The sequence below is a fragment of the Heterocephalus glaber genome, unplaced genomic scaffold (genome assembly GCF_053883595.1).
Source record: "Heterocephalus glaber isolate CG9 unplaced genomic scaffold, H.glaber_assembly_v1.0 deba00001586, whole genome shotgun sequence".
NCBI lineage: Eukaryota > Metazoa > Chordata > Mammalia > Rodentia > Bathyergidae > Heterocephalus > Heterocephalus glaber.
Window position 1 is genome coordinate 11,108,141 of NW_028258364.1, and position 144,179 is coordinate 11,252,319.

General features: G+C 34.2%; 1 long non-coding RNA gene across 1 annotated transcript; it reads left to right on the top strand.

Moving 5' to 3' along the window:
- Positions 1 to 26,140: 26,140 nt before the first annotated feature.
- LOC101704483 (uncharacterized) lies at positions 26,141 to 96,858 on the top strand. Its single transcript, XR_205676.3, has 5 exons — positions 26,141 to 26,231; positions 76,299 to 76,457; positions 78,161 to 78,275; positions 78,777 to 79,000; positions 87,250 to 96,858. It is a non-coding gene; the product is annotated as an uncharacterized LOC101704483 (long non-coding RNA).
- Positions 96,859 to 144,179: the final 47,321 nt, after the last annotated feature.

Consider the following 144,179-nt stretch of genomic DNA (forward strand, 5'->3'; position numbering starts at 1 on the left):
GCTATTTCTGTATCTGTCACTAAATAAAGGGTCTCATGATGTTGTAACCAAGAGATGGGACAGGATAGCATACTTCAAAATGAAATTAAATCAAAATAAAAACAAATAAAAGGAAAAGGCTCCTTTATCTACTGTGAAATTTGAAGTAGTTGAGTTTTATCCCTAGATAGCTATTAAACCATCCTTGTGAATTTTAATTTTCTAGTAACAGAAATAGTATTTGGCTTAGTTTTCAACACACTGACTTAATTCCTACCAGATTTTTCTGTACCCATGCCATGCATATTGGAACAGTAAGTGACAAGTCAATGAGACCTCTCTCTCACTTCTTTTTCAGACCAGAGCAATATTGCCATTAAAATAGTGGAACAGGGGCCAGGCTGGGGATTTAGCTCAGTGGTTCCGCTGCCTGCCTTGCAAGTGCAAGGACCCGAGTTCGATCCCCGTACCAAAAAAAAAAAAAAAAAAAAAGAAGTAAAATTTTGGGCCAGAGATTTAGCTCAGTGGTTTCACTGCCTGCTGCACAAGCGCAAGGACCCGAGTTCAATCCCTGGTACAAAAAAAAAAAAAAAAAAAAAAAAAAAATAGTGGAACAGATTTTGGTTGCAAAACAAAATTTACCTAGTATTTTGTACAATTTAAATTGTTTTAATATTACCTTTTAAGAAAGTAATATTTTTATAAAAGAAAGTCATACCAAAATTTATTTAAATCATTAAAGAGGGAAATTTTACATTTTAATAAAGCAAAGTTTCCAGAAATGAGGTACTCTAGGCATTTTTCACAACGTTTTCCTAATGTTACTAATTCCATTTCACTGTAATGGGATTTTGTGTCATTGACATTCTCATAAGATTTTTATAATGTATATCCATACACATGATGTTACAGTGTCAAATAAAAAAAGCTAGTAAATCTATGGAGATATATGTCAATGATGCAAATATTTCTATCCCAGAAGTTGCAGTATGTCAAGATGATGGCAAATAGTATCAGGATTTCTCTGAATACGATTTTTTGGAGTAAAAACAGTGCAAAAAAGGTTGTCAGGACAATTCTATTATGACAATGTTCTGATTATCAAAGCCATAATGAAAGAAAGATTGCTCATGTGTATGATCATTTGAGTTATTTTTTCTATATTTGGGAAATTGGTAGTATTATACATCTTATTGTAAACGGTGTAAGAGTTTTTAATACATTAAAACAAATATTTTGGATCTTAATAACATAGTTCAAATCAAGAAGGGCAAGTGTTCTGGGATTTTAACATCAAGAGAGCATATGCCATTTTAAACTATGTCTTCCGTGAATTTGATTAGTACCTGTTGAAGTTGCCTTAATACTGTAGGCTTTCATGCTGTTTTTAAGGGTCTTCTGATCTTGTCAAAAATTTGAATTTGACAGTCAGATAGGTTCATAAAACTTCCAGTGTATGAGTTCTAAAAATGAAGTGTGACCTTAATTAGGTAAGTAGAAGGAAAAAAAAAGGATCATCCATGATTTATTCAATTCTTTACATGTATTCAAGACAATGCCCCCAAAAGAGTAATTTGAACTTCCTGGGTAAAGCAATTTATTATAAATAAAGATATTTTTGGTGCCACTTATTTAAGTTTCTGCACATGAGTAATGTCTAAAATAAAATATTGAAATTCATGTTTCTGAATTATATGAGCTATTCAATCATTGCTACTCGAGAACCAGACATGAGAAGTAATTTTCAGCAACAGAGTTATTAGCATGATGGTGAAGTGGCCAAGAGAGCTTGTCCTGGAGCAGTACTTGAAGAATCATCAAAATAATATCCTTCTGCAGGAGGAAGAGGGGCCTAAACAGGCAAACTCATATATCAGTTTTTTAAAATAGCGCAAAGGACTATCAAGGATGTTTTATTTTGGCATATCATAATCTTCATATGAAAGAGGTAAGAACAATGATTGCCCTATTTTGCATGAGAAAGTGGACACAGGCTCAACTCATTATATTTTTTCTGATAATTTATTTGTTTAGCAACATGTACAACTTATATATGTTGAAAATTTCCACATTTTTTATTTCAGGGCAATTTAAATATTTAGATGAAGTCAGACTACTTTTCTGTAATGTTATGTGTCTTAACACTCTAGTTCTCCACATATCAAAATGGGAATTAATTATAGTTTTTTTAATGCCCTTATTGAGTTCTCTTCAATAAAATTCCCCTTCAGATATTTAGCCTGCTGTAAACCAGTGGTTTTTTTTTTACTCAGCATTTATTATGTACCATGTAATTTTATTTCCTACAATAATGTTCTTCAAAAGAAGTTATGAACTCCCTTTTATGGACACAAAATCTGAAACTTGGAGATGATAAATAATTGCCAAGTCAAGCAGTAAAAAGAGAACATTTTCAAGATGTGAGTTTAAGTTAGTTTTGGGCTTCAAAGCCTGTGTCCTTCCAGAATGAGGAAGCTCCTTGCTGCATCTATCCATTCCTCCATCCATCCAACCTTCCATTCATTCATCCATCCATCTGTCCTCCAACCCACAAAACCAACGTTTTAGTGGAAAAATTTTTTAACTCACTATTATTTCTCATTTTTTTCTTTCTTTCTTTTTTTTTTTTTTTTTGGTGCCGGGATCGAATTTGGGACTTTGCGCTTTTGAGGCAAGCAGTGGAACCACTGAGCTAAATCCCCACCCCTATTTCTCATATTTTTTAGGGAATGAGCAAATGATTACTTGGCTTCCTGTCTTCCTTTTACCCCTCAGGAAACTGAACTACATATTTTGGGCAAAGATTATGCAAAATAGGAGGCATAGCATCATATGAGGATTTTTATATTTAACAGTTAACCAACACATTCATTTATTCATAAAGATGGATTATTAAGTCTGGCATATGGGATCACTTATTCTATATTTTTCTCTTAAATATCTTGAATAGGAGGATTAGCTTGGCCATATTACATATTTGCAAATGGAATTTCTTTTCTAATAAAAGCATTTTCATTTTTTATGTCTTTCACTTTTCTTAATATAGGTTCAATTAATTCATTGTTTAGAGTAAAATTATAATTATTTTTATTTCCAACATGTTCTGATACATGACAAAGAAATCTTTTGAACTACAATAGTGAATAATTGTAGGAAATTGTTCATAAAAATAATTTTGCCATCCATTAATCTACTTTTTGTTTCTCATAAACCCAAGTCAGTAAGGTCATACTAAAGTAGAGAGATTTATATAGAAGTGTGAGATATTGTAAACTATAATCTTATGGAAAGGTCCTCTATAGGATTTTATGTAGGCTTATCAAATATAAAATATATATATGAAGATAGAGTATAAGTAAAAATTGTGTTAGCAGGGAATTGGCTGCAATTGTATAGGATGTTTGATTTGCACAAAACAAATAAACAGTAGAGATCATACTTCATGACTCCAGTGCTCGCTTCAATAGTACATATACATACTTCATGACTCCATTGACTTTACTTGGTAGTGGCTCTATGAAGGATTTTACATGTCAATAATTTGATAAAATATTATTTCCTGATGAGAATGATACGATTCCATTATTTAATAATTCCTTGTAGGGGCAGGAAAGTATTATCCTTTTTATACATCCCTTTTTATGGATCTCTCAGAACTCTCAGTGTAACCATCTCATCTATGTATGTTTCCTATTCATGTTTCCTGTTCATATTCCTTCCTATTGTTTAAAATTTTAATCATTGGAACAATTATTTTCAGCAAACACTGCAAACAAATTCCTTGTTCTCTCATTTTTTAGGATCAAAGTAGGTTTCATCTCTTTCAGAAGGGTTCCTGGCATGGTGTCTGGAGCTTCTTGGCTCTTCCTCAGACTTGCCTTTTCCAACTTACCTGTTCCCTTTGCTAAGGAAGTTGCTTTAGCCTCTTCAAGGACTAGGGCTTAGTTTAAAATGAAAATATAGACCTCTTGTTCATAAACCATTAGTAATTTCAACATGGTGACCATAGAGCAAGCACAGGACCTTTCTAAAGATGTGGTCTTGTGTGGCTACACATACTATAGATCCTGAAATTGGTCCTGATCCATTCCCATTACTGGTATTTTTCAGAATTCCCATTACTTTTTTATACTTCTTTATTGTAACTATATCTTTCATTTTCATACTCTGATTCTCTTTCTTTTATTTTCTTCCAGCAATGTAGCATCAGGGACTGAAGCTTCAGTGAGTTTATTATTATCTCTAAAGAAAGTCAGAAAGAACAAATATCTGTGAGTTTTCCTTAGAATACATTTATCACAGAGTATTTCAGAAGCTATTTTTGGTATGAAATCTAATTTGATAATTAAAATAAGAATTATACTATCAAATATTGTAGCGTGATGTGCTTTTGTTGGTGTAGTAGGCACCTATCTTCTTAAAGTAGATGTCTGTTACTTAGCTTTACTTCATGGTGACACTCAATTTATCTCCGAGGAAATGAACTTATAAGAAGGAAAGATTTATTTTGGTTCACAATTTTAGAAGATTCAGTCCATGGTTGCTTGGACCTGTTGCCTTGGGTGTGGTGGTGGCACACTACATCCTGGTGGGAGCACACTTCATTTTGGTTGGGAAACAAGAAATGTGACAGGGAGAGGATGGGGTCCCAAGCCTCCTTCAAGGGCATATCCTCAGTGACCTAACATTTTTGCACTAGGCTCCACCTCTTAGAGGTTTTACTACCTCCCAGTAGTGTCAACCTGGGGACCAAGCCTTAACATTTGGGCCTTTGGGGGATATTTAAAAAATGCTAATTGTATCTGTTCAAAGCTTGTTACATACCTGTGAAAATTAATTCATGTAGTAACAGTGACTATGGAATGTGATGGTACAAGATTCAGAGACATTTATTTTAATCAGAGTACAAAAATACTAATCTCTGCCATCACTACTAAAAGAGTAATTAATTTTCTTGCATCTAACATCCTTTTTTAGGATTAAAGAAGTTATATCTGGTTCCTCTTGTGTCTGATTTCTGTACCAGGTACTTCTGGGAAGCATTTACTTCACTGTTACATCTCTGTCTTCAATCTTATTCTTTCTCGGTTTTGCTCCCATGTTTTCAAGGTAACAGTGATGAATCTGGTATCCTATCAGAAGACTAAGAGAGAACAAATTATTCTTTTTTCCCCATGAGGTAAATTGCATTTTTTTTTGTTTTTCATGTTTTGCTGACTCTTTCGATGGTGCAATGGATTTAATTTACTGTATTTGTCCAAAAAAAGCTTCAAACAAAATTACTAATTAAATTCTAGTTGAAAATAAAGGTTTGGTGACTAGCAGTGGTACAAACAAGGAATTTTTCTGAACATTTTTCCCAAACTAAAGTTATATATAAAATTGGTTAATTCATTTTTTTGTCTTAATACCAAGTCTACCGGAGTTGACAACATTGAATATAAAAACCTAATGATTCATCATTGTCTTTTATGCAGAGGGAATATCAATGGAAGCTTAATCTAGCACTGACAAAACTAATTTATTTGTGTTTCCACTAGAAATGAGTTTTATATCATATTTATCAGAATTCCTAGTTTTTTTTTAAATCATTATTATTATTATTATTATTATTATTATTATTATTATTGTTTTGGTACCAGGGATCAAACTTGGGTCCTTGCGCTTGCGCAGCAGGTGGCGAAACCATTGAGCTAAATCCTCGGCCCAAGAATTCCTAGTTCTTGACAATGATTCTCTTATCCTTAATAAAACAAGTCCAGGTTAAAGCAATGTAATACTTTAGCTTGAGAGACAAGATTTGGATATATCTAGAAGAGCAATATGTTACTAATTTGCATGGGAAATAAAAATATATGTTAAGAGCTATAGAAATAAGTTATGCTACAATTTATTAAATGTCAAAATTTATTAAGTAACCATACAGGATTTGGTACACTAATGTAGATATAAAATGTCAATTTTGGTTCCTGATACTCCATCATTTTATCATTAATACTACTTTTAAAAGCCCTTTACATGGAAAACTACAGTACTCTTAAAAAAAAGAGATCAAGTAGGATATCAGAAAATGGAAAGATATCCCTTTTTTTGGATAAGAAAAACCAATACAGTAAAAATGGTCATACTTCCAAAATTATTATACAGATTCAATGCAATCTCAACCAAAATAACAATAGTGTACCTCACGTAACTAGAGAAAACAATCCTAAAATTCATTTGGAACCAGAAGAGACCTAGAATACAAAAGCAATTCTGGGCAACAAAGGCAAGGAAGGGGCATTACAGTTCCTGACTTTAAATTATACTACAAAGCTATTGTGATAAAAACAGCATGGTACTGGGGAAAAAGACCTGAGGATCAATGAACAAGGTTAGAAGATACAAAAACAACTTCAAACACACTCAATCATCTTATCATTGACAAAGGAACCAAACTCATTCACTGGGAAAAAGATAACTTCTTTAACAAATGATGCTGGGAAAACTGGCTTTCCATAAGCCAAAGATTAAAAGTACACCCATATCTCTCACCATGCACTAAACTAAAATCAAAATGGATCAGAGTGCAGAGGAGGTCAGCCCCTCCCAGGGCCCAGGAGGAGGCATCTGGGTCACTATACTACCTCCCCACAGTGCAGAGAAGGTGAGCTGCATGGGGACCAGCAGGAAGCCCCCCACCATTGAAATGAGAGCACATGTAAACAAGTTTCAAAATCAGACTTCCAGATTACCTAAAGCAGCCCCAAAGGGAAACGAGGTGGAACAATCTGATACTCAACCACCTGGACTCCCTGAACTGGCAACAAAAGAGGATCTGGAAAAAATGAAATCAGAAATAATTTCTCAGATAACAGCAGGAATTGTGCCCATAGTGCAAGACATGATCAATAAATCTAGAGAGGAAACAGATAAAAAAGTAGAGGAATTGAGCAACATGATGGAATCCCAACATAGGAAACAAATGGAATCAATAAAACAGATACAAACAGATTTCCAGGAGATTAAAAACTCCATTGAAAGCTTACACAGGAGAATGAACCAATGACAGAATTTCAGACATAGAAGATAAGATTGCAATTAGTGACCAGGAAAAGAAAAATTGCTTTAAAATTGTAAGGGACCATGAGAAATCAATCCAGCAGCTACTAAATGATGCAAAGAAGAATAACATAAGACAGACTGAAGTCAATGAAGAAACAGGAGAGAGTGCCGATGACAAAAAAAAACTGTTTACAGAAGAGATGGCAGAAAACTTCCCAGGCAGGGGAAAAGGACTTGACATACAGGTAAGCGAGGCATATAGGACTCCAGCTAGCCTTGATCAAAAAACATCTACACATAGGCATATAATAGGTAAGATTACAGAAACCCAACAGAAGAACACAATTCTACAAGCAGTTGGAGAAAAGAAACAAATCACATGCAAAGGAAAGCCCATCAGAATCACAGCAGACTTCTCAACATGAGCCTTCAAGTCAGTGATGTATTTCAAGCCCTAAAGGAAAACAGCCTCCAACCCAGATTGATGTACCCTGCACAACTATCTTTCAAAATTGTTGGAGAAATAAGATACTTTCATGACAAAGAGCACCTTAGGAACTCCATGAATACCAAACCATCACTCCAAAAAGTTTTAGACAATATCCTAGGAAAAGACAACAAGGATCACAACCCCAGGAAGCCCAGCAGAATGAATCCATCGGGTACAACAAGAAATTAAATGCAAATGGGAAGAATCCAAAAGAAAGAAAAAGTCATGACAAGGATAAGTCAATACATATCCATTATAACCATCAATGTTAATGGTCTCAATTCACCAGTCAAAAGAAATAGACTGGCAGAATGGGTCAAGAAGCAAGATCCAATAATATGCTGCATACAAGAAACACACTTAATTAAAAAAGAAACTGATAGACTGAAAGTTAAAGGGTGAAAAACCATGTGACAGGAACCTGAAGAAAAGTAGGAGCAGCTCTCCTCTTTGCAGATCAAGTGGATTTCAAAACAAAATCTGAAACACTTCTGGTCCCAAGAATTTCAGATAAGGCATAGTCAACTTGTATGTACAGATCTATCGTGAGCATGTGTTTTCATTCCTCTTAAGTAAAAACATAAGAACAGAACTGTTTGGTTCTTAACAGTAATACAAGAAATTTCTATATTGTTTTCCAAAATGGTTTTATCATTTTACATTCACATTAGCAATATTAGAAAGTTCTAACTGGTTCACACCTAAACTGATATTTGTTCTTTTAAAACTTTTAACTTAATCTCCCTAATGAGTGTATAATACAATCTTGTTATTGTACTGATTAGTATTTTCCTGATTTTAGTGTTGCACATCTTTCCTTGTACTGTACTGGCTATTTATCATCTGCTTGTGTCTACTTTTTAATTGGATTGTCTATTAATGAGATGTAAATGTTCTTTATATATTCTGGTCATAGGTTATATGTATTGTAAACATGGTCTGTTTAAGGACTACTTTTCATTTTCTTAACTGTCATTTAAAGTTCTAAATTTTGATAGAATGTCATTTATCATTTTTTTATGTTTTGTATATCATGTTTTTGTATCCTAGGAAATTCTTGCCTACCTTAAATTCATGAACATTTTCCCTTATAATTTCTTCTTAAAGTTTTATAGTTTTAGTCTTTCATATTTAGGTTCATAGATCCTTTCAAATTATTTTTATATATGGAAATAAAGGGTTGAAGTTAATTATTTACATTTGGATACCAGGTGTTCTAGTAGCATGTGTTGAAATCATTATCTTTTCCTCTGCTCATGAGTTGAGTTTATGTTCTATAGAATGTTAATGTTAAATAATCTTTCAAAAATCAGTGGACCATATATGTGTGGTTCTATTTCTAGATTCTCTGTTGTATTCCAGTGATCTATATGTCTTTCCTTATGCTAACACTTCCTTGATTATTGTAGCTTTAGAGGAAGCCTTAAAATTAGGTAATAAATGTGTTCCAACACTATTTTTTTTCTTTTTATTTTTTTAAGTCCTTTGTACTCCTACATAGCTTTTAAACTTCAATATCCAATTCTTCATTTATAGTAAGTATACATAGACCTGAATTTTTACGTATCTTGTGTTTTCTAATCCTTCTAAATTCAAATACAAGTTCTAGGGGCTCCTAGAGATTTCTTAGTATTTTCTTTGTAGATGATCATTTCATCTACATATAATGATTTTACTTCCAACTTTGCCAATCCTATGTTAATTGTTTATTTTTATTGCCAGACTATTTTGGTTTGGGCCTATGTTTCAAAGTTTAATGAACAGATGAAGAGTAGGTATATCTGCCCTTGTTCCCCACCTTTTCTATTCATATAAGGCATTTTTGCTGAAAGTATGGAGTACATGTCTTATCTGTTGAGAAGGTTCTGTTCTACTTCCAATCTCCTGATAGCTTTTACCGTGAACAGCTGTAGAATTTAGTCCAATACTTTTTCTCCAACTACTGACTGGATCATATGGCTTTTTCCTTTCCTCTGTTAAAATGATGGCTTATAGGGGTGAATCTTCCAATGCTGAACCAACACTGCCATCCCTATAATAAAACCACTTTCTACATACTGCCAGATCTGACTTCTAATAGTTTGTGTTGTTAAACAAATTTTTATCTATGTTCATACTTTTTTCTTCTATTATCTTTATCCAGTTTTAGTATTAGCACAATGTTGATTTCCTGAAATGAGAGAAGTGTTCCGTCTTTTTCTGCTTTAAATGTTTGATATAATTCATCAGTCAAAATGTATATGAGCCTGTTGTTTTCATATAGGTAGGTTTTCAAGCTAGTAATATACTTTCTTTAATAGGTGCTATTCAAATTGTATATTTCCTCCAGAGTCAGTTTCATTAATTTGTCTTCCAGTGTACTTCTTAGAAGTTGTCAAATTTATTTCAAAAAGATTTTTGTAATATAATTTCTATATCTTTTTAAATTCTGTAAAATCTCTGATAATATCCTTTAAATTTTGATATTGTAATTAAAACAATGTATAATTGATACTGTGTAATAGGAAGAAAAGGTCTAAAGGAGTAGGGGAAGTGGGAGGGGTAGGGGAGAGGAAAGAAGGGAAAAGAAAAAATATGAGAAAAGGAAAAAAAATGGAAAAAAATCTTTGCCAATAGAGAAGGGTGGAGGGGGTGAAGGGAGGGAAGGGGAAGGGGAAAAAACTAAGAACCAAGAAACATCATGTGAAGGTACAAGATCCCAGTGATGAATGTAACTGTATTTTATACCTGAAATGTACCAATAAACTTAATGTGAAAAAAATGGATCAAAGACCTAAATATTAAAAGAGAAACAGTAAATCTGCTGGAAGATAGAATAGGTAGAACTCTTGAAGACATTGGTGTAGTCAAAGACTTTATGAATAAAACCCAATCAATTTTTAATATAATTTGTTTATATAAAATAAACCTTGAGTGAGTGAGCAATAGGCTTTATTTATCACAAGTAATATAATTTATCTTACTATACATTATAAATTATTATTACATGTTGAGGAATTTTAATTTTATTTATTACATGTTAAGATATTTTTATTTATTTTATTTTTCTTTAGTTATTTCTTATTACTATGTATTCCCCCCACATAAAATCCAAGAAAAAAAATAACTAATCCAATGTTTCCAAAAATTCGATCTTATGCTGTACTTATCTGACTCTTTTAGATCAAAGTATAGATATTTTGTGTGTATGTGTGCATGTGTGTGTTTTAGACTGAATTATTTTAACAGTTGTTTTACTCTTTCTATTTGTTGAATTTTTGTTTGTGAGAAAATAGAGTTCAAATTTCATAATAATCTAACATTTGTTTTGAGAGTGAATTTAAACTACTATAAGAGAAGATGTTTGTATTTCGTGAAATACAGTGTATTTGAAAAAAAAATGAGTTGTAAGTACTAAGTCAATATTTTACCACAGAAAATTCTATACATAAAGAATGATGAATTTAAAAGTATATATCTACCAGAGTGAGAAGTAATAGCTGTGAAACACATAACATGAATAAGTTTATGAATGCATCTGAACTTAGTCTTGAACTTTCCAAACTAAAATCTAGAAAAACTTAATCATGGAATAAAGTAAGTATTTTTAAGTTATTTTTCTTAGCTAAGTTTTCAAGAAGCATGTTTAGAAATTGTTGGAAACTCAATTAATATATACATCTAAAAACAACTACGAAGATTTTCCAATAAAAATATCTTACCTACATTCATTTTGATTGATGCTTTATGCTTGAGTATTTTGTTAATAACCCAAATTGAATGAGGACTTATTAGTCAAACAACAAGTCCAACTACTTTTATTGGGTAACATTTATAACACATTGGTCTGATCAAATGATATCTCCGAATATGTATTTGCTAAAATCATCTGTATGAAACAGATTTTCATAAGACATATGGTCAACTGTCTGTATCCCATGATTCAGCATTTGCAGATTCAATAAAGAATGAATGCAAAATATTTGATATTTAAAAAAGAAAATTAAGTTGTATCTATAATTACTATGCAAGACTCTCTGTTGTCATTATTAATGAAAATACAATAAAATAAACAACATAATATAGTAAACATTTACATAACATGTACACTGCATTGGGTATTTAAATTAATATAGAGGTGATTTAAATATACAGGAGTCTGTGCTTTGGTTCTACATGAGGCTACCCATTTATATAAAGGACTCATGTCTGAATTTTGGTATTTGTGGAGGCGTGTTTTGTGTGCTGGAACCAATCTCTCTTGTATATGCAAGAAGGCTGAGACTGAACTATTACTCTCATAAGTTTAAGGTGTCTTCAATTTTTGGTAATAAAATCTTTGTGTTCAAAACTATTTTCTTGTTGTGTAACTTGTTATAGATGGCATACCTTATAGTTAATTTCAAGTGCTTTTGTGACTCAATATAAATTTTATAAAGCTTTTAAATGACAATTTTCATTCTGTTTCAGATATTTTAATAAATCATTGTTCTTATTCTTAAAGAAAACCACACAGTATGTTAGAAATATTAAATAGAAATGTCTCCAATGTACCACTTCTAAAGATTTAATAATGATGTGATTTCATAGTTATAATTTATTGAATAAGCCTGTAAATAAGATTAGGAAAAAATCTAGTTTCTTTTAAAATTATTTCTTCACATTAGCTGCTCTTATATTTATTTTGAATGATATAGCTATATCATTTTGAATGATATAGCTACAAAGTGGTGAGAAATATTTATAGTGGCAGATCATCAGGATAAAATAGGGACAATGTGGTTTAATCACTTTATTTACTTTTTCTTGAAATGTACTTAATGGAAAGGATGAATAACTGTCTTCCTTCAAAATTAAATTCTATTGCCTTGAGTGAGAGATTTGAGTATTAGCATAACATTCTATTTATGTGAGTTATGCTGTAGTTTTTGTCATTTTTTACATTACTGTGCAGGGAATGGTACTGATTTATTGTTGCATTTTTAAAAGGCAATGCTGTGCTGAAACTAGAGACTGAAGGGAGCAAAAAATTGTATTTGTCAAAAACTCAGCCTTGACATAGTTTATGATCACTGACTACTTGCTCTATTTATAGGGCTGTATTTAAAAGTAAGCTAATCTAGCAAGATCAAATATGATTGATGTTTGCCTATTTATTATTTTTTAGTATTTCATATTTAGTCTTAAGATGGAATAGTCAAAGATATGAGATATATGAAGATACAAGATATATGAAGCTATATGGAAGCTGAAGAATGAACACTGCTTTCCATTTTCATTTTACTTCTTTAAAAGGAATTATTTTTTGAATATTCAGCTTGGGTCCTATTAGCATCCACTATAATCAGAGTAATTTTAAAAATATCAAATGAATTATGGATACCCTCTTCAGCTATGCAAGTGGGATGCTAAATGGTTGTGTGAATTTAAATGCTGTGGTCTGCTATATAAGTTAATTATCACCAAAGAATAACATTCCTGGTTATAAATTACAAGGGTTAAAGAATTTGAAACATTTACAGGTGAAATTATTGGTAAGTAAAAATATAGGAAGTAAACCCTAACCAATATCTTACTTTAACACCTATCTAGAAGTATAGTGTATGAACTTATATGTTATTATTCAAAACTTAAGAGTATGAAAACATTTGCAATCTGGATTAAAATTAATTTGTCAATTCCATCTCTTAGATTTTTATGGCTGGATAGAACTTGAGCCTGAATGCTAATGCACTGAGGGCTTGGACCCACCTACCCTTATGGGAAAGCCCTTAAAGCTGCCCTTGTCTCTCTTCTCTCCTCTCTCCTCTCGCCTCTCTTCTTTCTCCTTTCTCTTCCCTCCTCTCTCCTCTCTCCTTCCTGGGTACCATGAGGTAAACAAAACTGTTCCAGCACTTGCTCCCTCCCATGATCTTCTGCCTTACTACAGGCCCAAAGTGACAGGGTCAAGTAACCAGGGACTGAAACCTCTGGAGCCATGAGCCAAATTAAATCTTTTGTCTTTATAAATTAATCATCTCAGGTATTTTGTCACAGTGATGAAAAACTAACATCCTCTTAGAAGATAGGAATAATAAGAATATAGGAATAATAGATTTAATTTTAAGACAAATATTTATCAGTAAATTTCCCTCTGAAAGCATTACTGTAAACAGTAATAATAAAACATTATCATGAAATATATGCAAATAAAATATACTTATTTGATATTCCATCCAACAAAATGAAATTTCTAAGGAGAGGTGAGACCAAGAAGATACTCAAACGTTAAGCCATTAGGTGAGGAGGCAAAAGAATCATTCATTTAAAGGCAGTGTTAGGTAATTAGATCCAGTTATTATAATCTTTGGGATTAAAGTAGCTGTCTGATATGTTATATCTAGTTAGGCTGATGGCATTGGCACTAGTAAATTGTATAAGTACAGTTATCATCTCCTGGACTTGTTATGTCATTATTGGGATCAAGAATAAAACTAAGCTAAGATTCACTTTCCAACCCTAGATAACATAGTCTGCCTTGGGAAAAAATGATTTTTTGTTTGCTGGGTAAAAAATTCAAATAGTGTTTTTAAACTTCAAAGCACAATGAGACTCATAAAAAAAAAAAACATCGAATTAGTAAAGCTCAATCTATAATTACGACTTATACCAGGCAAAGAAAATATCTTATTGCAACTGACCTGAATAATAGAATGGGATGGAAGGAATGAAACTTAATTATTTGAGACACCATGTGAAAACTATGAAACACAAAGGGGAAAAGGCAGTTTCATTGAGAATAAAATATTCATGTTGATAACTTACATAAAACAAAAGATAGAGTGTTTTCTGCAGGGAAATTACTTTCTTTGATGAGCTCCATTTATGCATGATGGAGTTTTAAATTTTTGAAAACCCCCTTGGTTATTTTTCCTTCTTTTCAATTCTGGTGGTTTTAATTTCAGACATAAACAGATGTAAAATTTTCTAGCTAAAAGCTTTTCACTCTGTTTAGGGTCGAATTTATGACATAGGAAGAAAAAAACAATGCCTTCTTACAATGACAGTGATTAGGAAATCAATAGTTAAGACATCAGTCTGAAGAATTTCACTATGAGCAGTAGCTTCATTAGTTTTGAAACTGCCCTATGATAAAATATATATTCATTACCTTTTCTCATTTTAAACAATGTTTTGATTGAAGCATATTCTTGAGGGACACTGAATGTTATATCTGCTAACTAACAGCTTGAGTTTGGAAGCAATTTCGTTTGAGCAAACCTACTGTATAACGATTTGCTTGAGTGGCCTGCAAACTGTTCGTTAAGGTTTAGATTTTTACTTCTTGAGGATAGAAAGCTAGTGGGCTTACCTGGAGATTTAATGTGGGAGGCATTTTAGAAACTGCACTGGCGAGCATACATTTAAGTCTTACACATTGCATATCACCCTAATCAATACAGAAGGGATAATATAATATGCCTCATCTATAGAAACTTGGGTTCCAATGGTGGAACATCAGAGCAGTGGGGAAAATAAGTGTGCTGATGTTGTATAAATTTTCATTGTGCATCACAGAGTCACTATGAAATCTGACACCATTTCAAAAGTATTGCTAGTATCTGCCTCATAAAGAGTAATGATAAGAATGGACAGGAGAATGAATGGTTACCAATTGACAAAGATTGGCAAAGCTTTCACAGTGTGTGTTTGCATGAAATTGTTGGAACATTTAAGGAAAAACATTTAGGGAAATGTACTTAGCAAAATATCCACAAACAAAGCTCTATGGAATTATTAAGTGTGATAAATAGATACTCATATTGCAGAATGGCGGTTCCACTGGAGAGAATATAAATTTGCTGCCTCCATGGACATAGGTTGTAAACATTGCTCAGTAACCCAATTCTGCACTCCTTGACAGCCAGATTCCAGCTAATAGTATAGGGACTATACGTTCACTTTCTAGGATTTAGCAAAATCTGAGGCCCATACATGTTTTAGAAAATGGTGAACAAACAAATGTTCACTTTTAAATCTTGCATTTTAGTTAATTTAAAGATACATGAATAATGTTTAAGAAGTCAAAGATTTTGGAATGTCTTGCCTCTATATTTAAAACTGTGGTTTTGCTAACTTAGTGTACATTGGGTAAATACTGATTGATTGTTACGACCTGGAGATACAGAGAAAAATGTAGCCTATTTGCACTCATGGAGAGCTTAGAATTAGCTGAAGTAGACTGAGAAGTCAACCAATACTTTCATGACTTTAAATGGTAAATCTGAATTTAGTGTAAGTTGTTATACGAGAGTACTTAGCTCAGTCTAAGAAGTGAAAGGATAGAGATGATACTATAAAGTTGAATTCTGAAAAGTAGATAAGGGTAAGGCTGTAATGGGCCAAAGGGTTATGAGGCTGACGAGACATTTGGATATGAGAAAACTTGAAGCATTACAATGAAAGTACATAGGAACAGTCTCATATTCCTCCCAGCTGCCAGATGCAAAAAGCAGAGGCTTAGGAGCCAGAGGTGGCATTAAGTCCTGGCTTTGTTCTACCAGTATTTGGTGGTCTTTGCATTTATTTAACTTCTAAATAGCATTTCTTCATCAGTAAAATATGGTTAATAATGCCTTACATTCTAAGTTTGTTGTAATGATGTATTGGAACCTGGTACAGTACAGGGTTTCAATAAATAGAATTTTAAGAGGTTATGGTAATTAACAATGACCTTAACCGGAGAGTCTCAAAATGGAATTATTCCAGAAACATTAGGAATTCCGATGTCAGGATCTACCCTTAAAGATTCTGATTTCACTAAATATAGTATTGTTTATATATCAGATTAAAAGAGAAATGTGGGAGAGAAATCTAGGAAAGAAAAGAGAAATCTGGGAAACGATAATAAATCATGAAAAAGGAAAATGTGATAATCACCCAGTAAAAGCTATGTGAGAATACACTAAAGAATATACTTTATTTACTACAGGAACAGAAGGATCTCCACTGACAGATTTGGTTGAAAAAGCTTTCCAGGGTTCATTTGTGCCATACTTGCTGACTTTTGGTGGGCTAAATAGCAGAAGTAGGATTTTGGCATTCTGAAAGTCTATTCTAATTTGAGGTGCAACAATTATGGCATGAAAAGTTGTAAGTTTTGTTTCCTCAGAATGGCATGGAAGGAGCTTGAAAGAGATGATGAGGAAATCTAATTTTGAGGATAAAGATTCTTACAGCTTTTTCCAATGCCACAGTTTAGTTGAATTGACACGCATCTCAAAAGACACAGAAGCTCTGCTTTGAAGATGTGAAATACAGCGAAGCAATCCTGCCTATGCCTTTACCCATAGATTTGATGCCTCACAATGCTATTTTTAACCACTATTTGTTAGAATAAAAAGTAATAAGATGAACAACAGCAGAAAGAAATTAAAATATATACTAGATAGAGCCATGGGTTATGTTTAAATCTTAAAACCATTTACTCTTTCGTTTTCTTTTTTCTTGGTCTACCATAAAGAAGCCCTGGTATTCTATCTTCACTGCCAGGAATGGAATAGTGTGAAAGAAACATTTTGTAACACTGAAAACCAAATGGAAAAAGCAAAATTCCTTTCAATAGATTGATTCGTACAGTCTAGAATTTTTTTTATGTGAAGAACAACTGTAATGATGGTTTGTTTATGTAAATAAGGCACAAAACATTTCACTTTTGTGACTGATACTGGAAAACTCCAGAAAAATGAATCACTTTAGCCATGCATTGTTTTTCCTGAGAAAATACTTTAGGCTAATTGGTAAATAATTAACTTCACTTCTTTTCTCCCAATGAACGTCTTTTAATAATGTAGAAATGTTAGCCAGTGAAATACATAATTGCTCAAATATTTCTCACCTAAAATCATCCCCATTACTTTATCCTGTCCTTGGTGTAGATAGTGAAATTGTATCAGCTTCAAAAGAGACTTTTAAAAGATCTTCTTTACTTCAATGCCATGCTAAGCAACATCTATAAAGTATTTTAGGAATAGAAATTAGGGGCCAGGCTATAATTAGAGTATGTAAGAATAATCATTGGTGATATGTATAAATACTTTGCTCTATTTCACAAACTTCTCAAGCACTTTCAAATTTGTCCATGCCTCCTGTTTTTTATTTTTAAAGTCAGCATTTACCCAGGATCCCATTACAGCCTGACATTGACTTTATCTATGCAAACGGACTGGAGATTTGGTGATGGTGTTCAATCTAGAAACTATTTTTACGTACACAAATCCAGTAATCACTTTTCAGTTCCCATCTTACTTGATTTCTCATCATTATTTGAGGTACGAAACAGTCATTTTCTCTGTTGATATTCACTAGAAAAGACTATCAAAAATATACCTGTAGCAGAACAGAGCTGGACTTTTGGGTACATGGTGTCATAAATGAGATTGCGCTCCCCAGGGAACCTTAAGAGGGTGTTAAAATGGCCATGTGCTTGTGCTAGGCATTGTGTAGGTGGTTCATGCAAACAGATTAGGACTTGGCATTTTCAGAAAGCTGTAGATCTCAATTTGTGCTTAATATAAGGGAAGAAAGTGAATGATTCAAAGCTACAACTGATAAAGAAGCAGCAGCCATTTGTGTTTGTAGACAGTGCAGAAGTGTGGTGATGTTTTCAGCTTTCATAGTGTTCTTGTTTTAGAGTCTAAGTCCAGAGTCTTTTTTGTTTTTATCTCACTTCATAGTGGCTGCATTGTGACCTTATTTTATATTCATGTGCAGCAGAGTTGTTCATATTCAAAGGAAAAGTACAACAGCCGAGCTCCGGTGCTAAGCCAGCTCTCGCCAACTCTGTTAGGGATGCCTTTTCCTTAGTCTTTTTTTTTTCTATTTTTTTATCTGCTTTTTATTACTCTTCCTATTAGAATCTTCTTCCTGTACTTGATCTTTAGCTCTTATAGCTTTCAAACCTTATTTGTTAATCACTTTTAGCATTCTCCTACATGTTATTTCCCATAAAATTTCCCTAATTTCTTTGACTTTAATTATCACCAGATTTCTTCTTGCCAGACTTTTGCTTCCCTGTTCTAAAATGTAGGCTGGCAAACTTGTGGCCTGCAGGTCACTATACGGTGTACTACTGCCTTCTTTTACACAGAGTGTAAGATAGTTTTTACACATTTAAATAATTGGGAAAAACTCAAAGAGGAGTTTTTCATGACATGTGAAAATTATGTAAGGTCAAATTACATGTCTATGATAAAGTTGCATTGGAATCCAAGCTTGTGCATTTGTTTGTATTGTGTCTATTGTTGCTTTCTTGTACCAAGAGTAATATTAAGCATTTATTATAGAGGCAAAGGCCCACCAGGCCAAAAATATTTACCGTCTCACTCTTTACAGAAAATGGTGGTTAGCCCCATTCTACTAAAAATTAATGTTTAATTTAGTATTTATTCATATTAAAATATTCTATTTCATATCAATTGCATTTCCTTTCCTTACTCTAAGCTACCTTAAAATATGAGGCAATTTTCCACCTAGTTTCTCAAAACCAGAGACCAAGAATAAACTTTCATTTTTATTGTATATATTTTTGGTATGTAATGTTATTATTTATATACATATATGATTAAATTGATAATATTTGATTATATATATATGATTCAATTGACATATTTATCACCTTACTTTTTTTGGTTGGGGTTACATCTAAAAATCTGCATTTTTAAAAACAATTTTCAAGTATACAGGATTATCATTATCCTTGGTTATCATGCTGTTCAATAGATCTCCAGAACCCATTCCTCTTGTCTAACTGAAAATTTTCACCCTTGACCAACACTGTCCCATTTTCTCTCCTCAAACCCTGTCCATATGATTCCCTACTTCTGTAGGTTTGAGTTTTTTAGATTCCACATTTTAGTGAGATTATGCAGTATTTCTGAGCCTGGTTCATTTCACTTAGCATAAGGCCTTCCACATTTATTCATGTTCTTGCAAATGACAGAATTTCCTTTTGTAAGGCAGAATAATATTCATATATATATATGTGTGTGTGTGTGTGTGTGTGTGAGTGTGTGTGTGTATGTGTGTGTGTGTAGTGTTTTATTTATTCACGAATCAGTTAATGAACACTTAGGTTACTTTACCATTTTAGCTACTATGAATAAGGATGCAATAAAAATGAAAGTACAGTTATCTTTTAGATAGACTGCTTTCATTTTTAAAAAAATATTCCCCATAGTAGGATTGCTGGATCCTATGGTAGTTTTCTTTTTTAATTTTTGAAGAATCTCTATACTGATTTTCACAAAGGCTATACCAATATATATTTTTAGAAACAGTGTATAAGACTTCTCTTTTCACTAAATCCTTGTCAATGCTTATCTTTTGCCTTTTTTTTGGTACTGGGGATCGATTGCCTTTTTTTTTAATAAGAGTCATTCTAAAAGATATGCGATATCTCATCATGGTTTAAATTTGCATTTCCTTAATGATTTAACAATTTTTCACATACCTGTTGCCCTTTGAATGTCATTTTTATGGAAGTGTCTCTTCTGTCCTTAATTCTTATATTTCCTCTACCCTATAATTTTAATCCTTTTATAAGATCCATTGTTTCTATTTTCTAACTATAGCTCCAGTTTCCTATCTTTTACAACTTTCTACATCAACACCTACCACCTTTTGTTTGATTTTTTTCAGACAATCCCAACAGTGTTCATTTATCTGACTCTAAGTAGGTCCCTAACCCGTTGTATTTTCCATCATAACATTTTGCCTATATTCTTTGTAATAAACACTATTTGAATATATACCATATTATACTTAGTTCTTCATCTATAGGAGAGGCAAGTTTGCTCTGGGAAAAAAAGAGATCATATTGCTTCTATCCTGATTTTCCAAACTAGGATTTTGTTAGCTTTTGTTTGTGGTCATGGTGAAGTTTTTTCCCTTTTGCAAAAAAATAGTAAATAATTCACATAAATTAGTCTAGTGACTCAAGAGTTGTCTCCAAGTGCATTAATTATTTACCTATAACTTTTGTCAATCATGAGGACACTTCATTTTATACAAGAAGTAATTTTCTAACTGTCTTACTGAGGATTTTAAATAATTAGAAACTCCTCCAAAGCACTACTGACATAAGACTGTAGAATAACTGTATACATGTTATTTTTGTGTGTTCTGCAACAGGGAAAAACTGCTGAAAGGGTGAATTCAGTTTTATGTAAAACATTCACTGTAAATGGTCACAATATTTGGCATGAAAAATGTCACTTGAGAACATGTTTGATAAAATAATAGAAAAAGAAGGCAAACTATTGGGTCTTACAGATAAATTATCTGATGGAAAGAAGCAATAATTTTGGTAGTGGAAGAGAGGAAACAAAAGAATGACAGACAGAAGGAGAATGAAATAGCAGCAGTCAAGGAGAGGAGACTTCTCCATATTTGAAGGCAAAAGAAAAGAAAGTCACTGAAATGAAAAAAAATTAAATTTAGTAGACACGAAAGAAACCATAAGAATCATACCCATTAGAAATTTAAGTGTTTTTCCTAGTTTTTGAATAATTATTTGAAATTGAAAAATAATGTTATACAATTATGTCATATGACCCTTAAGAAACTGTGTGTGAGTGAAGTGAGACAGGTGGTTTCATTCCCATTTCTTGGATTAAGAAGCAGAAGCTCAGTTCCAAGGGTCATGCATCAGGTAAATAACAGAAGGGAGAGCAGAAGTGTTCTGACTCCTACGTTTTCATACTTTGCACTACACCATGTTGAAAGTGAGCTGCTAATCTCTAAACAGGAGGAGGTCAAAATCTGCTGTGAGAAGGGGAAACATTTTTAAGGCAAGGATCCAAAAGTGGTCTCTTTCCCACCCACTCACTTAAAATATTAGCACAGCCTAAGTGAATTCCAAAAAACCAGGAACTTAGAAAGAGATGACAGTCATGAAGAACCATGAGTAGCGTTTATTTTTGAAGTTATTATACATAAACTTTCTACCAAATGTTGCAGATGTAATGGTTAGCAGAAATAGTCATTGCCCCAGCATTTGCAAAGCCAATTTGCTAGTAGTAAAGATAGACTTTTTATCCAATGACAAAGTTTAGTATTTGAAGTAGGAAGCCAGGGTACAGACTGGTATGAAAGAATTCTTCATAGGTCTCACTGAGCTGATAAGGCCAAGAGATGCTTTGGTTATCTAAGAGGATAACAGTTGATCTAAATTATAAGAGTGAAATAGCAGAGAAATATCTGAGAAAGAGTTGGCCAGTGGGGTTTCTAGGAAAGCACTTATATTAGGAAGTGAAAGAATTTCATATGGTCAGAAAAGTTATAGTTTGTTCATATTCTTGTGCCCTACGGCTTCCTACATATTTTATTTAGCATGATTAAAAATGAAGTTGTTGTTGTAAAATATTAATTTATGGTAGAAAGAGAGAGAGGGAAAGAGAAGATAAGTATTCTTGAAAAGCTCTCAAATGATGTTTTGGGTATGATGACTGGTGGAAATAGCACATTTCTGTGCTTGCCAATAGGTGGTCATTGGCCATATGTGGCTACTGAGCTCTTAGAATGTGGGTAGTACATCCAAGAATTAAATTTATTTGATTTTATTTACTTTTAATTTAAACAGCTACCAATAGCCTTAGCAGCTATATTGCCACTTCAGAGAAACTCAGGAAAAAACTTCCTATTCTCAATGTACTACTTTTGATACATTTGACATAAACTTGATATATTTTGTATCTTGTGTCCTGGGCATAATTGAAAGAGATGTTTTCTTAGTATAAGGGAGAACTTATCTTGAGAAAAAGTACAGGTGTGAACAAAAGCTCATTTTTCCAACTCACTAGGGGAGTAAAAACTGAACGTTTGTATTAAAAAATCCACCAAAACATGTAAATAGAATAGCACAAAAAGTGATTTTTTTCAAGAACCCAAAAGAGTTAAAGTAAACAACTTTCTTTATATTTACCATTTGAGTAACAGCCAGTCACAAAAATACAGAAACCATAAAAATATGAAGAAAATAATAAAATTATTTGTATATTAAGCTTTAAAGAAGACAAATAAGAAATTAATCTGTGATTAGCCAACTCTTTTGTCTGCATTACAACCAATATTTATAGTTTTGATGAGTCATCCTGTCTCTCTTATTTATACTTACACACGAATGTATGTGATTCAATGTATTCAATCAAAATATAGGACAAAGTACTCAGAGCAAAAAAAATATATTTCTCTTCTGTTAGCAAAAGAAATATATTTCTCTTAGCAAAGATGGTTAGGATAATTACTATTACCTTTTGCGAAATTTCATAGATATTCTATTTACTACTTTAACATATTTGTTATCTATTACATGGTAGACAGTGCTTTAAATATAGATTTATTGCACAGAAATAAAAGCAGAAAATATAATTTTAAAGGAAGTCATATTTGAAACAAAGAAGCAATAAGCACAATAAATAATTCAAAAGTATGTTATGTTAAACAGTGATAATTACTGTAGATTTAAAAAGAGGAAATTTTAAAATGGTGAAAGTGTTGATGGTGAAAGGGAAAAAGAAAGCCATCATTAGCAGCAAGGAGCATATATTTTAAATATGGTGATCAAACAGATTTTCAGAGCTTAATTTTCAGCAAAGGCTTGAAGGAATGGAGAACGAGGGATGGTCAGGCAGAGTTCCACATAAAAGCCTTTGGGCCGGGGATTTAGCTCAGTGGTTCCGGCGCCTGTCTTGCAAGCACAAGGTCCCAAGTTCGATCCCCAGTACGCCCCCCCCCCAAAAAAAAAACTCACATAAAAAGCCTTAAGGTAGGAGCTTGTCTAACATATTCCAGCAAAGCATCTTTGAAAGATGGCTGGGGTAGAATGATCACATCTCAGATTTATTTGTCAAGTGATTGGCACTGCCAATTTGTAGATTAACTAATCAGTTACAATACTTCTTAATTTAGGATTTTTTTCCCAATTGAATACATTATGAATTTCTTGTTTAGGAATAGGGATTCTTTTATATTGTACATACCAATTCTGTTCATTACACATTGACTTCAACTAAAATAATTGCAAACTAGGGTTTAATTATTTATCTTGTGGACTAGATCACAAATACTTAAAACATTTAAAAAATTGTTAACCCTGTGTCTTCTCCAATGTTCTTCGCAAAGGCCAAGTTTATTTTGAAATATAAGAATCTATTCCTTAGTTAAGGATATAAAACCATATAGAATATAGTTCCATAATGAACTGGGAAATATTACTTTACTTTATTATACTAATATTAGCACCCAGGAAAGAGAACATTATACTAAATTGATATATTAATGAGGACATCAAAATTTAGAGAAAGGCAAAATGATTTGCCCAAACTGTCACAATGATTATATATAGACATACCTAGCATTATAATATACTTCATATGATAGTTGTTGTATTAAACAGTTTATAGACAGTATATAATTTCCGGTCTTCAAACAACTTTGTGAGGTAGGCATTATTTCTTCATTAATGTGTTAGTTGCATTTCTCTCATTGCTAAGACACCTAAAGTTAAAGGGGAAAGGGTTTATTTACCTCATAGTTTGTAGAGGTTTCAGTTCATAATCAGGTGGCTCCAAGGCAAGGGTGGCATATGGCCGAGGAGAAATAGTTCATGGCACCCACATGGTATAAAATGCAGCAAGGGACATTTACAGTGTCTTCCTGCCCTTTTTATCCCATCCAGAATACCAGGATTAGGGTGGTGCAAAACCAATCATGTGTAGTGGTTTAGTAATCACATGGCCTTAATCCCAGCATCATACAGTCTAGATTCAGCCACCTTCAGAATAGCCCCACTTCATTTGCATGAGGCTTTAGGGGGCTATAACAATTAGTGCATATTAATTACACATTACCATATCTACCTCACTGATAAGAAAACGGAAGGAAAAAATTACCCTTTTTCAAGAAAATCAAATAGCTGGAGAGTGGTAGACTGGAATTCCATTTAGATCTTTATACTTCAGAAAGAACTCTCTTTGGTGACTACTGCCCCACACTGTTAGAGAAAAAGAGAAGGCTCTGTAGGAGAGCCAGGAAGAAGAAAGGTAGCTTCAGAAGAAAAGCGGTTTTCACTTTGGCCAGTTGTTAATTGAATTTCACCTCCACCTGTTAGTTGAGTATGTAGGGTCTTGCTACATAATTTTTTGAATGTTTTCTCTTCTGAAAACCAAGGAACTAAATTATAGTGCCAGTTTACTTAGCCAGGACCTTGACTTTATTCATCATGATTAAAAGTTAAATGTCATTAAACCCTCCTAATTTAATTTATTAATATATTCTTATGGAGTAAATAAAAGCTGTTCAATTGAGAGAAAAACCATTACATGCTTTAGAAAAACCATAGATCATTATACTAAAAAGAACATATAATTTAAAATGACATTTTAATACCATATGAATAGAATACCCAAAGTATCCTCGGATATTAAGGTTAAAAGAGAATCTTGAAATTAATAAGGTGCCCATTAATTCTTCCCATCTGCTTAATTTTGATCTATTTCTTTTTTACATATATTTAAAATTTAATTGTGTTCAATGAAGAAAGCCTATATTCTCAGCATGGATTATTATGTATCTACATTGTAAACAACTTTAAAAAGTTACTGTTTTATTTGAACAAGCAGACCTGCAAGTTCCAAATCAGGTTCACAGTATTCACTTAATATTTATACTAGATGTAATTTGGTGTGTTTTCAAATTGAAAATAAATGTATTTCATAGGGGCTCTGAGTAGGCTATTAACCTGAAGTCATAACTGATTTTTATTGTGGTTGTTCAAAGGCAAAGTTTCATTTACCTTGATTACTGTAGTCTACCAATTTTTTTCAATTTGTTCTTTTGCATAAGAAAATGATATGATTAAGCCTGTGGATAGGAAATTTTCTCAAGTTATTTTTCCATTATTAGTAATAAATGTATAATAGGCATCTAAGTTCCCACACTGAACCCCATGGTGATCAACTGAATGAATTGACTGGATCACCAGCTGCGATTACAGAGTGTAATCCGTAGCGAGGGATCAGAGATTTCTCTGTGCAAATTTAATTTATCCCTAAGGGGATCAAAAGCTCATCAATGCTCTATTCTTTCCAAGTGGGCTAAAAGCTTGAAGCAATTAATATTTGAAAAATATTTTCTTTCATTCACATTGTTTTTCAGTATGTAATCTTTTTGGCTCTATTTTAGCTATTTATATGATGTGTTCTTAAATCAGAAAGGCATGGAACATATTTTGTTGTTGTTGTTGCTATTGTTTTGGATTAGTGTTTCCTAAAAGGTATTTATTCACCAAGTTAAACAAAACGGCAGTGTCTACATGCTCATTTCATCCTACTTCCCAAATGAAGTGACTAATAACTTTCAAGGGGTCTAGATTATTCCTACACAGCAAAAACGAGAAAAATTGTTTTATCATTAACACAAGAGACTTTGCCTCTTTTCAGTTGGGAAGACACTGTGTACTAGCTGCGTTAGCCTCAAGGCTGTTGATTAGATGCACAGACGTGTTAGAAACAGAGCTCCTAGCAATGTTTAACATGACTAGTGAATGAATAAACAATTTTTTTATGCTTCCCAAAGACAGTACGCTGTTCTTATCAATTATTATACGCAGTAAAATGCAAGCCTGTGTGATTATAGGGTTCTTATAAATCCGGCCATTATTCGTAAGGAAAATATTCAGAAATGGAAAGATATGATAAGTGTAAGTAGAAAACAAAGTTTTATTTTGCTTTAAAACAGTGACATAACTGAAAGTATGACATATTGCCAAGAGTCTTTATTATAATAACATGTTGACAAATGATATTGTGAATGGGTAATCTGTAATACTACAAAGCACCGATTAGAGAGAATCTTGTATATTATTCTTTCATTAATATCTCTCTCTAGTAGTACATTTAGTGTTTAGAGGGCCATATTAACTCTTTCTGTTCATTAGTGCAACATTGTATTTTATGATGAGAGTTAAAAAATATAGTAAATGAAACTGCAGTTGCTATAAGAGGAAAGGTCCCTATATACAGCTTAGTACATACAAATATACTTAACATTAGCAAAAATTGTTCTGAGGAGGAAATTAACAAGTAATTAGATCCATAAGAGAGTTTTAAAAATTCAGTGACTTTTGATACGCTTTTTGCTTAATGGTAGAAAACTATAAAATATGTCTTAGAAAAACAACATATGAAATTTTGTAATAAATTATGTATTCCTTTGGATTAGGAATTTTGTGGTATTCTAAAATCTAAAATACTACAAGAAGAGTGGGTATATTACACCACCTTTCTGTGACATATTTTCTCTTTCTTTGACATTCTTACCCGGGTCCTATAGACCTATACAAGATCCTTGGACACAATTTAGGCTTATAACATTTAGGTTGGAGAAAAAATTCCACTTTCTTTTCAATAATCTCTAAAAAAAATTCAGTTCCCTTACTTGTGAATATAGGCAAAAATCTCAGCCATATCAAATAAAATTTAATACTTACATATCAATATATATCACATTATTTTTCATAGTCCATTATTGTTACAGATACCTCCAACTACTCTTTACACTCATTGCTACTCTAAAGCTATGATTCTGCTGAACCATTGCTAGATGTTATTAATTAGGGGGTTAATAAACAACAATGAATATTTATAATATAACAAATTTATTTTAAATTTTTATAATTATATATCTATAAAAGGGGCTTTTGTTCACTACAGTGCTAAAGGGTCTACAGCACAAAAGAAAAAGAAGTGCTTGGGAATCCCTGCTTTAACTGCTTTTGTTAAATAAAAGCAAGAGCTGTGTGAGTGTTTCAAGTGCATTCAAATAAATGAAACAGAAAATCAAACAAATGCAACTTATTTATAATAATCACAATCTTCTGTACTACATTTTGTTATATATAGCTTAATATAAAATTGTATATGGGAAATGAAAAAACACTTTTAAAAACAAAAATTAAAGAAGCATAACAATGAATCTATTTTCTCAATGTACTATGCTATGGGGAAAAACATCCTTAGGGACCATACCTTGTTCACAAGGATTGAGGATGTAAGGAAGGCATATAGCATAAATGATTGAAAAGAGAAAAAATGATAGAGAAAATTAATAATCCTTTAAATAATGCCAGCTGAGTTCATACAATCCTAAAGCATTGATTTGCAGATGAATGGCGTGATCAATGTTCTAGGAGATATTTGAGCTGTCCTAAAATAGAATTTTGAGAGTAAAAAGTAATGTAGGTGTGATCTAAATTGTAACGGATGCACTTATATGGCACTTACTATATCATAGACTTTTCTCTATGCTCTTTATGTACAACAGTTTACTTAAATTTCACAATTATGCTCTAAAATTCTTACAATTATTCTCCCTATTGTTCATGGGAGGAGAAAGAGGCATAAAGAGATGAAGAAACTTGACCACAGTCACACAACCTTTAAAGGTCTACTATCTCGAATCTATAAAGAACTTAAAAAGATCAGACCTCCCAAATTTGAAGACCCAATACGAAAATGGGCATCTGAAATGAACAGACATTTCTCAGACAAAGAAGTAGAAATAGCAAATAAATACATGAAAAAATGTTCAACATCACTGGTCATTTGAGAGTTGCAAATGAAAACAACACTGAGATTCCACTTCACTCCAGAAAGAATGGCTGCTATCATGAAGTCAACCAATAACAAATGCTGGCGGGGCTGTGGGGAAAGAAGAACCCTGCTCCACTGCTGGTGGGAGTGTAGACTGGTGCAACCACTGTGGAAATCAGTATGGAGATACCTCAGAGAATTAGGACTGGAAGTCCCATTTGACCCTGCTATTCCACTGCTGGGGATCTTCCCCAAAGAATTAAAAGAATCATACCACAGTGATATATGTGCACCCATGTTCATAGCAGCACAGTTTGTAATAGTTAAAACTTGGAAACAGCCCAAATGCCCATCAACTGGAGACTGGATAAAGAAAATGTGTTTTTTTTATAAAATGGAGTACTACTCAGCCATAAAAAATGAGAAATTAGAGACATTTATAGCTAAGTGGATGCACATTGAGGCGATACTCTTAAGTGAAATAAATAGGACACACATGAATAAATACCAAATAGTTTCTCTGGTGTGAGAAACTCAAAGTGTAAATAAGGACTAAATGTATAATAGGTAATGTGAAAGAGGAAGAAAAGGGGCAAAGGGGAAGGAAGTGGGAGGGCTAGGGGAAAGGATAGAAGGGAATGGGATTAATATGAGAAAGTGGAAAAATAGGAACAAAATCTTTGTAAATAGGGAGGAATGGAGGGGTTGAAGGGAGAGCTGGGCAAGGGTGAAAAATAAGAACCAAGAGAGACTATGTAAAGGTGCAAATTTCCAATGAAGAATGTCATTATATTGTATACCTAAAATGTACCAATGATTAGAATGAATAATTGATAATGCAAAATAGGAAGAAAAGGTCCAAAGGGGTAGGGGTAGTGGGAGGGGCAGAGGAAAGGAAAGAAGGGAAAGGAAAAATGATGAAAAATGGAAAAAATGGAAATAAAGTCTTTGTAAATAAGAAAGGGTGGAGGGAGTGAAGGGAGGGCTAGGAATGGGGAAAAAATAAGAACCAAGATGCATTATGTAAAGGTACAATTCCCAATGAGAAATGTAATTGTGTTGTACCAATACAATGTACCAATAAAAGAATTTAATAAAAAAAAAAAAAGAAAGAAATCTGAACCCTGCCACTAGGATGTCAGAACCCTCACCCTTAAGCATCTCTATTACCTTTTCTTGATAACAAAAACTAAAAATTAGGATAGCAAAGTCTTGAGAAGATCTGCATATGTGAGTAAGAAATTTCAGAAAGTGATATGTCAGAGCAGAAGTTAGAGCTTTTTACAATGGATATGCTTGATGAAGTGAGAAGTTGTTGATCATATAATTGATAAAGATGTCAGGTTGCAAAGATTTACAAAATGATTGGTTGTATTGAGAGCAAACTAGTGACATGTTGACCACTTTTCTCCTTTATAAAAGCTTCTCAGACCTAAGTCAAGCTTATTTTCATCGCACAAGATATCAGTCACAAGGACAACTGACTTCCTCATGCTTCACTCTCCATTCACTTTTTCTCTATGCAAGACATCCCTTGGTCCATCTTACTTCATCTTTATTCACATATCCAGGGAGACAGAATACTCTGAGTTCTTCCATGTGCCCATGTTTTCAAAGCATTTCAGATTGGGAATCTCACTGACTGCAGATTCATACTAATTTTTTCCTGGAAAAATTAAAACTATGTTTTAGCCACAGTCCTGGAGCACAATTGAGAAGAAATCTCATAGCAACAATTTTGGTAGCTAAATTCCTTATAGGCTATATCATACTTCTCATGTAAGAGATGGTTTGAAAGATTATATTGTTTTCCCAAATTATACAACCAGTTATTGACAGCATCCAGACTCTTATGAATACGATTTATAACTAAAACAATTTTAACAAAATGGGTTCTTCAAACTATAAACACTCCACATTTATAATCATTTTATTTATTTAGGTACTGGGAATTGAACTCAGGACCTTGTGCTTGCCAGGTAGGAGCAGCACCACTGAGCTACATCTCTCATTTTTACTTCCTCTTCTCCTCACCATCCTCCTCTCTCGCTGCTTCCCCAGGTACTCTTACCACCCTCAGAAAGTCTATCTCCATATTTCCGACCATCTTTGATTCATTTTGCTGTTTAAATTATTAATATTTGTGGTCTCTCATATAGGAGAAAACATATGATATTTCACCTTCTGTTTCTGATTTTTTTTTCACAAGCGTTATCACCTTAAGATCTATCCATTTTCCTACAAATAATTTAAATTAATCTTTTATGGCTGAGTGATACTGCCTTCTGTATATATACCATATTTTCTCTTTCCATTCATCTGATGATGAGCATACAGGCCACTTCCTAGATTTAGCTATTGTGAATTTTGCTGCTATAAACTGGAGTATGATGTCTGTAACATGTTGGGAAGATACCCAGAAAAGACATATCTAAAGTCAAATAAAATTTCTATTTTTAGTTTTTAGAGGAATATTTTTTGGGGGGAGGGGCTACCGGGGATCGAACCTGGGTCCTTGAGCTTGCGCAGCAGGTGGCAAAACCACTGAGCTAAATCCCCGGCCCTAGAGGAATTTTTATACTGATTACAACAGTGGTTGTTTTAGCTTATATTCCCATCAACAGTGTGAAGTGTTCTTTTTTCTCCTTTTTCCACAGCCTCATCAGCATTTATTGTTTTGGTTTAGTTTTTGAGTCTTTAATAGTAGTTATTCTAACTGAAGAGTTCCCAGTGTTGTGCAATTTGTATCTCTCTCAAGGCTTTTTCATGTACTTATTGGCTGTTTCTACATCTTCATTTGAGAGGTGTCTACTCATTTCAATTGCTCATTTTTTATTGAGTTTTATTTTTGATGGTCTGCTTTTTTGAATTCTTTATAAATTTTAGATATTAGTCCTCTGTCTGAGGAGTAATTGGCAATTTCTTTTCCATTTTGTAGGTTGTCTCTTCACATTGCTGATTTCTTTGTTTCCTTTGTTTTCTCTTTAACTTGATAGAATTCCATTTGTTGATTTGGGTATTGTTTCCTGTGCAGTTGGGGTACAATTTGCAAAGTCCTTGCCTATCTCTGTCTTCAAGAGTTTTTCCATTTTTTTTTATTCCAGAAGATTCAGTGTTTCTGTTTTTATCTCTAGGTTATTAATTTATTTTTATTTGATTTTAGTATAGGACGAGACATATAGTTCTATATTCATACTTCTACATGTGGATATCTAGTTTTCTTAGCACTATTTGTGAAAGAGGTGACACTTCTCCAGCATATATTTTTTCCCCTTTGTCAAAAGTCAGACGGCCGAAGGTGCATCCTCAATTCTATTCCCTTGGTAAATATGTCTAATTTTGTGCCATTACCATATGGTTTTTATTATTGTAGATTTAGAGTAGGACTTGAAACCCAACAATGTAATGCTTCCTGATTTGCTCTTTTTGTTCAGGATTGCTTTGGCTATTCTGGGCCCCTTCTGGTTCCATATAAATTAGAGTTGTTTTTTTCCAGCTCTGGAAGAATGCTATTCATATTTTGATTGGGATTGCATTAAAACTATATATCAGTTTGGTAATAGGGCTGGCCATTTTGACAATACGAGTTCTGTCTATTCAGGAACAGGGGATGTCTTTCCATGTTCTAGTGCCCACTTCAATCCCCCTTTTCAGAATATTATAGTTTTTATTGTAGAGGTTTTTAACATCCTTTAAGTTAAATCCTAGATACCTCTCATGATTGGGATTGTTTTCCTAATTTTTTTCTTGTGGTTTTATTCTTACTGTAGAAGTCTACTGATTTTGTTTGATGATTTGTATCCTGTCACTTTGCTGAATTTATTAGTTCTAAGAGTTTTCTTGTGGAGTATTTTTGAGTCTTTTGTGTGAATGATTATTTTATCTGAATATAGTGATAGTTTTAGTTTTTCCTTTTCTACTTATAACCCTTTGATTTCTTTCTCTTGCCTGATTTCTCTGGCTAAAAATTTGAGTACTAAATTAAATAGAACTGATGAGTATGAACACACTTTTATTGTTCCTGATTTGATAGGGCATACTTTCAAGTTTTCCCCACTTAGTATGATGTTGGCAATGGATTTGTCATAAATGGCTTCTGTCAGTTTGAGGTAAGGTCCATCTATATCTATATCTATATCTATATCTATATCATTTATTTTCTATACCTATTTGGGTTTTATTGTGAATGGATGGTAGATTTTCGTCAAAAACTTTTTTTTACTATTGCAGTAATTAGGTAATTTTATCTTTACTTGTGTTTATGAAATGTATTTCATTTATTGATTTATGTATGTTGAATGATCCTTGCATCTTTGATATGATTTGTCACATTCTGTTTGCAAGTATCTTTCTAAGGATTTTTGTATCTATGTCCATTAAAAACATAGGCTTCTAATTTTTCTTTTTTTGTTGAATCTCTTTCTAATTTTGTCATCAGGGTAATGCTAACCACAAGGAAGGAAGTTAGCAGTGTTCCTTCCCTCTTAATTTCATGGAAGTGTTTGAGGAGTACTTGCATTAGTTCTTTCTTCATGTTCTGGTAAAAATCTGTGGTTAATCCATCAAGTCTTTCCTTGGTTGATAAGGTTTTTATTACTGTCTCTATTTCATTGCCTTTTCTTGGTCTACTGGAGGCTTTTATATTTTCATGGTTCAATTTTGTTAATTTATATGTGTCTAGGAACTTACCCATTTCTGCTAGATTCTCCACTTTATGAACATAAGCTTTCAAATTAGTTTCTTGTGACCATCAGATTTCAGCATTGTCCAGTGTGATTTGAGCTTTTTCATTTCTAATTGCATTGATAGAAATCACTTTTTTTTCTTCCTTTGGTAAGCTTGGCTTACCAAAATGTTTATCAATTGTAAATATGTATGTAACAAATGTTGGTGTACTAAATTTCTTTTTAAAAACTACTGGACATAAAAGGACCAATATAAGTATAATGGGGGATTTAAATACCCCACTTTCACAAATAAATATATCAATCACAAAAATTTGACAAAGAAATATAGTTGAACTATGTCATTGAATAAATGGACTTAATACATATCTATAGAGTGTTTCATCTAACAACAAAATACACATTCTTTCACGGTAGCACATAAAAGTTTCTCCAAAATAGGCCACATCTTAACCCATAAAGCATGCTAAAATAAAAACAAAAGAACTGAAATAGTCTGACACATTACTGGATCATATTGGGATGAAACTAGAAATCAACAGCAAAAGAAACCAGAGAAAATAGGCAAACACATGAATTTTAAATAATACATGCTTGAGTAATCATTAGATCACAGAAGAAATCATGAAGGAAACTAAAAATTCCTAGAATCAAATGACTATGAAAGCAAAACATACCAAAACTATGGGACACAATGAAACCAGTTCTAAGAAAAAAGTTTATAGTTGTGAATGCCCACATTGAAAAAAGTAGACCAATACCAAACAAATAACCTAATGATACATCTCAGAGTACTAGAAGAAAAGAGCAATCTAAATAAAAACTTATAGAGGGGAAAAAATGTACAAAGACCTGAGTGTAATGTATTGAAACTGAGATGAAAAACATAAAGGATCATGAATTAAAGAATTGCTTCTTTGAAATGATAAATAAGATTGATTAAGCCATAGCTAAATTTAAATTTCAACTTTAAATTTAATATCATGTCATAAAAATAGTGATTGAGAAATGGTAGAAGGACTAGACAGAGACACCAGAAAACTTATGAAAAAGGTTTGCTCCAAATAATAACAATCAGAATGAAAGATAAAAATATATTCCACAGATATTTGGATTCTAGAATCAGCTATTTCAATTTAGATTATCTAATTACTGGAGTCAAAGCTAACTGAATGCTACAGTTAGGTCAATTTGGTTATGTAGGAACTGAACTAGGAAATAAGAATGCACTAGATGCATAGTTTTGAATATATTTAGTTTTAGATTCCCACCAGACATCTGTATGGATATTTGTCTTTGTAAATGAAAATTAAATGGAATAGAGACACTAATGTGCTGATATGGATTTGAGAAATGATTGAAGTCACTATTCTGGTGGTCTTTGGAAAGAATGCAGAGAAGGACAAACAGTTCGGATTCCAAACTCCTAAGAAATGCAAACATTGGAATCTCTGAGTATATTGGATCCAGTAAGAGAGGCTCAGAAACAATCTAAAGGGTGAAAGTAAAAGAAACGGTGTTGAATTCCAAGAAAGAATACCATAGAGCTCTGTCTACTTTTGCAGCTAGAAAAGAACAATAAAGGATTGATGATTGCACAGTGGTGTTGACATTTTAACTGAGACTATAATCACAAATCTGTAGATATTTTCCTGAAGATTTGAGTTAATGAGATCTTCTAAAATGGAAAGTGCAATATCAAAAATCTATGAAGTTGCAGAAATCTATAAGATATTCTTCCTGTTTTTAGATTGGTTTAGATTTATTATAAATTTTATTTTTATGATTTTATGACATTATAAATTCTGCTTCTGTTTTTATATATAAAATATGTTTATAATATAGTGACTAGTATGTTTAAACTTGCATTTCATTTATCATAAGGCTTCACAATAACTTAATTCCATGATTTAAAAAAATTCTGTCATGTCATTATATTGTATACCTAAAATGTACCAATGATTAGAATGAATAATCGATAATGCAAAATAGGAAGAAAAGGTCCAAAGGGGTAGGGGTAGTGGGAGGGGCAGGGGAAAGGAAAGAAGGGAAAGGAAAAATGATGAGGAATGGAAAAAATGGAAATAAAGTCTTTGTAAATAGGGAGGGTGGAGGGGGTGAAGGGAGGGCTAGGAATGGGGAAAAAATAAGATCCATGATGCATCATGTAAAGGTACAATTCCCAATGAGAAATGTAATTGTGTTGTATACCTAAAATGTACCAATAAAATAATTTAAGAAAAAAAAATTCTGTCAGCCATTCGCATTCACAGTATTTATTCAGATTGATGGAATCTTCCTATCTGTATTCTGTAAATAAGACATTACCTGGTTAAAGATTAGGGATATTTACTTTGTGGCCCATAAAACTAGAAAAGATATATTAGAAAGAAAGATAGCATTGGATCTATGCAGTGTGGAGTTTCCTATGTGATCATGAAGGACAGGACATTTAGGAAGGAAAATATTTGAGTTCCCTTTCAACTTTGATCCCATTGTGTATGAGGCTATTAATTCTGAATAGTAATACTATTAATCCCTATTTTGATAAAAATATGTAAACATACACAAATGTTTAAGAAACCAAGAGATGGCCTAAAATTCACATTTCCCCGTTGCTTGTGTTGAAGATAAAAATAAAGCATTCTTTGTTTTGGTTAAAAAGCTACAAAAACAAATGGTTTTTTTTTTTTTTTTAGTTTTATTCTCACTTAAAGTTAATTTCAGCAGACCTTACTTTCAAGTGAGTCTTTTCTACTAACCATAAGTCATTTTAACTTGAGCTATTATAAATATTAAATCAATTTTAATTAATCTCCCCTAAGGATAGAATAGTGGAATATTTCTTTTTCCCATTTTAACATATTTGTCATACCAAGCTTCATGTACCCATGCATAATGAACTTAGATCCTATTTCCAGTAGTGGACTGAGGAAGCTGAAACAGACATACTCTTCCTGACACTGTTTCTCTTCCTCACCAGTGACTCAAAGAGAAGCAGCCTTGGGCTCATCTGTGAATAATGGTAATTCTCTCAGAGACTTCAATGATTTTTTCCATAAAGACTCATTTGATGCCCAAATAACTCATGGTATGAATTCAGTAAATATCTGTTTCTTTAAGATATTCAAATACGTATAAACTTCATTTATGTAGAAAACATTAATGAACACAGGAAGGTTGGGTGATAAATTAAAAGCATCTCTCTTTGCTTTGTCATTTATTTGTTTATTGATTTATTTATTTATTGTCATACTGGGAATTAAACTCCTTCACCTTAAGCTATGTTCCTAGCCAGTTTTTTCTTTTATTTTGAAATATATTATCATTGAGTCACTAAGTCACCAAGTCTAGCATCAAACTTTCCACCCTCTTGCTTCAACTTCCAGAGGCCTCAGATTACGGATGTATGTCACCATGCCCAGGAAAGTTTACCACCAATTTTGGCTTCCTTTCCTGTCTTTCTGAGAGGGTGATACACTCAGAGGTGTGACAGGTCTGTCTGTCTCTGTCTACAAAGGAGGAAATTAACTCTAGTTTGTTGGGAAGGGAGTTCTCAACTACTCTTACAGATTCTTTCCTATAGAAGGTCATTTGGAAAATAATACCACACATGATTAATTCCTCAGCCTCTGATGTCAAACAGATCTTTTCAAACCCAGTATTTACCAAAAACTACTTGTATAACTTTAGGACAAAAACTTACATTTTGTGAATAGCCATATTATTATTTGTGAATGGAAATAAAAGTAAGTATGTATGAATTGTTCTGTGGTTTATGTAACTTGGTAGAAATAAAGTGCTTCATAGTGCCTGATTCATAGCGGATATGTAATAATTATTAAATTATGATACAATTATATGTATATTGTATTACATGTTATTATGGAGAAGAAATATACTTACTACTGAGTTACAGAAATGTAGATCAGATAATTTGATACTGGACAATCATCTTATATGTCTTACTATGCTTTGTAGCAGTCTAAGCCCCCTATATGACATTATCTGAGGACAAAAATACAGTGAATGATAAATTATTAATTTTTCTATTTTGATTTTACTTTAATAGCACATAGTAACATATTTTGATATAATACTTTAATATCAACTTTTGGGAAGATTATAGTAGTTAAATAAAATAAAAGCAAGTAAGAAATATCTAATATTTTTTAATTTATGTCACTCACTGGGGCCTACAGTTAATTGGGCTCTCCCTACATGCCAGAAAAGGCTGCAGGTACTGACATCACACTAAATGTTTCTAAGAGTGACATTAATGATGCAGACCACTTGAAATTAAAATCTTTTAATGTGGTAGTGCAGCACTATCATCTGCACTATAATCTTGTGAATAGGGGAGGTCATATTGAATACTTTAAAAAGCTATGTATTTTCATATATAACATCTCAATTAGTGTAACTGTTAATAAAGACTAGATGGTTCTTTTTTTTTACCTAGCTTTTGACGAGGTAACTGAAAAATCATAAAAATTAGAGGACTTTCAATATAGGATACATAAATCAAGAGAGTAGCTGTAATTCCTCAAAGTGTACTATTTCAAATTGTGTGTTTTAAAACATAGCATAGCATGGCTTAAAATTTGCATTGGTTATGATTAATATTATATGTAAAAAATATTTTAATTATTTCATGACTGTTACAATATCGAATCAAAAAGTTGGATATTAAACAATAAAGGGTTTTGAGGGAAGACATGCAAGCCATTTCTCTCTTCGTTTTTCCTTTTTGTGATTTATTTTAAAGGAATTGGGACCTAGAAATTTCAAGATATTTATGAGATTTGCAAAAGAGGGCCAAAGAAACAAGAACTCTATAGACATTGCAACAGGCATTTTTAGATGCAAATCCACCATAATTCAGGGGGTAACAAAATTATTCTTCTTATTTTGGATATTCCAAGCAAGTAATTAATTTTTCCAAGCATTAAATAGTCTATTTAGTGGCTTATGTTTCAAGAGACAAACATCTAATTTTAATACTGCTATTAACTCCAACTCGATGACTTTGTAAATTGTTGTCACCACTGCCTTCCCCTTCTCTCTATCGATAAAATATGAATAATAACATTCCATTCCACGTAAAGAATAAATTAATAAAATATAGCGAAAAATTATTTTGAATGTTAAGGTGATTGAAATTCGTATTTAAAATGTTAATATAGTTTAAAGTTGCTGAATTTCAAGTTTTATGAAACTTTTTAATTGAAAAACTATTATGGATACAGTATTTCATTGCATCAGTACTGTCCTTTTTAATATTTAGTGATGGTATGAAAGGCTTATCATTGCTTAACTGTAGTTCCTTTCAGTAAAAGAATAAGCATCCTTCCTTTTATAAAAATACTCATTTTTGAAAGTCTTACTCACAAGTTGCTTTTTTTTTTTTAAGCTAAGGAAAAAAATCATAATGGAAAAATAAAATCTCAACTCCTTGGCCTGAAACCATGTAACACTGTTTTTTTAGATGGGAAAAAAGGAAGAGAGAAAAGTATGATGAACCCTTAATACTATAAGCTCCTCTAACTGAGATGAGGTGGTAATTGCTTTTTATTTTTTCTTTCTGTAACATCTCCTGGAAATGGTAATGCTTTCAAGTGAGGATCAAAGAGAATGACCTACATAAGAAATAGATTGCAACATGAAGTTACATTTCTCATCCTTTGTGATATGCTTTTTGCATCCATATTTTTGATAAGAAACACCACATAATGCTCATCATTTTTAAAATGCATTGTCACAAAGGTCAGATGGGATACTTGGAAACTGGAATAAAAATGATTTGGACCAAGGGGTTAATGCCAATAGACAAATCATTCTTTACATGCCACGCTTGTGCACTCAAAGAAAATAAGACTAAAGATTCAGAAATACACACATAGACATATTAGCTATTTCTGATATGGTGTATCTGTGGTGTATCTGTGTGTATATGTTTTAACAGAAATAGGCAACTCATATCTGTATTTTTATCCCAATATTGGACAAAAATAAAAGGGCTTAATATTAAAACAAGTAAGAAAGTGGCATGATTTTTTAAATTTTCAAACATATTTAATTCAGGAATTATTTTTTATGTTTTCATCCCTGAATCTAATCAATAGGTTAACCATATACATTAACGGGAATTTTTTACAAAGAAAAATAATTCCCATCAATTCATCACAAGGTTAAAGATCTGTCATTAATGATGTAGTTCTCAATGAAGTGCCAATTTTCCTAGATAAGCAGTACATTAAAATATTAATAAATAACTTAATGCATCAAATATTTTCAGTGGTGAAAAGTATCTAAAGAGATGAGACTTCTATGAAAAGTTCCAATATTTAGGGCATGACAGAGTAGGAATTCAGTAATACCAGGAAAAAGGCAAATAATTTAAGTCTCAAAGCTCAAATAGATTAAAAATATACTTGTCACTATAATAGTGTGACTTAAAAATTGATGCTGGTGATTCTCTGATATCATTTATAAGTATGCTTGATAGCTGAAGATGAAAAAAACTGCTACTGTGTAATGGCCCAGGTAAGATGAATATAATGAAAATAGTCCACATTGTTTTGATTGAAAATGACTTCTATTATATAATGAAATCCAAAGTGGCAATCTATGGATATTGCTTCATGTTTCTTTTAAAAGATAAAATTAGTTTATGCACACATTCTAAGTACAGCCTTCCAGAGTTATTTCAGAGGGCAGATGAATAGATGGATGTCTGCAACATGCATTTAACAATTTTGGGACCAGCATAAAGAACCTTCAGGATCCTGGACAAAATAGAAATGAATTAGCAGATACATCTTCAATGAAAGAAAATGCTTTTATAAAGCAATAGATGCATTTAACTTTATGTAAAACATTAGTCTGTTCTATAAAAATTGATATATAGTTCTCAAATATCTATTACATCTTATTTCCCTGTAATTATGATAGGATGTAACATGTGTTCCTATTAAAAGAAGCATTTTGAGATAACAATCTCTAAACAATAAACAAATCACTTCTCTACCTTATTAGAGCATAACATTCAAATAAAACACATTGTATATAAAATACTGGGCCAAAGTATTTTCAACTGTTACTAGTCTAAAATTTTTTGGATAGTCTTTCAATGAACTGACTTCCTTCAGATCAATTAAAATTTCTTCCTAATTGTCTACTACTCTCAACTCTGGGTTTGCACCTTAGTGAAATTTATACTTTTAGAAAAGAACAAATAAATCCAGATTAAACTCAGGAGACGATAAAATACAATGCCATTTATCCAAACTAAAAATGCTCAAGCAAATGTGAAAATGTGCTTCACATTTATAAAGATTATGTGTTAAAGAACCTGAAAATTCTGGAGATAATAGGAATTAAAAAATTATTTGATTTATTTATTCAACTTTAAAAAGGAAACCATAGTAACAAATGATTACATTACTGAAAATGAAATAAAATAAAGGGATGCTCAGAAAAAATGGATTGACTCACTTTTAAATATTTTAATATTCATGAATTATATACTATTAACACTAAAGAATTGCCACTTGTAATGTATCCTATGTATTCATGCTCATATTAATTACAACACTAAGAGAAGTTTTCTTGGATATAGCTTGTTAAATATAAATAACAGAAGTAGGTTTTCTAAATATATCATTTTCTCATAGGATTTTGTTTTATTCTGGAGGCTTGTTTCTTTAAAGGATATTCAGTTTATATCTGAAACAAATTTATTGAAACTAAAATAATTGTACAGGTTTTCTGTTTTCATTTTGATATTTTGTGTTTTCATTATAGCTGACAATTTGAATGTATGTCCTATAAAATATTTGTTAAGGAATATATAATATTCTTCTTGTAGATGTTAAAATCATGGCTTAAGAGCTAGAAGTCTATTAACTTATGTGAAAAAAAAGTGGAAAAAGAAATACCCATCCAGTTAAATAACTCTATTGGAAAGAGACTATAAAAATGAAATACTTACTTTTGAGAATGGGGTTCAAGGTATTGGGGAAGATTATATGGTTGATTATTCCTATTTATTCTCTTCCTTAAGCTGAGAAGGAATTTGAGCATGTTTTTCTTGACATCACTGTGTTTTTACAGAAATGAATGTTGTATTTTCTCACATGAGTAGAAAGCCTACTAAATTTCTCGATTGTGTGGGTCTCAATTCCAGACCAGAATTTCCAAATAGATTTGATCTTAGATATGGTGAAGTTAACCAACCTCCTCATTTTACAAAGAGAAAACTGAGACTTACACAGATATTCTTCATCCATGGTAACTCTAATTAGTACAGGTTACAATCCACAATGGATACACACTACAGGAATTGTAGTCAATTTTACCAGAATATTCTGTACAAGAACTAGCTTGCTCATCTGGAAACTCTGACAGTTGTCTTGAGGAACCAACAAAATTTTAGTTCTACATTTCTTCTCTCTCCCACATCTGTCCATTTAGACAATGGTGGCAAGTGAAAAGTTTGTGAATGATGAATGATATGAAATACTCAGTAAAAGATTCTAAATGATGGAATTATAATTTTCTAAAGGTGTTCTAATGAAAAAAAATGATTCACATATCCAAAAATACTAGTGTATAATTTTATAGCCTACAATTCAAAATATACTTTTTTGTTGTTAAATTCTTTTATTGGTACATTTTAGGTATACAGCACAATTACATTTCTCATTGGGAATTGTACCTTTACATAATCCATCTTGGTTCTTATTTATTCCCCATTCCTAGCCCTCCCTTCACCCCCTCCACCCTTCCCTATTCACAAAGACTTTATTCCCATTTTTTTCCGTTTCTCATCATTTTTCCATTCCCTTCTTTCCTTTCCCCTGCCCCTCCCACTACCCCTACCCCTTTGGACCTTTCCTTCCTATTTTACATTATCGATTATTCATTCTAGTCATTGGTACATTTTAGGTATACAATACAATGACATTCATCATTGGCAATTTTCACCTTTACATAGTCTCTCTTGGTTCTTATTTTTCACCCTTACCCAGCCCTCACTTCAACCCCTCCATTCCTCCCTATTTACAAAGATTTTGTTCCTATTTTTCCATTTTCTCATATTAACCCCATTCCCTTCTATCCTTTCCCCTAGCCCTCCCACTTCCTTCCCCTTTGCCCCTTTCCAGCCTATTTCACATTACCAATTATACATTTAGCCCTTATTTACACTTTCAGTTTCTAACTCACACCAGAGAAACTATTCAGTATTTATTCATGTGAGTCCTATTTATTTCACTTAAGAGTATCTCCTCAATGTGCATCCACTTAGCTATAAATGTCTCTAATTTCTCATTTTTTATGGCTGAGTACTACTCCATTTTATGAAAAACCCCATATTTTCTTTATCTAGTCTCCAGTTGATGGGCATTTGGGCTGTTTCCAAGTTTTAGCTATCACAAACTCTGCTGCTATGAACATGGACGCACATATATCACTGTGGTATGATTCTTTTAATTCTTTGGGGAAGATCCCCAGCAGTGGAATAGCAGTCAAATGGGACTTCCAGTCCTAGTTCTTTGAGGTAGCTCCATACTGATTTCCACAGTGGTTGCACCAGTCTACACTCCCACCAGCAGTGGAGCAGTGTTCCTCTTTCCCCACAGCCCCAGCAGCATTTGTTATTGGTTGATTTCATGATAGCAGCCATTCTTTCTGGAGTGAAGTGGAATCTCAGCATTGTTTGCATTTCCATCTCTCAAATGACCAGTGATGTTGAACATTTTTTCATATACTTATTTGGTATTTCTACTTCTTTGAGAAATGTCTGTTCATTTCAGGTGCCCATTTTCGTATTGGGTCTTTAAATTTGAGAATTCTGATCATTTTAAGTTCTTTATAGATTTGAGATAGTAGACCTTTATCTGAGGAAGAGCAGGTGAAGATTTTTCCTCACATTGTAGGTTGTCTCTTCATACTGCTGGTGGCTTCTCTTGCTGTGCAGAAGCTTTTTAATAAGAAGAGATCCCACTTCTTGATTGTTTGTGCTAGTTCACGGGCAACTGAGGTTTTGTTCATAAAATCTTTTCCTACACCGATATCTTCAACAGTTCTACCTAACCTCTGTTCCAACTGGTTCAGAGTTTCTATTTTAATATTTAGATCTTTAATCCATTTTGATTTTAGTTTAGTGCATGGCGAGATATATAGGTCCAGTTTTACTCTTTGGCAAGTTGAAGCCCAATTTTTCCAGCACCATTTATTAAAGAGGCTATCTTTCCTTCAGTGAGGGTGTTTGGCTCTTTTATCAAAGATGAGATGGCTGAGTGTGTCTGGCATTGTTTCTACATCTTCTAATGTGTTCCACTGGTCCTCAGGTCTGTTTCTTTGCCAGTACCATGCTTTTTATTTTTAATCACAGTAGCTTTGTAGTAGAGTTGCAGGTTGGGGATTGTGATACCCTCTGCCATTTCTCTGTTACCTAGAATTGCTTTTGCTATTCTGGGTCTCTTCTTAATCCAAATGAATTTTTGGATTGTTTTCTCAAGGTCCATGAAAGTATGCTGCTGGGATCTCAATTGGAATTGCATTAAATCTATATAGCAGTTTTGGAAGTATGGCCATTTTCACTATATTAATCCTTTGTACGCAGGAGCAGGGGATGTCTGTCCATTTTCTGATATCATCTTCAATCTCTCTTTTCAGAGTGCCATAGTTTTCCGAGAAGAGGTCTTTGATTTCTTTCATTAGGTTGATTCCTAGGTATTTCAGTGTTTTGGATGCTATTGTGAAAGGAATTATTTGCCCTATTTCTCTCTCAGTGAGTCTGTCATTGATGTAGAGGAAAGCTACTGATTTTTGTGTGTTGACTTTGGAACCAGCTACTTGACTGAATTTGTTTATTAAGTCTAGAAGACTTTTGGTGGAGTTCTGTGGGTCTTCTACATAGAGTACCATGTCATCTGCAAATAATGACAATTTGACTTCTTTTCCTATCTTTATTACTTTTATTTCTTTCTCTTGTCTAATTGCCGTGGCTAATGTATCCAGAACTATATTGAACAAGAGTGGTGATAGTGGATATTCTTGTCTTGTTCCTGATTTTAGTGTGAAGAATTTCAGTTTTTGACCATTTAGCAAGATATTGGCTGTTGGTTTTTCATAGATGGCTTTTATCAGATTGAGGTAGAGACCATCTCTTCCAATGTTTTGTAGGGTTTTTATCATAAATGCATGTTGGATTTTGTCAAATGTTTTTTCTGCATCTATGGAGATAATCATATGGTTTTTGTGCTTGGCTCTATTGATATATTGTATTACATTGACTGATTTGCATATATTGAACCATCCCTGCATCCCTGGGATGAATCCCACTTGATCAGGGTGTATGATCTTCTTGATGATCTTCAGCATTCTGTTTGTCAGTATTTTATTAAGGATTTTTGCATCTCTGTTCATTAGTGAGATTGGCCTATAGCTCTACATTTCGGTTGGGTCTTTCTGTGCTTTAGGGATCAAGGTGATGCTTGTTTCCAGGAATGAATTTGGGAGTATTGCTGCCCTTTCAATTTCATTGAAGAGTTTAAACAGTAGTGGCAGTAGTTCCTCTCTAAATATCTTGTACAATTCAGCAGTGAAGCCATCAGGGCCCAGGCTTTTCTTAGTTGATAAGTTTTTAAATACATTTTCAATTTCATCGATTGATATTGGGTTGTTTAGAAGTTTTACATCTTCTTCGTTCAACTGTGGTAATTCCTAGGTATCTAGGAATCTGTCCATTTCTTCTGTGTTGTCCATCTTATTGGCATATAGGTTCTGGAAGTAGGTATTGATGATCCTCTGGATTTCTGCTGGATCTGTTGTAATTTCACCCTTTTCATTCCTAATTGCATGGATTTGGGCCTTTTCTTTCCTTTTTCTCACAAGGTTGGCTAAAGGTTTGTCAATTTTGTTGATTCTTTTGAAGAACCAACTCGTGGCTTCACTGATTTTTTTGTATCATTCTCTTAGTCTCCATTGCATTGATTTCTGCTCTGATCTTTATAATTTCCTCCCTTGTATAAGCTTTGGGGTTGTCCTGCTCTTGTTTTTCTAGAAGCTTGAGGTTCATCATCAGGTTGTTTAATTGGGCTCATTCTGTTTTCCTAATATGCATATTCACTGCTATGAATTTCCCTCATAAGACTGCTTTCATTGTGTCCCATAGATTCTGATATCTTGCACTGTCATTGTCATTTAATTGAATGAACTGTCTGATTTCTTCTTTAATTTTCTCTGTGACCCATTGGTTATTCAGAAGTGTGTTGTGCAATTTCCACTTGTTTATGAAATTTTTCCAGTTTCTTGTGCTATGGATCTCCAATTTCATCACACTATGGTGTGGTAATATACAGGGGATAACGTCAATTCCTTTGCACTTACTTAATCATGTTCTAGGGGCCGGGGATTTAGCTCAGTGGTTTAGCCACCTGCTGCGCAAGCACAAGGACCCGAGTTCGATCCCCAGTACCAAAAAAAATAAAACAGGTTCTATATGTAAGTATGTGGTCTATTTTGGAGAATGACCCATGTGCAGCTGAGAAGAATGTGTATTCTGATTTTGTGGGGTGGAAGACTCTATAAACATCTGTTAAGTTCATTTGTTCAAGAGTTCGATTGAATTCTAGTATTTCATCACTTATTTTTTGGCTAGTTGATCTATTTGTGACAGTGGGGTGTTGAGGTCCCCCACTACAATTGTATTAGTGCATATATGACTTTTCACATCCATTAGTATTTGTTTTATATAGTTGGGTGCACTAGTGTTTGGTGCATAGATATTTATGATTGTCATCTCTTCCTCTTGGATTCTTCCCTTTACAAGGAGCTCCCAGAAACTAGGGAAAGACTTTATGTATTTTTACCAGTTAATTATGGAGGCTCCTATAAAGGATCCAGATGAACAGCCAGATGTGAAGATCCATAGTGTGATATCTGGAAGAGTCCAGAGCTGGCCAGTCTCTGATCTCCAGCACTAAGGGGTTTATGGGAGTTGTGTTAGACAGTTGGTTGATTAAATCATAGGCAGGGACTCTTGGGCATGTGTTTCTGTATCCAAAGATAGGACAGATTTCTCCCTTTGAATTTGATGTAAATGTTGCCTCTTCCCTTCTCCAGAAATGGTACCAATTTCCCTTGTTCTTCATCCTTCAAGTGATGCTTCCCCACCAATGCTGATGGATCAGGGATTCAGAGCTCTCCTTGTTGCTTTATGGAGGACAACTGTGCAGTGTAGTTTATGCCTCCGAATGTGACCCTGAGGGTAAAACCAAGAGTGGGTTATAGCTGGGAATAAACCCTTACTGGATCCTTTTCTTTACCTCACAGGCACCCCCAGCCCCCAAAACTCAAGCATTGTCTCTGTTAATCACATTTTTCTGAATTCCTAGGACATCTTCCTCTAGGAAACACAATCCAAGACATGGGGTTACAGTATATACTAAAATATTTTTAACATATTTATTAAAATGAATAAAACAAAAGACAACTTCTTTCATTAGCTGCTTTTTTAGAAGTATTATTTTGCCTCTTTTCTAATATTAATTTCACTCTAGAAACATAACTCAGGATTCTCCAAGGTGTTATCAGAGCATATGTTTCCTAATACTTCACACTGCTTCTGTTTAGATCCTTGTTCAACACTTCTGGTGCCTGATTATCTCTTACACAAGATGTCCATGTAAATCAAGCTGAGTTTTATCCGAGTCCTTCTTTTACAAACAAAGCATACATTTTAAAAGAAAAAATTTCCTTGCCTGTCTCAGTACCATCAATAATTGTCATCAGAGACTTCACACTGAGCATATATTTAGACAGTTTTCTGCAGACTTGGAGGGTTTATCTTCAAAATGGAGGGTAAATTTACAATATTGCCTAATAATATTGGAATACGGTAATGGAATTTAAGACTCAATTTTAAAATTTAGAAAATTAAGTGTAAGGGCTGAGGATGTAGTTTTAATATTGCAACACTTGCTTAGCATTTGTGAGGCCTTGTGTTCAATCCACAGTACTATAAAAACAACAAAAAATTTTTTAAAGATTTATAAAATTAAATTTAGTAAATGTATAATTTTTTGCATATTTAGAATCTAAGCAATCCTGGAAAGAACAAGCAAGAAGAATAAATTTGAGAGCCAAAATGGATGTATATAATAGCATATATAGGTTCATATTTGCTTTACTCTGGGTAAATACTTAAATAGATAAACTTTCTTTAGGTCTCCCAAATCTTTATGCTCTCCTCCATTTTAATGCTTTCAGTTATCAAGGCCAGGAAACAACCCAATCACTTTTCAACTGCACAAACTCCATACAATTCATAGCAAGACAACCCAGAAACGAATCAGCACACAGAATGCCTTCCTCTTTATTTTTTCATCTAGTATCAGTATTCCAAAGTACTTATTTCTAGTAATTATTAGAGGAAAATACAGTTTGTATAAAATTCATTCTAAATTTCATTTTTTTCTGAGAGAATGAAAGCAAAGAAAGAAGCTGATGATTAATAGCATCCTTAAGAACTGAAGGACAGTATTTTGATTCTTCATTTTATACTTTTACCCAGAAACAGTAGTTTTTTTAACTAAAATAGTGGATTTCAAAAATAACTTTATTTAAAGTCTTCTGGTTGTGTTTTCATTTAAAAAAAAAAACATTTTCTTACTCCATCAATTGGGCTAAATTGGGAATTTTATTGAACCAAAATCTTTTAGCTCACATTTAAAACATAAAAATTAAAAAATAAACAAAAATAAAAATTTCTAGGAAAATATGGTGTGAAAAATTACATTTTGCAAACTTTTTTTACTGTTTTAAAAGAAATAAAATAAAAATAAGTCCAAATAGCAAAAATTAACTTATGTTGCTCAGACATTAAAGAAGAAAGTCATAATGTAAGTTAAGAATATAGTCTAGGAACAAAAATGTTGGCAATTTATGAAAATTTCCTTACCTATTCAAACAAAAATACAATGTTGAATGGACAAGGTTTCAGTAATTAGAAAATACAAGTACTAGGGGCAAGAATAGGCAAACCTGGATAAGAATACAGTATGTTTCTCTAGGTCAGTGGTGGTAGAGTTGGATATAATTTACTGCAAAAAAGATGTGTGGTAATTCTGAAGATTTTCTGATTGTCACAACCAGGGATGGGCTTGGGAAGGCACTAGTTGCAGCTAGGTAGTGGATAAATACCAAAGTATCTATGAAATATACTACAATGCACAAGACATCCCCCCTCAGTCCTCCACAACAAAAAATTATCTCATGCAAAATGCCAACAATGTCAATGTTGAGAAGACCTGATTTAGCCTAAAACTTCTGTCTCTCCAAAGAAAAAAAGTGACCAAGAAATGTTATATTTAAAAAATAAAGTTCCTTCTGTCTCTCCAAAGAAAAAAAGTGACCAAGAAATGTTATATTTAAAAAATAAAGTTCATTAAAATATTTGTCTTCTATTTTTCTTTTCTTTTTTTTTTTTTTTGGTACCAGGGATCGAACTCTGGTCCTTGCACTTGCGAGGCAGGTGGCAGAACCACTGAGCTAAATCCCCGGCCCTATTTTTATTTTCTTAATTCAGCCATTCACCAAACTATAGCCTAAAGTACAGTGACACATATGGAATCCTCACAAGTTAGTTCAAAACTATACATTAGCTATATTATACATTTGACCTATTTCTATACTTCTTTATAATGATGTTGCATTGTTCCAATGGGGAACTTCTTTCTCCACAGGTTCTGTCATAGGGGCAACTTCCCTAGGGACATCCACTGTATAATTTACTATCCTCAGGAATAGCCCTGTCAAGAATGGCAGTGTGACTACGTCAGTAAATTTCCTCCCAGGGTTGCCTCTAAATTTTTCCTTGTTGTTTCTACTGTCGGATGAGTTGTGCACATTTCATTTTTAGTTGACACATAACAGTTACATATTTCTAAGCTAAAGTGTGGTGATTTCATAACATACACAGTGTCCCTCCAAAGCTCATGTGCTGACATTTGGTCTTTGTGTTGGCAGCAGTTACCCAGTTACCGAGGTGGGGCTTTTGGAAGGTGATTAGATCAGGGTGTTTCTAACTTTATCAGTTGATTAATCCATTGATAGATTCATAATTTGATGGTATTGTTGGGAGGTAATGGAAACTTTAAAGGGTGGAATCTAGTGCCCAAATACACTGGAGATATAACTACTGATAGAAAGGGTAGAGTAGTTTGTTGGTAAGCCACATGTGGCATTTTCACTTCAAAAGATGTTCCTGGTAGTGGTTGACACCGGAGGAGGAATGCTGACCTCAGGGTTGATGTCTGTGTTCCTGTTAGTTGGATTGACCAAGCCCAGTAGCCAACTAGAAAGTTCCTGTTTTCCCCAATCTGAGCCAAGTCCATAAGGTAGGTATGTACTATTTTTGAGACATACCATATTTGTAGTAGTGTGTAAATTATCAGGGCTATAGTAATTCACCCATGAGTGTGAGGTTGAACTTGCAAGAGTGAGAACTTACCAGGTAAGGAGCAGGCACAGCAAGATTTAAAGCAAGTAAGATTTCAAGTAAGAGATGGTGTACACCCAATATCCAAGGATTTGACTCTCTAGAATAACACCCTATGTGTTATACTGTCTAGGGGTGATTAGTTGCATTTTCTGTATATTGGGAGCAGATCCAGGTTTGTTCCACAAGGCTGTTAATCAAGAAAATAAGTCACATGTTTAAACCCACTTGCACTGGTGGAAGGTTAACTGGTTTCCCCAAGGCCTTATCCACTGATGTCAGAAAAGCCTTAGGCTTGGTCAAGGCAGTGCTTGCTGACTGAGCTGACTGTGGAAGTCCATTTCACTAATGAGCAAAGTGAAAGAGGAGGTGGGAGGTAGGAAACAACCAGGAGAGAAGCATCTTTAAGCAAAATTGTGTTAATTTTAACAGTTAAGTAAGTAATAACTTCTTCACAATACAATCACCTCCTGGGAAGCAGAGGGACTTAAAGGATTAGAGAGATCTGAATACATGTGTCCAACATAACTAACAAAGGTTGCTCCTTTGTTGGACCTCAAACTATATGAAGGTAGGATTGAGAATTTAGTAAATGTTTAAATTTAAAAATTTTTGCAGTAATATACATATTACCATTAACCTCCCTCACTTCAAACACACATACCTCATCATTCTTGACACCTTATGAAGCAGTTCTGGAAGTCCTCTTTTGTGAGTGTCTTTGAGAGGTGTAGTAAAAACAGTGAATACTGCTGTTGAGTGCCATTCAACAGAAAGGTAGGCTTATAAAAACATTAGAGTGTGTTCTCATCCAACTTATTCACCATACCTGGCACTGTGAGACTTCTAGCTCCTTTCCAAAACCAAAATAATTACTAAAGGTAAAAGTTTTGAATCAATGCAAAACATCAAGGCAGTCATGACAGTGCAACTAAAACCACTCCAAGAAAAGGATTTCCAGAGATGCTTTGGAAAGTGGCAAGAATGACAGGATGAATTGAAAGGAAATTAATGGCAAAATCTTACTGTAAAAATTTTTTTATTTAAACATTCATAATATATTTTGATAACCTATTGTAGGTAATGGTAAATGATTGTTTGCTAGAAGGGGATTCTCCAGAGATCTCTGGAACTGTGTGTGGAGTTGGTCTTTACCCTTCCCTACTGAGGGTCAGAAGCATGTGTTGAAGGGAACAACATGTCTGAGGAAGACGCCTGTTTGCATTTAACTCTAGCACATATTGTAAACTCAGCTGTTTTACCACAGACCATGTCATCTGTGACAACCTTGCTCCTTCGGTTCCAATACACATGCTCTTATTTGGCTTGGCTTCACATTTAATAAAAGACCCAGACAGATGTCCTGGGCAATGAGGTGGCCTCACAATTCATAATAACTTTCATTTAAGACAGGTGGAGTATTTTTGCTGCATTAATAATACCCAGTCCAAGGTGACTTGGTATTCCATGAGTTTCTATTAAATCCAGGGCAGCTACAGCTTCCTGAATTACTTTAGCATTAGCCATCATTGCAAATAAATAGGAGTTATAATTTTTAAGAGTGGTGTTGAAAAACAATTGAGTGAACTCAAGACTCATTTCAGTCTTTGGATATATTAATCATGGTGAACACCAACCATTGGCTGAAAAGTTTTTTTTCACATCCCCACTAGACAGAGGACACCTTTGGCCTTTGCTAACATTTCCCATATATAGTTTTCCTGGGCTGCTATGAGATCTAAAGTAGGATTGGATAAACTTAAAGATATGAAAATACACTCCATTGTATTTCTGGACACCTGCCATTCCCAGTTTGCACACTAATTTTGTGGGCTCCATTGCTAAAGACATCACTTTTCTGTACTGACTATGGCAGCCATTGTTTAACTTCAGTTCCATTGGGTGGAACTTGTGACCTATCAAATATAATCTGTACAACCATGCAGTCCTTTCTACATTTGATTCTTGGATTAGGTTCTTAAGAAGAGTAAGGCCTTCAGGGTAAATGAAAAGCATAGTTCACCTTCCAAATGAGAAATGGTCCCCATTTCTTGACTGTTCCATCTTTTTTCTGTAGCTCTTACTTTGTGCATGGTCACCAGAAAAGTTAAGTCAAATTAAGTTTATCTCTATTATGATCACATTATGCTGCTGCTCCTACTGTTGCAATGTTCTTTGAGCCCAGGGAAGGGGGATATTTAAAAAAATTGAGATTTTGGGGATGAGAATGAATATTATATTAAAATACCAGATAAAACATTAAAGAATATTATCTTTCAGATTGCCAAGTTTATCGAAAACTTGTAAATTTAAGAAAACACTTAGAAAGTTTACCAAAGCTACCTACTAAAGAAATAATAAACCTAGATAACTTACTAGATAAATTATTTGAAACCTGTAAGCAATAGGTTTCAGAAAAAGAAGAAAAAAATTCTGACTTTATTTTCATAAAGCCAATGTGATACTGAAAAAAACCTTCCAAAAATACAACATAAATAGCTACCTAAGTAGACTACTATTATTTATGAATAGCATTAGAGATACTTAACAAAACTCTATAAATACCATTCCATAGCACATTAATAGAGTAACATACTCTGACAAAGTAGATTATAGCAGCCATGCATGAATGGTTCAATATTACAAAAATCTGTAAATATGTCAAACATGTTATTAACTCAAAGAACAAAAACACCTGAGTCATTCCATAGATGCCAGTGCTGAAAAGAGAAGGTATAACTTGTTAGCTTTCAAGTGAAGCTAGATAATGCAAAGAGCTTAACAACAACAACAACAACAAAAAGATACAATGAGGAAAGATAGTAATATTACTGATTATAAGTTACTATATAAGAATCATCAACTTTTCCTAGATAAAGAAAGACCAATAATTATATGCTTTATATGAAATGAGAAATAATATATATAAATATATTTTCTTTTTTAAAAGAAGATTCAGTATTTATTTTTTTAAATCGTGTTTTCTAAATTATTATTTGAATCACTGTCCTCGTGAAAAAACTAAAATTTTTGCAGGGCTTTGTGATTTTCATAATATGTTTCTTAATTTTACTTCAACATAAATACAGATGCTGGACTATAGTGCAAATCAATAGAAATTAAACCAGCACAGAATACGCAAAAAAAAAAAAAAAAAAAAGATGGACAAATTTAAAAAAGACAGATATTCTCTCAAAAAGGAGTAGGAATTACCTAAGTGAGAATAAGGGAGACTTAGAAAAATCAGGGTGTGACTCATGCAGACAGTATTCAGAGAACAGAACTGGTGAAGCAGGTGGGTGGGGACCAGGACATGTACATTGACCACTGTAAGCACTGCTGAAAATCTTATCCTCAGAAAAATGGCTTCACTGAGCTAGTTTAACCAGGAATATGATAGGATCAAAATTGGTTTTCAAAGCTATCATAGACATAGGATTGTTACCAGGTTCTGGAGTTCTGGGGTGTCCTTCTGAGGTGGTTTCTACTTATTTTGAACAAAGAATTGGACAAAACAAATGCAAAAGGTAGCCAGGTTTTATGTATATTAAAGGTAGGAAAAGAGACATGCTTTGCAGAGCAAGTCTTGGACATGTCAAAGTAGGAAAAAAGTACACTCTACAGTATGAACAAGGACTAATGTGAAAGAGAACACAGTAATTGAAAGTTGCTCTTGAGTTGTCCTGAAAAGAGTTGAAGACAGAACTCTCTAATTGGTTCCATGAGTAGGGCTTTGAGAACTATTCTGAGCATGTGACCTGGGACTTTGGAATTAACAGATCAGGCCCAGTTCCCCAGTCAGTTTGCCATGTCCTAATCTCCTGCCTAAGTATCTCCAAAGTGTGAGAAATTAACATGAGCTCTTTGAGAAAACAAATCAACATTGCAAGTCCCATGGGAGACAAGGAGTCCTATTATTTTTTAATAATCTGAGGAAAGTCTTTCTATTTCATTGATGTAAGGAATATGATTAATTGGGCACAAAATATCTTATTTGTCACTGCACTTTGAAAGTAGCACTATTACTTTTTGGCATTTGCTATTATCAAAACATCTAAAAACAAATTTTGTTACTATGTTAGTAATCTGTGTTGTTCCTTTGAACAGGATGCTTGAAATATTTGATTTCAGAGTCACATTTTTGTCTGCATGTATCTGGTATAGGCCTATTTATCTATTTTTCCATTATCTTGGTGTATCTAAAATATCAAAGCCTACCTGGCTTATAAGTAAGACTCTATTCTTGGTTTCATTCTTTACTTTTCATTTAGTCCTCATTTGGCAGAAGAGGTGATGGAGTTTGAGAGTACTGATCCCATTCACAAGTACTCCACCCTTGGGACTTCCTCAAGTCTCAGCCTCCTAATCCTATTACCAAAGTGATTTAAATTTCAATATATGAATTGGGGAGATAATTTTAAGCTAAAGGACAAGTGAAACACTCTCAGTTTTCAGATTTAGCCTTCAGTTTTCAAAACTTTTATTATTTTATGATTTTTATTTTATGCTTTTTGTAATCTGTGGAGGATCTGCTTTGATATTTACTAAATACAGTTTAAAAAAAGGACTAACAACTCACCATGATGAGGATTACTTTAAACCAAAAACATTTCAGTCACAACATGCAGAAAAAAATCTTATCTGAATTTTTCTTATCTGACTGAAGCAGAGCCTCCAGAAAATACAGCTTCCATAAACCTCCCTCTGAGAGATTTTCCTATTTGGAGAAAGCTGACCCTTAGCACAGCAATGAAAAAGCCCAATAGGACCTTCCCTACTGTCTCCTGAAATTTTAAATGTACTCTCCCCTCAACCTCACATACTTTAAACTGATACACACTGAACAGTTCCACATGTATGAATTAAAACTTTTCCCCTATTTATCTGTTGCTGGCTCCTACCTTCACCTATTCTACCTATACTGGTAGACAAAATTTCTTCCTCCCAATAATTAATGCATTTTAAATATTTTATTAGTTTAGTATTTTTCCTATATTCTTAATTTTTAGCATCTTATTTAGATTTTCTACAGTTTACAGCCTATATTTGTCTTAAACATTTTAGAAATGAGCCCCTAGACTCAAATTGTCAGTGCCATAAAGAATGTACTCAGATAGCAAACAAGAAAACTCGACACAGCAAAGTTTTAAGTTTATTTCTGCACAAGGGCAGAAATGAACTCAGACACAAGGTAGCAGTTGCATGGAACAGTGGGGAAATTGGTTTTTAAACCCTCACATATATACTTTAAATTCATTGGCTGAATTCAAAGGCTTACACTCTATCATGGTTGGCTAGTTTAACCAGCTCCAGGGGAGGATCCAAGAGTTGCTGAGGGGAAGGAAGAGTGGGCGGGGAAAGGATGGAGGGAACAGAAATCTCTTGGCTGATGATAAACTATCTAGATCTGTAGCTATGTTTCCAGAATTTAAATGGAGCAAGCGTTTCCTATAATTTCATTGTGTTTGGGAGAGGCTGCCTAGGGTGGACTGGAGCCTATGATGAAGGCACTTCTGTTTATATCCTTTGATAGAAAAGATAGGGCTGCAGTTTCTCACAAATGTGATTTAAATTTTGTTGACCTGGATTTTCATTTTAATATTCTCTTTTCTTGACCTAATTTGTTGTATGTTTGTAATATTATCTTTTATGAGACATGAAAACATTTTTATGTTTCTTTACAAAATGATTTTAGATAAGTATACACCAAAAATTTGATTTATTTATTCTCTAGTCCTCTGTACCAGTCTGCTCCCTCACCATGGATCCTATGTTAAATATTTTCTCTTTGTATTTCCTTTGTGTTCTTATGAAAAATTATTCTTCTTGTGGTAACTGAAATCTTTCTATTAGCAAATCTTCAATACCATCCATTAAAATGGATGAATGACAAAATTAATTATAGTGAAAAGAGAAAAATCACAAGATTACATAAAATAAATAATATATAAATAATAACCTATATAATAATATAATATAAAATAAACCATATAATAATATATAAAAATAATAATCTATATAAAATAACAGAAATAAAATTTCATTATTCTGTCCAATACATGTAGTTATTTGAAAAAACCCAAATATACTTCAGTAATGTATAATATAAAATTTGAGACAAAATATTTGAAGAAAGGAAATTAAAGTAGCAAATTTTAGAAAAATGAAATTAGGCAAGCTTCTCTTAGAGTAAAATATGATAATTTAAAGACTAAAATAAAAAAGGAAAAATCTGAACAGTGGGGCTCAAACTACCAAGTCCTCCAGAAAGCCTTGCTTTATTAAGCTAATTGGTTTCTGTTTACTTTTTCACTTGCCTCCAGGTGGTTCCCGTCTCTCCTCTGCAGGTGGTCCCAGTTATTCCTGGAGGGTGTGTATGCTCTCCTCAGTATGCAGTAACTACTCTGTAAAAGCTAACTTCCTAACTGCCTGGAGCTGAGCTGACTCCTATAATTGTGTAGAATTGCTAGGGAGGGAATATAGCCAGGTGGATCTCCACCTTCTCCCTCCAGCCTTAGAGAACATCCACTGGTTTATCCACTGTGAAAGTGGCCAATCTGAATTAACCTAAGAAAGTGGGATGTGTTTTCTTTTCTATTAAGAAAATTAAAAGCAAATCATCATTCCCAGTGTTTTTAGGAGTATTTATACAAAGTTATACACTACCACCATTGGAAATATAATGTTAATAACAATATAATAAAGGCTGGGTGACTATGTATTTATCAATCGTAAATGTGCTAATTTTTAAGTCAATTGGGCTTTATGTTAACTTCATCAAAATGTTGTTCCAGAGAATTTTTTAAGGGCATTTGAAACATTGTCTTCACACTATTAATTATGTGAAAAGCATTTTTTAGAAACTTGTTCCTCCTGTGAGGCTCCTAAGGGTGTTACTGGAGTTTGGCGATTAAAACCCTGCTTCCGGACGTCCTAACTGATAGGTCTTCCACTACCTCAGCAGCCATTATGTATAGTAGCTGCCCTCTTCTTATGGTGCCTTGCCCCCTCCCCTGTGTGACGTCATGCCAAGATGGTTGCTCCCACCAAAGGACAAACCCTTCTTCCCAGCATGCCCCTGGTCTCACCTAGAGAGTAACCTAATACTCGCTCACCTCCTACCACCTAGGGTCACCGGCTCCTCCACTCCCTGATCACTACCTCACTCAACCCCGCCCCAGCCCCTACAAATCCCACCCCTGTCTCTATAAAAGACTGTCCCTGCCCCGGCCATGTTGCTTTTTGTCTCTCCTTTGTTCAGAAACAGCTCGGCAGATCTATTCCCCTAATAAAGGCTTGTTGTGGCCTGATCTGGTCTTGGTCTTTGGCCCTTTTACCTGACACTAACAGAAGGACTCACCCGTTCCCAAATGTCTGTCTCCATCAGAGGGAGACAGCAATGAAGGCAGGAAAAGGTTTTAATCAGCATGGCCTTCAGGAAGGGAAGATACAGTGGTTCCAGGTCTGTGTTCAGGAGCTGACAGTAGCTGGAGGTTTACTGGAAAGGGAAACAAAGACAAGGTTTGGGGATTTTCTTAAGTAGGATGGACTTGTTTTTCCAGGTGGCTTTAGACAAATCCTTATGGCTTGAGGGGTCGGTCTGGTCCCCTTGAGAGGGATGCTCCTGTCTGTGGTCAGGGAAGGAGCAGCCTCAGTTGCTTAAAGGGTGATCTCATCATGAGTGTTCTGTGAGCAAGGTTCTGTCCCTCCTGGAAGGTTAAGGTGGATTGGAAAGTTCGGGTACTGCTCTAAGGGCTTTGGAAAAAGGTGTTCTAAACTCTGGCAACTGAATTTTCCTGCAAATTTTAGAAATACCTTAATTGTATTTATTTTGATGTCCTCATCCTTCAAAGGGGTAAAGAGGTAGGTAAATTTAGGGCTAAAAAACCTTGTGTTTCTAGTTTTTGGACAGACACGTTGACTAATATGCCTATGGTGCAGAGCTGAGCTGGGATCTTACTAAACGCTTTAATGTAATGAAGGAGACAGAAAATGGAGGCAGAGATTCCAGGCTTTATCCTGCAATTAGTTACCCACTGGCCATCTGCAGGCTCAGCCTGTAAGACCTTGTTGTGGGGGCAGGGAAGTACGCTACCTTCCTTCTCCATCATAAAGGTTATGACCAATACTCCTTTAGCAAAAGTCAAGTTAACAGTATAATAAAATAAAGTAAAATCATAATTTATCAAGATTTTACATGACATGGGAAGCTTCAGAAATAAGGACCCCAATCCCAAAGACAATTTTTTATCCTTAGATTTAGTGAAGAATGAGAAAAAGAGTTTAGCCTCGTGGTAATAGACAGGGGGGAACCCACCAAAGATCTGCTCAGATTCTTCTTGGCCTCCCTGAATAGCATTCTGTGCTTCCAGGTGTGGGGCGCAAGCCCTTGAGGACTAAGGGTCTTATGATCTACTACAAGATGAGGCAGGGCAGAAGATGAATATTTTTAGATTGTATGGCTATGTTTGGGGAGAGGGTTTCCCATTTCTCAGACCTGCCTTAGGAAAAAGAAATTCTAGTATTATGGCCTGCTTTGAGGAAGAGTGGGGAGAGACCAAAAGAAAGTAAAGTTGGTCATGGTAGTAAACACCTGTAAATCCAGCATTCTGGGAGGCTGAGGCAGGAGGATCACAAGTTGCAGCCAAACTTGGGTAAACTCAGTAACTTAGGAAATCCCTGTCTCAATAATAAATAAATAAATAAACAAACAAACAAACAAACAAATAAATAAAGACTGGTGATAAAACTCATTTGGAAGGCTCTGAATCCAATCTCCAGTACTGTAATCAATCAGTGAGTCAATCAATCAATCAATCAATCAATCAATGTAGGAGTTCAAAAAGAGACCACTTCTAAGGATTATGCCAATGTCTTTCAGTTGAAAGGACTCAGTCTGTGAACATGCTATATTTGGGGGTACTACACAACCTATATAGACTCTCTTACATGGACTTCAGAGTGTCAAATTAATATTGTACAAAAATTGGATTTTGAGAATGAGCAATTATGGATACGCTGATTTAGTCTCATCTAGATATTGTCCTATAACTATCAATTTCATCTTCTTAGGGAACTATAAGGTAACTATAACTGGTGTTATACTGGGTTAAAGTAAGAGCACACAAGTTTATTTCTTGTGGTTGGACAATGTCTGTACTCTTGGTCAAAACCCATTTATTCAAGAATACCTTTCATTTTGATTGTTATTTTCATTGTGGCTATGGATTAAAAAATCATTTATGATATACAGTATTTTATGCAGTGGATTTTTAGGTCTCCTAGCTACCTTACTTGATATTCCAAAAATGTATTCTATATTTAAGCACTGCAAACACCATCTAGATAGAAGTCTTCTTATAATAGAAACAGATTGTTTGACATTTGGTTGTTCTTCATTTCAATAAAAATGGTACAAGAAAAAGTTTCATTTTTGAAAAACAATTTTGTCAAGTGAGGTTAGAATAAAAGTTGATTTTGCTCTGGAGTTTGGCTAGGTTTGAGTATTAGACAAAAAAATCTTGGACTGATAATGGAAATGGCAAGAGGTTACTTTTTTCATTTCACCAATGTTCATAAAAAAAAAAAAATCAGTTTTCATACCAGTACTTCCTGAATGAAAATTAATAGTTTCACATACTCTTCTTACTATAGTAAGGGACCACTGGAACCCAGTGTTTCTGAAAGTAGGGTCCTAACAGCTCTGTACTTTTTAATAATGAGGTACCAATTAGATTTTGGTGCAAGTTGAACATTTGGGCATGCCAAAGAAACTAGAGTTAACAGCTAAATAAATAAATCATGTTCAATACCTTGGTTGAGCTTAACAAAATTCATTCAGCTTGTTGAACTTTTCTGGGAACACTATAACTAAGGTGTCTAAAATGTGACTGCAAATGTCAAAACGAATCATAACAAAATGTACAGCTGTGCAAGTTTATATTTTTCACCAAGCATTCCTAATGCACGAAAGTTAAGAAGAAGTGAGTATCTGTTATGAAATTGTATTATAGAGGAAAATTCATTTCCATATTATTTTTTATGACAGGTGTTCTAACGGTTCTAGCTATGTGAGATCATTTTTGATACCAAGAACATTATTTATATGGACCATGCATGAAAGTTTAGTGAAAAAAATAGTTTAATATGCTAATGATTTTTTGCATTGCTTAGAACACAATAGAATAACATGTAAGTCTTACATGAAATGTAAAATTTTGTAACAGACACAATCAAAGAAAAGCAGGTGAAACTGATTCCAATAATATATTTTATTTAACCCAAAATACATAAATGTCATTTTTTCAAAACATGATAAATATGAAAATAAGTAATGAGATTGTTTACATTTTTGTATATCTAAATCCTGCACAGATTTTGTATTTATAGCACATCTTTACTTTGAACTCACTATATTTGGTTGCTCAGTAGTCACATATCGGACAAGAAAAAATACCTACATTATCTTTTCAGTTGCTTTCAGTACTATAATTATCTTGATAAGATCATGTGCATTGACTATGTTTATGATGAAAATTAGAAATACAGGTAGCTTGGATATTTAAATTAGGTAGCTTGGATATTTTCCTGTGAAATAGGCCTTGATTCATAAAAATGAACATTTTTTCCAATGAAAATGCCTCATGGGTTTATAATATATGATGTGAAATGTATAACATCTCGATATAGTTCTTAAATCCATGGATCATTATATTATTAAAAGCTCTATTTCCTGGATATATTACCTACCTCTGTGTTTATATATATATATATATATATATATATATATATATTTTCAACCATTTCATAGGAAACTATGCTTACTATTGAAATATGAATCCACATGTATCCTCTGTGCTTGCAGAGGAGTGAGGATCTGTGGGCTCCATTAACCCTAAAAGTCATTCTTCATCACAATATCTTATCTGTGAGATAACTAGCTGTCCCTTCATAGTGTACATTAAATGTTGGGCTGGTCCCACTTTTAACACGGAGCCTAAGAAACACTGAGGTTACACTCAATATTTATCACATGGAAAAGTGAATAGTTGGTATGTTCAAGAGATATGCAATACCTAGACAGGACAAAATAAACTCGAGTAGTCAGATACCATTTCCTCAGGAAATACTTAGACAGTATCTGAAGGGAAAAGAAGAAATCACGAGCAGGAATTAATTAGATCACCTTAATAACCACAAATCAACTGGTTTCCTAAAAGCAAACAAACAGACATAACCAGAAAAAACAGAAACTATTTATTCAATATTGGAATAAGAAAAGAAAACTTAAAATAGCTGAATTATGCTTCAGAGGGAAAATTTATGAATTAATATGATTTATGAGCAATGGATGTAAATTGAAAAAATTAAAATCACAGTAACCCCACAATCTCTTTATGCCAACATGTTCATTTTGTCCCAGTTGCAGAATTGTCTGCTAGTCACAATTTTAATTGCTACTATAAATCTTCAATATTCTAATAATAAGCCACAATCACATGGAAATTTAAGCATTCTATTGTCTTAAGGTTCATTAAGCACAAAGACTACCAGTCATACTTATAATACATAGATCAAGAATTGGTACCCTGATTTTAAAAGTGATAATTAATTACTTTTCTCTGTTATCTATTGCCAAAGGAGAATGAAATGAAAGTTAGTTCTTGTCCTTAAAAAATAAGTATGATGGCTGGGAAAAGTAATAATAGATAATGTTAGGTATACATAAGAATGTTATATACAAGTAAGAAAATATATGGCAAAACATTAAAATGTGCATTTAAAAAATGTAAGCATTAATTATCCATTTCAAGTCATAATTATGACTAGTAAAATTAAAATATAAAACATGAATTAAATATGACTTTATTATGAAGCAACATTATTTATTGGTTCCAAAATTTTAATAGTGTCTTTGGTATACATTTATTAATAAATTCATATTATAAATTTCCCAGGTAGAAAAAGAATGAAAAGCAATTACTAGGTTATCATGAATTCTCTCTCCCTCTCTCTCTGTATGTGTGTATATATATATATATATATATATATATATATGACCTTAAAATCAAGTTTAATTTATCAATCATAAGAATAATTACATAAAAATAGATTTAAGATGTGCTCATATGTGAATGTAATCATTAGGTACTTCAAACAGGTACTAATAGAAACATTGGATTGACAAAAATAAAATAAAATAAAAATCATCTCCCCAGCCCAAACAAAAAAAGAATGAAAGAGTTTTGGCTTAGCTTCTAAATGGAAAAACAAAAAACAAAAAAAGTCTCAAAGAGATGGTTTGAACTACATTATGATTAATAAACATAAACCTGTGCTTCTGTAATGCTCTCAATTTCAGTGCTTCCTCAGAGCTCATTGAGCATTAGGTGTGCAGAAGACCCAGACACTTACCCATGCCATCACTTGAGGGCTAGTATATACCCCTCTCTTTGAGAATATAGAACACTGGTGAATTTTGCCAAATAACATCTTTTTAGATTCACAAAGTCTGGACTCACTTCTTTTCCATTAAAGGAAAATTATACATTTCCTTTTGGGGATTTGCCCTCTACATTAGTCATTTTCCTGTCTCTGAGATAAAATACCCAACACCCACAACTTGAAGGAGGAGAGGGTTATTTGGCTTACAGTTTCCAGTGGGTTCAGTCCAAAGGTGGCTGAATTCAAGGCAGAAATGACATGGTGAAAGGGCCTGGCCAGAATAGCTGCTCACCCCATGGCAGCCAGGAAGCAGAGAGAGAGAAAGGACAAACCAGGGACAAGATTACACCCTTCAAGTCATAGCCCCAGTGATCCACCTCCCAGCCATGCCCTTTCACTCAACAGTCCACTTAGCTACTGAACTCATCTGTGAATAAATCCACTGCGGAGTATAGCACCTCTTTGGTCCAATTATCTTCTTTACACATGAGACTTTTAGGAGATTTTTTCGATATTTTAGATCTAAACTATGACACTTCTGCTAGCAATTTGTGTGTTTGGTGGCTAAACTTTCCAGTTCCAGAAAATAAAGATAATTAAATGGCTTAAGAGATCTGTGTGACCAAAGTGATTTAGTCAGGCAGAATAACGTTATGTGACTGACATTATCAGCCACAGGATTATTGTCCTACTCACGATTGTGGGGAAAAGCCATCTCTTTTTCTGCTGGGCTTGAGAAAATGAAGATGTGAGATTTGAAGTTCTTGTGCTAATTTTGCAAATATGCTACGGAGAACTAGTTTGAGAAGGGCAACAAGGAGTTATTGCTGATACTGCTGATTTTCACTTCTGCAGCCTTTGAGGCAGGAGCATTGATTAAGCCCAAGGTAGGCTATTTAGTCACTTAGTGAGACCCTGTCTCACAGTAAATAATAAAAAAGGGCTGGGTATGTAATTCTGTGCAAAGGCCCTTGGTTGAACCTCTAGGACTACCTTCACTATCTAAAAAAATTTAAAATCTATAAGATTAAGGCAGATGTTAAGATGGCTCACAGTTTAACTGTATGTTGGAGATCAGTGTAGGGACCAGAATCTTAACTTTTAGCTTAAATTTACTAGTTTTGCCTCTATAAAATGCTGTGCCCTTCAATCATCTAAGACTGGACGGCAGAGGGGTAGTTTGGGTGTATAAGGGTCTCCGTAGGGGATGTTGGTATTGGTGAAACTTTGGTTTCTTTTCCCTCTTTGTATACCTTTGCTAAATGGAGAAAAAAAAATAAGTCACTCCAAAATGATGTAAAAACTTTACTTTGTTATAAAAATACTTTAAATATGAGGATAGCAACAGTAGACTAAGAAACAAAAGGCAAGTAATAAATTCAGTGTATGGATTTGTAGTATTAGGAAAAAATTCTTTGTAAACTACAGAGATTTTTGGAGTCCTTTGTTATGATACCATATTTTAACTTAAACTGACAGAAAATATTTTAAACAGATTTTTGCTATCTGAAAAATCTTTTTAACTTGCTGCTCTGTTTTATGTTAATTTCTGTCCATAGGGAGTCTGTCTCCTGCCCAAAGACCTTTGGGCGACCTTTCAGGCCTAGCTACAGGCAATTGCAAAGACTTTGCCTGGCAGGCTGCACAGAGCAAAGCAGCCCTCCCCACACTGTGCTGGGGCGCAGTCAGTGCGCCGTGGCTCTGAAGGGAGTCGTGATCAAAGTGTCGGCCTCTCTGTCACCATGTTCTTACAGGTGTCTATAATACTGCTGAGATATTCCTCCCAAAGCCTCCTTACCAGGCCCCATACATGTGTGGCCTGTGCTGAGTCTTTATTATTTTGTGAGGAGGGGAAACTGTGATGTTTTTCTCTAATCTGACTCAGTTCTTTTCCTCTCTTGGCCGTACTACCCTCTTTACTTCCCTGGGTCCCTGAGTCCATGAAATGATAGAATCTTTCGGAGGACATCTCAGCAGTGAGGTGATCTTTGAAAGTGTGCTGATTGTTGTGACCCCTCCTCAGAAAGTGGAGGAGAGTCCCAAGAAGGAGGTACCAAACTCTGGGGAGTCAGCCTCCACTTTCTCCTGCTTCACTTCTCACTATTTTTGCAGTCAGTAAAGACTTCATTCCTACTTACCTTTGGGCCCATTTTCTTATTTGGTTACTTAGATACTAGGCAGAGCACCTCTGTCCAGTTCAGCTCAGCTCCTTACTGCCAACTTCTTCAAATATCCAATTGATCAGGTTATAATACTGGAATAGACTCAGATGGAGTGTTTGATCCTTTACTTCACTTCTGTTCCTGTCATCCCAGATCTTGGCAATATCATCTCTCACCTGGACCAGTGTGATCATAGTCCTATATTCTCTCTGTTCCTACTGACACTTCCATTCTCAGACCAATAGCCAGGCTGATTCTGTGAAAATACGTCATACTGTAGTCTTTTTGCGGGGAAGTGGGGGTAAAGGGGATTGAACTGGGGACCTTGGGCTTGCAAGGCAGGTGCAGAGCCACTGAGCTAAATCTCTAGCATTGTCATATTGTATTCTTACACTAAAGCCCTGAAATGACTCCCCAGGTCCCTAAAAGTTCACACCAACATCCTTACCGTTATTTACAAAACCCCGAGTGGTCTGCACTCGTTGTGTTCATTGTCAATCTCCTAACCTTTGCTTTTCTTCCTACTTCCCCCACAATAACTTCTGTGCTCAGCAGTACCTGCCTGGATAATGTCCTACTCTCTCCTATGCCTTTATGCAGATGCCACTTTCAAAATGAGCCCTACTCCCCTCTCCTTTTAAACAGAACCACCCAACCCCATGTACTCGATTCTCCTCAGACTATTCTGTTTCTATTTTTCAATAGTATGCATCTATTATTCCATACATTTTAGCTATTCATTTTATTATCTGTTCTTGTTCAAGAGGCTAAACTTCATGTTAGTACAATTTTTATTTTCTTCAGAAGGATTTTATATTTTCATTAATGAACCCTGATTCTTAGAATAGATATTAGCAAATAATAGGTGCTTTATAAAGATTTTAAATCAATGAATGAATGAGTTAAAATTATAACTGTAAACCAACAAAACTAATGAGGCTGTCCTAGATTATGACTTGGAAGCCTATAGTTGTGACCGTGTTCCGAGAACCTCCTATTGTTACACGTGCTAGACCAAAGTGTGACTTCCCAGCAATGACTCATCATTCTCAAAGCATTTCTTCCATAGCCACCCACCAGAGGAAGTCTTAGTAGTTCTTACTTTCTTTTCTTTTAGGCCATTTTAGCTTGAAGAGTAATTTCATGAACCTAAGACAATCAATGATTCATAGGACATAAAACATCATGTTTAATTTTCATGAATTTCTTAATTGTCTAAATTAAAGGAAGCTTTAGGAAGCAATTTAGTCAGCAATGCAGAAACAGACAGGCACATTTTGAAGAACAAAAGTCATGACTGTAGTTACAACTCATTTGCAAATTATACACAAAAAGAAGTATGGGTAAACAAGTACGTTGAATAATGAAAGGTTTTCTTTTCTCAAATTATAGACATATACTTGGTACTTTGGATTACTTTGACTGAACCATTTTACATAATCTAGTGAGCATTTTAATAATATATGAATCCCAGGGGAATGTATGTGAGACTTCTATATTTCATTCATGATATATATATGTATATACCTACATATATACACAGATAGATATAAAATTACGAAGATGTAAAAATACAAGACTATATATTCTATTTATTGATAATTCAAAAGTAAGTTTAAGAAATTTAAGGGAAATTACTCTATATTTCTCCTTCAAATTAAAAAAAAATATTTCATATATTTACTATAATCACTTATGCTATAAATTATGCATTTTACATGTGGACTTGATGTGGTGATCCATACCCATAGTGCTAACTACATTGGAGACTGAGGCAGAGAATGGTTGGGGTTTGAGGTCAAACTGTTTTACATAACGAGACCCTGCTTGTGAAACAAAGAAAAAAATAATGAGCATGAAAAAAGAAAGATAGGTTTGATAATGTGAAAAAATTATTATTTCTATTAAAATTGTGAGGATCTGCAGAATATATTATGTCTTGGACAACTAGACTGGCTGCATATAAAACTTTCTCAAGAATCTTCTCTGCTATATTATGATCTATAATAAATGAAAAATTTAAAAATTCAGGCTGATGTCTCTTTCCAGAAAAGAAATTAGTTTATACAAATTCTTTACTTTGTCCCTTCTCTAAGCATTTGTACAGATGTTAAACATTACATTTTCCATTATGTTGATTGATTCCAGTCATCTTAAGAAAATTCTTCTCCATAGATGTCAGCACAATGGGTTTTTAAAAAGCTGTTGTTTTGAGTAATGATCATCAAGGGAAGGAATATGACATTTCTAGGAGAATCTTAGCCTTTCTGTAAAATGTAAGATTAGCTTGTGCTGATGGAGAACAAAGTATAACATCAAACATATGAAATCCTCAAAATGAAGTCTCTAATACTTGATTGTAAGGAAAAAAACCTAGATAAAGAGAGATCTGTTCAAAGTATTTTAAACTTTTAAGGAAAAATGTTTCCCAATGCTGCTCTTGTCCTCAAAACACAGTGAAGGTCACTGCAGTAGAAAATGTCTCTGTTGATTTAGATAAATGTGGCCTCATTCCAATATATTCTATTTTTCCTTTTATCCAATTGAAAACCTACCACAAGTTTTTTCCTGTAGGCTGTCAGACATAGTGCAAATATTTCATATACCATAGTGGGCTTATTAAATTGGCACCAATTTTAGCCTTTGGGTTAGTTTACTTCATGATTTTAAAAGCTTTTCCCTTCCCTTTCTTATTACAGAATACACAATACAGATGTTGCAGTTTTCAAAGCCTAATGTTAATGATATCTCCCAATCCATATGGTGGTACTTGTAAATACACAAATTGGAGATTATAGATCATATTGTAGGAATGAAGGTGCATTTGGGAAATGTGTTGTTGATGAGTAGTTTTTATTTAAAAGTCTTCAAATATATAAGCCTTTTAAAATTTGATGACTCTAATGTTTAATTTATGTCCATGCTCTCTGCTTGTCATAATAAAATAAGTAGGGAAAAAGCAGTTTATAAACATTTGAAATTTTAAAGTCCTTTTTTATATATAAGATTGCTTTCAGCTATCTAAGCTTTATATATATTCAATCTTTATTTTTATTGAGAGTTCTATATGTGAGACATTATTTTTATTATGATTATATAGACAAGGAAAATCAGGTAAACCTCCCAGAAACTTAGACCTTGTGAATATTGAAAAAGGGTTTCAAACCTAGATCCAATGAATCTGGAGTCCATACCCTTACTCATTATACCACTGGTGATTTAGATAACAGTAATAAATAGAAGAAGTGGGAAGTAAATGCATTAAAGTAGAAAGTTGTGCCCATCAATAAAAACTGGATTAAAAATACAATGTACAAAGTACTAAGAAAATACAAAACAAGCTTAAGAATAATAAAAATATGGCAACTCACAACAAAAGCATTAAAATTTATTTGAATAAGAGCACAGAAAGGAAATATACTGTAAAGACAATAAAGGTTTTTTTTTTAAAGTTTAATAAAGTAGGAATATGAAGTATGAGTCTTACACATTGATCTAATTCAGAAACAAAATGACACAATTCTCTCCCTGCCTCCTTCATTCGCTCACACATGATGCCTTCCCTGGGCCTTTCAGACTATAGGCACTAATGTAGGCACTGGAGGTGAAAACCAGACCCAGTCCCCTACTCGCACTGAAATTGTGTTGTCAGTCAAGGGGATAGATAATAAGCATATCCATTAAGTAAGGTATGGTACACTACATACATACTGTGAGGAAGAATAAAGCAGAAGTGAGGAGTGCTGAGAGATTGCAGTTTTGAATAGGATGATTACAGAACCTCTTCCCAAGTGGGTTATACTGGAGATGTAATTTCCCTCCACCAGGAATGGGGCTAAACTCCTCCTAGAAAAGCACAGACACCAATGTGACTAAAGCTGCAAAGAGGTTGTATTAGGATCCTGTGGCTGCAGTAACAGACTGTCACAAACAGGTTGGCTTAGAACGCCAGAAATTCATTCCCTCACAGTTCTGGAGACCTGAAACTCAAGGTGTTGGTCAAACTCCCTGTGGAGACTATAGTGGAAACTCCACTCTCTGACTTATTCAGATTCTGGTGGCAGCACCCTTTCTTTGGCTGATAGCCACATCATTCAGTCTCTTCCTCTTACCACTGAATGCTTGTTTTTCATGGGTTTTTCTCAAAACTCCCTCTCCCTTTTCTCTATAAGAATACATAGAATTGCTTTTGTAGCCAATTATTTTGTATCACATAATTCAGGCTAAACAGATGCTCTCTCTCTTTAGTCTTGTAATTCATAGGACTGAGGGATGTGAGGTGGATATCTTTGGAATGTCATTTTTCATCTTCCCACAGAGGCCAATATGACTAAAAGCAGAATAAGTGAAAACAGGAGTGGCTGGGGAAGGGAGGAGCAGTTGTAGATTCCTAAATGACCTCGTTTTTATTTAGTGAGATAGAGCCACTGGGTGATTTTGACAGCTCACTGACATCATTTGACTAACATTTTTGAAGATATTTTTATTTTTATTTTATTATTTTATATGTTGACATGAGAACAGATAAAGGAAGACGAGTAGAAGCAGATGGTTAGGAGCTCTATTGCAATGACCTGGGTGATAGATACATGCTGTATTCCAGGAAGTTGGGATGTAGCAGAAAGAATGAAACTGGTTGCATCCTAGATCTTGTTTGAAGGAAATGTTGACTTCTTAAGGTCTCTGGTTGTACTTTGAACCTGGCGGTACCATTTGTAGGAAGTCCCTGAAAGCATTCATGTCTGGGAAAATATCTTCTACATGGAGAATAGCAAGATCAGAGAGGCTTTTGGTTTTTTCCCAGTGGTGTGAGAAAGCCAAACTCTTTTTCTAACAGTTTATGTGAAGACTCTTGAACACAAATCCAGAAACTGAGATATCACTGGAGAAGCTACTTGGAAGCATGAACTCAATCGGGTCTGTAGATTGAAGGAGTAAATAAATGTTAGCCTTGAGTGCATGTAACAGATTCAGAAGTCCAAGTCATTTGTGAAAAAACATTGTTTTTAAAATTCAATGAGTTTAAGGAATAGAGTTGGACATGCCCTAAGTAATAAACAGAGAGCATCTTCTGGACATTTCAAAACACTGTTGGAGCATGAAATGAATGCTATAGAGAAAAGCTGCAAACTGGTGGCATGTTGGTGAAATTTGTTACTTTTGTACCACAAGAAAGTGTTTGAAATTCTATATGTTGTCAACATTTAAAAATTGGGCATTTCCATGTAAAAATCAGTTCTCATGTAAAAGTGTATATTTCCAGAAATTGAGCAACCGTAGCCCATGTTCCTCCATAGCACTAATTGTTGGGGTCTTTGAAAGTGCCTCCTCTTCCACTGTTCCCTCCTGCTTTCTTTTCTTTGATGCACTTGGCTGGAGCTCTCTCTCCTCTCCTGTTTTAATCTGCCTGATTAGTAAAACCCTCAGTAAGATCCCTTCCTCTTGACGAGAATTTGATTCACTTCTTACCTTTGTTATGTGCCTCATTTCTAGGATCTCAAAACCCACTATTTTTTCAATTTATTTCCTCATTAAGTGGAGCTTATTTGTAGTAACTGCAGAATCAACAATGTTTGGAGGATACACAGTACTACCTAACAACTTTTTCACTTCTGACACCGAGTTCAAGTTTGAAAGCTCCCCATAATAACCCTCAGTTTTGACTATTTGCTAGAGAAACTCATAAAACTCATTGAAAGCTATTTACATATTATGGTTTACTGCATGGAAAGGATACAGGTTAAAATCAATCAAAGAAAGGAGCTTATAGGAAAATATCAAACACAGAACCTTCTTGTCTTCTCCTTACAGGGTCAGGATGCAAATTTTACTGGTAGTGATGTATGATAACCTGTCTGGAGAACTGCCAGCCACAGAAGTTCACTGAGCCTTGGTGTTGTTTTTATTGGGGTTCCATTATCCAGGCATGATTGATGGATAGATTGTACATATTTTTGATCTCAGTCTCTAGGTTTACTGATATTGTGTGACCTCAAACTCTCAGCCCAAATTGCATTATTTGTCTTTCTGCTGTGGCTAGCTCCACCCTAAACCACATCTTTACACTGCTGGGTGACTCAAGGTCCCCAGGTAAACAAAGACATGTCTAACAGGCATAAAATTCCAAGGCTCCAGATATTACCTTCCAAAAGTTGAAGGCAAAGGCCAGACAATCTCTCTGGGCAAGGCTAAATTCTTTATTACACAGTATTCTACAGTAACTTTTTAAGGATGGTATTTGTGAGACAAAAACATATAGAGAAAATCATTAAAATGTATAATGATTGCTAATTTGACACAGTAAAGAATTCCATATTCTCTTTCCACCCAGTTCAAACCAACATGCATTTTTCACTCTGAGCTCATTACTCAAGATTTTAATCATGTTTAAAAAAATTGGATACTGTATTGACTCTTGATCAATTATAAATAACTTGCTTTTACTCTCTCATGCTTTTAGAATTTTTCTGCATTCCTAGTACTCTGAAATTTCATGATTATGAGCCTTCAAGCGAATCTTTTCATTCATTATATTAGGATTTAGATTTTTCAAATTCATATCTTCAAATTCTTAAATTCTGAAACACTTGTATTATTTCCTTGATAATTCTGACTCTTTCATATTTGTGGTTTTCCTTTTATGAAACTCCAGTTACTCAAGCAATGAGTCCATTATCTACGGTTACCATTTTCTTTTATGTTTTTTATAATTTTTGAGCTTTTATTTTTGGAGGTTTTAATTCAATTTCTACATAGGGAGTATTTTTAAAAAATTTTACTCTCTATCATAGTTTGATTTCAAGAGTGTTTTATTTACAGGCTGAATATTCCTTTTCTAGCATCCTGGTTTTGTTTTACTGTCTTCTCTTAATATTTAAAAATATTAAATCCATACATTTTGAAGCTTTGTGTTGTTATTTCCATTATCTTTTAAGGTTTTTGTGTCTGGTGTTTGTTTTGTTCTGAATGTTCTTCAAAGTCAGGCACTTTTATGGTTTATTCAAATTTACTATTAAGACTTTAAAATGGTTTTTGGCAGATTTGTGTGTCTAGGTGCTTGGTTATGTATGGGTCTCCTGCAAGGATAATCATAGGGGAATGTTGCTTTTTTGTGAAGAAAATTCTACTTGTCAACTTTTCATTGGCTTTTCTCTTGAGAAGATTGTCTGGGAGGAAGGTCAGCAAACTCTTAGTAAGAATATAGGCTTTCCTATTAGCACTGGGGTTAGAGAAAGGGCATCAATGTGAGGGAATGAACTAAAATTCAACACAAATATTTTAATATTTTTTGGAGGAAAATATTTACTTCCATTCTCAATAGTACAGAGAATCTCCTAGATCAGAAATAGTGTGGTTCAGTATTTCCAGGGAGTAAACACTAGTCTTTCACCAAAGTGTAAAAGATGAAATTGCCTGTGTGCTTGCATTGAGGAGAGATCTGTGAGGATGAACTGCTTGCTCTATAAACTTTCCAGTAATCAGTCCTGTATTCAGTCCCAGACAGACTGCTTGTGAGTTGCCTGATTTCTCCAAATCCTGATCTACCTATAACTCTGTGAGGTGCATTTGCTGACTTGAGCTGTCCTCTCATTGCAGCCTTGGTTTCAGTTTTTCTCATGTACCAAGTTTAATCATCCATTAGCTCTTCAGCTTACAAAATGTAGTTGAGAGCTCTTGTATGCTACAGTATTCTATCTTGTTCTCTTTTCTATTGTAATTTTGCTCTAGTGTTTTAACTATTTCATTTCCATGTGATTAATGGCATTTCAGCAGACTGCATAGAACTCTCTGTATTCAGCTTCCCATGCAAGGCCATAAATCTAAATTAACCATGGGCCAGCACAATAGATATTTCTAAGTAAATTGTGAACATTGTATTGCTACCTCTGATTGACTCTTTCTATCCACAAAATAGATTAATAAATCACATTTTAATTATGTACTGTAGGATTGTATAAGTAGTAAGAAATAATAAAGTAATGGTAGGCTTATTCTGGATAATTTGGGGTTATTAATTTTAGAGGTAACTAAGCATATATAATTGTTTCAGAGGATCACACATATCTCTTTCTACACATTCAGTTATATATACACTCAACTAATTGCTATTAAAATAATATTTATTGAGTGCTTTGAATGATTGGGGCCTTGATCTACATATTCTGAGTTGCAGAGACTAATAAAATATAATTTTCTGCCTCCAAGGAGATCAGAGTTTAGCAGGGTTGCTACATGTGTATAAGCAATTTGGACACTTAAGAGTTCAGATATCAAAACACTTTCTAGTTCAGAACACTGCAGAGAAGCAGAAAGTAAGCGATTCAAAGATTTCATAAACTAAAATAATTTTCATGTGGTTCACAAACTAAAGTTTGAATACTATATTTATAGTTCATTATATACTCTTACATGGATTGTATTTGCACACACTACGGACTTAAGTAATATGCTTTCTTGGAACATATAATATTTAAAGTAATAACAAATGTAGACTACAGCTAAGAAGATAGGAAAGTGGCATTGGGCTGAAATAAAATCTAGCTCTGAAGGATTATGTACAACAAACAGTAGTTACACAAGTAGTGCCAGTGTAGTTAACAGCCAGCTATAAATCCCAGTTCTACTACCTATTATCAAGTTAGCCTTGAAAAAGTCAAGAGCTCTCTTGTTTTTAGTTTCTTGATTTGTGAAACTAGGAAGAAGAATGTGTTGATCTTCTAGGGTTTTTGGAAGAATTTAATAAAAGCACATATGTATAACATAGTGACATTAATAAAAGCACAATTAGTGCTAATTAAGTACATTATTATTAAAAGAACACAAATGATGTGTAATTTCAATGTACTTGAAAATAATTCAGCATGACTTCCTTCAACTCAACTCGAGCATTGCACTTGTCAGCTTTACATCATGAAATACCTAAAGTAATTAACTTTTGAAGAGAGAGGTCTTATTTAGTTCATGGTTTTGGAGATTCCAGTCCATGACTGGGTGCAACCATCTATTTGGGCCTTGAGTGGGAGTGCTAGATGGCAATGGTGAAGAGTAACATGGAGCAGCAAACTGCTCTTATCATTAGCCAAGAAACAAAGACAGAAAGGGACCAGGTCCTACAATCCCCTTCAGGACATGTTCCCAGGGACCCAAGGACTTCCTACAAAGCCCCACCTCCAAAATATTCCACCATACTTCCAGGTTCCTCCATATCCCAGTAGCACCACAAAGCTTTTAACACATAGCCCTTTGGGGGATATTCATCAAATTGCAACAAATATGAAACAATATCTGAGAAGCATATAATATAAGGTTTAACCCAGGAAAGTGAAACTTCTCTAAGTTTTCAAAAATTGATGCCTTCGTTATAAGGGACTCTTTACATGTTTATGAGATGGTTGAAAAGCTGAACAGAAAGAACAACACTGAGGCAATCCAGAGGGCAGAAATCACAGAAAATCCCTACCTCTGCCATGCTGGAAAGACTCAAGAAGGATATCCAGAACTACTGAAATTGAGAAGCTCAAGTTGCTCAGAAAGGGCTAACCACATGGAACACAGGAACACAGGGAAAGTGAGATGCACCTTTAGCTTTCCCTTCACATCTCAGTTCCCCACTTGTGCCTCCCATTGACTGAATACAGCTGAAACTTACTGACCTCAGAATCTGGAAATTCAGTCTCTAGATCATCCGCTCCACATTAAAGAGCAAGGCAAGAAGCAGTAAGGAATAGATTTGTGGACAAACAGGGACAGGACCAGAAGAGACACTCACAGCACATTCAGGTTGTACAACTTAAACAGACAGTTATTGAAAATAGTAAACATTTTGACTGACAACCAATTTTAAATTATGCAAGAATCATGGCAAAATAAAATATTCTATTAAACTTCTAGAGAGCTAAATATCTATGTACATGTGTGTATGTATAGAGATTGAGAAAGAGAGAGAGAGAGAACTTCCAAGAAACTCTTCATACTCACCTGAAAATATTCTTTCTGTACTGCTATCACACATATCTTTATTATTGTGTCCCAAGTCCTTGCCTTTCATTCATTATTTTTCCATTAATGCAATAAAAACTCCTTGTACGTTTATTGTATATCACAAATTAAGTTTGTCCCTATGGACTCAGTATGAGTATATTGGCTCAGTTCCCAGGGACCCCCCAAGCTTTGTGTGAACATACTCTTCTGAGTCTTTATCTCTTCTCTAATTTTTTTTTTGATTTAAGTTAATGCTCTAGAGAGCTGAAATCACTTCTCATTCATTTTGTTACAACATTTTCTGAAAACTATCTGCAATATAGCAGATGTTTAATAACCACTTGTTAAATTGAATTGAGTAACTTCAAAAGACTCTCTTTTTGGGTCCTGTGTTCAAAATTGCAAGAGAATAAAAGATGATGCAGTAAAAACAGTGATAGTTCTTGGAAGGTAGGAAAAACAAATTTGAAAGTAGTATAAATAGTAAAAATGATTAGGATGCTATATGCATATGTAACAAATCACCCAGGTAAATATAATTATTATGTATAATAAAAATATACCAATAATTAAAAAGTAGCATAACTACTCTATATTACAAAAGTATTTTAATAGAATTCCTCAATGGGAAATTCTACAATTTGTGTATATTTTGCTATGAAAATGTAAGTGAATTTTTTTCTTATATTGAGAGTAAATAGGCCATTTGTTATCTAAACTTTGACTTTTGTTGCCCTTTTCCAGTCATTTTTAACTCATTCCATATTAAGTATAACAATGCAAACTAATCAGATTAGCAATTAACATCCCTAGGTTTGGAGAAGTTTTTTTCAAGTATGAATCATCAGAAGCGAGTTCTAGGTATGGACTTACTCTGGATGATATTGCTCTAACACTGAATGCTGGGCCAGATTCAGTGAATCTGTGTGACTAGAGAAAGTATTTATTTTCTTTCTCATTAATTCTGCAGGTCTTTCTGAAAAGAAACTCTAGTAATGAGGGACAGATGCTGTTTCTTTCACATAAATTGGTTTATTCTGTTTGTGAAGATAGTCTCATTTTAGGGAATGTATATTAATGTCTTAATGCATATATTAATCAGTTTTGCATCACTTGGGCACAATACCTGACACCCACAATTTAAACAAGGAGGAGTTTAATTTCATTCACCATTTCAGAGGTTTACCATCCAGGATCAGCAGGATGCAAGGCAAGAGCTTCCATGGCAGAAGCAGGGTATGGTGGGGCAAAGATGTTTAATTCATGGTGGCCATGAAGCAAAACAAGGGAACAGAACCCAAGAGGAAAGGACAAGAGATCCAATATAGTATCCAAGGTTATGCCACCATGTCCCACTGAGATGCATTGTCTCAGTTACTTTTCTCATTGCTAAAACAAAATATTCAACATCTAAAGTTAAAGAAACAAAGGTATATTTAGCTCACAGACTGTGGAAGTTTTAGTTCATAGTTGGCTGGCTCCAAGACAGGGTGATATGACAGAGGGGCATGGCAGAGGAGAAACAGTTCATGGCAGGCAGAAGGCAGCAAGCAGCAAACTACAAGGAACAATAGCAGACTTTTTCTTTATATTCGATCTAGGCTACCCCAAATCAACCAGTGGACTAATTTAGTAACCACACACCCTTAATCCCAGCATCACACACTCTAGATCCAACCACCACTGAAAAACACTCACCTATGACTGCATGAGCTATTACAGGGACTTCTAGACACAAGCCATAACATGTATTTATAAGTGACATCCACCAGTCCCCTAGGAGCCTCCCAAGACAATCAAGTTAACATTATAGAGCTAATTGTCACATACCACTCATGTCAACTTGACATCCAAACACATCTCCTTAAACTATACTTAATCTCCAAATAAAGAAAATAGGAAGTTCACAGTTCTGCCTAAGGTATTACCTCTGTTTTGCATACAATTGGAAACATAACAATCCTTTTCCCAGCATTTTTCAAAAGTCCAAATCAAAATCTTCTCTGGGACTCAAGGAAAACTCTTAGCTGTGAACATCTGTGAAAATCAAAACAAGTTACATAATCCCAAGGTAAAATGGCACATGGTAAGCATTCCTATTTCAAAATGAAGGAATAAGGGAATAGAAAAAAAAATCAAATGAAAGCAAGGTGGAAAACTAGTGGATAAACATTAAGTCCAGCATGTTCAAATCTGGCATTTGGAGTACATGGTAGTAAGACATGACTCCATAAGGTGTAGATGGCCACATTACTTTGTGCTATCTTGGCCTGGGTCAGCTAGTGACCAGAAGTTTTTCTTAGCAGACATTCCACATTCCTGGCATCTCTGACTTCCTAGATGATCACTGTTCCTTCAACTTCGTTTTCAAAGTTTTGTACATTCTTCTCTCAGTGGCTCCTGGGCTGGCTTCCTAAGCCTTCCTTTGAAATCAGGAAGGCTTCCTGAACCCACAACTCTTCTGTTCTGCATGCTGAGAAAACCAGCACTTTGTGGATAATGCCAAGTCAGCTGTCCACAGGAGTAGCATCCAGGACATTTGGATGGCATAGGGTAAGCATTCCTAATCTCAGCTTTCCTCAAAGTCTCAAATCATGACAGATTATAGACACATTTTTTTTTTCCAGAGTGTAATATGCTTGCCTTCTAGTCCATTTCTCAAAAATTCCTTGTTCTCAACTGAAATGTCCCTTTACCATCTGTGTTCCTATTAGCATAACGATCTTCTGAGCTCTAATCAGAATCACCTACAGGTACTACTTATAGTCTTCTAGGCATTCTCCAGCCTTATTCTCCAAATTTTTCCAACTTCCTCCTGCAAACCATTTCCAAAGCTGATAAACCACATGGTAAGGTACAGTCACATCAACTACCCCACTTTTCTGGTAACAATTTTTAGTATTAGATTTTTATCACTGGGACACAATACCTGACGTCCGCAGCTTAAAAAAATAGAAATTAATTTGCTTCACAGTTTCAGAGGTTTTCAGTCAGGGTTGGTAGCTTGCAAGGTAGGAATATCATGCCTAAAGGATATGGTAGAGCAAAGCTACTTAGTTCATGATGTCCATGAAGCAGAATAGGGGAGCAGCTCACAGGAGGATGGGAGGAGGGACCAGATATCATAATCAAGGTCATGCCTTTATGGCCCACCCAGACACATCCAGAAATGTGCTCCAATAGTCCTCTGAACAGCTCTCAAGCCAATCAATAAAAGTTTAACCATTGTAGGGATAGAGACTGGGAGGCAGGGAGAGATGAGGGACCCCCACCCCAGGAGTTCAGATAGCTGGCAGAACAGGCTTAACCACCCATGAAAAGCTGACAGTCTGTGGTTGCACCTCCTTTTCACGCTGTACCCTGCAAAGCTTGGTTTGTTTAGATCAAAAGGAAAAAGAACCTTGGCCCTAAGATGTAAAAGCCCCCGCCCCCCGCCCCTGAAAAGACTCTCCCCTGTTGTCCCTAGTAACAAGCTAAGTTAATCATTAACCAATCAAGTAGGGGCACCCTCAGCCCAGAGGCAAGATAGGCTCCCACTACTATAGAACCAGCATCTTGAGCCCCGTTCAACAGTGACTCCTTTTCCGGCCCCCCTGCCTTTCTGAGAGAAGGCAGCTGTACTCTTGTAGGTTTGCTGAATAAAAGTACAACTTTGTTTCTATGCTTTCAGTCTCTATCTGATTCTTCCACAACCTTCTGCGTCTTGGGGAGAGTCAGGCCTGGGACTGCGGGGACTCTCTACCTGTCTCCCCCCGCGACACAGTCACAATACAAAACAAACAAACAAAAACCCCAAAACTACAAGAAACACTGGAATTTTTGACCTCTCTTAAAATAAGATCTGAACCAGATTGCTTTAAGTGCACTCTTTATGGGACAGTGGGGTTGTAAGCACTTTGTAAATTTCTCCCCAGTGTTATCCGTTGTAGGATAAACTATTCAGGAGACATTGCAACTCCTACTTGCCTCAGTGACTGTAATTAACAAGAAGAGATACAAACCATCCTTAAGGCCTGTACATCTTTCAACACCTTCTCTGCTCTTTGTTTCTGGTATTTTTTTTCAAGTAGCTCACAGTCTACAGGTAGCACCGAGAGAGACTGAGCAGTACACAGTGGGGGATTGTTTAAAGTTCTTTTTACCTTTTACAAGTATATAGCTGACTGTGCATTTTTGAAAAGGTCTTAAATTGGTAACTGGCAAAGTTATATATAAAATAGTAAGACTTTGATGTTCTTGTTTTCTTCCTTCTGAAGTCTGCAGTGGCAGTGAAAGATCATGTGGATTGAATGACCTTCCCAAGGGTAACTTTTATTAGGAACCAAATGAGTCTTGCCTTCCACAGATGTTTTTTCAAGACTGTATGTGCAGGTAACTCCAGAGGCAAACTTTCTCTAAATAGACATTCCTTTGTGGCCACATACTCATATTTCTTGTCAAATGAAACCAGTGAAAAGTGGCTTAAAAGATCAGCACCTCTTTGGAATGAAATAACATTCTTTTAATTATATCAAATAAAAATAAAATGCTGTGGTCATTAATTAATGGTTACAAGTATTTTATATATTGAAATCAGTGTAAATGTATAGCTTATATAATTCTTCATAGTGTTTTGTTTTAAAAGAAAACATAAAGCAACCATGTGATCTTAACTATAAAATGAATCAGCCATTTATTGTTTGAGAATTAAAATTTATAATGAATAGGTATTTGTGGACAACTTAAGAGAAATTTCTATGTCCTAAAATTTGTTCTGCATTTTTATTTCTGCCCTAGGCTTTCTCCTGACTTTGTACTTTAAGACACTAGTTACTGTTTCTTTGAGAGGTGAACCTCTACCTGTCTCATCTATCTTTCTTTTTCTTGCTCCAGCAATAGTGTGAACCAACACCTTCTTTGAATAGTTTCCCTGAGAACAATCGATAACTTTTACAATAATTTAACGAAGATTTGAAAATGAAGAACAGGAAGCCCAGTCTAGAAAGACTCACATACCACCTTCAATTGGTTGCCACAGGAATAAGGGGAACTCAAAGCAAGATGCATCTACGTAGGATCTCGAGAGGACAATTGAAAAAAAAAAAAAAACACTCCAGGTTGGTTGAAAAATAGTTTTCTTTTGCAGTCACACAAAATATAGCTTTGCCAGCTTGCTGCTTTTTATTGGCTGTTTTGGCCTCCTTTAGACGAAGCCTCAGGGATTTTCATTTCAACCACAGCTGACTAAGACAAGGCGCATCACTGTGCCAAACCCATTTACAATTTTTTTTTCTGCACTGCTAAAACCAATAGAAAAAAATTGGGGCTGGAATAGATACTGATTTTATGTGAGAAAATTACCAAACTCTAAAGAAAAAAAAAATCTTCAAATAATTATTAAGTTATTTCCATGGCTTTATCAATTGAAAACACATTCATATCGCCTTGTTGCCACTTAGTCTTAATTGCAGGTTTTCTACTACTTATTAAAATATGTAAAAATGATCTATATGAACATTAACTTCTGCACCTTTAGTCTAACTTATAAGGATACAAGTATAAGAAATTTACACCTAATGATTTATAGTTAGTTGCTGGTCCATAGTTGTATATTTCTATTCCCAAAAAATGTTCTTTATTTCTGAAAATAGTTCAGCAATAGTCATAGAGTCAAGAAGGAAATGTTATGGTACAAAATATAAAAAAATCATTCTTTGTTTAAATATAACAGTATAAAAATAAGATTACATATATATATATATAAACTTGCAATTTATAATTTATTTTACATACTCCCAAATATATCTATGCTCATAATGCTGGGAGATTGAATGTTTAAAACTAGTGTGTATATTTCCAGAATCTGTGTTATAGTTTGAAGTTTATCTTAGTGACTTTTTCCATAATGCATTTGGGGTGATTTGTAATAATTAATTTTACTGATATAGAGTATACACATTTTTGACATGTAAAAATAATTTAAATAAAGTAAATGTAGCAGTTTTATTACATATTGTTCTTAAATTTTTCTTTGGTTGCCATTTAAGAAGGGCTGGGGATATAGGTTAATGGTAGAGTGTTTGCCTGGCCTATGTAAAGTTCTGAGTTTGATCTCCAGTACTGTCAAAAAAACCCATTTAATTATTAAAAATTAAACAAATAGATTGACTTTGATTGTACAAACAAAATTCCAACAGAATTTAGCAGCCTATCTATCATAGAATTTCAAAGAAAATTATGTGGTCATTTTCTCTCTGAATTAAATATGCTTTCATGATTACCTCCATAGGTCATTTTGAGGAAAAAGTTAGGCTCCAATTCAGATTTATAATCCCTTGTGTCTTTCAGACAGAGCCATCAGATACCTAAGACCTAAAAGACATTTAAAAATTCATTTGACTCTTCACAACATTAATTTCCAAGCTAGTGTTTTACCTTGGAAATTATTTAATAAAAGTTATGTACAATTATCTAAAATGAATTGGGTGCCTACAATGCACATCACATACCCATGTCATTTCAACCCACAAAGTGCACATTGAACAAATGGCAAGAGTAATCAAAACTTTCTTGGATCCTGCCCAATTCACAAGTTCATATTTGAGATGAAAATTAATGACTATCCAGCTTTCTGTGCATTGGGGGGAGGGTAATTAGCCATAATTAAGTATATTACTCCCTTTTGCACTAACACTGAGCACTCATCACAAAGTTTTGTATGTGACTGGAAGCAGCAGCTATATGTAAATCAAAGCATACAGTTGTGTGCTCTTTGAGATTTCTCTCTCTGCATATCTGGAAATCAGTTTCATATATTTTAGTTGGCCAGTATTTTTAAACAGCTGTATTAGCCAATTTTCCCATCACTGGGATCCAATACCTGAAATGGTTTTATTTCCTCAAAGTTTCAGAGGGTTCAGTTCCATGAACAGCTGGCTCTAAGGTCCTGGTAGAGCAAAATTGGTTACTTCACTGTAGCCCAGGAAGCAGAGCAGATTGGAAACACTGTCAAAGAGGAAAGGTCCAGGAACCAGATAGTTCCCAAAGTCACACTCCTACATCCTACCTAAACATATCCAGAAGTGTGCTTTATTAATATACTAGGCATTTCTTAATCTAGGCAATTTGACAGTAACAATGAATGATTAGCAATGAACTGACTCCTTTTCTTTGGTACAAATTTTGATATTAGTTAACTATCTTTCCTACTGGAAAAAGTACCTGACATCTGAAAACTAAAGGAGGAAAGGTTTATTTGGCTCACAGTTGCAGAATTCAGTCCACTTTTGGCTGCCTCGAAGGCAGGAGTATCACAGCTGAGAGGTGTAGTGAAGCAAAGTTGCTCACTTTTTGGTAGCTGCGAAATAAAGCAAACTAAAAATAAGGGCAAAGAGGAAACAGCAAGGAACCAAATATGGTCCCCAATTCACACCCCCATGAACCATCCACACAAACCCAGAAGTATGCTTTACTTATCTACTGTATATTTTTAATCAATTCAAGTTTATAATCGTGATTTAAAGGTGACAATCATTCTAAACATAATTTTCAAACAGTGTACTTTTCATCTAATGTGATAAAAAGTGATAACATTCAATTTAATTCACTCCTAAATGTTTCATTATTATTGTAAATTAATATGATTTCAAATATTCTTCTAATTTTATTTTATAAAAATTAATGTCAATGAATATTTAATATTTAATTTCCTAAACTAATATCATGTGATGTTAGATAATATAATAAATATTGGAAATAAATTTAATGGTTTTAAATGCATTTAATCAATATGTGGTGTATGTCCATGTGTATCTAAAGGTAATACAGCTCTTTAAATGAACCCTAAAAATTTGGATTTCAATCAACATTCAGCATTTTGAAGAAAAGTATTTGTTCAAATAGTTACTATAGATATTCTTTAAAATACATTGTGGGTAGAATGCTTGCCTAGGATGTACAAGGGCCTGTGTGGAATCCTCAGTACTACAAAGCAAACACTGTTTTTAAAAAGGTTGTTGATAAAGTATGATGTGGTTATTCCAAGTAAGAATGTAGAAATTATAACTTTATCCAAGTACACTGATACAATTTCAGGTAGCTTTTGGGTTTTGACTTTATAAAAGAAGCATGTATGTGAAACATATCACATGTAATTAGCTTGTAATTGATAAGATATTAAAAATCTCTTTGGGGCCGGGGATTTAGCTCAGTGCTTCCGCCACCTGCCTCACAAGCACAAGGACCCAAGTTCAATCCCCAGTACCCCCCCCAAAAAAATCTCTTAATGATATAATCATTAATGTATAATGATATCATTATTACACTATAATGATTACAATATAATATTGATTATATGTCCTGTTATTTAATGAAAGTTATATGTGTTAGTAGACAACTTCATTGTGATGTGAGCATCATAGCATATAAATGATGGCAAACCTTTTAGAGACCGAATACCCAAACTGCAACCCAAAACCTACTTATTTATCTCAAAGTGCCAACACTGCTAATAAACCCAAGTACTGAAGTTTTAGTTTAGGAAAAACAGTTGTTATCCAATGACCAGCTGCTGTGATGCCGTGGCTCAAGAGCCCACTGCAGCACCCATGCCATAGGTTTGCCAGCACTAGTATACAATTAATTACATATTCTAAGATGCCTACCACGTTGCCAGGTGACACAAACTTTCAGGACCACTGATGTGAAGGGCCGCATGACTGTACCTTCATATATGTATGTATGATTTCATGAAATCATTCAGTGGGAACTGAAAGACAGAGGATTTTAGAACGTAAGTATTTTAACCTGGAAAGAAAAACTATCAGAAAAAAATTATCAAATGTTGAGAAATGCTTGTAACAGTAATCCTTCATCAGCATCTCTTCTGTCAATTGAATTTTTTAATATTATTATTTTTTAGTTTCCTAGAACCCTTTAGGATTCTTTGAAATTTAACTAATTTTTTCCTCTGATCAGCTTCTGTTTTAAAATATTCATTAGAAACTAAAAACTGAACTTCATGGGAAGAATGCCAAACAACTGGGCACAGAAAGGAATAGAGGAAAATCACCCTATATTCAGCAGAATACTATTTTAGGACAGAGGATTTGGGAAAACCTTGGGTCCAGTTGAAATTGCATGGAGGATTAAAATGGCAATAAGTGGATATAATTAAGCAAGCTGGAATTGGTTCAGAAAATCAAGGCCAAGTGCTCTTTTAATTATTCAGTTAATGGCCTTGTCCAAGCCAAAATAGCTACCCTACACTGAGGCTGGCAGCCTGTTTTTCAGAACTATACCCTCATTTGTGCACTTTAAAACCACCCAGGAGTTAATTGCTTATCTAATGCTTTCATTTTTGCGTTGAGATTCCAGTTTCACTGGTGAAGTTAGTACATGTTTAGGTCATTCTTGGGAATTGGGGAATTTTTTGAACAGTATGTAAACCAATTCTGTTTCGTTGAAATGGTTTATACATACAGATCCTTGAGCATGGAATCTCCCTCCATCTCAAGGGTGTGTCTAGCCTTAAAATTTAAACAATGGCAGTATTTCACCAGAAGGAGTCCCGAACAGATGGTACACATCATTATTATTTCTTTTTAAGTCCCCCAATGACATGTCATGATAATGTTAACTCTTCATAACTTTTCCACCTCATTCAGATGATCCCAAATATGTGTGGGTCCAATTTCTAGTCTATTTGCTGCGTTTTCACAGTTTATTTTTATGCCTTAATATTCTGAAACCTGAAATTTTTCCACTTACTCAGATACTTTCTTTTTAAAACTTACATGAATTAAGAAATGCTCCCACTTTCTTTCAAGTCACTAATGCTCCAAAACTTTAAGGAAACTCATAGAAATTTTACTTAAGCCCAAGAGTACAAACAAATGTGAGTTGAGTGTAGACCCCTCCATGGAATCGCAAGAAGTGTAAGGTAGTTTGTTTCTACTTCCCCTTATTATTGCACTGGCACTGATTGGGCGGATGCAAAGACAGTTTTTAATTCTTCAGTTGCATTTCTCCTTCCCTCTAGCATTGCCTTCTCTCTCTTTCCTACAGTCTGTCTGTAACTTCTACTACCAGCACAGGATGATATTTCTACATTTACTAAAATAATTTTGCTATTCCTAAAATATAAACACTAAAGTACAGAACTATAATTAGAATCTTACTGCTAACACAACTAGGAAAGCTAAAATCTATTATTATTAACAGGTTGCTTTATTATGGGCTAAGTTATTTAATTCACATAAAAGAGATTTCTTTAAAGGATTAAAATATCTATTTTATGCATTTTTCTTCCTTTAATTGACTTTAAGTATGATGGGATCTGTAAATATCTAGACAGATCAAAAACAATAATAATAGGGATATGCTCTTCCTTTATGGGTTCAAAATTTTAAAAGATCATTGATAAATTGCAGTGTTTCAAACTACAGTGACAAAATGGTGAGGCTTTAAAAACAAATTATATTCACAAAAAATTTCCTTGATCTGTTTTATTCTGAGAAAAACATGCTTAGTTATTTTTACCTACTTTATTTCTCCTAATGTTCAGAAGGACACTTTGAATGAGAAAATCGAATTTTGAAGTTAAGGAAAATGATACTCAAATGACATAATATGTTTTATAAATAGTAGAATCAGAATATAACAAGATGCTATTATCATTCCAAAGAGAAAAATATCAGCTGCTTTGATTTACTTTTGGAAGTTGAACTAGGAGTTATTCTATAATATAAAGACAAATTTTGGATCTATATAGAAAAGTACAAAATGAAGAGCTGTGGTCAATAAAATAAGAGATAATGTCAAGAGATATGATTTTTAAAAAAATAAAATCTTCATAATTGGCTATGTTAGCTGACTCCAATATTTCCTAAATATTTGTAAAAGCTTTTTCCATATTATATCATGAGTGAGTCAATTTTTTTTAATTGGTACATTTTAGATATACAAAATGATGACATTCATCGTAGGGAGTTTGTACCTTTACATAATATATCATGGTTCTTATTTTTCCCCTTCCCCTGCCCTCTGCTCAACCCCTCCAACTCTCCCTATTTACAAAGACTTTGTTTCCATTTTTTCCTTTTCTCATATTTATTCCTTTCCCTTCTTTCCTTTCCTGTACCCCTTCCACTTCCCCTTCCCTTTTGGACTTTTTCTTCCTAGTTCATATGAATGAGTCAAGTTTTGAATTTTTCAACCCAGTAGAAAATATCAGAGGATTTGGAGAAGAAAAGATGATGTCTAAATTTTTCAAATTTCTTTTCTATATCTAGAGCTACAAAATTAGTATCTCAAAATGTATGCACAAAGAGCATGGCTTTTATTTTATTAAATGTTAATCAACAATTTTCCAGTCATCCTTTGACAGTGATGATAGACATTTAGCTTACTCCAGAGATACTATGTTTCTGACAGAATGAAGATGAATAAAAAAAAAAAACCAGGAGAATTTGGAGTTTAATTTTCCAATATGTGCTTTAAATTGTTTTTGCTTTAGTTAGAATATCTCCATTCCAATTTTTCTATTTACATTTTTTTAAAAAAAACAAAGATGGCTGACATGTTCAGGAAAGTCTGCTCAGCTGCTGCCAAGGGCCTCAGTGGGCTAAGCATCTGGGGATGGGCTGTTAATCTGCTTCCTGGGGCCAGAAGAATTACTTCCTGAAAGCCTCGGAGAGTCTAGCCACTCAGGAAAGGATCTTTGGCTGCTTCCTGATGTCATGGTTGGGTGGAAGAGGCCTCTTCTCTGCTTCCTGGGACACAGTGTGTTCAGTGGGTCAACCCCTAGTCAGGGGAGGTTCCCAGCTCTGTCCCAGGCTGAGGGTGGGTTTGTGAGGACATCTGGTAGGTTCCCATGACAAGAGGAGCCAATCACATGCTTCTGTGACTGAGAAAGCAGATTGGGCCACCAGACTGTTTTCCAGGGGCTTCCTCTGCAGGCTGAGCTGCTCTGGATGAGCCATTCAAGTGCTTTAAGACCATGGGAAGCCTCACAGCTAGTCTGTCAGTTCTGGAGGCCTAATGCCCCCTTTTTCAAGGAATCCCAGCTGGGAAGAGGTATCATGATGGCACTGTGCAGCAGAAGGCTGGTGTGGGGAGGTTACAATGTATGCTGCCTTTTCTCTGGGGTGATGCAGCGGGGTGGTAAGTGGGTAGCTCCATGGCTCCATGAACTGGGCTCAGGTATCAGGAGGACTGCAGGGTTCTCCAGGAGACACCTCAGGTGTCTGAGGTGTGAGCAGGGACTGCTGGGGGCCTCCGTTTCCCCTCTTGCCACTGAACAAAGTGCCTTGGTGCAGGGTTGATCTCCAGAGAAAGGGCAGTAGATTATATGGTAGAGCCCTTCTTTATATGGCCACCATGAGTCTCCCTTCAGTGTCTCTGTTACATTCTCATTGTTCTCAGGCACCCTGCCTCTAACACTCCAGAGAAACAGCCATTACTCTGTTTTATTCCTTTGTTGTGAAGGGATGTGTGCCAATGCTCTTTAGTCAGCCACCTTGCTGATGTCACCCTGCCCTCATAATTCCCTTATTTGTTAAATCAGTAATCAGAGAAAGCTTTAATTGGACCAACACAGGTTTCTATAAATTTGAAAATCTCCATTTTCTAAAGCTAAAATCAAATTGATGTACAGTTTTAAAAATTCAGTCTCATGGGGCTGGGGATTTAGCTCAGTGGTTCTGGCAGCTGCTTTGCAACCACAAGGTCCCGAGTTCGAACCCCAGTACGAAAAAAAAAAAAAAAAAGAAAAAAAAATTCAGATTCTGACTATGAAAAATGAAGCTCTGCAAAAACTAATTTTGGGCTTTTAAAAATTTGGATACAAGTATAATGAGCTCATTACTAACCTATTAAAAACTAGATTCACGAACATAAACAGAAATATGAAAACACAAGATTTGGGTATTTGTAGGGATATAAAGTTATAAAAATATACAAACACCTTTAACACATTATCTAAACTTCATATTTGTATCCTCAACTAATAACATAAAATAAATAAATTTTATTGGTGCATATTAGTTATACAGAGTTGTGGGTTTGTCATAATAATACATGCATATAACAATACTTGATAATTTCTACTCTATTTTCCTCTTCCCATTCCCTCCCACCTTCCCTCCTCCCCTTTATCTTTAATAGTATGCCTTATAGTTTAATGTCATTTTTTAAACACTCTACATATGAAAGAAAACTTCTAAAACTTGTTTTTCTCAGCCTGGTTTATTTTACTTGCTAATTTCCAGTTCCATCCTTTTTCCTTCTTATGACATGATTTCATTTTTATTTATTGGTTCATAATACTCCATTGTATATGTACACCATTTTCTTTATCCATTTTCAGTTGATAATGAAGATAATGAAGAGGTGTAAAGAGATGCTGAAGCATTGTGAAGTACCTGAAATTATCTTCCATGACAACAAGCACTTGTTATTTACACAGATGTCACAGAAGACAAGAGATTACTGGATCAGAGACAAAGCACATTTATACTCACAGCACAGTGGGAAGCAGTCACTGCATATTCATTCCCATCAGTTCTCTCCTCAACCCCAAGTCCTATGGCATTCAAGACAATTACTGTGAAATATAATTATAATATAATCCCTCTCTTGTAATGAATGATTTAATAAGTTGCACTTCTTTTCAGGAAGCAATGTATTTGAAGTGTCTTACAATATACTAAGGCTATTTTTTTCATGTCTCCTTCTAACACCCACCACTCATCCTCTGTGTTCCAGCCATACTGAAGCACTTGAAGTTGTAGCACTGTGTCTATCCCATTCTTTCTTCCTGGCTTATTTTAGCCTATACCATCATTCTCTTTTCTGGGCTTGACTAATGTTTATTCATTCTTAAGGATCCAACTTAGATGTCATTTTCTTCAAAAAAACCTATTTGACTCTTCTCGGTTCAGGTTATGTAACTCTATACTTCTCTTTTACCTCTTATTCCACAGTAACAAAATTCTCTATTAACTTGTCTTCATGTCCCAGTGAGCAATAAGTTTAATGATAGTCAGAACACAGAGTAATTCATGGCGGTTACTCTTAAGTACTTGTTGAATATGTGAATAAATGAATGAATGTAATGGCATGCTTAGCTTGATGAGAAATTATAGAAATAGAATGATACTCCAGAAATTATGGGAACCAATTAGAATTATCACCATTGTTGGACATTACTTCCTTTTATCTTTTTCTCCATATGACATTCCTTTGAACTTACTGGTATACACAATTATGCTACTTTATAAAGAGGATTTTAAATGTCAGCCAACTCTGACTTCTTAGAATTTTATTCACTAAAAAGAAACAGTGAGAAAATACGACAGGTGGATATGTGTTGGGGATTAGAGTACACTGGGGACTGAAATGAGCTACCAATCTCATTAGCTGTCTTCTGAGCTGCAGAATTCTACCTACATCCCCAAGGTGAAAAGCTAATAATTAATTCAATTTACTATCTATTCTGTGGGAAGCTCCAAAGGTTAAGATTTTGGAGGGCCGATGAGGGCAATCTTTTATACTGTTTAAATTGCTATTTAAATTTGAATTAGATTCTAATAGTGACAGTTTGAAACTGACACAGTTTAATTCATTTATCACATTCCCAAACCTGCCTAACTGAACTAGCTTTAAAGTGTGTCTTAAATAAGCAGTCAGCCAGTCCACGTATGTGTCTATTTTTACTATTTATTTGGAATTTAAATATAAACAGGAATTTCTACATCTGTCAAAAATTTTTTTGTTCACTTTATTTTGTTTTAACTTTTTATCCTTTAGGTTCCTCCACCCACCATGATATGCAGTATTTTGTAAATAATCTAACTCATGCTGTCTGGCACACAAAGCTTCTTTTTTTTTTTGTACCAGAGATTGAACTCAGGACCTTATGTTTGTGAAGCAATTGTGACACCACTGAGCTAAATCTCTGGCTCACAAAGATTCTTGGGGGAGAGGATTATGTGGTGATAATAATAACAAACATAATAATATTTATATAGTATTATGATTTACAAGGTTTTACAAATATATACAATCTATATTCATTTAATTTACTGACTCTTCCCTATAATTTTGCTAAGTAACTACTATCACAGGCAGCTAAATTAGATAGAAATTAATATTCAGTCAGAAAGGGACTGGGTGGTCAAGGAAGTCAGCAGAAAAACAAAGACGTAAGAATTGTGGCTGCAGGCACATCTGAAGAAGACCAGGCCTCAAGAGGAAGATGCAGCTGCTGTGACCAGGGCAACATGCCTTCCCTAGGGGATAAAGAGTAACTTGGAATTATGCTATAAGTGTTACCACCTGGCCCAGTAAAGACTATAGACATCTGTCACCCATGTGGGTGACAAGGGCATTCAACCCTTCCCCCAAATGCCTTTGTTCTTTCCATGTACCCTAGCCACATGACCCACTTCTCTATTGGATCAACATTAGCTAAGCAGCTACGCTTGTAATCCTATAGGCTGATGGCAGCTGGATCCACTTTGTACTCACGTTGTGACTTTGCTGTATAAATTACCCTTGACAAGGGATCTTTGTGGCAACCAATTTCCTGGACCCCTCCTGTCTCTCAGGAGCTATTCTTATTCCCCAATAAATTCTTCCTACTCTTAACCTCCTTTGTCCTTTGGAATTCATTCTTCCATTTCAGGGGACATGAACTCAGCATATCTGACATGTAGTAGGTTGGGAGTTACATTTTCCCCTATATCACTACTTTTATCATTTACATTTTAAATATGGGTCAACTGAACCTCACAAAGCAACATTTTCTGAGATTATATAACTAATTAATGATAGAACTACTTTTAAATGTGTAACAGAAGTGTTTGCCTAAATTCTCTCATATTTGTTCTGTTGGAATTTTAGCACTCCTCAAATTCCTTCAAGTCATGCTTCAAGTTCTGAGGGAATCTGGTGTTTTGTCCAAAGTACTTGGTTACTGTGTGCCAGCTGCCATTTCTCTTCTTGCTTGCTAGGCTCTCTGGTAGCACCCATTGCTATCCCAGTGCTATTTTTTGCAATGCAAGGAGTCTGCAAGTACCTGCTCCATCACATTTGCCTCCACCATTGTCTGCCAAGCAGCACCCTGTGCCAGTCACAGACACGAGTGCTGTGCCAAGGGCTGCCTGCAGAACAACTTTCTGTCAAAATGAAGTTTGTAAATTGATCCTGCTGACATTTTTCCAACTCAGTTCTTTCTTTTTTTTTTTTTTTTTAACTTATTGCAGGTTGTGATGTTTGGATTTAGAGAGAATCTTGAAAAGCATTAAGTTTATGAGAGAATGGTCTCTCCAGTTATTTGTAATGTTACTGCTGTGGTTTGTGTAAGCATCCTCCAAAGGTCCCTGTGTTAAAGGCTCAGTCCCAGGTTCCTGGAACTCATGGGAAGTGGCAGAATCTCTTAAGAGGAAGGGTATAGCCTGAGTCTTCCAGTCACACAATGGTGTGCCTTGAAAGGCATGTTGGGACATAGGTCCTTCCTTTTTTTCTCTGTTTTTCTACTGCCTTGAGGCAAGTAGCTTTCTCTGCCATCTGCTTTTGCCATGATACACTGCTTCTCCACAGCCCGCAAAGCAACAGGGTGAACTGAAACCTCCACATCCTCAGATCAGTTTCATTTCCAAAACGTTGTTTACTTATATACCTGAAACAGATCCTAAAGAGTGGTTTCTTCTCTAATATTACAGATGCACAGAATTTGAACATATATTTAGTAGTCACTCGAAACAGAAGGTTGTCTTTTTTTTAATCAATTCTACTATCTTTCTAACACTCTCAAAAGAACCAAGAGGAACTGGACCATCTCATTTAATGGAGAAGATTAAATTGCTGCATGCCAGACCACTAGGCAGGCTTTCTTCTTTGAAAAGAATAGTTCTCTTGCACCTATGATCAGTAAAAGGCACCAACCTTTCTTCCATTAACGTAGTAAGGATTTTTCTTTTCTGGCAAAATAAAGAAGTAGAATCAGTCTCCTCCCCCACCTCCACCAATGGCAAATCAATGGAATTCTCTGAGCTTCAAATGGACCTTATATTTATGAAAGCCACCAAGGGAGGAGGTAACATTAACAACCAAAATATTTAGTAAGTTATGATCATATGTGGACAGCTGTCTAATTCAAGCTGAAGAATTAATAGACTTACTGGTTTACATTTATTAATTTAGGAATTCAGCAGAGTTTTAAAGGATGATATAGCGGGAGCACAGAAAAATGAACATTATTCTGTGTTTGCAAGAAAGTAAAATCATGGAGTGTGTAAAGGGATGATCTCTCAATGTGTCTGTCAAAGAGACAATAAATGCAGCACAATGTAAGGGAGTACTTTGAAGAAATGGGGAATGGGAGGAGAAAAGTAGAACAGCTTCTCGCATTGTTATGGAACCCGCACTAGTGCTGCTGATGACTAGGCATGAATATTTTCCTCTTTCTCATTGAAAGCCTAAAGCTTATTCTCAACTAATAACAGAGGAAAGAGTAGGCTTCGTAACATATTTAATGGTTTTGAGGGGATTTTAAACAGAAGGCCGTTAGTAATTTTAGTACAGTTTAAACCTATAATTGAACGGTAGAACAAGATTCCTTAATTTTTAATGAGGTTTCCCCAGGTGCGGTGACTCATGCCTGTAATCCTAGCAATTGGGAAGCAGAGGGAGGAAGATCGCCATGAGTTTGAGACCAGCTTAGGCTACATAATGAGTTCAGGGCCAGCCGGAACTACAAAGTGAGAACCTGTCTCAAAAAACCAAAAAAATCAAAAAATTTTTTAAATGAGGCAGTGATATATCTCAAAATACCAAAGTATGTCAGAAATGTATACTTCACATAAAATTTGTACAGTTTCCATATGAAAAAGGGGCTGCTCATATTTTTTTGAAGCATATTTTTCTTGTTATATTAAGGAATCAAAAACAGCAAGTAAAAGGGATATTTGTGAAGGAATTTATTTGGAAAAAGTTCCATTGCCACACAGAATTTCTTCTATCCTTTTGACAGATGTTAGATGGAATGTTGCCCTATATCCAGAATCCTAGTGATTGGGTCTTCAGAAAGGGGCCATTTGGGGATCTTTCAAACTTTTTCCATGCATCGGAACAGACAGATAGGTCTGAGAAAGCTAACATAGAATGCAAATTGGGAAATGACTCAGCAAATCTAGAGAATCAGAGGCAGCATATTTTAAATGGAGCAAACAGAGTGGTGGTGGAGTTTGCCTAGTAGCTCTGGAGTTTATCAGGGTATATGTATGGGGTTTATCTAGAGTCCCTCAGCAAAGAGTTTATTAGGTGAGTTTTTCAAGTAGTTTTATTCTTTCCAAAGTCCAGATCAAGGCCTTGTAAAAATGAGAAACAATGTACAGTAACATTAAATCCTGTCCGGTGACATTAAGTGGGGACACAGTGATCAAATCAAGCAAAAAAGGTTGGAACCCTAATTTGAATACCAGTGGCTAAGATATGTGTCTAAAATCTCCATGAGCAGTAGTGGTTAATTCTGCAGGAGACTACCCTAGGTTGCCTGATGCAAGCCCCAGGCAGGGTGGCTCAACAGTGTTTCCAGTAGAATCAGTTTTATTATCTTCCAAGATGAGTGAGCAGAAAACCCAAAGTGCCAGAAAGTTCTCTATTGTCTTTATCCCCACTCCCCTGTTAGTAGAGAGAAAGAACTGTTAGAGAGTCAAAGGGAACAGACAAAGCTAGAAGAGTGACCACCAGATTCCTAATTGACAGTGTTTAAACAGATAATTTAATTGTAAGACAAGGAAGAAATATTATTGCAAAGTCTAGTTTATAAATTTATTATATGGGACTAGATATTATTATGTGGGACTGAAAGATATTCAAGATAGCACACATGCTAAAAATGAAGTGGAACCATCTTTAATACCATGATAGTCATTGTTTTGCTGGGATTTTTACCCAGAGGCATGAAATTTTTCTCACATGAAATTCAGTTTAAGAGGATAGTGTGAAACAGATTGCTGCATGTATATAGTAATGTAGGTGTTTAATTGCTATCATATACCATGCTAGTTCAACAAACTGGTTATAAATTAACCACTCTGACTTCACTGTATTTCAGTTAGTATACTTTCTTCTCACTTGTCTGCTTTTTTGGAAATCCTCTTTTTCGTAGATTTTCATCTGCTTTTCAATCTTTAATTTTGGTTACTGTATATTTTAATTTTATGAATTTTTTTTCACTAAAAACAGATTTAGTGCTTTGGCATAAATTACCAAGATATATTTTCCTGTATAAGTTATAGTTATTTTAAAGTCTGCAAGTGATAGCTTCAAACTTTGGTAGTCTGTTTATGAACTTAAATTTTACTTATGCCCTCATTAATTTTTAAAAATCTTTATGTTTTTGTGTGATAGTAAACTGTGTTAGCTTGAGTAGGAGGCAACCAATGACATTAGATCAAAGTTCTAGGTGCAGCTGAGGGATTTATTGAAGACAACAGACCCACCTGAGTAGGCTTGTCACCTGAATGGAATAAAAGGGAAATGAAGAAGGAAGGCTCAATTCTGTTTCTTTGGAGGAGGTCCAGTATTCACCTTCACCTTGAACGTTGTCTCTGGGCTTCCAGTGCAGACTCTTCAGCTTTCTGTTGCAAACCCTTCAGCCTCCTGATACAGATGCACGCTGGACGCTACAGTGAGCTCCAAGCCTTTGACCTTTGACTGCATCCTTCAGATCTCCACCGCACAGACAGCCCTTTTGTACTCTTTCACCCCTTATTTTTGATGTACTTGGGAGTTCTAAAGATTACCAGTCAGGTGTATGGTAGACTTCCACCATATTAGAATTTGTCTTCATTTTTAAATCATCATTATTATTATTTTTTATTTCATTTTCATTTTTTATTGGTACATGTTTTTAGTACATAATTATTATTCATTGTGATGAGTTGGTACATAAATGTGCCAATTCTTAATTCTTGCTTTTAACTCCCTCCTCTCCCTTCCCACACAATTCACAATCTCACTTCCCTTTTATCTTATTTCCATCCCCTCCTTACTCATTTCCTCTGCATCTTGGATCCCTTCCCATATGCCAAAGATTCATGGCACTATTTCATATTATCTATCTTTCATTTTGTACTTTATTCATGTATTGGTGTTCTCATATAAGTCATAGCATGTGATATTTAAGCTTGTATCTGAATTACTTCACTTAACATTGCAGTCTCAAGGTACATCCATTTTTTTGCAAATGATTCAAGTTGATAGTTCTTTATGACATAGTAGTACTCTGTTGTGTATATATACCACATTTCTTTATCTGTTCTTCTGTTGATGCACATTTAGGCTGCTTCCAAGATTTAGCTATTATGAATTGTGCTGCTATAAATATGGGCATGCATGTGTCAGTGTAATATGATGTTTTAATCTTTTGAGAAGATACCTAGAAAGAGGAATAGCTAGGTCAAATAGAATTTCTATTTTTAGATTTTTTGAGGAATCTCCATACTGATTTCCATAGTGGCTGTACCAGTTTATACTCCCACCAACAATGAAGAAGGGTTCCTTTCTTCCTGTAGCTTCTCCAGCTTTTTTTATTACTTGATTTCTTGAAGATAGCCTTCTTTCTGGAGTGAGGTAGAATCTCAATGTTATTTTAATTTGCATTTCTTGAATAGCCAGCAATGTTGAACATTTTTCTCATGTATTTATTGGCCATTTGCACTTCTTCGTCTGGGAAGTGTCTGTTCATTTTAAATGCCTATGTTTTGATTGAGTCTTAAATTGGGAGGGTCATATTCTAGATATTAGTCCTTTATTTGATGAGTAGCTGGCAAAAATTTTTTCTGATCCTACAAGTTGTCTCCACTATGTTGGTGGTTTCCTTGGATATGCAGAACCTCTTAGATTTTATAATGCCATCATTATTATTTTTAGAAAGAACGTATCACCAAAGTACCAGTTTCATGAGATCACCTCAAGGGTGTAAGTCTGACTTAGCAACAATAGGGCTTTTCACTGTTGATCTTTGTTATCTTGATCATCTGACTAAGATAATGATTGACAAATTTCTTCAGTGTAAAATTATGTGTTTTTTCCCTATTCTATGTTATATTATTTCAGAGGAAATCACTGTGCAGCCTACCTGTAAGGGGTGATGAGTTAAACTGTAACTCTGATGGCAAAGTTTCTAACACTGGGAACTCTTTCAATTAGCATCCTATTGAGATGGCCCTCTCACCCCCACACACTTTTTAAAGTACCTTCTTAATTCTGTCACTATAGGATGCTCAGGCTTTTCTTGTGTATTTCTTTCCCAAGTCCTAGATTCAGCCATATTTCAAAGTTTCTTGGTTCCACTTATTGTTATTCAAAAACAAAATTTGAGTGTTGTATATTTTAGTTTCTAGTGGGTTATGATTTCTTCTAGGCCTGCTGAGGAGATAGAGCAACCAAATTTAATTTATGTAGCAATTCAAGTTCTGTTTCTTTTCCGCTCAATATAGATCAGTTTCTAAATGTATGCTAAAAACTGTGTGATCTTTGAATGATATTTTATTTCAATGAAAAGGATATTTTAAAATTTTGTATTATTTTTAAATTTATTTTAAATTTTTAAGCTGCTGGCAAACAGATAGCTTGGGAGAATATTACCTTGGTTCAATTCAGGACTGGACAGATTAAGGACTGGCTTTTACTTCCTGAAGACAGGTCTAATTTTAGTTTGTCTTTGTAGCGCCCCATTGGAGTAGTTATAGTGTATGGGAGCCCTTATCATTGGTGGAACTTGCATGTTATGTCCTAAGACTGCTGAGGTTTTCCAGTGTCTCAGCCAATTATTTGCAGCTTTCTGCTTAGTGTCCACTGGATCAGTAGGGAACTGGCTGGTGTCTCAAGTGGAAAATTGGTACAGATCATATTTACTTCTTTGGGTTCTTGTTACTCCAACATCTGTTCTTCTAAATATTGGTAGATTGTTTTTTAGGTTTAAAATCCAATTATTATTTTTTTCTAGCCCCCTAAGACTTCTGAAAATCTCCATTTCGTTGAAAAATTTTCATGGCACTTTTTAGCCCCTTGCCTCATGATGCTTATAAGAGGGAACAAATCACTTGCAGAAAATGTAGAGTGGGATTTCAGGATCACTTTGCTGAGTTTTCCTTGTCTTAATAATCATAGTGGTGTAAGTTCTAGTTTTGGTAACTCTATGACAGCTTCAAAAGGAGACGTGTTTTTAATATTTCACAACTGTTTTTCCTGTCATCGGTGGGAGGTTTGGTCAGCTGTAAGTTATTTTGAGGTATAATAAAAAATTAACTGTAAGGAAATGTATTAATCCCAAATTTCATGATTAATATCTGAGTATAAATTTTAGTCATATGTTCTTAATATATTCTTAGGAATATAATATCTTCTTCTATATATAATCACAATGTGACCCTGATGGTTAAGTTGAAATTTTAAAAAAACGTTTTTGTTAAGAACTAAAAATAATTTATAAGAACTTTTTTGGTAAATAAGTGAACATGTTATGTATTTTTAGTAACATTTAATCTAATGTTGAACATTCTGTTTGAAAGAGTGCCATGGCCTCATACTCCTCTGAGAAATAAACCAATATTTTCATTAATAAAGGATATGATATGTCACATTATTATCTCTGGGTTGTTGAATCAAATAAAGATTAGCCTCATCCAGTCTGATCGATTCAAGGGAATAAACTCTATATGCTATTTTAGTTAAAAAGGTTAAATGAAATGTCAGTCTGTTATTAGAAAATTTCAGTACATCGTTGATTTTAAATGCTGCAATACAGTAAATAACACTTGGACTGAACTTTAAGAATGGCAGCGTTTTGCAGAACATAAATTAAATCTTTGCAAAGGCTCTGCAAAGTTCAGTGATATCACTTTCCATTCTATGAACATGAGTAATTGTAGTAGTGAAATAATTTTATTTTTAGTTAAAAAAGAGAACCCATCATTTGGATACTACAGGTATTATTATAGCTTATATTAACTTTATGATTTTGAGAATACATATTTGCTTATATAAAATTCTTTTGATTAGTTTCCATTAGTAAAAACGTTTGAATTTTTTAAATTGCTTATGATAGAAGTAAATAATAATATAGAGATTTTAAGTGTATATATAAAATTCATTAGATTGATAAAATGATAAAGTGTAACACACTATCATCTTAATTGTCATTTGGCTTTACTGTATCAATGAATGACTAAGAATTTCACATTGTTAATTTCCAAAAATAATTAGGACTATACCTATCTAAATGAAAAACTATTAATCATGACATCTTCTCAAACTTCCTAATATTTATTATGATTTATTTTTTCTTTTGGTTGTATTACATCTGTGTGTAAAACCATTCTTACCCATTCAGAATTCCACTGATTAAAACAAAAAAAGATGCATAGAAACAAACACAAGTAACATAAATTTTCTATTTTCCTAGCAACAGGAAACTTACCTAGTACTTTTGCAAGATAAGCTAAATATAGATGCTTGTATTTAGTCTACATTCTTTCTTAACCAATCAAAATAAAATTTTAAAAGATATTAGTTTGTCAAGTAATTATTTTGTTTCATTCACTACAAATATAATAATGAAATTTCCTTCACATTTTCAAATCAACAATATATATTGAACAGTGTTATGATCATCGAGGAGTTGACATTATTAGCAAACATTAATATCCCTGGACATTTCTTGCATTAGTGAATAAGAATGCATTTTCTGTTAACTTCTTAAAAATATGTCAAACTTAAAAAGCACAAAATGTTTTTTTTATTTATCATTTAAGAAACTTTTATTTGTTTTAAATCTTTAATTATAAAAGTAGATAAGACAAGTGTTGTCAGGACTACTAGGGTGAGAAGTAGGAGAGTGCTGAGGGCCTTGCTTTGGTAGCAATGTCATGTGTTATTCCCCCTGAAGGCCTTGAGCCCAGGGCAATGTCTCATGCAAGTCCTATCAAAGATCTGCATCAGAAAGGCCCATGAGTCAGTGGTAGAAGCTAGAAAGTGAGGGTGAGGAATCTGTGCCAGAAGGCTAAGGGAGCAGCGTGGGAGCCAGGAATGCAACACTCAAGACAAAGGTGAAGACCAGAGGTCCCTGAAAAGAACAGCATCCATCCCTGCACAGCAGCCAGGAGCAGAGCTCCTGTGACAAAGAGATCAGCTGAGTGTCTATCAGGAAAAGCAGCTGCAACAAAGCTTCTCCTGGGAAATCAGCAGCATGTAATCTTCCCCTGCTGTACTCCTTTTATGCCATTCTGGCAGCAATCCTCAGGTGGGTCTTCCATACCCAGAACCAGGCTGGCCAGGTTCAGTGGGGCGTTCCCACTCAAGTTGACCATTAATTAGTCCACTACAAAAAGTGTGTCTTCTTCCTTCTTCCTGAGCCCGAGGTCACCCCAGCCTCCTCAGAGTAGATGTCAGATATAAGTAATAGTACAACCATATTTTATCTTTAGATCAATGTTTAAAATGGATACCACTATTGTGATGGAAAGTAGACATGGATTTTCCATTTGACAGAGCTCATTGAAAGCAAAGTTTTTCATTTTGTTAATAAGCATTTTATGCTTATCTTTTAGAAGAACAACCATAATAATACTTTTTTCCACGGATGCATATATAAAAGTTATACTATGTAATCTTTGATCTTACAAGACAGACTGATCCTAATGGTAATTTAATAAAAATCTTATCATTTATATGTATAATCCAAATTTGTATAGTTTGTTGATAAGAGAGTTTGTTGACTGAGTTATATAAGATTTTTTGACTTTTGTCTAGAACTCTTCTCTGATGATGAAATTACATTTTCAATAAGATGAACCTCTTTAACATTCTTTCATTATGATACATTCTGCTTTATGGTAGCTGAGCAACCTTTTGGTATATTTACACACAAAATCACACAAAATTGCATCCTCATCAGCGGCTCAAAGTTGATTGGTTTCTATTACCAAGAAGAGATAGTTTTCTTCCTCAAGTTCTCTTTAATTCTTTGCCATTTTCTAAGAGCTTGTGAGCCCCTTCAAAATGTAATGTGGACTTGAAAGCTTTTTTTTTTTGCCCTATTTATTCCCCCTATGAGAGACAGATTTCTTGACATATGTTTGACAGTTGGTGTGTATTTTCTGTATAGTGTCTAATATGTATGGTTCTACAATTGGAAAATTACTGCCTGTAGCCCAGGTGGTATTGTACAGAATGATTTTTCTCAGTATTGATTTAAGCAGTTGATGGTTCCATTGGAGAGGGAAAGTCATTCAATTGTATCAGAGCTCTCAGTAAAAAGCAACTTCTTAAGTTTGTACTAACTGGCGTCTTCAAAAGATATCTTCAGTAATGAACTTAAATTTAATTCTGAGGTCTCATCTGTGTTATAGCATTGAAGCTCCTCATTGAGTTAAGATATTTTCAAAGAAAACAACAGAAAAAGTTTTGCCATGGGTGCTTGCTAAGGATTAACTTCCCTAAGTTTTTTTTTTTAGCACTACTTTTCTCAGTGGGTTATGTGAGTTTGGTGGATATAATAGTAGTCAACTTTCTTAGCAAAATATCACAGCAGTCTGTTCCTGGGTTCCTATTTTGGGGAGCGTTTAGAATAGTCATTTGCTACAACTCTCTTATAGAATTAAACTTTATGTTCTGAAAGTATGCTTCAGTTTTCTAATTTAGAATTATTCACATCAGGTAACTTGAAGCTATTATTTGCACTATGATCTCTGTAGGTACTACCTTGTGACAATTAACTTGAGTGTCAACTTGTATGGCTTGAGAGAGGCCTAGGAAATTTGGGAAGCATGCTTCTGAGTGTGTCAGGCTGGTAATAGAGATGAGCACCTGGGGACTATACTTGGTCCTTGTCACTTTCCTCTCTGGTCTTCTCCCCGGTGTCCTGCTTCCTGACTGACAGGAAATGAGCTCCATGATGCTCTTTGCCACCATATTTCTTTCTATGGTGCCAACTGACGATAGTCTAAATTTCTGAAACTCTGAGCCTAATTTAATCTCTCTGTTTTAAGTTGCGGATGTCAGGTATTTTTTCTCAGCAAAAGGAAAGCTGTCAATTCAAAGAATCTGTGAATTTTTACGTGTCCTAAATTTGTATAGCTATTTTCACATGGCAAAACTAACTTCACTGGGTCTTGCTGGTCATCACATTTACATGAGATATCTTCCCCTACCACCTCACCTGGTGACCTTTAATCTTTTTAGGTTTTCTGTTCTCATGTTGCAGTTACCAATTTTAATTTAATTTTACTTACTCTCTCTACTTAATTTATTTTTTTTCCAGTAAAATTTAAGTTCTCTGAAGGCAGAAATCAAACACATATTCCAAATACCTACTGATGGCTGTCATTTTAAAGGTACTTGTTAAGTAATTAATTATTATATTAAGTATTATTATAATGAATTTATTTTTATATGTGTAATTAATAGTGATTGTTTTTCACAGAAAGTCACTTTTTAAACAACAGTTTCATGTATATTTGTACACTATTTCTCAGAAATTACAGGTAAATGATGTTTTCATCTCAAAGAACTGAGTTAAATTAATGCCAAAAAATTATGATACTATTTAAAGAGAAAATGTCAAAATCAAGAAATTTCCAAACTCTTCCTTAAAAAAAAACCAGATGATTTATTTGAAGGTGAAGAAAGGAGAGAAGGGGGGCGGGGCAGGCTGCTCTCTGTACAAGTAGGCAGTATTTGCAAAGGAAGTACTCCAAACTCTTCTGCCAGGAGCATCACAGGAGGTTTTATGGTGGGGAAACCGAGGTGCACCCTTGCAGAGCAATCAGTGTTGTCAGAGTTTTTCAGTAGTTTCATTCATCATCCCCAGTTTCTATGTGAGGTTTAGTAATCTTCAGAACCCTTGGTCCTTTCCTGAAGTGTAATGATCTTACCAGTCTTTTTCATATTTCTGCTACATATTCAACAGGTATTATGAATTTGAAATTTTCTTTTGCTTCACATTTTCATTTATTAATTTTCCCTGTACCTCCTTGGATGTTTAAATACTGTGATGCTACCTATTTGATAGAAATCTTCTGTATATATATGAGAAATCTTGTATTTCTCAAACAGTGTTATATATTTGTCTAAAAGGGCTGTATTCATATATAATTTATATCTATATTTATTTTAGAACAATTTAAAGCATGCACATATATATATATATATATATGCCATCCATTTATGAAAGAATGAGACAAAGAGGAAATGAGAAGTTAAAAGGAGAGGAGAAAGAGATCAGAAACTCACAATCCTATCCTTTTGATAGCAGGCAATTCTGCCTGAGGTTCAGAAAGTGCTCACCATGAAGAACAACGACCCAGGCCAACAGACACTGTGAACTGGAGGGCTCCTCTTATCTAGAAACAAGCTAGGGCCTAGACTGAAATAGACTGGATGATTCAATTTATTTTGGCTTCTACCCTTAGAATTTAAACTAAACATCAACTGCAAAGCTCTAATAGGAAAGGTACATCTGAATATCTACAGGGAAAAGCCAAACAAAAGGGGAAGAGACCCACAGAGCTAGAGGGAGCTCCCCAATGGCGTATTGGCACTGTGCACGGCCTTTCCTGAACGGAAGTGAGGTCCAGCTGTTTGTCTGACTGCTCAGTTGCTTGGGCAAGAAAATGGTCAGAGAAACAAACAGGTGACAGAGACAGAGGTAATTCTGCTGTCATGAAGTAATAGAAGACTTACTCTGTTTATGGCTCCAGATCCTAGAAAACACTAAGGTTAAACAATAACCCTCATGGGCTCTAAACTCTAGCATAGGTTCTTGAACTTGGCCGGTGGAAATTCTGCTCCTTGAAGATAAAGTAGAGAAAGAAGCAGAACAGGATGGTGAAGAAGCCTTACTTTTTTAGGGTCATATTTTGACAAAAAAGAAAATATACCAGAGATGCACATTATTAAAATGAAATTCAGGGAAGTTAAAGGCTAAAAGGGCAGAATGAATGGATTTAAATCTTAAAGGGAAAAACTTATAGAGTATAATTTAAATAGTACCATTCCTAGTTTAGTTTTTAGGAAAAAAGTGAATTAATTGTAAATAGAATCTTTTTCAGGTTAGGGAAATAAATTTTATAAAAGAAAATAGCATATTTTTACACATTAACAGACTATATGCTTTAGCTTTCCTCGAAGAAAATAATTACAAATGAGTGTGCTAAACTGCAAACTTCCAGAAAGCATTTGTCTATATGCAGAGAAAAGCTAAGTCTTTAAAGATGAGGCAGGAGGAATGTGAGGCCAGGAGGACCCTTGCTCTGACCCTGTTGCTTTGTCTTTCAAGTTCTTTCATCTGCTGCTTCTTTCCAGATAGGCTCTTGCTCCTGGAACATCCCAGTTCAAAAAGAAAAGCAAAATAAAACAAAAAATAATTAGCTTGGATTAATGGCCAACTTTCAAACTAAAACTGTGGATCAATTTATTTTAAGGTAATTCCACTTTTATTTCAGGATGTTTTCCTTGGTTCCAAGATAATGCACTTAAATTCTGAATACACATTTGGAAGTTTGAATGCATTGTCATGACATATGATCGATCCAAACACATGCTTGCTACTTTACTGAAATGGAAGAAACATCAGATACAGTGATACTATTTAAAATGCATAGCTTATGTTTGACTCTGTGTGACAACCAAGTGACAATGATAGATCCAAATGCAGCTCTGACTTAGAGTATCAATTAGGAAAATGGCAAAGACCTTTCCAACATTATAAATTACTCCGTGAGTGCCAGTAACAAAAGCTCTCTCTGCCAGTAATTTTACATGAGTATGATTTAGACAAAAGATAGCTGATGAGAGTGAAGCCTTGTATTTATAAAGCTAAGAGACAATTCTCACTAAATATATGACTATGAACATGATTCTACCAGCTACTATGGTCGAAAACACACACTTATGCTAAACAGATTACAGATTTCAGCCATATTCTGTTATGTCATTAATAGTGGTTTTGTGGTACTCATTATCAAATTCCTAACATTTTCATAACATTTTATATAAAAAGACATATATGCATATCTTGATTATTAGTTAGTTCAGTTACTGACCATGACTCATAATTTATTTCCTGTTTGTTGCAAGATTATTTGCCACTTTGAAATGTCTTATAATGTCAGCACTACACACTGTTAGCTTATTCTTTAAGGCAAAAAGCACAGCTCATATTTTACCTTTGCAACAAACCAGTAACCATTCTTTATGACTGAATGTGTAAAGTGCTTTATGTTACCTTTAAGGTATGATATATTTCTGGACTTCTTACTGCATGTAATATGATATATTGATTGCTGACACAGTGTTAAAATATCAAGCATGCACAAAATAATTATACCTTTAAGTATATCATTGTCAGACCTTTCTCCTATTGTTCTTGAACCTTATATTTAAACACAGAAAAATTTAGATTGAGGATGTGTCTCAGTGATATAGCACTTGTCTAGCATATACAAATTCCTGAATTTGATGGGGCAAGGGGGAAAAGGAAAGCAGGAAGGGAAAGAAAAAAAAATTAAGGATTAGCGAAGAGGCCATAGTCCCACATCCTTTGGATTCATTAAATTTAGAACTAAAAAAACCAAAAACAAAAACAAAAAGCATTAAAGTTTGAAAGCTCAAACCCTACATGTACGTGAAAAAAAAAGAATTCGAAAGTTAAGTGACTTCTTTGCTGTCAGTAAATTAGAAACTTCAACAATGTCACAAAAAGACAAGATCCATAATAAACTAACATGACTTCTTGAAAGACAGTTAACCTCATAAGTAATTATTCTCTTGCTCCCTCTGGATAGTTAGTACTCCAATATTTAAAACCCGGTAAAGTAGAACCTACTACAGATATTTTGAGCAGAGCAGAGTTTAATTTAAGGAATTGATTATGAAGGTGTTGGCAGGTACTGGAAAGACCACTTCTTAATATCAGAAGGTAACTGGATTCTACTTTCCTCAGTGCTTCCAGATTCTGTAGGTTGTATCATTAGGGAACCTTGAATGAGTCAGATGACAAGGCAAAGGGATACATGCATACAGAATTATAGAAGTTGACTGCAAAGCTGATGGTCAACAAGGTGATGACATAGCTGAAAGAAGTCCTTCTGTTTCCTACAAAGGTAGTGCATGTCCTACGCTCTCTGTTCTATGGTTTTCCCAGAGAAACACAAACATTTTTATGATTCTACCCAATTATTAAAGCAGAAAACTAACTAAGTAGAGCATTCTATTTCCAGCCAAAAGAAATATATGTAAATAATTATTCTACTAATGAAGGTCAACAGTGACTATCCTTTACATGCTGGGCATGGATCCTCAGAAACTGAAGAAATGGGAATTTTCTTCTGTTCTATCAAAATTCGGCTATACCTCCATAAGAGTTTCTCTTTTGCCTATACACTAATCTTGAAGAAGGTCTCAGGTCTTCTTTGGGTTTCCACTAAATAGAATCTATTTAGCAAAGGATGAAGTTACCAAGGGTGTTTTACAGAAAATAATCTGAAAGAGATTAAGGAGATGTCTTCTAAAATTTTAAATTTATTTAAATAAATTAAGACATTTATTTTAAGTCTTTCTTCCTAAATAATGGCCCCACAAGTCTTTCCCTTTTTCTCACAGCCTCTAATAGTCTTTCCATGTTGTCTCTGAGTAAATCATGTGTTAGGACCTTTCAAATATAATCACAAGCAGATACACAGGCCTTTGAGTTATACTTTTTTCTGGAGGTGCATTGTAGTTCTAGTCTCTGAGAGATGGGCTTTTATGTAAGAAGTTTACAGAAGACTGCTTTTGGAATAGAGGAATAAAAGAAATGGGTAGAAAGAGATAGAAGTTGAGGTAGGATTAAGTCACAGAAAAGACTTCAGTCAGTTCCAAAAGGACCTGTGGACTGGGTACAACCTTTCCACTCCCGATTTGGTGGAAAGTTGCTAAGCTTTTGCAGTTCCCACATGGACAAGCTGTTGGATGCAGCCACCTTAAGAAGACAGGATGAACTTGAGTAAGTGGAGCTTTCTTCAGTTAACACTACCAGGAGGGATGACAGCTATAAGGTGCTAAAAATGATCACTATCAGTGTCTGTGACATGAGGCCTTTCATGTTGAAAGGGAGAGTCTTTGGCATAGATCACCATTATCCTCAACTAGAGAGGACTAGAGAGATGGTAGACTCTTTTACCAACTGATTAAAAAATGACATTTTTTTTGTGGTATCTAGGATTTAACCCAGGACCTTCATGGTGACCCACATCTCTACCCCTTTTTATTTTTATTTTGAGACACTAAATCACTTAGTTGCCAAAGCTGGGATTGAACTTGCAATCTTCTTGCTTGAGCCTCTAAAATGCTAAGATTGCAGGCTTACACCATATACCTGGCTGAAAAATAGAAATTTTAACTCACTTGTTCAATATGAGAAAATATATTTACCTCTTGAAAAATCTAACATCTTCTCTTTAAAGTGACACTACTGAAAAGATTTAAAATAATTACTTGTGCCTCTTTATGACTTTCTACCTGTTGCCCCTTTTCCTTGTGCCTTATTTTATGAACGGGGACATAAGTCATTATTGAGTGCCCTTTGGAGGAGGCTTCTTTATCCAGTTCACTTCACTTAGTGAAACATTGAGTAGGTTTCTTATTCTCACTTCTGAGCACCTTCTGCTATTCCTCTTAGCTACATGGGAACTCTTCTATGCCATGAAAGACTTCAAAATTTTCTTTGACGCTTTAAGAATAAATAACTCTTGATACACAGTGTAAGCAACATTACAGTGTGAAGTTGGCCAGGTGAGCTGGGGTAATTCATAGCCTGGTTTTCCTCTACAGCTTTTCTATAAGAAATAGAGGTCACTGGTGCATCCCTGTCGCATCCCTGTCTCCAAAGAGAAATCCAGCTTTGTCAGCACAATGCGCTGTGTTCGGGACCTCTGACACCAGTGTGGAGGAAGCAGGCTCATCTTTTCATTCCCCATCTCCTTACTCATATAGCCAGGGTTATTCAAAATGTAGCACCTCTCATCTTAGGTATTTCCTCATTGAAAAGTCAAGAGAAAATTTCCCTCAGCCATAAAGTATATTTTATTTCAATACTGAAAAAAAATACACAGAATAGTGGGTGATCCTTTATTTATTTATTTATGTGTGTATTTATTTATTTATTTATTTTTCTGAATCTCTTAGATACTATTGAGCTTTTCTGTATGTTTAGATGGGAGGTGCAATTTACAGAGATCGTTTGGGGCAAAGTCACACTAAAATCAAATTAGTGATCTTTGTCTTTGAATGACTCCAAGCCTGTTAGCCTTCTAATCAAAGGTGGGGAAGCTGAGTGTCCATGGTTGATAGGATCTATTTGTCAAGAAGACAGCCTCAGCAGCTCTCTAATATAAAATGATGCATCTAGCTGAAAATTTTCTGTTCAGGTTTGTTGTCTGAGAAACCTTCTATTTTTGAACCTCCAAAATAGCATAATTAATACTGAGCATCTGAGATGTCACTTCTGGGGAAAAATCTAGTATTCTGCAGAAAGACTTCATTATGCATCAATGTCAATGATACTTATGTTACCTCCTCTGACTTTCTGTGCTCTGCCCTATTTTAGCTTATGATACTGTTCCCTGTTAAAAAACCCCCTCTTAGCTCTTAACATATAGGTACAAGTTCTGTCTCCTCGATGCTAGTATCTGGTAGGGAACCTGATATACAAGTGGCTACAGCAGCCTCATTACTGGGAACCCACTCAACACTGACAGCCACAGTGGCACAGACATATGTGAATCCGAGAACATAGATAATACTAACCGTGAACCATAAAACATTTTTATGAAATGTAATTTCTTTGCCATTTGAGGCCTGATACCTTTCTTAATCAGCTGCATGATTTCCCAACAACTTGGTCTTTCTCTCTTGTCTCTGGCACATTCTTTTTTTTTTTAATAGAATATAATTAGAGTCATCAGTTCTGTAATAATCTTAAGCACACTCCTACTTCACAGAAGAAGAAAACATGGGTCTTAGCATATTTCTCCTCTGATGGAAGTTTTCAAAATCTTTGAATGTTCCTAAGCAGGAGTGAAGACAAATTTCCAGTCTGTGATTTCATAGGAACTTTTTGGATGCTGTCCATTTAGCTTATAAAATGCTCTCTAAAACATCACATTATAAACAGTGTATGTTTCCTGGCTTTCAAAGCAGTGATACACTAATTCAGAGTCATTTTCCTTTTCTTTCTTATGACACTTAAATTGTATTGAAGGGGCATTGTTCAATTCATATGCCCATCTGGCAGTTCAGCTGTCACAGTGAAAGGCCTTGGTTAGTTGTAGTGATCTAAAGCAAAATACCACTAAATCTGGCATCTTAGTAGACGGGTTTTAGCTGAAATCCTGATACCTGGATATGTCTGTCTACCCAAAGTAGCCTCTATTTTTGCCCTACTGCAACTCTGAAGCATGTTAGAGATGCTCTGCACAAGCCAATTACTGAGTCACATAGTAGTTTATAGTAAGATATATTATGGGAAATTTTAGATAGTTTTAATTGTGTGACTCATAAAATTTTATTCCACAGTACACATAGAGAAACACACATTTTGGAAGTTTCCAAAAACTGTATTAATGGTTTTAACTAATATAGGCTTCTTTCTCTACACGTTTTATCAAATGTCCAGCCAGTAAACTTTTCTTTTTTATATAGAGTAACTTATCCTGATCTGAAATTTATGCTATTGCTTTCTATCACTTTTTGGAGCCCTCACATCCAAGAAGCATATTAAAATATTATTAAACATTATTACTTATTAAATAATTACTTATTATTAAATATTACTTATTAACTAATATTACTTATTACTTATTCACCTATTCTTAAGGGAAACTTATTACATTATTCACTCAACACAAGTAGATTCAATTCTGGGGAGTGAGATGAGGTGGATTGTCCTATTGCCAACAAGGCAATATGAAATTACTTTTAAAACTAATGTAACACAAAGGCAGCTACAGAAATTCAGACAGACATTTTCTGGTCTGGGAGAAGATGTTTTAGCACTAAAATTAAAATAAATTTTTTTTAAAAAGCTTCAAAAAAGTACAAACTGAAACAAAAATTTTAATATCTACACCTAATAGAGACTAAGATTAGAGAAGTCAGGAGCAGTTGCTACATGTGAGTAAAAGAGAGACAAGATAAGGTGCAATCACAGAGAGGCAATTCAAAATAGCAACTCTTCTGATGAGCACTTGGAGACAAATAATTTTTCATTTTCATGTACAATTACATCTTTAATAACTGTATAGTAAAATACATCTATTTCTCATTTCATAAGGAAAGATTTTCAAATTACTCTTAATGTAGTTTTATAGGGACAGATATATATATATATTTTTTAGACAGGTATTTTTAAGGATCTGTGCGTTGACTAATTAACTATTGTAGTCAAGATTCAGGGTCTAAAGTGAAAAATCAGGTCAGCAGTTTGAGTATGGAGTGACTCCTGAGTATGCCTTATTTATATGCACGGGTGTACTGCCTTTTATACAAACAATGGTAATGCTGTTTACTCTTAGGCCTATATTTCTCTCCCCCTCCTTCTTTCATCTTACAGTCTATTTGCTGATTTGAAATAATTTTATGCATAATTCAACATAACTTGTTATCTGGTCTCCATGAGCTCAGCAGTTTTACAAGCAGAAGTTTTGAAGAAGGAAAGAAGCCACTAGAAATATGTGTGTATGTACTGTATGTATTTATAAGTGTGTGTATGTATAAAGAAATTATTAAATCAACATCCAACAAAAATCTAGTAACTTCAGAATGTTTAGAAAATAGAAATATTCTGTTTTAAATCATTTGGCTGCTGAAATAGATTTCATACGCTAATATTAAATGTAAGAGATGTCTGCTTTGACTGCATTGATATGCTATAAGTTTACCCCAACTTCAAATAAAACAAAGAAATCAAAACATAAGATATACTTTTAAAATAGTGGTATTAATCAAGGAGATATATTGAGAACAGTAACAAAATTTTTCTTAAAGTATTAAAATTCCCTTAAAATGACTGTGCAATTAGATTGGACAACCAGAAAGTGGTGTTTTTATCAAGTCAGTGAAACTATTGGCTTGTACTCTGTGCAAAATTTTTTAGAAGTAAAGAATTGTTTCTTTTTCATAAGACCACCTTTCAAAATATGATTTCTTTTCTAAATATGAAAAGTCTGCAGTTTTATTTTTGCTCTAAGTGTAAAGGTGCTCTAAACACAAAGTGTGACTCACTATTATAACCATAATAATTTTAATATTTTTTATCTGGATTATATTTCACATCTCTTTTCTTCTCAGTTTATATTTCCTTTAAATACATCTTTAGAAAGAGTAATAGATAACTGAATGATCTTCTTTAAGGCTACCTTAAAACTACCTTAGATAGTGTTTTTGTCATGTATGTCATTATATCACCTGTATGTTTGACTTTTATGATAAAAATGTAAAGTTTGTAGATTTCATTATACCATGTAATAATCACTCATAACAAGGAAGTGGAATTCACACAAACACGTGTATATACATATAACTAGATGTAGATAACTAGACAGATAAATATATAGATAGAATATGTTTGAACCCAAGAAATTAATTACCTTACAGATAACTTCTATATGAGGGAAATTAGGACCACATCTATGGGATGCAACTTCACGTATTTCTTACTTGCATATTATGAAACACGCAATTCTAGTTATGATGGTTTGTCCTTATATGAGTCTCACAAACTATTTTTACTCTTGTCCAGAAGATTTTCTAAAGCACAGGTATCATGTCCCCTTTATCTCTGAAATCCTGTGGAATAGAAACACAAATTTTGCAGTGTACTCACAGGAAGGATCTCTGCTGTTTCTGTAGGCATGACATCTACCTCACTTGTCTGGTAACTGTGTCTAGATTTTCTTTGTGTAATTTGTTTCTTCCCAATGCCTTGCTGAACGTAAGTCCTGTGAGAAAGAAATTCAAACTTTAGTTTCTCACACCAGAGAAACTATTTGGTGTTTACACATGTGTGTCCGATTTACTTCACTTAAGAGTATGGCCTCAGGGTGCATCTATTTAGCTATGAATGACTTCTCATTCTTTATGGGTGAGTAGTACTCTATCAAAATATATAACAAGGCCCGGTACCAAAAAAAAAAAGAAAAAAGAGAAAATATATAACAAGGGCCCGGGGATTTAGCTCAGTGGTGCCATGCCTGCCTTGCAAGCTCAATGTCCTGAGGGGGAAAAAATGTATAAAAAATAATGTGAAATAGGAAGAAAAAAGTTCTAAAGGGAAGGAGAACTGGGAGGAGTAGGGGAAAAGAAGAAGGGAATGGAATTAATATGAGAAAATGAAAAAATGGAAACAGCCTTTGCAAATAGGGAGGGATGGAGGGGTTGAAGGGAGGGCAGGGGAAGGGGGAAAGAATAAGAACCAAGTTATATCATGTAAAGGTAAAAATTCCCAATGATGAATGTCATCGTATTGTGTACCTAAAATGTATCAATAAACTTAATTAAAAAAAAAGAAAATCAAACTTTATCGTATAAACCCAAAGGAGGGAATCTGGTTTTCAAGGGATTAACCTTAATCCCTGCTTGGCTGATCACAGCACCCTGACACTCCTTTTGCGATTGTCCCTCCTGTAATGAATATGCCTTTGAGGGTTGAGGAACAAGGTTAGCTTTGTTTCTTTTGTTAGACAAATCCTTCTCTACCTTCTGGGAATTTAAATTTTATGTAGAAAAACTGAAGAACAGAAACGCAGTTGGAGGGGGTGAATCCAGAGTCTCAGACTGTTCTTTATTTCTGTCTAACCCTTATCTCTGGTTAAACATTTTTGCCTTTTGCTTTTATTTTGATTCCGAGTAATACAAGATGTTTCTAGTTAGTTCTCTTGTTATTTTTGTTTAAGGCAGCTGTTGTTGGTAACCAAAGGACTTTCATTAATCCAAGGACTGGGATGGGTACTCTGTTTTCCTCTCCTTTTGGGCTCACAATCACAGTAATCTCTTCTGTAGTTCTCACTCATCCCTGCACCATTTGAGTGAGTAATCGTTTTACCTGAAATGTTTTTCCTGGATCCCTTGTTCTGTATGTGCCTAACTACTTCTTATCTTTTTCTCTCAAGATTGTTTCCTTACCTTATCCTCTTAATCAAACAGGGGCCTCTTTGCTATATTCCAATTGTAAGCAACTTTTGTATACTTTAATCTTGGCCATGATACTGTGAGTAGTTGCATACATTCTTATTGCTCTCCTTCATGGAGAAGTAGTTGCTGCAGGGGCCTAAATCTTTCTGCCTTCCGGGCTTACCATTAAATCTGCTTATACCAAAGATAATCAAATGTTTGCTGAACAATTAATGAAAAGGAATCTCATGCTTATACACAAAAGGACAGCAACTCTTATATTAATGATAATAAAACAGAAAGCCTGAATCTTTGTTCTTCTAATCCTGGTGCTTCTTCACATACCAACGAAAGCTTGACATTAACATTCCAGAATGAGTTAAGGAATAATGCATATTTGACAAAAGTATGTAAGTCTACATATCTGTCATAAATAGAAGGATTACATTTATTGTCCAAACTGTGACACTTCTGAAAGAGTAAGAGGGTCTGGTGGTGCCAAGGGGTAATTGAAACAAACTGATCTTGTTCTGGCTAGATTAGTTCATGTAATTATTTCAGTTACATGTAACTGACTAGGCAGTGACAGACTGGGTGAGGTAAATGTTTCTATGAACTTTATTTTGATAGATGCAGTATGTCCTGAAGCAAATCTACGACAGATATTTAGCTTTAAGTGTAATTTTTGTTTTGCTTTATTTTCTTTTTATTTCAATATCTAACTGGATTATATAAGAGTGAAATCCCTCCCCCCCTCATCTTTTCTCTAGGCTCAGCCTGCTACCAAAACTTATTTTAATGGTGTTTGTTTAAGTGTATTTTTGTTTGTTTCAAAGGCATTAGAATATCAATTCATGGTATCTCTTTGTTCATGTCACCTGGCATTTCTGTTTATACAGAAAATTCTTGGGTTTTGCACAGGCATATTGTTTTGTTTCATTTGGCTTGCAGCCCCATTGCTAGTGAGCTGAATGAAGATCTGTCCTGAAATTTAGTCCTGCTTAATCTGTTATTAATACATAGCTTAGAGGTTCTGAGGGTGCCTGTAGCCATGAACTCTTACCACCAAGGGCTTAAGTGAAAATGTTTTAAACACCCTTTGCCCTCTAGCTTCCTCTATCTCTTGCCACATTTTACATTCCTGCCCTACTTTTGAATGAAGTCTGTGAAAAAATAGACATTCGACATTGGCTTTATCCTCTGTCCAAATTCAGAGCTTAAAGAAATGTGTCTGAGAGTACTCTCATGAACTTTCCTTGACATTTAAAATCTGCTAGACACTACACTATTCCCCAGAGAGGCTCTGCCACTGGGGCTAAAATCTAATTTGGCTGTCACAAAATGTAGAATAAATTTGGAGATACAGAAAGTAGAGATCTTTAACTCTCTAGTTAGCAATAATATTGTCTACAAATAGCAATCATCCTTTCTCAGGCATATGGAATAGGGCCCTGGAGGAAATCCATGTAGTCCTTGAAGGAAATAAATGTAACTAGTCCAATACTATTAGAAGGCAACACAGCATCTGTATAGAGGAGTGACAAAGGAGCAACACACCAGCATGAACAACAAAGTCTCTGGTTTCTTGGGGATATTAGAGGGGCTAAAGCCTCACTTATGTCCCTGATGGCGTGGAAATTTGATTAGCAACATCATCAATGAAATATATGGCTCCTGGATACTGGAAACAAAAGAGAACAATCAGGGGCTGGCCCAGAAATGATGTATAACAAAACACGGTGGCCCTACTTAGGAAAAGCTGAAGGTTTATTGAGATACACTGAAAACTTGGCACAGGCCTTGTAGGCTTGGGAAACATAGGAAACTAAAAGTTGAGAAACCATCAAAGTTTCAAACTCAAATAATACTTTGAGAAAAGAACTAATGCTGTCATAACTATTATGATTAAGTCTTAAATAAATAAGAGTTCTCCAGAATTGTGATTACCTTCTTAATTTTGATATACATACTATATATTCATCTCATTAATTAAGCTTTTGTAATTTCTTCTCAGAAAAATATAAAAATGTATGCAAAATATATCTGAAAGTTGTGCAATATCAAATTTGATGTCTGTAAAGTTATACAATATCAACGTACTTTTGCTAATTAAAACTTCTGTGGTGTAGTAGAACATCTCTAAGAAGATTAACAACTTGTGAAATCCTCATTTATGAAGACTTTCACCATGCTCTTTCTAGCCAGAATAGAAGATATTAGTAAGGAAAAGCCATTTGGACCCTCACTTGTTTTTGCTACAATGAAAAGTTAATTTTGAGCATATTGGTAGATCTCCATAAGCACATGACAAAATGAACATGATTAAATAGATAGAATTCAGAACAATAAGTCAGTTTAACAATCTTCATCTACATTTAAACTATGAATAATAGATCAAACGCTTGGCTAAGTGCTGAGGATTAAAATATGAGACAGGATTTGTATACCTAATAAAGCTAATTTTTCACTATATACCAGAGAAAGTAGATACAAAAAAAAAAAAACAAGTAATTTTCCAAATACAGTAAAAGCTATATTTCAGAAAGAGACATTGAATAGTGGAAGTAGTCTGTGTTAGGCAAGTTGGAGTTATGCAAAGCTGTAGGGAGCAGATATACTCTGAAGAAAGAATAGTTATTGCACAATAAAGAATAGAGGGAGGCCATTTTGGATGGAGGGAAAAATTTATGGAGAAACAAATGAGCAAAACAGGAATGGGTGTTGCTGAAACTACAAATAAATTAGTGTGGTGTTAATTGCAGTGAGGATGTGTCTATAAATTAGAGCTTATCCTGAGGTGGGAAAGAGCAGGTCCTGAGAGGTCTTCTGTGCTGGGATAAAGAGTTTGACTTTGGGTCATTCACCATGGAAAGGGATCATGATCACAAATGCTTTGACCTAAGTGAATCATTGAGAACATCACGAAGTGGTGTAGGAAGTGCAAGGTCAAACCGTTCTCTGAAGAAACAAAAGTTCTGTTTACCTCATATGTTGAAAATAGTATTTAATCTAGATCTGAACTCAAAATCAAGGTTTTCTTTGGTCATTCTCAATGAAAATTAGAAACTAAGTTTTATTCTTTTAGCTCTCAAAAGCCCCTGCTTCTATTCAAATGTTCAAATATACAAAAGGAAGTGTGGCCACTTTGAATCTTAATTATACTTTATAGCTTAGCTCAGTAGCCTCCAGTATGTGGAACTGGATTTCTGTCTGCATAGATTAGCTAGTTTTTCTGAAAACTGGCAGATAATCTCACCAGGTAAACAAATGTAGACTCTGAATTTTGATAAATAAAATTGATTAAATAATTTCTCCAAAAATACACTAAAATAATTAGATAATAATTAATTTCTTGCACTGATTTCTGGTTTGAGCATTTACTTTACCACTCAAGCGAATTACTGTGGGAGTTTATCTTTTCAATGTCATACATGCTCTGTAGACAATTTCTCTCTTGTTGCACCGCTATGCTTTTAACTGCTTTATGATTTCAGTGCAGATACAGGCCTATAAACAACCCTAGAGGTCTTCTGTCAAGAGTTTGAAACCATTGCGACAATTCAGAGAGAATGAGCAAAGGACACAAATGATTCAATGAAAGGATTAGAAGACAAAGTCTACCACAAAATGTTAAGTACTTTGAACAGACAGGAGGAACTTCAGACAACTTAGAAATGCAATGCTGGAAAATCAAAAGTGCTTTTCAGACAATATCCAAAGAGAAGTTCCCACTAAAGTACTGGCAGTTATTTTCTTTACTTTTATAAAAATGTGGTAGGGTTCTTTCTTTTTTTGTACTAACATAATACCACATTAAAAACATTAGTCACACTTTATGGAGGCATTTATGGATAAAATATGGAGAAATTATTCTAATTTATGTAGACATTTATAGCTAAAAACAAAAAAGGGCTAAGTTACTACAGAAGCACAATTCAGAGCTGCATTACTTAAATTTGCATTACAATTTTCAATAAACATGAATTTTTGCATGGGAAAAGACTTTCAATCAGTAGCATTTATATTTTATTTTTGTATATTTGTCTGAGAAATAGCATAATAAACTAAGATCTTAAAATTTCTATGAATAACAATTCAAGTTTGTGTTCTGTAGCAGAATAGTAATAATCATGTCAGTGACAACAAGAACAAGAAGAATTTGAGAAGATCTGGCAATAAACTTACTACAATGAGCTTGTTGTACTTAGGAAAAATACTTCTGTGATTCAGGGAGTCCCATTTTTGTTGAAGTATTAAATATTTGGAAAAAGTAGAAAACATTATCTTTTCTACCTTACAGAAATATATATATTTTAAGCTGCAGATTTGTGTATATGATTTTTTTAGAATGTGTTCACACAGCTACTTATAAGGGGAAAAAATCTTATCTGAGATTTTTATCTTTCTATAGCTATAAAATTTTATCTATATATAACAATAAGAATTTTGTTTGCTTATTATTTGTGGGCTTTTCCAGCTCATCTGCATATATGATGAATGTTAGGATAACTCCCCTTAGAAAAATGCTCATGTACACACTATTTTAAAATTTAAAAGAGATCGTAGGACCCCCTAAAGTCTATCCATGGAGACTAAGACTAAGTCAATAAGTTTTGAATTTACAATGTTTTGTGCATTTATCTCTCCTCATTAGCCTGTTTCTTTCATCTCAATCAATTTTAGACACTTCATAAAAAATAATCTTGTCAAAATTATACAGGGCTACGTTGTGCAAGGCTCTGTAAATCTAGATGAAAAGTTTGGATTTTATTTCTAATACAATATGGGAAAGCACTGGGAGGTTCTAAGTCAAGAGATCAAATGATGAATAAGAAAAATACCATTTTGAAAAGATAACTCCAGCTTCAGATGAAGAAAGGCTAGAGAAGAGTAAATGTTAAGAAAGAGGGAAAAATACAAGCCTGATCTCATCTTGGTCAACTGAAAAATGATAATACCTTGTTCCAAACCACAGTGAGTGGAAATGAAAAGAGACATAATTGATGTGTGATCATAAGTAGTTAAAAAAATTTACTGATGCACTAAAAAATAGGGGCAAGGAAAAATCCTACCTTAATAGTTTGAGCAAATGTATGCATGGTATCTTTTTCTAAATTAAAGTGAGAACATTGGAGACTAGGAGATTAAATTGACATGTCTCTCACATATTCAAGTTGAGATGTTAAGCAGGTGGTTGAAACATCAGTATCACATCTTTAAAGGGCTCAGGAATAAATTCATCAATTGGGAATAATTACATTGTTGATACGAAAAGGCACAAAACATTTCATAGAAGATTTAAATGTTACAACTATAACAGATACTTTTTGTGCAATTTTCCTTCTAATTGTATGATATGGTAATTTTCTATGCTAATAAATACAACCACACCATAGAGTTTTAATGATTTTCTAATATACAGCTAGCTGAATGTGTAAAATGCTGTAAATCTTTTTCTTTCAAAAAATACAGACAATATATATCTTAAACTATTATAACCAATAATTTTGCAAATAAAGTTTTAAACCAAAAATTTGCCTAAAGCTTGGTTAATTTTTGAATTTATTTGTCTTTTGTATGTTTCTTCTAAATTAAAGCCAATAAAGAGACAAACAAAAGACTAATCATATTTGAGGTAGAATATGCAAACTTCTCTACTGTGCTTAAGTTCACCCAGCTATATGAAGAATTCAAAATCTCACATTTTGTTTTCTAGATGGCAAAATAATCTAAATTCCTTGTAAGGACAAATAGAATACTCATAATAATTGTAGCTTTGAAACAGTTGACCAGGTCTCATGTTCTATGTAGCATACATGACTTCTGATATGCTTGGTTGATATGTAGACAAAAAATGAATAAATCTGATTCAAAGTGGCTTTATATAATTCTATTTTCTGGTCCTGAGTGATTTATTCATTTAATTCAGTTTCATACTCTCTGAACTTATCACTCTATACTCATTATATATTTTATTATAATACTTTAAGAAATATACTTTTAAATTAATTTAAATATATTTACAGTGACTTTTTAGGTGATATTTTCCAATTCAGTTTCTAATATATGGAAATCTCTTCTTTAAAACAAGTGAGATTTAATGATCTTTATTGAAGAGTTTAGATTTCAAAATATATAAAAATATGAAAGATACTGTATTATTTTACCAGCATATGATAATCTGAGAATAAAAAATATAATTTATTCAGCACTTCTAATGACTACAAAACTTTATCTACTAATTAAATAAATATTAGTTATCAGACATAAATCTACGTTTGGTAGAAAAGAATAATGGTTTCTTAAAGATGTTCACATCTTAACGTCCAAAGCCTGTGAATATGTCAGTTTATATGGCAAAGGAAATTTGAAGGAGTGATTTAGTTAAAAATATTGAAATATAGAGATTATTCTGGATTATCTGGGCAGGTTCTATATAATCACAAGTGTTCTTATAACAGGGAGACAGAAGAGTCATAGAGGAGAGTTAGGGAAGAAGATGTGCAGGTGGAAGCAGAAGGATGGGGCACTAACCCACTAGCCAGTGATTGCCACTAATCCATTAAGTGACTATTGCAGAGAGTTTCTAGGAGGTGCAGATGACAGGGAAATGGATTGTTTCCTCAAAGCCTCCACAAGGAACCTTTGGTGCCAAGCTTGGCTCTTGGCCCAGTGAGACTGATTTGGACTTTTGACATCCAAGATTATAAGAGATTAAATCTATGTTGCTTAGGTCACTATGTCTGTGGTGTTTTCTAATAGTATAATAGTAACAATAGAATATTAACACAGTGCCTCAGTATATCATAGATTAATTAATTGAGAATATATATATATATATATTTACAAGGAATTCTGAGAAATAAACAAAATATATTATAAACTATTCTTGTATCTGCATAGAGTTATATGAAATGAATTCCTACCAGATTGAGAACAACCTCAACAAGGGAATGACATTTGGATTTTTTTTTTGGTACCAGGGATCGAACTCAGGACCTTGAGCTTGCAAGGCAGGAGGCAGAACCACTGAGCTAAATCCCGTCCCTGGATTTGCTTTTTTAAATAGTCTAATAAATATGAAGGAAAACCTTCTGAGGCAAGTGAGATAGCCTAATTAAAGGTGAGTCTCATGGAAACATATAGAATGTATATGGGAACACATACTATTAGAAATAGAAAAACTGAATATGTATGAGTGTGTGTGTGAGTGTGTGTGTGTGTATTTAGGATAGGTCTAGTTGGATTTGACATATGAGTAGGTCGGAAAGAGATTTCTAAAGACTTTTTATAATATATAGTAAGGAAGTTGAACATTATTTGAAGGGAATAAGAAAAGATTAGGTTTTAAAATTTTATATTTACTTTTATCAAAGCCCAGTATATAGTTAAAAAAAAGCAGTAATAGAAAGTCCTATTCTTCCCATCACAGAATTCTGCTTCCGGGAATCAATCATTTCATTTATCTACTTCTTCTAGCATTTAATAGAGTAATTCTAATATTGTATTTTTACTGCTTACTTATAATTTTCAAGGTAAATTTTCATAAAAAGGAATGTAAATAGTATGTTCTCTTACACATATGTAGGCATAATCCCACTGTAATTAACTTTTATAATTTATTTCTATTATTTTTTTGACTGTGCATATTTATTGGGTAAAGTATGATTATTCAATACCTGCATATGATGTGTAAGGACTAAATCTGCGATGTTAGTTAGCATTTCCATCTTCTTAAACAGTCTCTTTTGTATGTACACCAGTGTAGAATATCACCTGTGATGACACAATTTTTGCCATGTAAATTAGGAGCATTCTTAGAAGATAGTAGAAAAGCAAGAAAAATGGACCTGGAGCACTGAAGAATGTCAGGAGGCAGCTCGCCTGCCAGCCTGGACCTCTCACCTCTGGCATGTGACATGAGCACAAAAAAATTCTAGCTTATTTAAATTTTATTACAGATTCCTTTAGCTAAGAAACATATACTGTGTATTGTAGGCAATATCACTAGCCATAGTGATTTTATTTCCTTCATTCCTTCTTTCTATCCGTTTGTCTTTCTGTCTTTCTTTCTTTTGTGTTGAGGACTGAACTCAGAACCTCTTGCATACTAACCACTGCTCTGCTGCTGAATTGTATGCCCACTGTCTTAACCCAGTGATATTTTCAGCCTTTCTGTGCAGTTCTTCAGATACTCTCCTGCTACTGCTATTCCTCTTGGACCCACTAACTCTTTGTGTTTTTGGATATTATATTTACACACACACACTCACACACACACACCCCTTAAGTGTGATGGGACAAGGTAGACTAAAATTTTATTAGAACTATATAAGGAAGGGCCAGATATTATGCCTCAGGGAATTGATGAGTGTTATTCACTGAGAAAATGCTACCTTAACCAAGGTCTGCTAAGTTTCTCCAAGAAAGCTCAATCTAGGCAGGATTTTTCTCCATCATCCTGGCACCATGTTCATATAATGACACTGTTTCAAAAACTATTGTATTTTTAATAAATGTGTATTCATCACTCAGTTTTCATAACGTTGGATACACACATATTCGTTGTTCATTTCTACTGGATATAAAGTTTAAAAGAGCCACCTGTTTGCAAGGAAGGAAGAATGTTAACTCAAGTTTGGGCTGTCGCCAAGTTTTACAAATGACAAACTTGCTGGAAGCAAATTTAGCAGCGGAAAGCACATCCTAGCGCAGGAGAGAACTGCCACATCTATCTTTAGTATGAACACTCAGTGACTGTGCTGTGTATAGATATAGTAGCTGGGAAAAAAAGAAGGACGATTTGAAAAAATAAAGTGCATGATAGTATGGGAAATTGTGAGTTACATCAAACAAATATTTGGCAAGATAATTTCAGAGGTTGAAGCAATTTACAAAAATCTATATCATACTAATCACAGGAAAGGCTTCAGCAGTCATAAAATATGCTTATTTACAGTGTGAAAGCCATGTGTAATTTGATGTCTGTAAAGCGACAAGAAGAAGATAAGGTATCAAAGCAAGTGCACAAAGCTTGAGGCAAAATATACTTCAGATTAAATAAACTTAAAACACTAGCATGCACCAAGTGATTAAAATAATAAAGGTGGAGCAATTGAGATGTAAAGGCGAAGGTGAATGCTCTTCCTGAAAGCAGTGTAGCATGCACTTTCCCAGTCAAGGGTGCATAGCAGTCTCAGTCCTGGGAGAGAAGGAGCTAAGTGCCAAACTGTCACCCAGGGCTGCCTAGCAACTGCTGCTCTTCTAGGTAGGGCAGTGCCTAAGTTAATCTCTTTGGTAAGCATTTGTAGCTATTAATTTAATTAGCAAAGGCAGTGTAGCATGAATCATCCTAGTGCAATCGCAAAATATTAATGAGGATTTTGAAATTCTAACCTTGAATCCACATATTGGAGACTATACTCCAAGTCATAGTAAGCCAGGAAAGACTTATTAAGAAAAAAATAATACAGAAAACTGTCTTCGTGGCAATCTGGTTTGGTGGGGTTTCAAGAAGAATTTACAACTTAAATTCTCCTTCCTTCTCTGATTGCATTGCATAAGTCTTACTGTCTGACTTTGATGGTGAAAACTGGATGTGTTTTTTTCTAATCAAATTGTATGATTTCTAAGGACCCCTTCAGTATCACAGTTTTAATTGTACTGTTCCTTAGAAGACCCAAGGATTTGCCAACATAACTGTCTTCAAGGAAATTGTAGTGGATACCTTTCAAAGGCTAGTAATGGTCCTTTTGTTAGCTTGCTACAAGGGTACCTGTTCCGTGATAACAAGAAATGTTGTATGGCTTTGACTTAAAGGCTGTGTTCTGTCCCTGCAGGGTTCCAGCTCAAACCTCTCTATTTCAATTTAATAAAAGACAGTTGTATTTCAGATGTTTCAGAAAGTCAAGTTACACCAAAGGCAGATCACCTAGCATTTTATGTACTTTCTAACAACTTTTTCCTTCAGCAAAATGCTTTAATGGGATATTGAATCTTACCTTTGAAAAGAATACTGTGATGAAGCTTTAATGGTGTCTTAAGTTTTAACAAAGATACATTAGAAAAAATTAAAACTCCCAAGTGTTTGTTTTGCTCCCCTTTTGTTCTTTTCTAAGAATGAAATTCAATGATATTCTAGTTTTTACAAATTAAAACGGTAATTTGCTCATTTTTTCTCTAGCTACTACTGTGAGAATGAAGTTTTTGCATTTTCTAAGAAGATCTGAAGTTAGAAATTGGTTCTGTAAGACATTTGTGAGCTGATTAAGAACAAGGTCAAGGGAAAAAAAAGAACAAGTTCAAGGATGTTAAATGCTCGGAGGAAAATATTAGTCAAAGGAAAATGGGGATCAACCATTAGAATAGCAGAGATGGTTATTTTAAAAACACAAAGTCATTGATTTCCTATGAAAATTTATTAAATTTTCTATGGTCAAGAACATGTGTGCTTGTGTGTGTGCCTCCTCATCCCCAACTGTGTGCTTAAATAAGATATACACTCGTAAGAACTAACTCACCTAGCTTCAAATTTTGCTTGCTACCAACCTATAAGAAAAGAAAAACACAGAGGAAAACAATTCAGTAATTTTCAAATAATCATTTGGATAAAAATCTCTCATCTGCGTTTTTGAAATTGTAAAGTCTCAAAAGTTGCATCAGACCATTTACAGTATTAGTAAAGTACAGTAAGAACAATTCTTACACTAATAGCATCTATGTCACTTAAGGAAATAGTTGAAAGGAAAATTATTGGTCCCTTCCTTAGATCTAAGGAATCAGAAACTTTGTATGCAGCGCCTAGTAGTTGTGTTTTAAGAAGCTTGCAAATAGTTCCACTGCATTTTAAATTTGGAGAAGCTATACCTTACTATTTCATGTGATGTATATAAGACATCACTCCAATAGAAGTTTCCTTTTCTCCCATTTCTTTTGGTAACTATTATAAATATAATAATATTGTTATGTTACAGAAATATATTTACTTTTAAAATATGTTTTAAATGGTCTTATTTTTCTATTAGTGATTTTTTTTTTCAGTTCACAGTTTCCACATTTTAACCAGAAGACATATAACAAAAGGGGAGAGAGAACTTGACACTCAAAGCTAACCTACAAACATTTTATGACATTTTCTAGATGCATCTCTAGATGCACGTATGCATATATAATCATGATACATAATGCTCTAAGGGAAGCATTTTAATTTACTTTTTACCAAAACATGAATTATATTTTTGTTCACTGAACTTTTGCCAGGTTATATATGAAGTGAGGAACACTCATAATGTCAGTGGTGTACAATATGAATGTTGATTTGTGTGTGTGTGTGTGTGTGTGTTTGTGTGTGTTACACCAGGGGCACTGCTTCTTTGTGGCTGTCCTGTCTATGAACCTCCTTATGTTGAGACTCCACCTGAAGGGTCAGCCCTTGACTCGAATTTGTTATTTGTTATTTTCATGGTCACAAATTGATTTACACAACCAACATAAAGCTTTGCCCAGAAGCAGCTCCACCATTTCCAACCCCATCTAACCAGCTAGAGCACATGTCAGGGTCAAGGCTGCCAGGGGAGCCAGGCAGTATCTTCCCCAACCGAGCAGGGCAGGGAGTCACAGGGCCTCGCATGAGACCCTCACAGGGAATAAGCTCATGCTTAGTAACTAACACAATCTGTTGCATGTATTTGACCTTTTCCTTTTTTTCCAGCAAAGCTACAGTTACTATTGTTTTTGTTCTCAGTAACACAGCTATTATATAAATCTTAGTTCAGTTTCTTCTCCACTCTATTTTCCTTCCCTCAGGATTTTCATTCAAGCTTCTTCCAAGGGCTGAATCGCTCTCTACTTCTTCACCATCAAATCATTGCTCTCTTTTTTCAGACTTTCCTCATCCCAAGGCCAAGTCAGTCCCCCAGTTACATGCTTTTAGACTTTCCTTTCATATGCTGCTTTATAATAGTCAATAGTTATTATAAAATCGGTTATAATAAATAGTTATGTTGTTTTAATGTTTTACTTCAGAAAGTAATTTCCAAGTTATATAAAGACAGGGACAAGGCAGATTTGTCTTGCCACTGTATCTGTAAATGAGGCATGAGTGTAGTTGTGGGTCCATAGAGATTCACTGAAAGACTGAATAAATATTTGTTTTTTATGTTTTCTTCTTCTTTATTCTTTTTTGGTGTGAAAATTTGAGAGATACACAATATGTTTTTTTCCATTAATTTTATAATTTTGAATAGAGCAATTGTAGTAGCACTTATTAATTTATAGCTTCATATCTGAGGCAATGTATTGTATTTTTCTATAAAAGACAAGAGAAGTATGTTCACATACTTCCTTCTCCAATCATCTTTCAAGATGTTTATTAGTCTGTTTGGGGATATTTTTCTCAATGCCTTTTATTTGTTATTTTTATTTCACTTTATTTTTTTCATGAGTTTAAAAATCTATATTCTGTATTGTACATATAACTACTGAATATTTTGGGCTTAGTTCTTTGTTTACAGATACTTAATGCTTAGTGTTTGTGCTTTATAACACATGTACACATTTATGTCTTTTATTTAGTAAATCTCTGGGTTTGAATTGTGTTATAACAATGAGTAGAACTTTCTGGGAAGGATATCTATAGGATGGAAGTTCTGAGTTCTCATATTTATGAGAATATCTTTCTGTGAACTTTACAATTGAAATATAACATTGTAAGTATAGAATAAAATTGAAGCATATCTTTAAAACTAATGTAGGCATCTTTTTAAAAAAAATCTCAGCCTCTACTTCTAATACCTACCTGGTTAGTGTAGAGTGAATTCCTGAGTGTCATATTTGATTGAAAGTGTCCCTTCCATGCCTTAAGAGTTTTGAATTATTAATAACTGCTATTAGGATGGAAACCAAAATCTTCAGAATGGTCTGTATATGATCGAATCTTGATCTGACTCTCTTTTTCAAATTTTCCAACAGCAAACATATACATCTCTGTCCTTTTTGCTTAAACAAGAAGAGATATAGTACTTTTTAGCCAGGAGATTTCTATAATAGGGATACTAGTTATATGAGGTCCAACTTAAGTCTAATGTGTTCAGTGAGGTTGACATTCCCTAAACCAGTAATGCTTTGTCTCTCATTACCACTCTTTCAACATTATCTGGCTACAACTGTTTGTCAGCATGGAAGAAATAAAGAGATCAAAGGTTATTGTTCTGTTGGTGAGGTGATATGTAAATGAAATCCTAGCCTCAATGTCTCTAACCAATCTTTTGAAGTTAAGAATTTGGAAAGCCCTCTAAAGATAGGCTTTAGATTGCATTAAATCTGTATAACAATTTTGGAAGTATGGCCATTTTCGCTATATTGGTTCTTCCTATGGAAAAACAAGGGATGTCTTTCCATTTTCTGATATCTTCTTCTGTCTCCTTTTTCAGAGAATTGTAGTTTTCCATGCAAAGGTCTTTTGCTTCCTTCATTAGATTGATTCCTAGGTATTTCTTTTCTTTTTTTTTTTTGATGCTATTGTGAAAGGTGTTGTTTCTCTAATTTCTCTCTCAGTGAGTTTGTAATTTTTGTACAGGAATGTTATTGATTTTTGAGTGTTGACTTTCTATCCAGCTACACTACTGAATTTGGTGACATATCTCACAGAATTAGAGAAAACAGTCCTAAAATTCATTTGAAATTAGAAGAGACCTAGAACAGCAAGCATTTGAAAATAAAAGCTGTTTCTCTGGTACAAAAATTCAGTACTAAGGCAAAGGCCTGGATAGTTGGCATTCCATGAGTACTAGGTGTATATGTGCATTTGTCAGTGTATGCATGCACATGTGTTATTAAAACAAATAGTTTTGTCAGTTAAATCCTGAAAATTTGACTTGAAATGGCAAATATAAGGACATTTTATCTAATGGAACCCACAATCTGGAAGTCATGTAGTGCCAGGCTGCAGCTCCACTTAGCTACTGCTTTTGCCAGCTCTTTCCTCATTGGTATGCAGGTTGCTTTGTATTGCATTGTTTTGTTTCCTCAGACTGTCCTTTCTCATGACTATAACATGACAATAAGCAGAAAATGAGTGATAAACTTATTTGTTCTCTTTCTAAATAAGACAAAAATATGTCTAGAAAACCATACAATAGAAAACTCTTCCATTCAGTTTTGTCCAAATTGGTTGAAGTGCCCATATCAGTAACAATTATCAGAAAACAATAGGCATTGATTAGTGTATGTTGAGATTCCTTAACCAGTCCCTGGAAAAATAATCCCAATGCTCATGATAGATTTAAAACTGAACTAGGTCCCGTCCTGGAGTTGGACATTAGCGTCCTCTGAGTCTCATGGACTACTTGGGAGTGGAAGTAGCTCCCAAAGACAAGTGGGGTTTTAGAGTGGATGTATTGCTGTGAAGGCAACAGACAGTGTCTTAAGAGAAACCATGTCTCATTTGAGACCACTCAGAGAAGAAGCAGGTGAAAAGATTATTTCATAATATTGAAAATCCGCAAGAATGTAGATGAAAACTCAGCCTCTCCATTGGCACAATCCTGGATTCTACATTTCAATCCATTGCTCACTTGCTTAGTGAGTTTGGCCACATTTATTTCCTGTAAAATAGGGACCCTATACTATTTACCACATAGAGGTTTCTTCCCTTTCACTGTAAAAATGAGATGATTCGTTAGCCTGGCAGTAAAGGTTGACTTTATTTTGCTTATTATTAATTTTTCTTAAATTTTAGTAACATTATTGAAATAAGATGTCTTTTGATCATATTCTAATAAATTTCTTAGAACATTTAAATTACTCCTCTGATCCAGCCCTTCTCTAAATATGCAACATAGTTTTTGCTCTTTAATTTAAATTTGAAATATTTTTAGTGCTTTATTTGTTCTGTTCTCTTCTTTAGAAACATAAAGTCTTTGTGTTGTACTCTATCATGTGTGTTTCAGGGTTGTCATGTTGCTTTTAATAATTCATCTTTTTATCTTTTTACTTCTAGTACTGTGATATTCTCAATCCTATTCTAGACACAATTCACTTAGTTTTGTGTGTTGTCCGTTTTACTCCTTTTTGCTTCTAGTATATTCTTTTGGTTGAGAAATGGTATTGTTTTGCATTTCCATCTCTTTTCTGACAGCTTCTTTAAATTTCCTTCTATTGTCATAACATTTCACTGTTGAAACTGCAGTTCATTAAATCAATCTTCTTTATTATTTCTTGACATTGCAAAGTCATTTAATACTCTTGTTTTTGGATTTTGGTGGCAAATGGATTCCCAAAATGTTCTTTATCTGTTATCTATTTACAGCTTCTTTTCTTATTTCTTCTTTATTTATTATTCTGTATTCCCTGTTAAATTTTTCTCATTTGTTTCCTACTTACATGTTTAACTGTAAGAATAATAAAGGTCTGTTGTTGGATTCTAATTACCATGAATGAACTATTTTGGGTTTTATTTTGATGAGTAATTTCTAAAACCTACTTCTGAATGTGGAGAGTTAAGAACTAGATGTTCCTAGCTTTCTTTTTGTTTCTTTTCTATTCTTTTCTCATGCTGTTTTCTTTTCTTCTTCATTCTTCACCAAGTACTATTCAATCTAATCTGATGAGTATTGTTTTTTTTTTTTTTTTTTTTTTTTGGAGGCAATACTTCAGCTCTTTTTTTTTAAATAAAGAGGCAAAAAACATGGCATTCCCAGTAAAGCAACCAGTACATGAGAAGACAGCGTGAAACAGTACTATACACAGTAAAACCTTGGATGAGTATTGTTTTGTTAAGGTTTTCCTGTAACATTTACGACAAGATTACTTGGCCATTATGGTGTATATTTCTGAGGACATAGTTAGGTTCAAGTGTTTATCTTCAATTATGTACTAATTTTTATTTATGATTGTTGCCACATCATCAAGCACCATTACACTTTTTGCCTTATTCTTTGCTGTTCTCTTATCTTCTGCTGGGTCCAAATGGGACAGACTGAGAAAATGCTCAATTTTAATATATCTCATGTGAGTACTGGATTGTTTTTTAGCACTGGAAATAAATGTTAGAACACTTATAGTATTTTTTCCAGATTTCACTCATTTTATTTATTCCAAAATTTATTCATAGTGTGATAGTTAGGAGTGTTCAGCAGAAGAAAAGAAAACACTGACCAATGGCCTTATTAGTTGGATTTCATCATATCATCAGTATTATTATTACTAAATGATACATAGTTCAAAGGAGGGTAGATTAGATCATCTATGAAATGATGTTATCAATGACATCTCTTCATTCTCTTGGTCTTTTCTTCATCACTAGAAAATGCCATAACAGATCTAACAGGAAATTAGAATATTTTCTGGAAAAATTGAACAGCCCAAGACAATAGACACACAGGTATTGAATTTTATAATGCACTGACAAAACACCTAGATATTTGTTAAGTAATAGATGTGTGTTAAATATACAGCATAGTGTTAAGTATATATAATAGATATCTGTTAGGTAATAACACAATTAAGAAGCTCAGCTTGCATACAAAGAACTCTCCAATGCAATATATATGTATATATGTATATATGTATATATGTATATATATATATATGTATATATATATATATATATATGGTCTACCTATCTATCTATCTATCTACCTATCTATTTATCTATCTATTTATCTATCCATACTTGAGGAAAGCCAAGGCTTCAAAATAAGAGGAAAGGCCTCCAGAGAAATAAATGACAGAGCTGAGTGTAATGATGCATGCCAGCAATCCTAGCACTCTGAAAGGTTTAGGTAGGAGGATCACAAGTTCAGGATTGGCCTGGGCAATTTAGTGTCTTAGCAAGAACCTTTCTCAAAATTTAAAAAAATTTAAAAATGGCTGGGGATGTATCTCAGAGTGAAAGCTCTGGGTTCAATCTCCAATACTGCAGAAAGGAAGCAAGAAAGAAAGGAAAGAAGAAAGAAAGAAGCAAGGAAGGAGGAAGGGAAAGAGGAAGGGAGGGGAGGAAAGAAGGAAGAAAGGAAAGAAGGAAGGAAAGGGGGTGGGGATTTAGCTCAGTTGTTCTGCTGCCTGCCTTGCAAGCACAAGGTCCCAAGTTTGGTCCCTGGTACCAAAAAAAAAAAAAGGAAAGAAAGAAGGAAGGAAGGGCAGATTGACTTGGCCTTTCTGAAACTTGCTGGTAGCTATACAGGGTTCAATCAATCTCCTTCTTTAACTTGCATATTGATAATACACTCACTTTTATATTTTATATATTTTACATTTAAAAACAGTTTGGAGACAGAAGGGCAAAAGATCACCATTCACACATCTTCTTTTCTGTGTCAATAGGACAGTGTTTCCTGGACACAGTTATCAAGCAGTGAGGCTACAGAAAAAAAAACAGTAGCCATTCCATCTTCTGTGCTGGAGCAGGAGAGGGAGAAGAGAATTGAGTCTGGCATTGCAAGTTCTAGGTTATAGCATTCACCACAAGGGCTTATCCAATTCAAAATTCACTTGCATCATAAAGGAAGTCTGCAACCAAGAAAAACAGACCTTTTAACTGCTCCTGTATTTTTGTGAATTGTGTAACAGATCATGTCCTCAATTGTTCTCTTTGCCTACAATGTCCGTGTTAATTTGATTTCTGACAAAATAAGAAATACAAAAGATACTGCACTTATAAAAAGGAAAGGTTCATTTTGGCTCAAAGTCTTGGAGGTTTCAGTCCATGGTTGGTTTTCTTCATTGCTTTCAGGCCTGTGGTAAGTTGCACAGCATGATGGGAGCACAGAGTGGAGCAAATCCATTTACGTCATGGCCTGTACAAGAAAGAGAGGAAGAAGAGGAGTTGAGGATCCAACAATTCCCTTCAAGGCATACCCCTAATAATGAGAAGACTGCCCACTAGGTCTTACCTCTTTCAAGTTTTGTGGAGAGCAAAGGGTTGAAACAACCCTGAAAGACTCCTAAGCCTCTTGAGATTCTTAAATCAGATAAGAACATAATGAGCCAGCATATGAAACTGGTACAAAAACAAGCAGGTTGACTTTTAAAGAAAACAACGAATATAGAAAGGATTTGAATGTCTGCTGGACAAGAAAGTAACATTCCCGGAATTGTAAAGACATATTTGACCTTTTCTCTGTAAAAAAAATTAGTCACCAGATCATGAGGGGAGGAAGGGAGGGGGGCTGTGGGTGATGAAAAAGGATATATAAAATGCTCAATAAAGTGGGAAGAGGAAGGCCCTCGCGCTCTCCTCCTTTTCTTTTCTCTCGCGTTTGTGTTGTCTTTCTTAATCCTCACCCCTCTCCTCAGGTACTGTTCGACTAGTGACGGCTGGCTCAGTCAAAGTTTCTACCACCTTCAAATAGCACCAAGTTAAATTGGAGACTAAGGTTTTGACACATGTGCCTTTGGGGAACAATTAAGATCTAAATTATATACTATCCTTTAGAGCTGCCTCTAATTGTGAGAATACTCAGCTCTCAAGGCCTAGTGGATACTTCGAAGCTTCTATGAACCCTGCTCAATCTAATCCATTATACTGTGTTTGAATTTCACTCTGCTTTCTTTGTGATATCATTGCATTTTAAACAGTATGTTTTAGAATGTTTTATTTTCTGTTATGTTTTAAGATGACTTCTCTACAACATCTTTCCCACCATAGCTCAGGATCTGTAAAGTCAATCTTTTTTCTGCTTATCTCTTCTAAAGCACACATTGCAATGTACTTGGCATATAGTAAATGATCTTTTTTTTATTTGTTTCAAAACTTTTTCAACCAGAACTTTGGCTTATATTTACAGATACTTCTTTGGAAGGTCATGAAAAAAAATGTTATGCATTGTTTGCAATGTTTCTGTAAACATTAAGGTTAAATTTACCTATTTAGGTTCTTTATTCCTATTTTTTTCCCTTTTAAAAATATGTCTATCCTTGCATAATTCCAAGCACTTTAGTTACTGAAGAGACTCCACATGAGAGTAGGTGATTTACAAAAGGCAGTGTCAGTTTGAGTCATCTTTTTTTGCTAGGTCTTGGGGTGTCTTTGCTTTATCAGATAGATGCCTGCTGAACAGGGTTTCACGGAGTTCTCTGCGAGAGAGAAGTCAGTGACATTATGTAGTGACTGTGTCTATAGATGATAAACAATGCCAGACTCCATGCTGCCTTTATGTGTCTTTTTTGAACAGATACTAACCTTTATAGCTATAAGTTACAATTTCCCACTGTCTACTGAGCAGCTAACAATAGAATTGGCCCCCTGTGTTCAGCTGAGCTAACCAAAATTCTGAAGTTCAGAGGAAAGAAATGGGGTTTCCCACTTTATTGCTGTACTCCTTTTCCCTCCCTGCTATTCTTAAATCATGCAGGTAGTTACATCTTGGATTTCTCTGGTTTGTTAGATGTTGTGGGACATTCACTCAATGCCCAGGTTAAGGTACAATCTTATATAATTCTTTCCCAATCCCTTCTGATTAAATACTACTCTAGAAGTCTGTCTAAGTGAGAGCAGAGGGCTTGTAAAGCTGCTTTAGCTTAATTGTTGTTGGCATGTTTTTGGTGTTTTTTTTTTTCACATGGGGCCTTGATAGGATGCTTTTCTTCAACCTTGTTTTATTAACAGCAAGATCATCTTGACTTTCCATACTCTTGGTAGGAATATTTGCATTATTTTGAGAGTCAGATTCCTCCTGTAACTTAACTGGTCTAAAATAAAATAAAAATTCGTATTGGAAAGTCTTGGTGAGGACCACAGAGCACCAGAGGCCATCATTATCATTTTTAAGTGCCACAGACTTCTTCTAAGGAAAAAAAAGTTGGAAGATTTTAAAGATGCAGAATGCATTGTAGATAAAGCAAAATTTTAATATTTGTGCTAGAAATAGTTTTATCTTATCAGATATATGATTGAAAGTTTTTCTTTGGTTAAATAATTTATTAGTTTGTATCTAAAGGTATAATTTCTGTTTTGACAGTTACAAAATGTTTTCAACAAAATAGATAAAACCTATCTATCTAGTATGTATGCACTCAATAAATATCAGAAAATTTCCAGTGTCATGACAACATTAAATAAAAACACATACATCTTCCAACTCAAGATTCAGTTAGGTTGAACTACAAAGATGCCAAATGATCAGAAAGTTTGAAATAATAGAGTGCATTAGGAGACTCTTCAGTCTGCTTAACTATGGAAGATTACTATATGTATATACACATGCACAAGTACACATACATATGTGTGTACAATTTCCTAGCAATTCTCATGTAGTGTGCATATTAATGTTTTTGAAAGTTTTAGCATCTGGCCCATTTAAGGTATATTATGACTCTTAAAATAATTCTTTATTTGCCAATTATTAAAAGTTTACCACTCCTCTCTTTCTCTATATTACTAATTTTCTTTCTTAAGGATATTTCAGAATACCATGGGAGAGACAAGAAAATTTATGGAGAGAGATGGGGAAATGTAGGGGTTAGAGAAGAGAGGGAGAGAGAGAGAGAGAGAGATCCATCTTCTAAATCTAAAAAATTTAGTTTACATTAAGAATAAAGACATCGTCTTCCACAGCTATATTGTCAATATCAAAATCAGAAAGTTAAAATATATATATTGCTGATATCTGTTGTAAAAAGTTAGGTAATTTTTTCTCGTTATCTCAATAAGGTCTTTTCTAATAAATAATAACAATTGTTGCTCTTAATGTCCAGAATCATGAAGTACATTAGTTGGTGATGTCTCTTTAGTGTTCTTTAGTTTGGAACAGCCAAGTTATTCTGTAGACTATTTGATGATGTGGGCGTTTCTGATGTTCCTCATGATTTAAGATTGCTATGGTTTGTATTTAGATGCCCCCCACAAACCTCATGAGGTGAGGCTCTTTCAGAGGTGGCTGGATCCCGAGTGTGTAACACTCGAATTGATTCATGGTGCAATGCTAGGCTCAAGGGCACTAGTATTAAAGGTGTGAATGCTAACTGCCTTAAGTAGTCTGGGTAAGATAAAAGGGATAGAAAGAGTGTGGTCAGCTCTTTTGTTGCTTTACTACCTTCAGTTCCCCATAAACTGCTACCCTTCTGCCATGTCCCACCCTGCCTTGGAGCCAGCTAATTTTGGACTGAAACCCCTGCAAGCTGTGAGCTAAATAAACCTTTTCCTCTTTAACTTTGTGTGTCAGGTATTTTGTCACAACAATGAGAAAAGTAACTAAGATAAAGATAATATTGTTTTGGAGAGAATCATAATAAAAGTGATGTCAAGTCTTTCTTGGTTCATTATATTAGAGGGTATCTGGAGTTGGGTTGTTCTATTATTATTCAGGTTTGTTTTGACTAGTTAAAAGTGATACCTACCAGGTTTGAAAGTCCTATTTCATCTTACTTATTTTACTTTACAGACTCAATATCTATATACTTTGCAATTGGATTTTGATAATGGCTTTGATGGTCAAATTCAACCAGACAAAACATTAGCGTATTAAAATCTCATTATTGTAATTTAAGAAAAAGTACATAAAACATGAGTCTCAATCAACTATTTGGTAGATAATATAGCTTTTCAAAAGTGAACAAATTGTACCTACCATGTAAAGATCAAACTAATTGTTTACTATTCCAGGGACAACTTCATTTGATGGACTATATTCTTCAACCATGTGTCCAATTACTATTTGGAAATCTAATCATAATCAAGCACAATTGTGAAACCTTTAATTTTTTTCTCATTAACTTTTATATTCTTCTGTTCTTTTAAATTTATTTCATGGGTCAAGGTATCTATGTATCTGTTTGTCTAGCTAGTCCTTGGAAGAAAATTTGATCAAGCCCTAGGTCTTCTCTGGTTACTGTTAAATAATAGAAGTCCCTATGATCATTTTAAGTTACAAAAAGTCTCATTCCACTACCAGTATGTATGGTACCTTATGGTGATCACAAGTATGAGAATAGGTCAAATGAGTCTTCTTTACTCCTCTGTTCTTCATGTTGGGCTGTCTCAAGTTGAAAAAACAATAGGAATCCACTATCTAACTGTCCCCTTTCTTCCCTAGCACTTGTACTCTTTGCCTTTCACATTATTTGCCACAATCACTTGCAATGTTTCTGCATCAGATAGTACAGTTTAAACAATGGGGAGGAAAGAATTACAGATCATAAACATTTTTACCGCAGGGACATTTTTATAGTGACCTAGGATCCCTTGTACTTGGTACTTGGTGCTATATGTAGCTTATTATATGGCTGTAGGTATCTTCATGATTTCTTTATAAACACCCATTGTGAAGACTCTCTATTTGTGTCTTCTCATAACTATGTTTTTTTTTTTTTTGTGTGTGTGTGTGTGTGTGTGTGTGTGTGTGTGTGTGTTAATACTGGGGATTGATCCTAAGGAGAGCTAAGCTATAACATCACCCTTTTATAGTTTTTTTTTCGGTAGTAGGGATTGAACCCAGGATTTTGCACTGAGTGACATACCAACCCATTTTTAGTTTTTCAAAATTCAATTAATTAGTTAGAGACAGATTTGCTAAATTTCCCAGATGGGGATTGAATTTACCATCCTCCTGCCCCAGCCTCATTAGTATCTGGGATTATTGGTGTATGCCTAGATAAAATTTGTCTACTTTATCAGACTTCTGTGTCATGCCTGAATCTGGTTCTGTTTCTTAGCAATGTAGTGTTCATCTTTCTTTTGTGAATGTCTTCCAAGTTTTTCATGTTGAAAAGCCAGTCATACATCTTGTGTAGAACAGTAAAGTGAGGAAATAACCTAAATGGCATGCATTTCTTTCTGTTGAGTCTTATTTCAGATTTGATTTAATCTAAGTGGGAACTACATATTGCTAGTGCTCTACCAACCTACCATATACACTTATTAACTTTCTATAGAAATATAACAGTCTTAGACTCTGAATTATATTCATAATTTTTCAAATGCAATATGCTTAACCAAAAAATAATCAAGAACAAAACCTTATGAGAAACCAAATGAAGAAACAATCGCCCTTAAAAATGTCTCCAGAGGAACTCTAGATATTGGAAACAACAGACACAGACTTTAAAATAATTATATTTACCATGTTCACAGGCACAAAAGACAATATTAATGTAACTGAAAAATGAAAATATAGAAAATATAGAAAAGAAAAAATATAGAAATGAAAATGAAAATATAGAAATTACAAAAATAAACACTTTTCTGAAAGTAAACAACATGAAAATTTAGTGAAACACTCATGTAGCAATGAACATACCTAGTACCCCAATATTAGTCACTAGTCTTTTCCCAAACAAAATAGACCCATGGTACATTGAGGAAATGATGGATCCTAGGGATGTTGCAGGAAATACACAAGATGAGTCTGGATCATCCTATATTGCTTGAAATAAAGAGGTGTCAAAGGCAAACACACACAATGATAGGACTATTTCAAAGATTTGATATCGGGGCCCAATGAAAGAGCTCCCAACAGAATAACTGGAAAAATTTGAGCAACAAAATAAAATGTTATTAGATTTAAACTCAAAATTTAAAATAATTTTTTTCACTCTATACTGTTATAAGTATATGATGTCTGACTTTATTATTTATTGTAACACCTTTCTGTCTCTCTACCACATCTGTCATACAAATGTGTTGTCTTTCTTGTTACTCATCATGTTAATTGTTGTAGTTTATTTTCTTCTTTAATCTTGTCTTACTTCCCTACTTTAATGTCACCCTCATGATAGGCATTTTGTTAGCTCACTGCTACATGTGCAACATATAAACAGTGCATAGTTTATAATGTGATCTCAATAAATATTTGTTGAACTTATGAACAAATTAACCAATTAGTTTTGCATCTTATATCAGATGACTCTATTGAGTTTTTAATAGTCTTTTATTATGTTTTCTATTGTTTTGTACTTTCCAACTGGGCTCTATTACATTATTTTATCTATATTTGTGCTGGCATGCAAATAAATACAATTATTTTTCTTGAACTTGTAATACTTGTATAAGTTGTTTGCAGAGTTTTAGAACTTAAAAGTTGGAATGAGACAGTTATCATTTAAAGTGTGTATTTTCCTGATTTTTTTAAATGAAACTTTTGATTGAGTTTCTTAGATATGTGAGGAAATATATTTTTAATATTGTATATAGGTCTACAATTAAGTAGATGACAATTCAGATCCTGAGAAAATATAAAAGAAATACAATAATACCTTGGTTCACAAATGCTTCTGCTTGCAAATAATTTGGTTTACAAACAAAGCATGGGGAAAATTTTGCTTCCCTTTGAAAATTCTACACTGGGTGACAAATAAGATCAAAGTCATCTTTCCTACATCAACACAAAGGCATCCACCTTCCTCACTATGGTAAAATAAATTAGTTCATAAACTGAGGTACCACTATAGTTCATGATACAAATGTGGCCGTGTTTATTTGAAATACAATTATCTTAATTCATTATTCTGAAATATTAATATATGTTGTCTTATTATTTCAAAAAGGAGATTTGCTTATTTTAAATACATGATAGTAAATTTACTTTGTTGGATCCTGAGTATATATGTATGTATGCAGGCATATTCAAAAGGTATGTCACCACTTGATAGGTGTGATTATACCAAATAAAGAAGAAAAAAATTACTCTAGTATAATAAGCTGCTAAAATCAAATGGATAAAATTCCATTTTTTGAGTTATAATTGTGGCTCCATAAGGAATGGAAAAGTCAATAAAGTGTATATGATCCACATAGATATTTGTGTGTGGTACAGGTGGTGTGTGTTTGTGTGTGTGTGTGTTCAAATGAATATTTCCAGTAACTTGTAAAAGTTGGAGTAATGGAAGGTCATCACTTCACATTAAAAAACAATACAATATATATTGTTAAATATAATTACAGAACCTTCAAAATCTCTTTGTTCTTTAAACATTCTGCCAGGAGAAAAGTTGGGAGCCTGTCTCAGTTCCAACAATAGCTATACAGTACTGGTAACTGCTTTACGTTCACCCATACATAGGAAACTGTCAAAACCATCAAAGCTTGAAAAATTTCACTCCTACTCATCCTATTATTCTGTTTAATCTTTTGTTTTAACAATTTTTATTCTTATGAGAGCCATAAATGCACATAGTTTAAAAAGTCTACTAGTACTACAAAGCTATAATAGAACATTAAAATGCTATTACCTCACTTTCATTCTTCATGTGACTATACAGCCAAATGCTTCACCTTTTTAAAAAGAATATTTCTTCAACTTTTTCCATGTTTAAAATTATAGCTTTTACTGACATTTCTTGAAGTATGAAATTAATGACTAACTACATCATATGAAAGATAAAGATTATCACTTCTCATTATGATTCTTGCTTCTTTCCCTCATCTTTGTAAACTTTTTAATTAAGTCAACATTTTTGCTGCATAAAATACTGTGTTTTATGATTACATTGTGTTGTGCTATGATTGCATTTCCTTTCTGCTTTTCCCATAGATAAAAATTTCTTTAAAAGAATTATACATTTGAATAATGGGCATGTAGCTCAGTGGTAGAGCATTTGAGTAGCATGTGCAAGTCCATGAGTTCAATCTCTAAATCCCCTCAACAAAACTATTTTTGCATGTGTCTGTCAGATAGTTTCCCAAACATACCAAATTGAATGTGAACTTTTAAAAATATGATTTATCTTGGTTATTTTCTCTAATTGTTGAGACAAAATGCTCATCATCCAGTTAAAGGAGGAAAGGTTTATTTCAGCTCATAGTTTGTAGAGGTTTCAGTCCATAGTTACCTGGCTCCAAGGTACAGTGGGATAGCAAGGGGGATTGCAGAGGAGAAACAGTCCATTGTGTGACAGGCAGAAGCCTGCAAACAACAGCAGCAGATGTGGGCCTGCTTTTCCCTTTTAACCCAAACAGACTACAAATCTTTTGGGTGGTGCTACCCACACCACACTCAGGCTGGGACTTCTGTCTTCATTAAATTCATCCAGCCATATCCCAAACTATGCTAATTCCAATCAGTGGACTAATTTAGTACAACACATTCTTAATTTCAGTATACACCCTAAATCCAGCCAGCCTGAAGAGCACCACCTATGGGCACATGAGGCTTCAGGGAACATCTAAGATTCAAGCCATAACATGATTTATCACATAGTGCAACATTTCAGCCAAATAATAGCATTTCTACAAGATGTCTTATCCTTTGGATACAACATGGACATATGGAATTGGAAGATGGTTGCAGAACCATTATCCTGAAAATTTATATTCCATTCTAAACTTCTTTGTGCCACGCACCTATGGTGAACACACTACTCTTTCTTATGTCTTTTCATCTTTAATTTAAATTATCATACTTTAGAAGTATGTTGTGATGGCTAACTGTGGGGTCAACATGAATAAGAAATGTCGAGCTGATTGGTTTAGCACAGTTCTGGGAGTATCTGGATGATGGATTTATTGATGAGGGTTGACGGACCCTAGGTGTGGGTGGCACCAAGAAGTAGGCTTGTAGCCTGGATGGAATAAAACAGGAAAGAAGAGGGAAGCCTCTTTGGAAGAGCTCTAGTCTTCACCATCACCTTTGGATCCATTTTCCTGCTTTCAGTGCAGACCCTTCAGCCTTCTGGTGCAGACACTCCAGGAGCCTGATAGAGATTACGACTCAGCAGGAGCTCCAGCTCTCTGGCTTCCAGCACACCAGCTGCCCTTTTGTATTCTTCTACACCTGACTTTGAAGGCAGCCATTGTAAGTCTACTTTGTAAATATAAATTCTATCCATCATCTATGTATCATCTATCTTCTATTGAAATCTGTTCCTCTGTTGAACACTGATGCATACGCTTACTTGCTTCTCGTGATGTTCAATATGTAAAATTTCTAATCTTTCCCATCATTTTGAAAATTTCTTTCTTCTATGCTCTTTTTTTCTGAATTTGTCAAAGTTGCAGAAACTAGAATGAATTTTTTTTTCAGAATTTTAATGACTTTGTTTCACTGTCTTCTAAATTCCAATGTTAGAGATTTTATATCCAAATATGTTTGTATTAGACTTGCTGTTTTACTTATTTTTAACAATTTAAGAATTTTCTTTTTCCATTATATTGTAAACTTGTATTAAAGTACATATTGATGTGAGTCTGTGTTTTTTCTAGGTTATTGGTAAATTATTCATTCAATTTCTGAAAAATTTTAAAGTTTTATTGAAGTATAATTGAGAAATGATAATTGCATACAATCATGGCAGGAGTGTGGTTTGATGTACACACCCATTGTGTAATGATTAGGAAAATCAAATTAACACATCTATCACCATTCATAGGTTCCACTGTATGTATACGTGTGCATACCTGGGAAGATGAGGACACTTAAAATTTGCTCTTTAATAAAAAATAGTTTTAAATATTTTCTTTGGCAGTTTCCTTTCCCTTTATTAATTTCTCTAGTTACTTTTAAATTGTGTTTTAGATTTTTTAGATCAATCCTCTTGCTATTTCCTTTCTATTGTCCAACTCTTTTACTCTGGCTCCATTATCTCAAATTTAACGCTTCAGTTTCTATCATATTTTATTTCTGCACATTTTTCTTCACTGGTTTCCTATTTTTAATTCCAATGTTTTCCTTTTCAGGGGAAGAAACATCTACTCTGAATGGTAATGTACAGGTTAAGTTCTTCCTAGCATCTCCCATTGTTGACATTGTGCACTCATTCATGATCCACTTTTTAAAAAATTAATAGATTTGACTTTGAGAGTAGCTTTAAGCTCACAGAAGCTAGATCAGAAAGTACAAAGTGTTATGCATTCCCTCCACTGCACACATAATTTCTTGTATTATTATTATCTTGTGTTAGTATGGTACATTTGCTAATCTGAATGAACCAAAGTTACCAGATTATTGTTACCCAAACTTCATAGTTTGCACTAGTATCCACTCTTGGAATTGTACATTTTTCCCCTAACAAATGCAAACTGCCATATACCTACAATTTTTTTTTAATCATGGACAATAGCTTCAATAAGGAATGTAATCCCCCATGCTCCACCTATCTTACTTCCTTTTTCTAGGCTAAGTTTTGATGGCCTCTATAGTTTTGTTCATTTCAGAGTATAGCATAGCTGAAATTATGCAATGCATAGCCATTTTAGATGGGCATCTTTTACTTTGTAACATGGAGCTAAGTTTGTTGAATGTTTTTTGTGCCTTGATAGCATATACATGTTTAACACCAAATAATATTCACCCACTGAAGAACATCTTCTTTGCTTTTAAATTTTGGCAACTGTAAAAGCATCTGCAAACATTTGTGTGCAGGTTTTTGTGCAGATATTTTTTAGCTCATATAGGTAAATTTCAAGGAATGTGATTGCTGAATAAGATGCTAAGTGTATGTTTAGTTTTGTGAGGACTTGTCTACTAAAGTTTCAGTCTCACTTTGCATTCCCACCAGAATAAATGTGAGTTTCTGTTGTTTTGCAGTTTCAGTAGCATTTGGTGTATTCAGTATTCTGTATTTTGATTTTTCCAGTAAGTATCACATAGATGTTTCAGTTTACAATTCCCTCATGACACCTGATATTGAGCATCTCTTCCTGTGCTTATTTGCCATCTGTATGACTTTTTAAGATGAGATATTTATTTAAATCTTTTGCCTATTTCTTAGTTGACTTAACCACTTTCTTAATATTGAATTTTAGGAATTATTTCCATAATTTGGATGACAATTCTTCCTTAGATATGTCTTTTACAAGTGTTTTATCTTAGCCTCTGTCCATCTTCTAATTCCTTTGACAGCGCCGTTTGCAGGGTAGTTCTGTCCACTTTCATCATTCAAAAATGTATTGACTTTTCTCATTTTCTTTGATACTGTGATATAGGTAGATACACATATATAAATATACACCATAATATAGTATATTGTATATATAGCATCACATACTAAATGTATATTTATACATGCATAAAATTATATGTTATATAATCCTTAATACTAATCACCAAGTCTTATATGGGATATTACCCGTTTTATGTCTGCCTTCTCATCATTTATCACAATATCACATTTCCTTTCCCTGTTTTCTTCATTGCATTTAACACTCTCTGACTCACTTTTCTCTATTGCATTAACACTGTATGAAAACAAACAATTTATTTCTTTTACATATGGAAGAGTACTTGGCTCATTTGCTTACTCAGTATTTATTTAGTGGGTTAATGAATGCAGATACAGTATTCTGAATTTGGTTATTTTGTATAATATTTTAAGAGTTGTACTTTTTGTTCTCTTTATTTGTTTGGAAAACAAAAAAGTAAACATTACTGATTATTAAATTGTAATTTATAAAAACTTTGTCAATAGTGATATGTTACAAATATTAAATTTTATTTTAAAAAATTATTTGGATGTAGTCAACATATACGTCTTGTGCAAGGAAATGATCATGGCTTCCAGGAATTATAATATATCAGGGGAATTACCTGTTAGCAATAAGTTTATAAGTGTAGAAAAAGAGTAATGCATACATGAATACCCAGGATACAGTATAAGGCAGAGGATACATATGAAAATGGGCTGACAGAGTGTAGTGGCATTTAGAAGTAAAATCAACATATATGTGATTTATAATTGCTAAATTTCACCAAAATTTATGCTTGCTACACAAATATATTGCACTTCACAATTCTCTATTTCACTGTTTTAAATTTGTACACAAATAAAAATTGGAAATGGTTATACAGTATGATAGAATTTATGTATTTAATTCTCTTTCTTTGTATTTACAATTACAATGCTTTTATTATTTTAAATTTAGTGTTTACATTCAGGAATACTAGAATTTGTTCCCAGAACTAGTCCAAACATACTAAATTGTTAGTGACACCTTGTTCTTGAAAATGAGTACATTTCTGAGTCCATAAGTGTCCTGGATTCCAATATAACTGGACATTATTCAAGTTAACCTGTGAAGGAAAACACTTCATTATAGGATGAGTAAAGAGTATTAATTTGGGGCCGGGGATTTAGCTCACTGGTTCCACCATTTGCCTCGCAAGAGCAAGGACCTGAGTTCAATTCCCAATACCAAAAAAAAAAAAAAAGTATTAATTTGAAGCATTCATACAATAACTCAGCAGTAACTACAACAACTACTTAGAACTTAGACCAACAAGAGTTTTTCATGGAGAGCTATTTATTTCACACATCATTTAGAATTGCTTAAGTAGGTGATAATAAATAGAAAGCTGACTCTTAGTGGATTATGTTTATTGTTTAAACCTTGCCTATAGATAATACACCTAAGTACTCTCTTCACCATCCATTGCCTATAGCAGGGTAACTGTTTCTTCCACTGGATCCATCTTAAGCCATTGAACTTAGTGTAGGTGAAGAAGAGAGGGGCTAAATCAGGAAAATATCTTTTTAAATGTTAATATCTGGTAAGTAAAATGGCCATATTAAAGGATAAAACATTTAAGTATTTTCAGTATGTATTGAGAGGTAATTAAAGTTATGGACAGGGTTGTACATAGAGCAGTGGTTTTAAAATATGTATCTGATAGGAACTGTGTCCTTAAATAGAGAGAAATATTGGACAAGAGAGATGGCAGATGGAGCATCTGTCAGAAGGCAATTACTGTGAGGGATGTGTAGAAATGAAAGCAAATAAAGATACTGATAATAGGAATGGACAGAAACTAAAATATCAATGTTAAGAAGGAATAGAAAGTCAATGCAAGGAGAAGGAAAGGATGTGGATTATCTATAAATCAGTGATGATATTATGTGTGACATTACTTCATCTTAAATATTTACACAATTTATTGGTGAGGTGAATATGCTGATCTCTGTGCATCTGGATTTCAACAAGCTGTGTGACATTCCTCATGACAATTTTCTGAATAAGATAGAAAAAAGAAGCAGGGTCCATTTTCTGTTAAATTTAAAATGTGAAGATTTACTACTTGCCAAAATAAGTAGGTAAGTTTTCCAACACAATGATATTAGAAAAACATTTTTGTAATTAATCAAACTTTTATTCTAGATTTTAATAATAAAAATACTTTAGGTGAAGGTAATCTAATTAGTTAATAACCTAAAACTTGCCAAAAACCCCCTAATATTTTCTGGTATAAATCCAAATATATCATCTGTGGAAGGTAATGTAAAGATACCTGGAAATTCTGAGAGTTTTGTCAATAAATTACCTAATAAGCTCATATTATCAATATATATGGCAAAGTAAAAAAATCAAACTTGAACAATCTGTAAGAAGAATAACAATTCTAAAACTCAAAATGAACTGAGGTTGGACAGGACAAAAAATTGATGTTTTGATTTTTTTTCAAAATATTCTGCCTAACTTATTATCACTTGGGCTATATATTTGGCCAATAGATCTAATGTCTGTGTGTAGGAGAATTTAATTCCCTGACAGTGCACAAACCAACTCATGCTTATGATAGCTTTCAATAACTCTGAGAAGAGTAGAGCTGCATGTTATTGACATCATCATTAGTCACTCAGGAATGGCTTGTCTAAGGCTGTCATTATGTGAGTCTGAACAAACTGACCAGTGCCCTGTGAACTTTTCCAAATTAAACTTCGTGTAACCGACTCTTCATACTACCATGGCCTTCTATTTCTGTCACCATGCTGGTTACCATAGCCGGAAGTTTTCAGCAACCATTCAGTACTCATTTATGTGGATTCAATATATTCTTTCAAAATCTGTTTGTGAGAATCAGAGCTGAGGCACACATATTTCATTTAGCACACTGGATCAGTACTTTAGAATACACAGATTAAAAATGGTACACCTCACTTTTAAGGATATTAAGACCATTTGAAGTGAAAAATATGTGGAGAATGCTGTAACTCCAGGTAGATAGTGACAGAAAGAACAATAGTGGAGTTCAGGTATAAAAGAGACAATCTCTGAAATTTCACAAGCAGTAGATGGTAATTGACAAGTCCATTTTATACTTTCACTGCAATTTAGAGGAAAGATTGAAATTAATTGACAATTGCCTCATTATCCCCTTCAAACTTTGGACACAGAATACCTGCACTGTGAGAATCGGTACTCATTACCACTCTCACTGCTTCTCCAATGGAGTATTACTCAACTACTCTCTAATTTGTATAATTTAAAAATGCTGATTATATTCTTTTAAATTCTTTGATTTCTCTTTTGTCCCCAATTTTTATTTTTTCTACTACTTCTCCAATATTTCTTCTTGTTATTTTGTCCTGGAATTTCAATCTTTTTGTATCTCAAATATATGGATAGTCTTTAGTTTCCCAGAGTTAAAACCCTCTTCTTGCTCTCAACTTTCCATGTGCATTGACTTTTATAACTACTACCTATGTTGCTGTTTCCAAAATCTTGTCTCTAAGATAAGCCTTGCTGTTGAGCCGTAATTCTACGAAACTAGTTATTTACTCAAATTTCTAACAAGTACCTCAAAATCATTATCTTCATATGAAACCCAAATTTTTTACATTCTACAAATTTATTCTTAAAGAATTTCATTTTTATAATAAAGGACATACAATATCACCAAGTAGTCCCATGTAGAAAGCAGTACTTATTAACTGAAAAGCACCATCTCTCAAATTTTTCACATATACTCCACCAATTTTTCGACACTGATTCTCATACATATTTTAAATCAGTTTTGCTTCCATGTCTCCAGTGACACTGCTTTTGAATTGTGATGCACTCTTCTCTGACAGTGACAAGAAATTATTTGCCTCTGTCATAACCCATGGCCACTCTGAGTCTTCCTTTCTTAGTAGTAACCAAATGATCTCTGTAGATTATGTCTTACTATGTCACTCCATACTCACAGTCAACCTAAGACCTTCATGATGAAGACTAATTCTTCTCCTGTGCCATAGAATCCTCTAGGATTTGGAATCCAGGAAAACTCATCACCCCTCATTCCTTTTATCTTTCACCTATTTCTGTACTTGTTACCTCTACAAGGTAAAGAACAGTTACCTGAGGTACTATGTTGTACAACACTGCTATGGTAGTGCATATTTCCTTGTGTCTATTTCAAATTCTTCTCTTTTTCTATCTAGTAAACTGATGAC